The sequence below is a fragment of the Cynocephalus volans genome, chromosome 10 (genome assembly GCF_027409185.1).
Source record: "Cynocephalus volans isolate mCynVol1 chromosome 10, mCynVol1.pri, whole genome shotgun sequence".
NCBI classification, from domain to species: Eukaryota; Metazoa; Chordata; class Mammalia; order Dermoptera; family Cynocephalidae; genus Cynocephalus; species Cynocephalus volans.
The window spans coordinates 97,881,778-98,003,673 of NC_084469.1; the positions used below are offsets into that span (position 1 = coordinate 97,881,778).

The window sequence follows — 121,896 nt, forward strand, 5'->3', positions numbered from 1 at the left end:
GTTAAAAAAAACCCAAACCCATTCTTAGCTTGTGGGCTGTACGAAAACAGGTGGTGGGTTAGATTTAGCCCATGGGCTAATATGCCCACCCTGTATTAAACTCAAACGTTGGACTCATATCTCTAAAAGAGAGCCTAAAATAATTCTGGATAAACAAATGAACAGGTATCAAATAACCCATGTAATTACAAGTAACATTCTAGAAATCTCAGTGTCCAGCAAATCAAGGATACTCTGTGGGTGAGGATCAGCATTCCTGTCATGTCTCTCTTAGAGGAGGAAGATGCAGGATTTTGGGCAGTGTTTGGCAAGGGCATGTGCACAGCAGAGAGCTGGGGTGATGTCACAGGAAGAGAGAGGACAGCCCTCATGTCCTATCAGTCCTGACCTCTGCTATAGATTGAATGCATCTCCTCCAAATCATATGTTGAACCTAATCCCCAAAGTGATGGTATTAGGAGGTGGGGCCTTAGGGAGGTGATTAGGTCAGGAAGGTGGAGCCCTCATAAATGGGATTTAGCACCCTTATAAAAGAGAAAAAAGACCCAAATAGCTCCCTTACCCCTTCCACCATGTGAGGACACAGAGAGAAGCCACCATCTGTGAACCAGAAAACAGGTCCTCACCAGACACAAAATGTGCTGGTGCCTTGATCGTGGAGTTCCTAGCCTCCAGAACTATGAGAGATAAATGTCTGTTTTTTATGAATCACCTGGTCTATGGTAGTTTTGTTACAGCAGCTCAAATGGACTGACACTCTCCTTCCCTTCCATCACCCTGTGTAGCTCTTACGTGTGCCCAGCACCTTCATGATTCGGGATATTTGGGCATTTCACAGAGGAAGAGAAACCTGTGGATGCAAGAAAATTATTATACAAGATGACACCTTGGAATAAACATTTCTTCAAAGAAGATATACAAACAGCCAATAAGCATATGAAAAGATGTTCAACATCATTAGGCACTAGGAAAATGCAAATCAAAACCACAATGAAATACCACACCACTTCACACCTACTGGGTTATCATGAATAATAAAAACAAGGAAAATAATAAAAACAAGGGAAAATAACAAGTGTTGGTGAGGAAATTGGAGCCTTCATTCACTGCTACTGGGAATTTAAAATGGTGCAGCCAATTTGGAAAACAATTTGGCAATTCTTCAAAAAGTTAAGTTAAACATAGAGTTACCAGATGACCAAGCAATTCCACTCCTAGGTATATGGCCAAGAGAAATGAAAACATGTGTCCACACAAAAACTTGTTCATAAATATTCATAGCAGCATTATTCATAATAGTCAAAAAGTAGAAACAACCCAAATGTGCATCGACGGAGGAATGGATAAACAGTGCTATATATGTACAACGGAATATTATTTAGCCTTAAAGAGAATGAAGTTCTGACACAGGATACAACATGAATGAACTTCAAAACATCATGCTCAGTGAAAGAAGCCAGTCACAAAAGGCCACTTGTTATATGATTCCATTTATACGGAATATTCAGAATAGGCAGATCCATAGAGACAGAAGGTAGACTGGTATTTGCCAAGGGCTGAGAAAAGGGGAACTGTAATTGACTTCTAATAAGTCAATCAGGGTTTCTCTTTAGGAGGATGGAAATGTTCTGGAATGAGATACTGAGGATGGTTTCATAACATTGGGAATATCCTAAAAACCACTGAATTGTACTTTAAAATGGTTAAAATGATGAATTTTATGTTATGTGAATTTTATCTCAATTAAAAAAAAGATGACAAAGTAAGTGTTGGCAAATGCCAGACAAGAAGAAAAACAGATGGTTCAGAAAACCCAAATTGTTCCTATATTCTTTACCTTGGAAGAAGTAAAATGTGATATTGTAATTATGAGAAAACTAGGCATGAGAACTTACAAAGTCAAAATTCTTTTTAACATTTTCAGAAATAAACTTTGGTAACAAAAACACCCCTTACACACCATCCCTAGGAGAACTATTTTCTTTCTTTCTTTCTTTTTTTTTTTTTTTTTTTTTTTGTCAACTGGTCAGTATGAGGGTCCGAACCCTTCACCTTGGTGTTAACAACACCATGCTCTAACTAACTGAGCTAACCTGCCAACCCCATAAGAGACTTTCTTTGTAAAGTCTCCAGTGACAGGGAGGGGAAAGGTGTAAGGAAGTCTGTTTTAGAGATGCTGAGCTTAAGGTACCAAAACATTTGGTTAGGTAAGTCCTGTAAACAGAATAAATCAAGGAGAATGAATGAGGCATGAACAGGTAGAGGTATACATTTCACACTCAGGAATTTGAAATGAGAATATGTTCCAGTTTGGGAATTAAGAGAATTGTGCACTTTCTGGGCCAGCCCCTTAGTGAACATTACCACTAGTCAATAAAGGATCAGGTAGTTTCTAGAAAATTCTGCATTCATGAAAAACAAACAAAAACGGGGAACAAGTTTGGGTTAGTGTCTCAGAAATCTTAAAGGATATTAAAAAGAAAAATATGATTCACTGAATTTAAAATGGGAGAAAAGCTCAGATTAAGAATGTATAACTTTATCCAGGATTAGGTCATAGGAATTCTGGTTTTAAACCGTTTGCATAGAGTTACAAAGAAAGAATCTACACTATAATAAGAAGTCAAGTAGAAGAACAAGAAAGAGGTTTGAGAATAGGATCTGGTGACTGCAGGACTGAGCTCCCTACTGGGGCTGGAGAGAGCAGACACGCTGCAGGAGGTCAAGTCCCCTGGCGGCATGGTGGAGGCAAGGACACAACAGGGCAGCTCGTGGACAGAGGGTGGCCCAGAGAGTTGCACACTGAGCTGCTGGGAAAGAAGCAGAATGAATGCTTAGGTGGAGCATGAAGGTAGCAAAGTGTTTTAAACCCCATGTCAATGGGGAACTCAAAGGGGCGGGTAAACGCTCTTGCTAGGTAAGATTCAGCACCGAGTCAAGGGCAACAAGCACGAACTTGTGGCGGCACTAAACGGCCCGGCAGCTGGGGCTCCCCGAGAGGCTCACACTGGCACGGGCGCAGCTCGCAGGTACAGAACGAGGCTGAGTCAGCCGCACGTGGATTGAAAGATCGGCAGAGCAGAAGTGACACTGAACGTGCTCCAGAGGGAGGGGCTGGTCCCGGGAGAGAGGCTGCAAGAGGTTCTGAACCACCTGCACTGCCTGCAGAAAGAACACCAGGGATGAGTTCGCCGTGCATTTTCCTGGGGCGCTAGGGGTGCGAGATACAAGTTTTCCCCAGATTGTCAAAGGGTCTGTGTCCTGCTATTCTGAGATGTTTAGAAGGTAAAGAATCTTTGTTGAACTGGGAGAAAAGTGAATGGAATGGGGACTCCTGGCAAATGATACCTGTGTTGTAAAAAGCAAAGCCCCTGTCATGTTGGGGGGTGGGTGGAGAGGAGGTGGCATTAAAGGTCGTGCTGGAGGTGGTGCAGTTTCAGGCAAGGACAAAAGAGGAAAGTCACCTTCACGGTAGGAATGGAGTGAGGATAATGAGTAAAAGCCAGCTAATGCCAAGGGGAGAAGTCCCTTACGCCCAGTGATTTCCCTTCCTGGAGTGTGCAAATATCTCACACACGTGCACAGATATGTTTGCACAAGGCTGCTTGCTCACTGCAGCATTGCTGGTAAAAGTGAAAGAGTTCTGACCAAAATGCCTCTCAGTAAGGAGAGAATTAAATACCTTAGGACATGTCCATACTGTGTAATCTTATGCAGTTATGTAGAAAGAATGAAGCAGAAACACAAACCGTGATAAGGAAAGATAAATATTAGGTGAAAAGAGTGGGTTGCAGGAAAGTGGGCACAATATGATCCCTTTTTTGCAAAAAAAAAAAAAAAAAAAAAAAAGAAAGAAAGAAAGAAAAAAGAAAAAGTATTCATTCAGCCATAGGAAGGAATGAGGCTCTGACTCAGGCTACAACCCAGATGAACATTGAACACATCACAGTCAGTGAAAGATGCCAGACACAAAAGGCCGCACAGTGTGTGATTCCATTTATATGGAACGTCCAGAGCAGGCCAGTCCACAGAGACAGAAAGTGGATCTGTCGTTGTCAGGGAACTGGGGAGGGAATGGAAAGTGACTGCTGATCAAAATGGGTATCTTGATGGGTGATGAGAATGTTCTGGAACTAGACAGTGGTAATGCTTGTACAGCCTTGTGAATACACTAAAAACCAGTGAACTGTTCATTTTGAAAGGGTGAATTTTATGGTATATGAATTAGGGCTGGCTGGTTACCTAGCTCAGTTGGTTATAGCCTGGTGCTAATAACATCCAAGTCCAGGCGTTTGACCCCTGTACCAGCCAGATGCAAAAAAAAAAAAAAAAAAAAAAAAAAAAAAAAAAAAACTACATGGCATATGAATTACATCTGAATTTTTAAGATGGTAATAAAATGTTGGTGTGTATGTTTGACATGCCTGTGAAATGTATGAAAGAATACACATTAGACTTTTCTTTACTGGTAAGAGGAGCAAAGGTAGAGAGGAAAATAAAGCCAGAGGCTCTTTTTTTTTTTAAATCTTTTTCTTTTTTTGTACTATTTGGATTTTTTACAATGAACAGGTATGACTTTCATAATGTAGAGTCCATCAAGTTATGATGATAACTCTAACTATAATGTCAGTAATGATTTAGAAGACTCCTAGAGTTAATCACCAAACTGTGAATTCACAAATATCCCTATTTTATTAGAAAGTTGGCAAAATGATTTTTAGATTTAGGTATGATCTTGATCTAGTAAGGACTCAAGTAAATTCAACAAGTAATTACTCTATTTGGTGTACCACAAATATAGTTAGACATGGTCTCTGTCCTCAAGGATTCTACATTGGGTGGGAGAGAAGAGGAGACGTACACAAATACTTCCTTATGTGGCAAAAGGTTACAGGTGCCGCCTCGAGGGGGAACATTGTTCCATAAACCACAGGACAGGGGGAATCTAGGAAGCATCTTGTCCTGAACCCTGCAGGATACACAGGGCCTTACTAGTTCAAGGGTATGGTGTGTGGGTGGGGAAAGGGCAAAGAGATGAGCTGGCTGGAGGAAAAGGGGGCCATGTGGAGAAAGGCTATGAATGCTGCTCTGAGTCCCTGGACTCCATCCTATGTGGTAGGGCTCAGCACTATGGCCCATGAGCCAGATCTGGCCCAGCTGGCTGCCTATTTTTATAGGGCCCATGAGTGAAGAATGGTTTTTACATCTTTAAGTAGTCAGAAAAAAATTAAAATCAAAATATTTTGTAACACATGAAAATTACATAAAATTCACATTTCAGTGTCCATAAAGTTTTACTGGCACACAGCCATGCCCATGCATTCACTTGTTGTCTACGGCTGCTTTCCAGCTGCTACAACCAGACAGTTGAGTAGTCACTACAGCGACCATCTGGCTTGCAGAACCTAAAACATTTACTATCTGGCCCTCTATAGAGAATGTTTGCCAACTCCCACTTCCTTGGAACACTAAAACATTCTGTGGGCTTTCTTTGCTCAAATAAAATCAGGCTCATAGAAGTAGAGAGTAGAATAATGGTTACCAGAGGCTGGGAGGGAGAAGTGGTGGACTCACAGCTGCAAAACTATGCTATCTACCCTAAGTGAATCATTGTGCAGTACATGCATGTATTGAAACAACACACTGTACTCCACAAATATGGACAAGTAAATGTTGAAGTAAAAACATTAAAAAAAAAAAAAATCAGGGCACTTTGCTCAATAAAATAATGGCACTTCTGCCAGTTTGTAGAAATATTTATTGGATAGGTTCCTCAAATTTAAAACAATTTGCCCTGCAAATATTTCTTAAACCCTTGATACAGGTTTCCTCTTATCTGATAGTGAAAAGCAGAAAACAACAAAAGATATTCCCTGCAGGTATTACATTATTGGGAAACACTGGACCAGCCTGTCACGCCTGATCAGCAGCAGTTTTTAAGGACATATGCTCAGAGTTGATATCGTGCACCACTACCATATTTCGTAATTTAATCGAATTTCATTAATAAAAGAATACAAGTTCACATGACTTAGTTAAATGCATCCATGGTACTCAGTGGTGTTTCAAAGACATCATGTGTCCCCAACCCCAACTCCCGACAGCTTAAGGCCACTGTCAAGGGCAAATGGAAGCATCAGAGTTAGAAGGAGAACGCACAGCAATAGGATCCAGGCCATACCCTTTCACGTAAGGGAAGAAATCAGAAGGTTACTTTAGCAGCCTGAATGAGAGGGTCTCAGCTAGAACAGTATAATCAGAAATTGAAAGGGAAGGATCAATGCAAGAGCCATTTGGGTTACCGGGACCTACAGGAACTGGTGACTAGCGCATTAATGGATGAAGGAGGGGAGAAGACCAGGTGACCTCAGCCTTCAAGCCTGGGCAACGGAGGCGATGGCGCCATGGATAACTGTGGACAGACCTTAGGGAGGAAGAACAAGGAGTTGGGGTTACTCTGTTTCTAGAGAGAGCGGGGCACTCAGGTAAGGACCTGATGACTATACATCCCTCCTTCACTTCTTGTTGGACCCTGGACCCAACCCTCTTGGAAGCTACAAAGAAGAATCCAGACTGAGATAACACTGTGGGCGAAAAGCGAGTCACATTGGCTTTAGCAGCAGGAAGGATTCCTCAGCTACTGGCCCAAGGGACTGAGATGCACATTAAGCATTTTTACCTCTTTAAGGACATGATAAACATACTGACCCTGCTGGGGTATTGCAAGGATCAGAAGTAAAACACTAGGCACATGGTAGGAGCTTGGAGGTGTCATCATGCCAATCCTCTATTTTTAAAATATAACCTTGGTGATCTAATAGTCACTGTTTTTAAAGCCTGGCTGAGCCTACTGAAAGCTGCTTTTTTGCCCACCTGCTTTATTCTATGGCCAGTATACCACTCTCCACCTTTCTAAAAAAAATCTTCCTCCCTCGGTCTGAAGCACAAGAGGAAGAGTTTGCTCATTCAACAAGCATTTGGGGGCTGGCCGGTTAGCTCAGTTGGTTAGAGCACAGTGTTATAACACCAAGGTCAAATATTCGGATCCCTGTACTGGCCAGCCACAAAAAACAAACAAAAAACAACAAAAAACACAAGCATTTGGCAGTACTGATGCACTGCTGTGACCCCATCCCACAGGGTTGTAGAAGATGATCTCTATCTCGAAACTCTTAGAATCCACTCAAGGAGTTTTCACAAGATCACACAAATCAAGGCTGACTTAAATTATGTTTCTGAATCCAAATGTCTCCAATTCTCTTACACAAGAATTGGAAATGTTGTCGCACAACACTGGAAGATCTTATAAGAATCAGAGAAGGGCTTGATAAACGATGGCATACGTTATTTTATCTAAGAGGTCTGTAACCAGACAACCAAACATCCAATTATTTCAGATTCTAATGGGAAATAGTAGCGGGAACTTGGCTATCCATGAAGTTGATCTCAGCCTCTCTAATTGGTTTATAGTTTGACTGGCATTATCACCACTCTCCCTTATAAGAATCGTTACTGGTCTAACTAGAAATTCGAGGCTCCTTAGTGGAAACTTCAGAAATGGGGACTCTCCCCATGCACGGCAGTGTGGGGGAGGCTTGGCTGATAATAACCTCTAAAAGGCTGCAAGATGAGGAGAGACTTCAATGAGATGCGTTTCCTTCTGAGTCCACCAGAGCAAATGCCAGTCCGCTGGGCAATGACCATGAACCAGCACTTCCCTGTTGGTTTTGCCATATTCCAGCACCACTGATACTAACATTTACTCACTATTTTTCTGCAATGCTCAGCTTGCTCTTCATTAAACAGGGAGATCACAAGTGTTATAGAGGGGTTAAAGATATCTTAACACCCATGTGAGACTTTCTCTCCAAAGTACTGAAAAGACCCGAAAAAGAGTTGGAAAGGAAGAGAATTCTCTTCTGTGTCTGCAGCCCTCTGTCCAGTGGTCGCAGGTCCTCACTTTGGAAAACACTTCTGAACCTGGGGACGAAGCTGGGAAAGCAGATTTTTAAGGAAGGGAGCCAGGGGTAGAAGTATTTGCCTACAAACTAAGTACATTTTATGACACTCTTAATTCTCTGTAACTACTTACTCTGGCACAGCTCAGGGCCTAGGACTGACTTCTTGGGGTGGTTCAGCAGTCTCTGAAGCTTTCAAATCTTTCATAAATTGTCACAGCAAAAGCTTAGAGTTAAAATGCAGGCAACTAGCCCCGTAACCTTGCTTTTCCTCAGAGCAAACATGAGAATTCATTTGCCCAACACATTTTGAATGCCACATTTTGTTGATGAAACCTCTCTATTTGTTCCAGATCAACTTTTTAAAAGGGTGAAATCTTTAAAAAGTTACAAAGCAAAGCAAGACACAAATCAAACCATTGCAATTGGTTTAGACATAGAATTAGGCATTTAATATTCTCCACTGTGTACTCACCTCCTGGCAATGAGACCTGACAGCATTTCAGTATAATTCTCCACTCACTTTAAGACCCTTCTCTCCCCCTCTAACGTTTTGGAAAAGAACTTGACTAGCAATTTTGGCTGGACCAAATGGGAATTCAATTACCAGTAGGGGTCTATGATTAAAATTTGTTTTGGGATTTGGTAAAGTAAAATTATATATTGAAAGGGCTGGAATGTTAATTTAGACCGAATCAAAAGCAGAGTTTTGAAGGCCACTGGATCTCAGACTAGGGTTTCATGATTTTTGGTTTTTGTTAAAGCCGAAGGCTACCATCACTTGGTGGAGGCCTCGCTGTCCAGAAGAGCACTTGGGGGCATGTGTTTTACTCTCTCACATGTTAAATATGAAGTCCTATGTGCCACGGCCCATGGGAAGTGTGGTAGAGGAAGCTGTCTCCATCCTCCAGGAGCTTGTTAGACCCGAGAACAGGAAACAAGACCCTAACTAATAATCTAACAAATCACTACTACATGCTGAAGCAGCCTTGTGATGCTAAATCTAAGTGCTGTGGCAATTCACTTACCGTTCTTGTCACTTCTAGTTGATTAGTCCAGAGGTCCCCAGCTGTGGGGTGATTCTGCCTGCCCCCCCCCAGGGGACATCTGGCACTGTCTGGAGACGTAGTTGATTGTCTTGACTTGGGCTGGGGGAAGTATGCTATTGGCGGGTGAAGGCCCCTGATGCTGCTCAACATCCTACATGCACAGAAGAGCCCTGCCACCAAGAATGATCTGGCCCCAAACGTCAACCATGCTGTGGTGGACAAATCCAGCTCTAGTGTTACATTTCCATGGCGAGAGAGAACTGGAGAAGAGTCTTGAGAGATGAGTAGGATTTTCATCAGTAGAGATGACATTTCAGAGAGAGGGGATGGGAAAGGACAAGACCGGTTTAAGATATGACAAGTACATTTGCAGAAGCAGTGAAAGACGAGGCAATGAAAAGGGAGATGGGGCTGGACTGAGACAAGCCTTGAGTGGCGAGCTAAGTCCAAGGTGGTTAGGACAAAGTGGGGGGGTGCTTTGACAGCTTGGCTAACAAACATAGAGAAAGTACCCATCCGCTCCTCCTGACATAGCCCAAAAGAGCCATAGCAAGGTGGTGGGAGGAGATAAAGAGATAAACAAGAACTATGAGAGGAAGGAGCTCCAGGACTATGCAAGGAAGACATGGAAGTGATTATGGAGCATGCTCATTGGTGGTGAGCTGAAGGCTAGAGAATTATTGCTTCTAGAACAGGAGAGGAGGGCTACTTTCAGCAAGTGGCAGGACGAAGACTTCAGCAGCCACTGGAACTAGAACAAGGACAGAAGCCAGGCTTGTGCAGGGCCACACACATGGGAGGAAGGCAGAAGAGTCCCAACTGGAAGTCTAGGCAGGGAGAAGCCCACGTTGCCACCCTGCAGCTGCTTCTAACTCCACCATGCTGCAGTTCATTAAATTAATTAACAAATTAATTGATGAATCTTTTATTTTGCACGCTGAGTCTCCCCACTGAGACAGTGATCAGTTAAATAAATGTCCGGTTGTGAACTAAGGCTAGCTATTAATTGAGTCATACAGGGCTTCCAGAAATACTTTCTACTTACTCGTGTCTGTCATTTTAAGGGTCTGCTGTGTAACCACATCATGACTTACACAATTCACATGCTCCTAAAATATGTCCAGTTTATGCTTTTACTTCTGGTCTGAACATCAGCTGACGATGGCTGCTAACAATTTTAAATTTCTCTAGTGTCTTCTCCTCTCTTAACTTTCCACATAATATATTAATACACTTAAACACTCAACTAATAATAAGCTTCTCAGATGCTTGATATTTTTGGCTCACAAATATTTTCTGAATGAATGAAGACCCCAGAGAGCTCTTTACAGAAAGAAGTCCCTACTAAGATGAGTTCTAGAAAACGAAGAATTCTTTTTAAAATCAGAGGCACATCCTTTAATCTGTTTTCTGTGACTCTGGAATTCCAAATATATTTTTTCTCAAAGCAGTATGATTCTGAGAAGAAACAGAAAGGTGGGAAAAAGCCCTTCATGGTGTTTTCTTTGGGTTCCCACTGGCTGGGGTGGAGCAGGCACACATTTTTGTGGGCTGGTCATTTTTTTGGAAAATCCTTCCAAGGCCTTATCCCACAGATTACCTTTTAGACAGAAATGTATCCTTGGAAACATGGCACTGTTTCTAAAAGATAAACAGTTTGCATTTTTTTTAAAAAAGTATAATTAAGTGCTGTTGTGACTTTAGGAATGGACTTCTATATCACTGGTATGATTTCAACAGTTTTCTGAGGAGACAGGTGTTCCTGAGCCAAGCCTTCTGCCTTTTTGTAGGAACAGAATCCTTTTTCCTGTTGGGATTTGTCCAAGTCTAATCTTTCTGGTCTCTATTGGACCTTGCTCTTCATGGTGCTCAGTCCTGGAAGTTATTTCCTCCTTTGCTTCTGAGCCTCTTTCCAGGTTCCCCTTCTTCCTAAGAGTCCCTTCAAAACTTCCTCTGTTCAGCATGATTCACAAGAGCCAAAAGGTGGAAACAACCCCAAGTGTCCATCAATGAATGAATGGATAAACAATGTGATGCATCCATACAACGCAGTATGATTCAGCCATAAAAAGTAAGGAAATCCTGACACACACTATAGCGTGGACAAACCTTGAGGACATGGTGCTCAGTGAAATAAGCCAGTCACAAAAGGACCAATACTGTATGATCCCACTCATAGGAGGTCCCTAGAGTCGTCAGATCCACAGAGACAGAAAGTAGAACAGCGGGTGCCAGGGGCTGGGGAGTGAGTGTTTAATGGGGACAGGGTTTCAGTTTGAGAAGATGAAAAAGTTCTGGAGATGATGGTGGTGATGGCTGCACAGCCATGTGAATGTGCTTAATGCTGTGGAATTGTACTTAAACATGGTTAAGACGGTAAACTTTATGTTATGCATATTTTACCACAATTAAAAACAAAAACAAAAAGTCTTTCCTCTGTTGATTCCTCCTTAACTTCCCACTCCTTCAACTTCAATGGCTCTGTCCTTGGCCTTCTCTTCTCACTCATCGCCCATTTTCACAACTGAAATGACCACTTATATGCCAACAGCCCCGAAATCTTGACCTCTAGCCTGGACCAATCCTCAGCTCTAGGCCCCCAAATCCAGCTGCCTACTGGAAAACTTTCCCACTGAGATAGCACACGACTGGTACCATTGTTCCACTTTCCCCACAAACCAGCTTCTTCCATATTCCCCAACTCACTGAGGTGTCATGTTCTAAGCCCAATCCCTAAAGTCAGACACCTGGGAATCGTCCTTGGCTCCTCCTGCCCCTCTCCCCGCAGTGAATGCCAGGGTCCTGGGAAGCCCTGAGACCCTAGAAGCTCCTTTTTCCTCGCCACTCCTCGGTTGCTGCTTCAGGGCATGCTCTAGTCACCTTCCCCTGGACTATGGCAACAGTAATCCCTCTGAGTTTCCCACCCCCAGGCTCCAAAACCTCGTAATGCAGCTACTGAAAATGTGTCCGATCATAGCCCTGCATCAACACAAACCTCTCACCCAGCGCTAGAGAGACAAGTCCCACTTGTTTAGCCAGGGTACTCCACACTTCCCTGTAAAGGGCCAGAGAGTAAATATTTTAGGCTATGTGGACCACATCTGTTTGTTGCAAATACTAAACCCAGCCACTGCCTTGCAAAAGCAGCTAGAGACAGACAATATGTAAATGAATGCCACTAAAACTTTACTTACAAAAACAAGCCACTGGCTGGCTTTGGCCTGTGGGCTGCAGTTTGCTGACACCTGCTTAGACTAAGGCCCGCCACACTCTACCCCTAGCTTCCTTCTCTAGCCTAATCTTCCTTGGACCCTGCACTCAGCCATCAGGAATGATTGTGAAACACAGCCACACCCCCACTATCCCCACGGGCTGCCTGCCGAACACCACGCTGAAGATTCAGGGCAAGTTCATGTCCTCTTTTCACACCTTTCCTGGCCCCTCCAGGGAGGGCTGGCCTCCCTTGAGCACCCACTGTGCCCTGTAGAGATGCATCTAGCACTGCCCCTGTTTGATACTGTCTCCTCCTCCTTGTTGGTCTTTGATCTTTATAGCCTCATAGGATAGTGCTTGACTCAAAGAGGGCAATAAATGAATGAATGAACCAATGTCAGAGATCCAGAAAGCAGGTCTTCTAGTAAATGGCTGGACACCTGGATCTGAGAGCTACAGATGGAGGTGAAATCTACCCATGAACTAGTTTATACTTAGAATAGCATCTGAACACTTCCCCATGGCTCCTGAGGCCCTAAAGATTGGCCTGCCCTGACCAACAAATTCCATCCCCCCCCCCCCCCCACAGCAAGACCTTTGTACCAGCTGTCCCCGCTGGGATGGCTCTTCCCTCTGAACTCCACAGAGCCTGCTCCCTCTCCTCATTTCAGTCTTGGGTCAACTGTCATCTCTTTAAGAGTTACACTGAACACCAGTGGGTCAGTGAGTACCACACTGCCCTGTTTTGTCACCTCTCCTGTTCAATTTTGGACTCAAATTCACACATGAGGAGTCTCTTATTATGAATCACATACACACACACATCATTCCCAAACACACTCGCACTCAAAATAACTGCAGAGACCTTAGTAGAAATAGGCTTACTGCATATAGCACATCCGGGCTTCATTACATAATAGACAACAAATAATCACTATATCGGGCCATTACATGTAAGTTTTACATATTTTTAGGGGCTTGACAATTTTTTTTCCATTTTAAAACATGAACTATGGTAGGTGTAAACAGATTCACTTGCTCTCTACAATGTATCATCTACAGGTAGCAGCAAGTCAACTTTATTTTTTGGAAAGTCATAGAATTCGCAAACATTAAAAATAAGAATAAGGAATCTCCAGGGTTTTAAAACATGCAAGACCTATGTATCATAAAAGAGGAATGTGATTTCAGGAAAAAAGAACTGAGGTGCAGCAAGGCTGGCCTGTCTGCTCCTAAGGGCCTAACTCAAGTCCTGGCACGAAGACCAGGCCAGTCCCCAGCTTCAAATGGCTGCTTTCCAGGCTTCGACCGTGTCGGCATCTAACAGCCAGTGATAACAGAGAACAGAAACCGGTTCTAAAATATTCTCATCTGTACATTCTGCCTGCAAAGCTGGGCCATTCAACAAAACCCATCAGTACACGTATCATGTTTGGGGAGTAATTTCAGGTGGGCTGACACCACAACCAAGGAGTTACTTTTTTTGTTGTTTTGCTTCTGCTAAACGCTTATACTTGCAGAATGACATATTTGTACCACCGAGTTTCTAAGTTAATTCGAGGGCATTTTCTACCATGAAACAGACAGTGTAAGGCTCAACCACTCAGTCAGGGAGGACACACTTACTGAATGCCTCCTTAGTACTTGGTACTGGTCAGCAAACCAAAATAAAAAATCGATAATCCCAGGCCATTTACTACTTGTTTGCTTCATTCTAACAATAATAGGAACACTTACTCTTTGTTGAGCACCTAATAGAAGGCGCCAGGATCTGTGCTAAATTGTTGGTAGAAATTACTTCCAATATAGCAACCATACAAGCTATTATTATCAATCTCACAGATGCCAAACCTTACTCCAGAGCCGCTGAGCTAATAAACAGTTTAACCCCTTCTCTGCCCCTCCCGAAGCCCTCATCTATAGTACCCAGCACTACAATGTGCAATTTTCCTTTTGCCCTTCTCTCTGTCCCCGTTTAACCAGTTTGAGCTCTCCCAAGTCTCAGGGATGACAATAAGTGGTAGATAATGAGCAGTTCTTAACTTCTACGTATGCTCTTCCCTTAGGTTTCAAGGGAACCATTTACCCATTGATTCCACAAACATTTCTCCAGTGCCTACTCAGTGCCAGAATTATTCTCAGTACTGGGGATGCAGAAGTTAATAAAACAGATGGAACTTCACCGAGCTGGCATTCTAACAAGGGGACAGCAATAATCAAATAAATACATGTAATATGCTGTCTGTTAGATAGTGATAAATGCCAAGGAGACAGAGAAAGCAGAGGAGGCTAAGAGCACGTCATTTTCCAGTGGGTAGCCTGAAGAACGTGGGGAGCGAGCCCTCGACACACCTGGGCAAAGAGCTTTCCAGACAGAGAGTTTGAGGAACTTCTTCCAGGAGCCCAGCAGGGTGGAAGTGGAGTGAGCACAGGGTATCCCAGTTGCAGATGAGGTTAAAGAGGTGTTGGACTGGGGGAGAGGAGGTTAAGGGTGGAGTTGGGGGAGACTTTGGCTTTTGCTCTGAGTGACATGGGAGCCATCGGAGGGTTTTGAGCTGAGGAATAAGCAAGAGGATTTACTATGACACCTCCCCACACCCCCTCGCCGCGCCCTCCCCCCCATGTTAACGCCATCTGGCTGCTGAGCTGAGGACAGACTACCAAGGGCCAATGGTGGAATCATCTCGGTGACATGCTGGTGGCTTGCACCAGGGAGCTGGCAGTGGAGCTGGTGAGGCATGGTCAGATGCTAGATAACTATCAAAGGTGGAGTCGACAGGATTTGCTGATGGCTTGGTAGAGAGGAGTAAAGGGCAATACCAAGCTTCTGCCCTAAGCAATGGGGAGAAGTGAGCTGATATTTACTGGAGGGCAGGGGGCAGCCTGGGAAGAACAGATTTTGAGGGACTATGGCAAGCACAGGTTGGCCACCTTGCATTTAAGGTGCCTATCAGAATCTACCTGGACATGCCCAGCAGGCAGCTGGACAGACTTTTCTGCAGGGAAGATCTTAGAATCCTAAGCCATTTGGAGCTTTCCAGTACACATTCCCTCTAGACCTGTCGTGGGCTCCCCTGGCCCTTCTCCACCCCTTCACCACCACTTCATTCTTGTCTTCCTTGATTAAAATTCTCCCTCTATTTTTTTTTTTTCCTATAAGAATTCTTTTGGTGATCTTGGGGTTTCCAAGAAGCATGTAGGTGGGGTTCAGTTTTCTCTCTAAGTCCCAATGTATATTCCAACTACCCATCCAACAATTTAAGTATATATGCTATGCCAGGCAAGTGTCTAAGAGAACATGGCCATTTAAATTCTAGAGAGGGAGTCCAAACATCTTTTTAAAAAGTACATAAGTGCATGATCCCCTACAACGATACTGAAATCCAGAAAACTCTGAATAATGGAAGTATTTTGGTAAATTTGGTATAGACTTATTTGGCAACAAAACCTGACCTGAACTGACATGAGGTTACTTACCTACCCCCATTTTGTGTGACTATTCTTATAGTTCAGTGCAGAAATATGGATATCTTTATTGGGAGTACCTGACACAGGACCCTGGACTGGTACTTTCCTATCCTCTGGTGACAGTCCTGACAACCAAGATGGTTTCTCTAAAAATTTCCCTTTGCTTTTTAAAAAGTTTCATATTTCACAAATAAGTACGTGTGTATGGAGAGGGGGGCATATTATTTAAATAAGCAGCGAATCTTCAGTTAATTAAAGGAACAAATATACTATAAGATGTGTTTTCTTCTGGCCCTAGAATTTTACAAGCAAAACAATCACTGTAACTCTAATATGAAACTAAAAAATTAGATCTAAGAAATAAGACTCAGATAAACAGCCCCCCAGCATCTGTATTTCTGGTGAATAGATCCATTCTAGCACACTAGATTATTTTAATAATAAACATCATTAAAAGACAAATAACACCACTACAAACATACATTAAGGTAACACAAGAGTACTTCAAAAAGTTCGTGGAAAAAATAGAATGGAAAGATAATATGAATCCTTCCACGAAATACTTGAAACCTCTCATATGTGCCCTTCACCCAGAAAGCAAATATCAACTTAATTTCAAAGGACTTGTTGTTACCTGAAGTAGGTAATAACTCTGTCCCTGTCTTCTTGGATTCATTGGTTTATAAAGAATGGTCCTAAAGGGCTAAAATAATTCAATATTCAGGGCAAAGTATTTCTAAACTCACTCCTGACCCAAATCAGTTGAAATGTCACAGGATCACAGAACCGGTTATCTTTTCCATCATATAAGTCCCCTCCAATACGTAACCAAGCCCGTTGATGAAGGAGCTCTGATCACAGAAATTAAATTCCTTTCCTAGGGGGGCTTACCACACACACCTACTTCTCCTGTCAGAGCAGGTGAGGAGCCATTTCTAAGGCCATTTCAGAGCCAGTCCAAGTCTTTAAACTTGAGGAGAAAGAACAGGTACCTACGCAGGCCTCTACCCCAGAAGGACAGAGGGTAAGGATCTTTATATAAGCAAAAAAATGTTTCAGAGCGTGAATTAAAAAGATAAAAACATACTGACAATATGCACAGGCAAAAAACAGTTTTTGTTGTTGATGTTTTGTGTTATTATTATCTTGATTTTGGGGGAGGGCAGCTGGCTGGTGTGGGGATACGAATCCTTGCCCTTGGTATTATCAGCACCACACTCTAACCATGAGCTAACCGGCCAGCCTCGTGTTATTATTAATTAATTAATTAATGTATTTATTATTATTATTATTATTATTTTGTTGGCGCAGTCTTAGTTGAAACTGAGACTAAGCCTTGTATAAAGTTTAATACTTTGGATCTGCAGAAATAAAGGTGATTGGGAAGGGAAAAAAACGCATTAAAGCCTGAGCTGACAATTTAGGGCACAAAACAAGAAAATAATTGGGGGGACGGGCAAAACTAAAAGCGCCCCAAAGTAGGAATGAGGTCTCCGGGGAAAGACAACCAGCCTGGACTGCGGCGCTCATCCTGCCGGGCAACCAGGAGGTTAAAATAGGAAGATGAACCGCCCCCGCCGCCGGAATGGCCGGGGCAGTTGGGGCCCCCGGGGACCCTTGAAATAGCCACCAAGATCGGGAAACCCAACTTTCCTAGCGGAGCAGCGAGGAAAAGCAACAGAGACGGAGCTCGAGGACGGTGGCGAGGGCGCGCCAGGGCTTCCTCCAGAGAGGGAAAAGGGACGGAGGGATAAAGAGCATGTGGGGGGTGTGTGCGTGTGGGGGGAGGGGCAAGGGGTGGGGTTTAAATACACAAACACACACGCACTCGCACAACCTCAGGAGAAAATGCCACCGAGCAGTTCGGGCTCTTTAACAAAACAATACATTAATAAATGAAAACGCACACACCCTTTGGTGAAACTTTTCTCATTTCCAGATCAGTCCAAATAGGGGAGCCGCGGGTGTGCGAAGGGGCTTCCTGGGGGGCGTGGAACAGCAGGCGGACCCAGGATCCCCCAAACTCAGGAATGTGGGGTTAAAGGGGAGAAGGGAAGGAGGTGTCCGAGGAGCCTAAAACGCGAGGCTTTTTTGGTGAAAAGATGAGAAAACAGGTCCCCGGGAAGCCCGATTCTCAGGGAATTTGGGGAGAAAAAGTGAGAAGGGATAGGAGGGGTTCCCCCCAGGACAAACGCACCGACTTTTGTTTTAAGAATAAGAAGGGGATCCAGGGAGCGCGCCCAAATTCGGTATGTTTAGAAGTCAAATGAAAAGGGGTCCTCAGGACACCCCCAAACCAGAAAATTGGGGTAACATGACAAAGGAGTCTCAGAGCCCCTCCCACTCAGGGAGTTTGAAGCTAAAAGTAAGAGAGGCCCCAGGGATTCCGGGAGTAAAAGGGAGAAAAGGGTCCCCAGACGCCCCCAATTCAAGGATTTGGGGTGTTAAAGACGACGGCACTAGGGAGTCCCCAATTCAGGGAGTTTGAAGAGTTCGGGTCCCGGGACGCCCCCACCTCAGGAAGTTTTGCAAAAAGTGAGGCGACGGGTCCCCACCTCTCCCGAGTTAGGTTTCAAGGAGGGAGGGGGCGTCGCCAGGGCCCCCCGAAACTCAGCCGCGCGTGCGGGGCCGGGGTGCGAGGCGGGTCCCGCGGCCGCGCCATCCCGGACGTTTGGGGTGACCGGTGGGGGTGCGCTCCCCACCCCGCCGTCCCACGAGCGGGGTCCCCGCCGTCCCCCTCGCTCCCCGGCCGGGCCCGGCCCGGGGCGGTCGCATCGGTCACCTGGAGTTCGGGCCGGGAGTTCGTCCAGCGGCTCCCGCGGCGGCGGCGGCGGCGGCGGCGGCTGCTGCGTGTTGGTCCCCGTTGGTAAGTAACAGTCTCCACGGCTACAGTCTCTATGGCGGCGGCGGTGGCGGCGGCGGCCGCTCCTCCTACAGCTCCGGCCGTCAGCCCGCCCGCCCGCCTGCCTGCCTGCCTCCAGCAGCCCGCCCTCCGCGACCGGGCGGGGCGTTGTTACCGGCAACGGTTACCAGGCTCCACACCCCATCCCCTCAACGGCCCGCCCATGGCCGCCTCCAACGGGCGCGGGGAGGGCGGGGCACGAGGCCCTGCGGCGTTCCATTGGCTGCCAGCGGTGTCTGTCAGAGGGGGGCGGTCCACAGCGAGGAAGAGGGCGAGGCCCGGCCAATCGCCGCGGGGGAGGGCGGGGCCTGGCGGGAGGCGCGCGCGGGCCGGAGTGGGGGGCAAAGAGGAGGCGCGCGCGGGCCGGGGGACGGTGGCGCGTCTTGAGGGGAGGGAGTCCAATTTTCGGGGATACCGATCAGGAGAGTGAGGCCCAGAAAGAATGAGTACAGTTTCCCACTGTCAAACAGCTTGTGAGGGATTCGAATCCCGTCAGGCAAGCGCCAAAAACATTTTGGACCACAACACCGAGCAGGAAATACGCTTTACGCAGAAGTCCAGTTCACACAAACACATCTATGACTAAAACAGATTTTTCATGAAATGATTCTTCAAGTAATGCACCCTGATGTTTTCTATTCTGTTTTATTTTAATGAAAATGCTGATAGTGATTTGCTAAACAGATCTCCCTACCTTCGCATGGGTTGCTTTTTGCAGATTATCATGTGAGGAAGTTTTACCTTTAAGCAACCTGCAGTAGTCGGTCCCTTTCATTCAATTATTAATGTAGTCAAAAATATTTATTGAGTGCCTGCTATTTGCCAGGCATTGTTCTAGGGGCTAGCCACACAACTGTAAGTAAAATATATATGTATATATATTATTCCCATGCGTATGGGAGTGAGTTAGGAGTCGAGGAGGTGGGGCTTGTCTTAGAGCAGCCAGAGATGATTTCTCTACGGTTCTCAACCATCCAACCATCCCGGTTGGCCAGAGACAGAGGGGTTTCCCTGGATGTGGGACTTTCAGTACTAAAACAGGGAAATTCCCAGATGAAGTGGGAAGACTTGGTCACCCTGGGTCTCTCTGAGAAGGCGACATTTGAACCAAGGTTGGAATAAGGAGGAACAAGGGAAGATCATTTCAAATTCAACATCCCTGGTGTGGAAACTCAAGTCGAACAAACAGAAAGCAGGTCTTTGGGTGTGGCTGGAGCAGAGTGAAGTGGGGAGGGCAGTGAGTGGGTGGGAGGAGTGAGTCAGACAATGGTGGCGGTCATGTCATAGGTCATGGGAGGGAGTCTTGATAAGGTTGGGAAGCCATTGGAGGGTTTGAAACAGGAAGGAGATGTATGTAATCCGATTTGTGATTTTAAAAGTTCAGTTGAGCCACTGCGTTGGGAACAGATTGTGGGAGACAAGACAGAGAGAGAATTTAGGAGTCTATCCCAGTTCTCTTGGGATGGAAAGTGTGACGGCTTGGATTAGGGACCTGGTGGTGGACGTGAAGATGAATGGGTAGACTGGGGGTACATTTTGGAGAACATTCCAATGGACTAGATGTGGGACGTGAGGGATAAAGTTTTAGGGTGGGACAGGAGGTGCCTTATACCTGCTTTGTACAGTCCGTTTTGCTAGAACACTTGTTTTGGAAACACAAATTTGTCAGAGCATGGTGAATATAATAGGAATCAATTTGAGTATAATACGAATTTCGCCTTTGCTTATGTGCAGTTTTGTCTGCAGGAAACAGTAGGTGAATACAGAAAACTGTGTAGGAATACACAAAATATGCCCAAGCACATATCTCAAACATCCACCAGTGTATTAGTCAGTTTTCTGTCGCTTATAACAGAATACCTGAAACTGAGTGATTCATAAAGAAAAGAGGCTTATTTCTTACAGTTTTGGAGACTGAGAAGTCTGTGATCCAGGGGGCACATCTGGTGAGGGCCTTCTTCTTTGGTGGTGACTCTCCACAGCAATGCAGGTAGTCACATGGCAAGAAATGGCATGAGGAGAGAGCTAACTACTCCCCTGCTCTTCTTATAAAGCCATCAGAACCACACCCATGACCACCCATTGAACCATCAACCTATTACTCCATGAATGGATCAATCCATTCACAAGGGCATGGTCCTTGTGGTCCAATCACCATTTAAAGGACCCACTTTCCACTAACATATTGGGGGTTAAGTTCCAACATGAGCTTGGGGAGACATTCTAACCACAACAAGCTACCTAAGTTCCTTATGTGTTATGAGTCACATCCATCCACATCTAGCACTACAACTTTCCATATGATTTCAGATGGCCCTTATACCTCTTCATGATAACTTACAAGCTGCAACCCTCCAACACCCACTTCCCCAAGCAAACTTTAGTTTTTTTCAAGGCAAGTATCATTTTAAATGTAGTATTTATGTATTTCTTAACCATCTGAAATGTATAAAGCTCTGCTATCTCAAAGAAGAAATCATGAGGGAAATTAGAAAATACCTTGAGATGAATGAAACAAAAACACAACACATCAAGATTTATGAGATGCAGCTAATGCAAATGAAAATTCATAGCTGTAAATAACTATGTTAATAAAGAGGGATCATAAATCAATAATCTTCTACTTCTAGAAGCTGGAAAAAGAAGAATAAACTAAACCTAAAGCTAGCAGAAGGAAGGAAATAATAAAGTTAAGGGTAGGAATAAATGAAATACAGAAAAAAATAAATAGTGAAAATCAACAAAACCACAAGTTGGTTCTTTGAAATGATTAAGAAAATTGACAAACCTTTAGGTAGACTGAACAAGAAAAAATAGAGAAGACTCAAATTACTAAAATCAGGAATGAAAGAGGGGACATCAATACCAACATTACAGAAATAAAACGGATGATAAACAATACTATGAACAATTGGATGCCAATAAATTAGATAACCTAAAAGAAATCTAATAACCAATAAACAACCTAAATAAAATGGACAAATCCTAGAAACTAAAACTACCAAAACTGACTCAAGAAGAAATAGAAAATCTGAATAGACTTATAACAAATAAAGAAACTGAATAGTAGTAATAATTTTAGAAAAACTTTCCACGAAAAGTCCAGGACCAGATGACATCACTGAAGAATTCTAACAAACGTTTAAAGAATTAACACCAACCCCTCACAAACTAGTCTTAAACATAGGAGAGAAGGAATGCTTCCCAACTCATTCTATGAAGCTGGTATTATCTGGATAGCAAAACCACACAAAGACATCACAAGAAAAGAAAACTACAGAGAACAGTATCCCTTATAATTATAGATACAAAAATCCTCAACAAAATATTTCAAACCAAATTGAGAAACATATAAAAAAGTTATACACCATGAGCAAGTGATATTTATCCTAAGAATGCAAGACTGATTGATTCAATGTTGAAAGAAAAATCATCATATTAGTAGAATAAAGGACAGAAACCATATGATCATCTCGATAAATTCAGAAAAAACACTTGATAAAGCCCAACAGTCTTTCATGAGAAAAGCACTCAACAAATCGGAAATAGAAGAGAACTTTTTCAGCCTTACAAAGGGCACCTACAAAACTCCACAGTTAACATTATACTTAATGGCAGAAAACTGATTGCTTTCCCCCTAAGATCAGGAACAAGACCAAAATGTCCATTTTCACCACTTCTATTCAACATTTTGCCAGATGATCTAGTCAGGGTAATTAGACAAGAAAAAGAAATAAAAGGCAACCAAATTGGAAAGGAAGAAGTAAAACTATCTTTATTTGCAGATTATATGATCTTGTATGTAGAAAATCCTAAGGCACCCACTAAAAAGCTATTAGAATCAACAAACAAGTTCATCAGAGTTGCAGAGTACAAGATCAATACACAAAACACAATTGTATTTCTATACACTAGGAATGAAAAATCTAAACATGATAAGAAAACAATTCCACTTACAATAACACCAAAAAGAATAAAACACTTAGGAATAGACTTAATAAAAGAAGTACAAGACTTGTATACTAAACACTAAAAAAACACCATTGAAAGAAATTAAAGAAGGCCTAAATAAATGGGATGGTATCCCACGTTCATGGATCAGAAGACTTAATATTATATAAATTCACACACACACATACACACACACACACACAAACCGGGGCGGGGGGAAGAAGATATAACAACCACAATTATTTGAAGTTGATACAACAAGCAAACAGAAAGGACATTGTTGGGGGGGGGAGGGAGAAGGGAGGGAGGTTTTGGTGATGGGGAGCAATAATCAGCTACAATGTATATCGACAAAATAAAATTTAAAAAAAATAAATAAATAAAAATAAAATAAAATAAAATTATATCCAAAAAAAAAAAAAAAAAAGACTTAATATTATTAAGATAGCAGTACTCTTCAAATCAATCTATAGACTCGATGTGATCTCTATCAAAATCCAGCTGGCTTTTTTGCAGAAATTGACAAACTGTTTCTAAACTTTATATATAAATGCAAGGAACACAGAATAGCCCAAACAATCCTGAAAAAGAATAAAATAGGAGAACTCACCTTCCATATGTTAAACCTAGCAGAGCTGCAGTGTATCATTGACATAAAGCTAGACATATAGATAAATGGAACAGCACTGAGACTCCAGAAATAAACCCTCACATTTACAGTCAATTGATTTTTGACAAGAGTGTCAAGATCATTCAATGAGGTAAGAATCATATCTTCAACAAATGGTGCTGGGGCAACTGAATATTCACATTCAAAAGAAAGAAGTTGGACACCTACTTGACACCATATATAAGAATTAACTTAAAAACAGATCATAGACCTAAAGGTAAGAACTAAAACTCAGAAGAAAATATAGGTGTGGGATTTCTTAAATATGATATTAAAAGCACAAGTGAAGGCTGGCCAGTTAGCCCAGTTGGTTAGAGAGCGGTGTTGTAACACCAAGGTCAAGGGTTCAGATCCCTGTGCCAGCCAGCTGCAAAAAAAACCAGACAAACAAATTAAAGCACAAGTGAAAAAAACAAAAAATAGATAAATTAAACATCATCAGAATTAAAAACTTTTGTGCTTCAGAGGACATCATGAAGAAAGGGAAAGACAACCCACAAAATGGGAGAAAATATTTGCAAATCATATATCTGATAAGCGGCCTGCATCTACAATCTCTAAAGAACTCTTACGGCTCAACAATAAAAAGACAGCCCAATTAAAAATGGGAAAATATTTGAATTGACATTTGTTTCAAAGAATATGTACAAATCGACAAATAAACACATGAAAAGATGCCCCAAATCATTAGCTATCACAGAAATGCAAATCGAAGCTGTCCTGAGATACCATTTCACACCCACTAGGATGGCTATAATAAAAAAGACAGGTAACGAGTATTGGAGAAAATGTGGAGAAATTGAAATCCTCATACACTGCTAGTGGAAATACAAACTGGAGCAGCTGCTTTGGAAAACAGTCTAGCAGTTCCTCAAATGCTTAAACATAGAGTTGCCATATAACCCTGCAATTCCATTCCTAGGTATATACCCAAGAGAAATGAAAACGTATGTCCAAACAGAAACTTATACATGAATGTTCATAGTGGTATAATTCACAATGGCCAAAAAGTAAAAGCAATCCAAAAGTCCATCAGCTTATCAACAGACAAATAAAACATGGTATATCCATACAATGGAATATTATTTGGCAATAAAAAGGAATGAAATGCTGATACAACGTAGATAAATTTTCAAAATATTATGCTAAGTAAAAGATGCCTGTCTCAAAGGGTCACATATGCATGGTTCCACTTGTATGAAATATCCAGAGTAGTTAAATCCATAGACACAGAAAGTAGAGTAGTGGTTGCAAGGGGTTGGGGGAGGTGAAATGGGGAATGACTGCTAAAGTGTATGGGGTTTCATTTTGGAGGTGATGAAAATGTTCTAAAACTGATCATGGTGACAGTTGCACAATTTTATGAACATACTAAAAGCCATCAATTGATGCACTTTTAAAGGATGAATTTCATGGTATGTGAGTTATATCAATAAAATTGTTATTTTTTAAAAAAAATCTCTGACACCATATTTATTAGATTTCTTTTTTTTAAAAAAATGTGTCACTTGCTGATGAAGTTCTTGAGTAGTGTCATTCTAATTCCACTCTTCCATAAGCCTTGCGGTTTTCATTGCACAATTTCCCCCAAGGCAGTGACTTTTAGGAATACATATATTGCATTATAGCAGAACTGACCATACTCAGTAGTAGGTTTAGGCTGGTTCAATGACAGTTGTCTCTGACAGAGGCAGGACAGGGCACATCCTGCACTGTAACTTTGCAAGAAAATCCAATTACCCTTAAGGGGAAGCTTGTCAGACGTTTAGCAGCAACCTATCCATCAAAGATACTTTCATCAATGTCTAAAACTACCACACATCTCCTCTTCTTGCTAAGCCCCTGGAAGAAGGAAAAGACTGTCTAAGGTCTCAGAGGTGGAATACCAGCCTGTATTCTGCCTCTGCTGGCTTGTGGTGGATAAGGGGGATCTGCACCCAGCGTCTCTTCCAGCCTTTTTCCAGTGTGTCTTACAGTACTGCAAAGGTGAGAAATCAAAAAGCTACATTTCCCAGACTCCCTTGCAGCTAAGTTCTGGGTGCAAGTTCAGGTCTGACCCTTGCTTACCTTTTCCCACCGTTGTACTTGAGATAGAGCCTTCCTCACTACCTCGGCTTTTCCTGCTGGCAAGCACAGTCACAGAGACATGGGGACCATCGTTCCAATATCCAGTTCTTTAAAAAAAATTATTTATTTATTGCAATGGACACATTGTAATTGCACATATCTTGGGGGTACAATTTGATGTTTCAATATATATATGTCATATAATGATCAAATCAGGATATTTAGCATATTCATCACCTCATGCATTTATCATTTCTTTAAGGTGAGACTATTCGAAAGCCTCTTGTTTAGCTATTTTGTAATATACAATACCTTACTATTAAACATCATCACACTACTGCGTGGTACTAGCATTAAAATGGACCCATAGATCAATGAAATAGAATAGAGAGCCCAGAAATAAATCCTTACACCTATAGCCAACTCCCAAAAGCCCCACCTCTTAATAGTATTGCATTGGGGATTTAGGTTTCAGCATATGAATTTGCGGGGGGGAAACACACTTTCAGACCTTAGTGTTACCAAACCCAAGCCTGGCTGCCCACTGCCAAACAGAAACAAACAATTCAAAAGTCAAATGCTGGTGAAAGGGGAGGGCAGCTTTATTCAGGGAAGCCAGCAACCTGAAGGAGTTGCAAGACTAAACCATCTCCTATTCTCAAGTTAACTGAGGGTTTTTACGGATTGAGAAGCTGGAAGTGATTAATTCGGGTCTGAATGGGATAGCACCCTTATAAAAGAAGTTTGAGGGAGCCTGTTTCCCGCTTCTGCTATGTGAGGACACACATAAGGTGCCATGTATGAGAAATGGGTCCTCACAAGACATAGAATTTGCTGTGCCTTGATCTTGGACTTCTCAGCCTCTAGAACCGTGAGCAATAAGTTTCTGCTGTTTACAAATTACCCATCCTAAGATGTTTCATTATAGCAGCCCAAATGGACTAAGATACTGAGAAAAACATGCTTCCTTCTAAATAAACTCGGCGTTTGCAAGCCCCTCCCAATTTGGTAGCCCCTCGAACAGTCAACAAGCTCATCTCTTGTCCTACAGTCTCCAGCAGGAGGCAAGCACTGGTCCAGCATCATATGCCACCTGCTCTTAAGGGGTCTCCTTAGAGCCCAGGGTGTCCTTGAAGTCCCCCTCATCATGATCAGGGTGATTCCCAGCCCTTGGCACCCCAGAAGTTCTCTGCCAAGATGTTCTTTTTAAAAGTGCTCTTCCAGTTCCAGACCTTGGCTCACTTGGGAGAGTGTGGTGCTGATAATGCCAAGTCAAGGGTTAAGATCCCCTTACTGGTCATCTTATTAAAAAAAAAAAGTCCTCTTCCAATCTCCTTCACCCACTTATACATTCACAGCAGGCTTTATATTTGGGAACTTTTTTCTTGGTTATTTCATAACCTGCCCGTCAGGCAGACACCTTGTTGGGGAATTCCATAACGGGCATGTCTTGGCACCCCTGTTGAAATTCCAGTTTCACACCCTGTTCCGTTTACTTTCCTGTGAATTTCCTCTCTGCCAACCTCCAGACTGTAAATTCCATTAGGGCAGGGACCTTTTCTGTCTTACCTCTTTGTATTCCCCTCTCCTCGAGCAAAGGTTCTCAACTAAGTGCCATTCTGTTTCTGTTCCCTAGCAGAAGCTGGGCAATATCTGGGGACATTTGTGGTTGTCAAGACTGGGGGATGCTCCCGGCATGGAGTGGGTAGAGGCCAGGGACAATGCTCGGCACCTGCAGTGCCCACAACAGCCCCACCAGGGAGGTATCCTGCCTCATACATCAATTGTACTTAGATGGAGAGACCCAGGTCTAGAAGCTGGCTTGGCACACAGTTGTTCCTTGGTAAATCACTGTCGAAGAAATGGATAGTGAAATGCTGAGCCAGCAGGTGTGAACTTCTTACCCATATCTCTCTTTAAAAATTTTTTTCCCGCCCTATCACCCTCCGTTTTCCCCTCTTCCCCTCCCCCTGCAACTGCTCCACAACATCTTAGAATGTAATAATTAATAATAATAATAATAATAATAATAATAATAATAATAAAGAAATAAATTAAAAATTTTTTGTTTTAATTATGGTAAAACATATACAACCTAAAATTTACCATCTTAATCACTTTTAAGCATCCAGGTCAATGGCATTAAGCACATTCACACTGTGTGCAACCGTCACTACCATCATCTCCAGAACTTTCTCATCTTCCCAAATTGAAACTCTGTCCCCATTAAACACTCACTCCCCATCCCCCTCCCCAGACCCTGGCACCCACCATTCTGCTTCCTGTTCCTATGAATGTGACGACTCTAGGGACCTCATATACTCCTATTTGTACTTTTGTGACTGGCTTCTTTCAGTTGGCCTAATGTCTTCAAGTTCATCCATGTTCTAGCATTGTCAGAATTTCCTTATTTTTTAGGGCTGAATAATATTCCATTGATGGATGTACCACACCTTGTTTATCCAGCCCTCCCTCAAGACATTTGGGTCGTTTCTGCCTCTTGGACATTGTGAATAATGCTGTTATAAACATAGGTGTACAAGTATCTCTTCAAGATCCTACTTTCACTTCTTTTATTACCCAAATCTCTAAAGGCTAGGTGGGCAGAAACATCAAAGAAACTCTTCCCCCAGGGAAATGAAGAGGAAAAATAATGCAATTCTATGCTTATATGAAGGGTGTTAAACCTCTCACTATAATCCAGGACAGAGAGGTAAGAGTTGCTCTGAGGTTCATTCTTAGACTCTACAATTTCTAAATCCTTAATTCTACAATTTCCCACTCAAACAGTGACTATATATTATGTTAGGGCAGGGGGAAGCAAGTGTGAGTTTTGTGCAGGACATCGCAGCTTGGACTTGCCCTCTGTTTGGTCACTGTTAGCTCCCCAGTATGCATATTGTGGACAAGTCACCCCCTATCAAAGAAGTGCCATGTCCCTGCTAACAGGACACCCAGGGCAGATGGAGAAGAGAGATGAATCCCAGTTTCTGGGTGGATGGAGGAAAGGCTGATGTTCTCCCCTAGTGGACTCTGCTTGCGTCTATTCCAGAGAAAGCTTTGCCTGCTCAAAGAAGCCCCTTGAACCACTTCGAAGGACTTTGTTGGGCACAGCTTGAAGTGCAAATGGCAGTCATGCTCTGCAGCAGAGGAAGCTGCAGCAGTGGACAAGCCGAATGGTGGAGAGAAGGGAGTGTATGGGAGACCACATCTTACTTGCTTGGTCCTTTGACCTAAGGCTCAAGAGCAAGTGACGCCAAGGAGACCTCATTTGTAGGTGGACAGCTTGTCCTGGTTTCCTTGGGGCTTTCCCTCTTTTGAAACTGAAAGTTGCGGCTTATCAAAAAGTTAAGCATGGGATTATCATATGACCCAGCAATCCCGTTCCTATGTACATGCCCCTAAGAATTATGGTGATTACGGTACGTCTACACAAAGACTTATGCACGAATGCTTACAGCAGCATTACTCATAATAGCCAAAAAGTGGAAACAACCCCAATGTCTATCCATGGATGGATGGATAAACAAAATGTGATATATTAGCACAAAGAAATCTTTTCTGGTCATAAAAAGGGCGAAGTACTGGTACACGCTACAACATGGATGAACCTTAAAAACATCATGCTCAGTGAAAGAAGCCAGCCACGAAAGGCTCCATGCTGCGTGATTCCATTTATACAAAATGTCCAGAGTAGGTAAATCCATGGGCACAGAAAGTAGAATGGTGATTGCTAGGGGCGAGGGAGAGGGAGGATGAAAAGTGACTGCTAATGGGGATGGGGTCTCCTTTGATGGTGTTGAAAACGTTCTGCAATTAGATAATGGGGATGATTGTATAACACTGCCAATATACATAAAACTACTGAATTATGCACTTTAAAATGGAAAAGTTTATATTATGTAAGATATGTCTGAATAATAAAATGTTTTAATGTTTAAAAAACACTTAAAATTCCCATATCCCAGAAACCCCTCAGTCCTGAGCAAACAGGATGGTTGGCCACTCTGCAAACTGCAGGTTTGGTTGAAGCCGGGTTGGTATTGAGCTTCCCTTTGCTGACCTACAGTCTTCCTGACTACAGCCAGATGTTCCACGAAGAAAGTGTTCTATGATCAAATGACGATGATGTCCAGAAGCTTATTAAAGGCCCCGAGAAGTCCTGCAATCATGGTGAAGTCATGATCAAAACCTTTGGAACCATTCAAACTCGATGTGAATTCTGGATTTGCTGCATGCTAGTTTTGTGCTCTTAGGCAAGTTGTGTAACCCTGTAAACCATAGCTTCCTCTTCTGTAAAAAAGGTTTCCAGTGAAGACATACTTCATGGGGTGGTCATGAGGATTAATTGGGATGAACTCTGTCATGTGCCTCAGATATAGCAAGTGCCCAAGAGATGTCACTATTGTTGGTAAGTGAACCTGGTTAATTTTGTCTAAATCAGCATTTCACAAAACTATTTAACCACATGACCTATTTCTTCCCTTTTGTGGATTGAATGTCCCCCCAAAACTTAATCCCCACTGTGACAGCATTAAGAGGGTGGGAAATCTTATTATGGGAATTGAAAGGCAGGGCCTTGAAGAGGTGATTAGAGTATGAAGACCGGGCCCTAGTAAATGGGTTAATCCATTGATGTCTTAATGGTGGTCATGGGCATGGTTCCGAGGGCTTTAAAAGGAGAGCATGTGAGAGTCTCTCTCTCTCTCTCTCTCTGCTCTGCCATATTTGCCAAGTGACACCTTGAGTCGTGGTAGTCACCACCAGGACAAGGCCCTTGCCAGATGTCTTCCTTGGACTTTGGACTTCCCAGCCTCTGAAACTGTTAGGTATAAATATTGTTTCTTTACAAATTACCCAGTTTCAGGTATTTCTGTTATAAGCAACAGAAACAGACTAATACACCCCCATAATATTGACACTGCTCATATTGGTAAATGCTGTTTGCTATTAGAAATTATCTCAGTGTATTCCTGAATTGTTGGCTGTGAGATGAATTTCTCTGCTTCACATCATCCCATGGTAATGCTGAAGATCTGTTCTGTAGAAGGCTTGTGATATGGATTAGGTGTCTAGAGCCCTGTGTTTGGGGTCAGACAGGTACCAATGGAACTGTTTTGATTGAAGGCAGGGGGCACTGCAGAGTGCTTGCATGCTCTCCCCTCACCCAGAACCACATTTTGAAATCCCAGCACTGAATAATTCCAATGATGGGTCTCTTCCACCTCGAACAGTCTGTGACTAAAAACATTACAATTTAAAATGAGGCATTGAGATAAAATGAATGACAGGGCTGGCCAGTTAGCTTACTTGGTTAGAGAGTGGTGCTGATAACACTAAGGTCAAGGGTTTGGATCCCCTTACTGGCCAGCTGCCAAAAAAGAAAAAAAATCAAAATGAATGTCAATAACCTGGGAACACCCTGAACAGCCTGCAATAAAGCACTGATTAAATAAAGTAGTGTTCACCTAAACAACAGAATATTAGCAGCAATGAAAAGCAATGAGATGAACCCATCTGGGCAAATGTAGAATGGCTACAATCTACTCAATAGATAACAAAAAAGTGCAGAACAGTGTTTATGTGTGTTCCTAACTGTGCTTTTAAAGAAGGGTATCTGTTTCAAAATGGGATAAATTTATATATGCTACCTTTTAAAGCTAATTTATAAACATTCATTTAATGTTTCCTATGTGCCATTTATCATCTAGTCTTTATCATTTATCATTTAGACTCATTTAATCTTCATTGTAATTCTTGCATTATTCATCCCATTTTACATATGAGAATTGACTGTATTCATTAACTATTGCTGTGTAATGAGTCATACCAAAATTTAACAGCTCGAAACAACAAACATTCATTATCTCACAGAGTTTCTGTGGGTCAGGAATCCAGATGTAGTTTAGCTGGGTGGTTCTAGCTCAAGGTCACTCATCAGGTTGTGGCCAAGTTGCCAGCTTGGGCTGCAGTCTCATCTGAAGGCTCAACTGGGGAAAGATCCTTCCTTCCTTCCTTCCTTCCTCCCTTCCTCCCTCCCTTCCTTCCTTCCTTCCTTCCTTCCTTCCTTCCTTCCTTCCTTCCTTCCCTCCCTCCCTCCCTCCCTCCCTCCTTCTTTCCTTTCTCTCTCTTTCTTTCAATGGAAAGACATGTACCCTCTTAAATTTTTAAGTGCATAGTACAGTATTGTTAACTATAGGCACAGTGTTGTATAGCTGATCTCTAGAACTTATTCACCTTTTATAACTGAAACACTATACCTGTTGAATGGCAGCTTCCCACGGGGAAGATTCACTTCTAAGCTCACTTACCTGGCTGTTGGCAGGCCCGAGTTTCTTGAGAGCTATTGACCAGAGATTTCAGTTCCTTGCCATATGGGCTTTTCAACAAGCTGCTTGAGTTTCCTCGTGGCATGACAGGGGGACCTGGCAGTCAGCTTCCCCTATTCTGACAAGATAGAAGCCACAGTCTTTTAACAACATAATCTCAGTAGTGGTGTCCTAATACTTCTGAGTTACTTGTTAGAAGTAAGTCAGTAAGTCCACCCCATGCTCAAGGGGAGAGGGTTACAAAAGATGTGAATACGAGGAAGGAGAGATGAAGGGGACCTTCTTAGAGGCTGCCTACCACACTGGGGTACAGAAGGGTGCAATCACTTGTCCACACAGAGCTAGCTAATGAATTGCAAAGCTGAGATTTGAGCCTAGGCAGTCTGGGTCTAACACCGAAGGGCTTAACCTCTACCCTGTACTATGTCACCTCTACATGCTTTTGCAACATGCTTGTATAGTAGACCCCCTTTATCCTTGGGGGATACTTTCCAAGACCCCCAGTGGATGCCTGAAACCATGAATAGTACAGAACCGTATATACACTGTTTTTTCCTGGGCATATGTACCTGTAATAAAGTTTATAATTTAGGCACTGTAAGAGATTAACAACAACAATAATAAAATAGAACAATTACGACTGTATACTGTTCACAATTTCATGGATAGAAGTTTGTTTTTACTGCAGATCTCAGCAACCTCAGCATATGTTTTTTTTTTTCTTTCCTTATTAAGTCAAGAACTTACACCATTTCACTTAGAGGAAGCACTTCACAGCTTCTCTTTGGCATATCTGAGTTGCCAGCATCACTACTCTTGCACTTTGGAGCCATCCCTAAGTAAAATAAGGGTTACTTGAATGCAAGCACTGTGATCCCAGAATAGTTGATCTGATAACTGAGATGGCTGCTAGGTGTCTGATGGGCAGGTAGGGTCCACAACGTGGACAAAAGGATGATTCATGTCCCATCCTGGGTGGGACAGAGAAAGATGGCATGAGATTTCATCACGCTACTCAGAGTAGTATGCAATTTAAAACTTATGAATTGTTTATTTCTGGAATTTTCCATGTAACATTTTCACACCAAGATTAACTGCAGGTAACTGAAATTGTGGAAAGCAAAACCATGGATGGGGGGGACTACTGTATATGCAGAGAATATTTCCAGAAAAGTGACAAATATAAACGAGGAATATACATAACAGTAGGAGTGACACTTAACTTTTCATTGAAGATCCTTTCTGTTGACTCTGTTTGTACATGTGTGTTTACCAAGCACAAATATTACTTTTTCAGTCAATTTTTTTTGTTGTTGCCAAAAAGCTCCAAAGACATGACAAACATGAAAGGATACTTTTCTGCTAAAATATAAAATAAACGTTGAACAAAAAAATTTAAACACACGTTTGCAAGGAGAGAATTAGCCTGTAAAACCACAGGATCACTGCAAACGAGTTTGAGTAAGAGAATGATATGAAAAATACATCTCCTTGGGAGCTTTCCAGCTCTCCTCAGAGGATTTGCCCTAACTGGTTGTTAAAACTTTTTTTCCCCCTCCCAGACTGGCTTATTCCTAATTGACTGTTTTTATTTAACTAATGACTGTTAATTAACCAGCACTATTAGAACTTTATAGGCCATTTATGCATTGATGGGTGGTTTTAAGAGCCTCTTATTTGGCACAAACCTGAGTTTGAGCATCTGATCTTTTCAAGAGCAGCATAGAAGAGCAATTTCCATAATGACGGGGCTTCTGAATGGTGGATTTTGTGTGAAAAGCACCTGAGTGCCTTGGAGATCTACATTTTTTTCCCCTATGGCTTTCTTAACATCCGTTGCCACATTTCTCTGCGACACTGAATCATTTCCCCAGCAAACTGCTGTGACCCTGAACAGCCTTCGAAGGGGCAGTCTGAATACACGCCAAACACATTTTTAGAAGGTTTTTCCCAGCCAAATGTATTAACCACGTCTAAGCAACCAGGTACCGGGGGATGACACATCTATATCCCATGTTGACTACAAATAAGAGAAAGAAGAAAAGGAAGGAAGAAAAAGAGAAAAAAAGAAGAAGAGGAGGATGTGGAAAGAAAACGAAAGGGGGGAGGGATGAAAAAGAAAAAGGTGTTTTAAAAAAGGAGAAAGAGAAAGTTTCAATGACAAAAGCTGTCAAGTACAGTCGTTCCTCTCACCCCAGGGGACCCCCAGTGGGGGACTGACACCGAGGACAGTACCAAACTCGACATGTACTCTGCACAGATCTCTTTTTCCTGCTTCACAATTTCATGGATAAAAGATTTGTTCTTTCCATAGATCTTAGGAAACTTAGTGTACGATTTTTTTCTTTCCTTCATAAGGCAAGACATTTCAGCTTTTCACTCTTAAGTGAAAGCACTTCGTGCTTCTCTTTGGCACATCTGAATTGCCAGCATCATTCGCCTTGCGCTTTGGGGGCTATTATTAAGTAAAATAAGGGTTATTTGAACCCAAGCACCATGACCCCATGACAATCGAACTGATCACCTAATTGGCTACTGACTTATGGGTGGTGGGTTCTACAGAGTGGACGAACGGATGAGTCATGTGTTAAGGTCAGTAGGGGTTGGGGCGCATGGCCAACGCCATTTTAGGCGGCTCTGCCATTTTAGCCTGAAATGACTTTGGCCATGCTACTCTGTTTATTCCCTTATTTATTTTAGCAAGCGACTTGTACAGAAGCAGAATGCATATGTTAAGGTCAATAGGGGTTGGGGCGTCCCTTAACACATGTCCTGTCCTGGGTGGGACAGAGACGGATGGCACGAGATCTCATCATGCTACTCAGAGCGGTACACAATTTAAAACTTATCAATTGTTTATTTCTGGAATTTTCCATTTAACATTTTCAGATTGTGGTTGGCTGAGGGTAATGGAGACTGTGGAAAGCTAAACAGTGGATAAGGGGGGACTATTGTATACTGACTGCCCACTTTACAAAAATGGAGCTAGGAACACTCAATTCTCAGCTTACTTACAACCACATTAGTTGTAATGGTAACACAGTGTGTTGACTAGTCTGGGTTTCGGACGTGAACATTAGTATCTCTTCAGAAATGTCAGAAAGTTGGATTTTGGACACTGATTTAGTTCCACGGGCAGTCTTCTCAACTTGTCTCATTTCTTTCTTTCTTTTTGTCTTTTTTTTTTTTTTTTTTTCAGCTGGCTGGTATCTGAACCGGTGACCTTGGTGTTATAAGGCTGTGCTCTAACCAACTGAGCTAACCAGCCAGCTCTTTTCAGAAATGACATAAAAATCTAACTTACAATTTGGCACAGAAACCTAATGGGAGGGACAGCAGGGGCTTTGCAGCTCATTCACATTTTTACAAATGACACTGGTTTTATCCACATTTTTTTGCGGGATGGGACCATGTGAACTCTACCACTTTTGTCATTAATTGGAGGAATGCACAAAGGGGCCAAGAAATATGAGATATCATAACTACACGAATGGGTTTATTGAAGGACTTAAATGTGCAGATATGCCATTCCTCTGCATTTTCTTGTGAATTCCTCTGCATTTTCTTGTGAGCAACCTTGTATTTTTTCCAGACTGCTACTGCTTCAGAATATTCACTTTTTCCTTCTAAAGAAAGTACACTCTGCATAGTGAAGTTGAGAAACACGAGCTTCTTCTCTTGGCCATGATGGGCTTAAGAGATCCATTTTAGAGACTATGAACGAATGCATTGGTCTTTAAACACAGATGGAGTAAAATTCCCAAAGCTGTTAAAGCTAAGGTGGGTTCTGATTTTATCCTAAAACTTTAGTTTATGAGGTGGTCAAACAGGGGGGTAAGAGGTTGCTCTTTCATCTCATGCAGAATGTATTTATTTTATGAAGACAGGCAATGAAAATAAATGTAAATATATGGACAAACATGTGAAACTCTCTGAGCCTTGAAAATTTCTGAATTTGTAAAAGGATTCCCATTTGCTACCCCTTAGTCCAGTGATTCTCATTCATTTTTGCTGCCATGTGCATGTAGAAAGTGATAATGTTGATGGATTCATACAAAATTTTCTCATAAAATCTTTTTCAAATTTTTAATAAGAAACTTGAGCTTTCTTATATGCACATATCTTTTTAAATTGAGCTTTTATGCTTATAATCACTGTGTACAATTTCTGATTGTGATATCTTGGTCTCTTCAAACTCTTTTTTAATGTGATAAAATGTTTCAAAACATTTTAATGGCATTTTTTTCTTTTTTATTGAGGTGTAACCTACATACACATCAAAGGTGCACAATTGTTGTTTACATATGTGTGACATTTTACATGTGTGTGGACCCTTGTCACCAGCACCTAGATCAAGGTATAGAACATCTTTTTCCCCCTAACATCCTCCCTCTTGTCCTTTCCCAGTTAATAACCCCAGCCCATTACTCTGACTTCTATCAACCACCATATTTATTTTGCTTTTTCTTGAACTTCATATTAATGAAACTATACAGTATGTACTCTTTTGTGTTTAGTTTCTTTTGCATAATGTCTATGAAGTTCATCCATACTGTTGAGTGCGTCATATGTTGATTCTTTTTTAAAAAAATTGCTGAGTAGTATTCCATTGCATAAATACACCTCTATTTAAGTGCCTGTTCTTCTGTTGATGTACATTTGGTTTGTTGCCAGTTTCCTGAAATTCTTGACAGGCACGATTGGCAAGAAACTTTGTGCATCAATAGGTGATAAGAAATTTAAAGCCACTTTTTACAAACCATTTAAAAATTACCAGTGAAATTATATTTGAAGACCCTAACCGTTCTGCCTCTTTGTTCATTGACAAATACAAGCCTGAAAATTTCTCGTAATGATGTGAATGGATTTCAAATCCAGTTCAGTATTTTCCTATGGGGCATTTCAAATAATGACAATGCTCTAATTTGTATGTATTGTTAGAGCAATCATCCATCTGCTGGCTTGGTCCACGCTAAAAGGGCACTCCAGTTGCAAATTGACAGAAGGATCTGATACATGTGGAGATCGGGACTTGGAGCTTTTGCCTGGAGCTGAATTTTCCAAGAGCCCCCTTCCAGTCTCTGTGTCCAAGCACTGCACTTTGGCTTCACGCCTTCTCCTTGGCACTTGGAACATATACTTCTCCAGTATCTCCCAGCACCTGTGTCCACAATGACACGGGGAAAGAGAACTTCCTTGTCCGTGGTGGACAGTGAATGTCAGATGTTGCTAAGCATGCTCAAAACGTTTCTCCAGGTCCCACTTCATGCTAGCCACCCTGAGAGGAGGCTTGGATGAGGCCACTCATGGCTGTAAGTGACACACCCAGGAACTACAGGCTTCTCAGATGCCACCTGGCCACACCTGTGCTCTGCCGTAGAGGTGTTACTTAGTACTGTCAATGTCCAGTGCAATCTGTCAAATGTATGTCATTTAAAGAAATGATCACAAAACATAATAGGAATTAATTCATTAAAATGGCTTTCTACGGGCCAAACCCGTGGCTCACTCGGGAGAGTGCAGGGCTGGGAGCGCCGAGGCCGCAGGTTCGGATCCTATATAGGGATGGCTGGTGCACTCACTGGCTGAGCGTGGTGCGGGCGACACCAAGCCGAGGGTTCCGATCCCCTTACCGGTCACACACACACACACACACACACACACAAAAAAAATGGCTTTCTACCAAAAAAATTTTTTTGGCAAGAAAAGTGCAATTTCAGAAGCCAAGACTTATGACATCATTGGTTCTTGATTAACAGGAATGTGGTGAGTTCAAGGATTTATGGGCTGATCAAGGAAAAGACAGGACCACAAGATGGCAGTATTGCACGACAAGCTTTACTGGGAAGCACTTGGACAGGTTTGCCCTTGGGCGAAGTCCCTTCCAGCAGGACTCCATCAGGGCTACCCAGCAGAAGGGAGAAAGGCAAGGGAACTAATGGAGGAAGAGTGGGTCAGAGAGGGGACTTCATTTGTCTAGGTGATGTCATTTAGCAGCAAGTTGGGAAAGCTCTGGGTTAAAGAACTCTGAAGGGCAGCAACAGTATTCTATAGCTACAGGCCTATGGCTAGCAGATGTTAGGTGCAGTTTCATGCAAAGCAGGCAAGTGGCTTAAAAATATGCTTATTGGGACTATATTCATAGCAATTGGATGTGTGAGAATTTGAGTTTGATGCTGGTGAGCTTTGAGCTAATGGGTCCCAGCCTGCTGTGAAGAAATAAATAAGAAAGGGCCAATATAAAGAGACCATCTTTGGCTCACTTATATAACTAGTGACAACCAACTTAACACAAACCTTTCTTTCTTCTCGACCTGCACTGTCCAATATGGTAGTTGCAAGCCACATGTGGCAACTGAGCACTTGAAATGTGGCCAGGCTGACTCAAGATGTGTACCAACCATAAAATATGCACCAGATTTAGAAAAAGAATGCAAAATATCCTATCATTATTTTCTATATTGCTTATGTGTTGAAATTATAATATTTTGGATAAAAGAGATGAAATAAGACATGTTTTAAAAATCATGTTATGCCTCTATTTCTGTTTCATGTTTTTGATAAGTTTAGGTGTCTATGTAAAACAAAAGAAGTTTTCTAAGAATGAGGTTTCAATTTATAACATTTCTCAGAGCAGTGATATCCTATAGAAATATAATGTGAGCCACCTATTTTATATTTCTTAGTAGCACATTAATAAAAGTGAAAAGAAACAGGTGAAATTATTTTTAATAATATATTTTATTGAACCTCATTTAGCCTCAATATTACCATTTTGACATGAAATTATTAATATTTTACAGTTCTTTTTTTTCATGCTAAGTCTCCAAATATTTGTTATGTCTTTTATGCATACAGCATATCTCAATTCAGATGCTCAATTTTCATCAGAAATACTTGATCTGTATTTAGAGTTTACAGACTTTGCAGTTGAAAAGTAGGTTCACGTACCCCAGCTCCTCCCATGTCTTGGACTTCTCACCACACGGAGAGGAAGTGTTCCAAGAGGTGCCGGCAGAAGCTGCAGATCGTCTAATGCTCAGCCTTGGAAGTTACCCAGTGTCACTTCTGCCTCATTCTATTAGTAAAAGTAAGTCACAGGGCCAGCCTAGTTTCAATGAGGATGGGACTACACTGAGCTTGGTTATTGGGAACAATTCCTGCATTAATCAAGGAAGCCTCCATTAAAAAAAAAAATAGCTCTTGGAGGACAGGTAGGTGTATCAGTCCATTTTCATATTGCTATAACAGGATACCTGAAGCTGGGTAATTTATAAAGAAAAGAGGTTTATTCTGTTCATGATTCTGCGACAGCTGCATCTGGCACAGGCTCAGGTTGCTTCTATTCATGGTGGAAAATGGTAGGGCAGTCAGCGGGTACCAGCAGATCACATGTGAGAGGAAGCGAGAGAGAGAGGTGCTAGGCTCCTCCTAATAACCAGCTCTCCTGGGAACTAATAGAGAAAGAACTCACTTGCTACACCCTCTCCAGGGACAGCATTAATCTATTCATGAGGGATCTGCCCCCCATGACACACAACACTGCCACACTGGGGATCAGATTTCAACATGAGCTTTTGGGGGACAAACATATCCAAATGATATCAGTAGGGTTTTCACAAATGGACATGAGCTAGGGGAAGAAGATTTTGGCACAAGATGAGGCAAAGCAGAGGCTGGCATGAGGAAGGGCAGTAATTCATTTGGGTTTAGATGAAGGGGATAGGTGAGGGAGAACAGAAAGCAATAACCACTTCTGGTTTCTGCAGTGAAATCAGACTCTTCCTCCCTTAGGCCAAAGAGCTGAAAAGATTCCTGTTTTCTCACCCACAGGCAGGATTTCTCTCTGCTAGTCTGCTTCCTGGCCTAGAAGTGAGTCCCTCTTAACACACTGGAATCTATACGTATCTGACGCTGACTGCTGAATAATCGGTTACATCTCTTGCAAAGGTGTTAAAACACCTCATTCTTCCTGGAAACCACCAAGGGAGACGCAGAACCTGTATCTGCTCATGTCATTAGGAAAACCATTTTTGAAAAGCCACTGACAACTGGCAATGAGGTGCCAAACATACTATTCTCCATCCCTTGCCTGGAAAGAGAAAGTAAAGATTTTCTTCCCAATTTTTGCTAGGGAGATCCAGGCATGTAAGCACATTCAGTAAATCAATTATTTAAATTTCCTATTTTGTGTCTGTGTGTTATTAAAAAGCATTTGAAATTTTTAGCAAATGTAAGTACATTTGGAATGTGTTATTACAATTCCTGTATGTTGGATTTTGGTGGAACTTTCCCTAGGTAAATTCATCCTGAAGTGCCCTTTTATGTTGCTGACAATTTCAATTGAGGTTTTAAAGCAGTGTATTCTAGTAAATATTTAACAACTGACTTGTGAGAGGGATGGAACACTGATCTGCAGTGTCTGCCAATTCCCGTGGTGTAAATACTCCCACTGTGACTGATTTCAAGCTACCGCTGTGCCACCACTGCAAGTGCAGCTGTGAGTAGATGCACACGATTGAGTCTGACTCGGGCAAGATGATACAAGCCAGTTCCAGCACAACACTGCTTCAAACTTCTGTAACCTTTTGGTATCACCACTTAATGCTGCTCTGTAGACACCAACAAATGCCAGGTAGAATGGAATCGAACACTGAGGCTCACCTTTGCTTACAAAGTGATCTTGTAACCACAAGTGAATTAATTGACCAAGAATTAATATCTCAGATGGGTGTTGAAAAACTAGAAAAGGTCCAGGGAGGGGAGGGGAGGATGGTAAGAAATTGTTGAGTTGAAGACCTAACAGTTTAGAAAAGCATTTGGGGATAGGAAAAACCTTCTGGGATTAAGCATCAGTGGGGAATGTTGGAATATCCAAATTGTGAGTTGTAAAAATAATTCTAGCTTTTAAAGGGACTTCTTTGGAAGGAACTCAAAAGATGGTATTAGTATCTCAGCATTTATTTCAGTAAATCTAAAATAATGGTACTGTATTAATAGTGATGGATTACAAAAAAAGAAAAAGAAAAAGCTTATTTCACATTGTTTCTACACTTTGTCCATTTGTCCATAGGTGCTATTTCATTTGAGAGCAGCAGAGGGTTCAGAACAAAGGTTTCTTTGTCTTTGTCTCTTTAAGTATGTTTGGGGAGAAAGGTCCTAGTTAAATTCTCCCAGGGAAAGTCAGGTCTAAGAGAGGGTCTACCCTGGAGGAGAAAAGGAGAGAGAGAGGCAGAGGAAATTTATCCTGGGGAAAGTGATTGAACTCCAGGAGAAGGGCTGGAAATTAGGCGTGGGAACATCCCCTTTCCTCTTTCTTTGTCTTGTATTTCTTTATCCCACTATTGCCACCTGAAATGATGAAATGAATCCATCCAGGTCCTCACAGTAGATCTACTCCAAATCCGATTCTGGGGTAGGAGAAGAAAAGAAAAGAAAAGAGAAGAGAAGGTTACTAACCTCACTAACAACCCAAAAGGGAGGATTAACCAACACCTCCATGGCAGCTGGTTGCCAAGTAGTCTGAGTCCAGTGAAACAGAACACACACTCACAGCACGTTTCATGAAGCAGATGTAATACTTACAGGTAGGAAGCAAGGGACAGCAGAAGCCCAAGACTCATTGTGGAGGATAGAATCTTGACTGCATGTGACCCCCTTGCACCACAGCTGATGGACCCTGAAAAGCAGCCTCCCTGGGTTTTATACCCTGGGGAGCTAGGATTCGCTGGGCTAAAGTGCTGAAAAACATCCTATTCTGGGGTGGGGGTGGGGGGACTGGTACAGGGCCCTGGTTGGTCCAGTCAGCTCTGCCTTATCTCAAGATGTTGTAGTCCCAGCACATTGTTAAGAATACAAGCCAGAAAGGTGGCCACTAGAGAACTGTCCTGTACCCCTAACACTCTTGAGGGAGGGCTGTGGCACAGGCAGATGTTTCCTGATCTTGAGAGGTGGCAGCAACTTCCTGGTCTTCAGCCTCGGTTGCAGCAGCAAACCTAAGAGCTAGTGAGGGATCTCCCACCTGTGTTTCTTCCTTCAGTCTTTCCAGTGGTTTTATTTATTTATTTATTTTAATTTTTATTGAATCAAAATTGATTATACATATTTTGGGGGTTCAACATTGAGATATGTTGATCAAATCAATATTACTAGCATATATATTGTTATAAATCATAATTATTCTTTATGCTCCTTGTCCAATCCCTCCCATCCCCTTTTCCCTCCCCCCTCCCCCCTCTAATCACCTAGATTTCTTATCTCCCTCTGAAAGAATAAAGGTTACTTTGTTGATTTGCTGCCCAAATCATCTGTCCAATGCTGAGAGGTGTGATCAGGTCCCCCAATACGATCATAGAGCAGATGCCTCTTCTGTCACTCAGAAATGGGCTCTGTGGGCGGAGACCTCCTCCTCCTTTCTTTATCTCTGCTGGTGACTTTTCTTGTGTCAATGCACTCCTCCAGTGGCTGGCAGACCATCTGCATGGTGGTTGTGGCATCTAGCTACCTTCGCAGCAGCCATGGATATTGTGTTGGCTGTAGTGGGCCACCCACATGGAGGAGATGTTTTTGGCATGCTCCTTGGTGCTGGCAGTGTGCCTGGTTGTGGAGAGTGTCTGATCCCCATCTCCATACCCCGAGTGCCTGGGCAGGCCCCGAGGTGCTGGCGCGGTGAGCCTGGTTGCAGGAGAGGGTCCGGTCCCCTTATCCATGCCCCAGGACCCTGGGAAGGCCCCGAGGCGCTGGTGAGGTGTGCCTCATTGCAGGAGGGGGGTCCAGTCCCATTCTCCATGCCCCAGGTCCCTGGGTGGGCCCTGAGGCACTTGCAAGGTGAGCCTGGTTGTGGGATGGGGGGTCTGGTTCCCAGCTCCATACCCTGGGACACTGGGTGGATCCCAAGGTGCTGGCATGGTATGCCTGGTTGCGGGAGGGGGGTCCGGTCCCATTCTCCATGCCCCAGGTCCCCAGGTGGGCCCCATGGAACTGGCACAGTGTGCCTGGTTGCAGGAGGGGTGTCCAGTCCCCTTCTCCATGCCCCAGGTCCCTGGGTGGGCCCTGAGGCACTTGCAAGGTGTGCCTGGTTGCGGGAGGGGGGGTCTGGTCCCCTTCTCCATGTCTCGGGCCTCTGGGTGGGGTACTGAGGCACTGTCATGGTGTGCCTGGGTCTGGGAAGGGGGTCTAGTCCCCAGCTGCTAGCTCCGGGTCCCTGGGAGGGACCCAAGGCATTGGTGGTGTGCCTGGATGTGGGAGTGGGGTCTGGTCCTGGCTCTAATCCTCAGGTTCCTGGGCAGGGCCCTGAGGTGCTGGTCATGTGAGTGGTTGTGGGCAGGGTTCCTGCCCCTGGCTCCATGCCTCATGTCCCGTGGTGAGCCCCAAGGCACTGCCGGTGTGCCTGGGCCGAACCAACTTTTTGTCCTATGCTTACTTCTAAAATGGAGGAACTTCCTATGGGAACCAGTACTTGAGCTGTGTGGTTGAGTAAATTGCTGCTTTGCTACTGTTTCCCTAGGGAAAGCTTTTGTGCAGCTCAGGGTTTAATGGTTGACCTTATAGGTACTTCCAGCTCTCCAGGTACTCGGTGCACCTGGTTTGTGTAGAAACTCCAATCTGGACCTGAGTTTTTCATCAAATTGCACCCCATGCAATTCTGCATTCCCGAACAGTCTCCTCCGAGTGGTCCTGCGCTGATTGGGGGGGCAGATTGGCTGTCCTTGCTGTGTCCCAGTTTTCCCCTGGTGGGCCTGTCTCCCCCACTACCCATGCCCTGAAAACTTCCCATGGGACAGGCCCTGCGCTGGTCCCTTGTGATGACTCACCCACTTCTGAATGGCTCCCCTTTTTTCAGGTGTTCTGGCTCCTCGCTCCTGCATGGGTCCATGGGAACCCTATTAGTGGTCTTGCTGTCCTGGGGGCCACCCAAGTCCTCTTCTTCCCTTCCACCTCCAAGTAATTCCATCTAAAGGGCACAGCTGTGGCTTCTGATGGCTCCTACTCCATGCGCTCCAGCATTAAAGCGGTCATAGCCCGAAATGCGAACAGCAGTTTTTTCTTTCTCTCAGTGTGGTTTCTCCCACCTTCATGAGTTCCAAAGGTCTCTTCTTTTCTTCCCCTGAGCTCCAATGGCCCCAGCTTGACTGATGTTACATCTTTATAGTTGTAAATTAGTTGATTTGTGGGAGAGAGTGACACTGGGGACCGTCTATTCCACCATCTTGACCGGAAGCCCTTCTCACTGATTTTGTAGTCCCTTGAACTAAATTCCCTCCTGCTGTGGTTAATGCAGACAGATCTCCAAATCTAAATTTCATCAGTAACCTTCATGCTACAGGGCCACACAGAACATGAACATCCCACTGGGATTGTAGCACAGAATCGCCCTCTAGTACCATATTTACTGCAAATCAGATTTCCAAACATATTTATTCACCTGTAAAAATTAATTCTTATAATTTTGAAAGGTGGGGATTGTTATGAGAATCAAATAAAACATGGACATCCCATTTAAACTGCACCTGATTGATGTTGTCAATTTGCCAACAAAAAAATTGTGGCAGGCTGCTTCTAAATCGGTTCTCAATGTTTCCCACTTCTTGGTCTTAAAGCCTTTATGGAAGCCCCTCCCCTTGAGCATAAGTAGCCCAGTAGAAAGAGATGCTTTTCTTCATTTTAAATCAACATCTCATACTTGAGTCTCACTGGACTGTCTTGGGGCGGTGTTCATCCCAGAACCAAACGCAGTGGCCAGAGCAGGTAGAATGTGCCCCTCAGGGACAGAGATGGAGATGTGACCATGGAAGCAAAGGATGCAGTCATGCAATATGAGGAAGACTCAACCAGCTATTGCTGGCTTTGAAGACAGAGGAAGGGGCCCCAAGCCAAGGAATATGGGTGCCCTCTAGAAACTGGAGAAGGCACAGAAATGGATTCTCCCCCAGAGCTCCCAGAAGAAAAACAGCCCTGCCAACACCTTGATTTAGCCCAGAGAGAGCTGTGTTGGACTTCTTTTATTTATTTATTTGCCATAATACAAGTCTTAATACATTTAAAAAGACTAAGATCGTGGAAAATATGCTCTCTAATCACAATAACAGAAGGAAATTTAGAAAATTCACAAAACTGTGGAAATTAAACAACACTCTCCTAAATAAACAATGGATAAAAAGAAAAATCACAAGGAAATTAGAGAGTACTTTGAGATAAAAATCAAAGCACAACATATCAAAATTTATGGGATGCAAGGTTCATGCAGTGCTTAGAGGAATATTTATACTTGTAAACACCTATATTAAAAATAAGAACAATCTCAAATCAGTAAACTTTTACCTTAAGAAAGTAGAAAAAATAAAAAAGGAGAGAGCAAACTAAACCAAAAGCAAATATAAGTAGGATACAACAAAAATTACAACAGAATATATGACATAGGGAATTAGAAAGCAATAGAGAAAATCAACAAAACCAAAAGTGCAAAAAAAAAAAAATTGAGATCCATGCATAGTTTTTTCATAATACACATTTTCCATGAAGACACTTCATATAGCCCCTAAGTCCTGTTGGAGTGAGCAGGACTGAAGGCAAGCTGGGACCTAAAACCTCATGGGCTCTAAAAGATTTTAAAAGGACATTTTTTTCTTGGCAAGCATTTCTCTGACTTCCCTCCTTTCCCATGGTTATTTGATATTTTGAACCTTGGTTATGGGGCAAGATGACATCATTTACATGAATGTAAAGTTGTTTTCCAGCCAGTGTGAAACTGCAGACTTGCTAGGAGGCACGTACTATCCAGACCCCAAGATAACAGCAAAAATGGGAACAGAAACCAGACAGAGCCTTGGTGCGACCTTGCACCTGGCTCCTTGCATGCAGCCCCCACGGCTCACGTCCCCTCCCTCCTACTTTTCATTTCCCACGTTCCATTCCCTCAACCCCATCTTTAAAAACCCCTCAGTAAATATGAATCTTGGGATGTCTTTAGTCTGGTCATTCTCCTTCAGATTTACCAGAGTGATGGGTTAGCCTCACATCTCTCCTCGTCTCCCAGGAATTCCTCAATAAAAGCTGACTTCCATTTTCACCCCAATTTGACTTTTGGATGGTTTGTTTTTGAAAGGAGGCAGGCAGCTGGACCTGTGCCCTGTAACAGTCCTTCTCTTTAAAGACAAATCTCCTGATTGGAGATCCTCTTATTTCTCTTGTGTAAACCAACACCTGCATTTTCTGATTTCAGGTTTCCTTAGAGCACAGCGAGCCACTTCTACAGACCTTCCTAGTCACCAAACCTGAGCAGAGGTCCCAAAAGTTCTTTATGGTCGATCCTGAAGGTGGTGGTGATCAAGGAATACTGGCAGATCAGGCCACAAGGATGAAGGGAGCCAAGAAAGAATTCTTAGATTTCCAGCAATGGCTTGGAAGAAAGCCGTCATGAAGAAGCGAATATTGGTGGAGCTCTACAATTCTAGTGTCTGCAGATATAGATGCACCAAGAAGTATGGAGCTGGAGAAAAGTGAATTTGTTCTAAGAAATAAGATGATAGAAGAAGAGGAATGTTGAAACTCCTCATGTGACTCACCCACTGGATTTGGGAATAAGCTTTATCAACTTTTCAATAGTCAAGTTACTATTCTATCTTTAATGTTCCTGACTATAATGAATTGCTTTCAGTCACAAAAGAGTGTACTAAGAGCTTAATGATTCTTGTAGAACATCCTAGGTATAGAATTGGCCTACCAGTACTATCTAGAACTTTCTGTGATGCCCAATGTGGCAGCCACTAGCCACATTGCGCCTTTGAGACATGAGTGTTATTGAAGTAATGAAGTTCAAATTTTATGTAATTTATTTTTATTTTTAATTGTGGCAACATACACAAGACATTGAACTTACCATCTTAACCGTTTTTAAGTGTACATTTGTATGTTCTATTTAATTTAAATTAATTAAAATTTAAATCTAGACACCCTTATAGGCTAGTGGCCACCATATTGGGCAGGGTAGATTTCCAATTTTTCCCAGACATAATATGTCATTGCATCCATGCCTAATTCATCAATTTTTTTGATCAGCTGGACCTTGAGACTTAGAAATCATGATCTCTTTGCCCTTATATTTCATTGGTAGGTATATTTAATTAAACTGTGTTATTAGAGTAAAAAGTACAACTGGCAGAATCTGGTTTGAGAATACACACCTCACTCTCAGTAAGCACACAGCTCATCTGGGGTGGGAGTAAGTGCATGTGCATTTCAGAGTAACCCTACAAGGGCTTCCCATAAACCAGGGTCCATCTGCGTGTTTTATGGGGGCAGACCCTGAGTTAATAGGAGAGTTGGTTAATTGGGTGTATTGGAAGTGGGCTGAGAGCTCTCACTCGTCTTGCTCCGTTAGACAAGATGCTGCATGAGTCAGAAATGGGTGCCCCAGTGGGACATCCTGGAACCCACACAGAGTACTTGAGGTTCAACTTCCTCCTGCCCAGAGAGGCAAGGATGCAGGACATACAGGTGAACCCCACTGCCAAGTGGGTCACCCCTTCCCCATTTCTAGCATGGGCACCTGAATTCTTTTACAGAGTTGCCCTTGGCTTGAGTTCATTTTGCCCTTGGCTCTGGGGGAGAGGGAGTCTTCTGGGGTCTGCTGGGCTGGGGTAGATGGATTTTGCCAAATGAATGCTTCTCTTTCTGCAGCTGATACCTCTGTGTAATACCGCTTCTGGTGTCCTTGCTCAATTAAATGTAAGCAATGGTCTGGAATGAATTTCCTCCCAGTGTTAGGAAGAGGCGTCCTCAGCTATCCAGAGAGACTCTTTCTCAGAGTGTAGGAAGAACTTATGGAAGGAAGGGGCTGACTGCAGGACAGTCATGGTCAAAGGCTAATAGCTAAGGCTCTGGGAGAGTGACCTGCTCAGTGTCCTCAGGGGAGGGGGTGTGGGGATGAGAGTCCATGTTATATCTTACCCGGGGCAGATAAGAAAAAGGTAAGATAAGCTAAACTGAGGGATTTTAGTGGCATACAATGACTGCCTTTGTAGCGTGCACAGGGCTCATTGGGAAGCAGAGGAGAGAAACTGAGCTTGCAAAGGGTTTATTTAGGGGGTGCCCCTTGGGGTGGACACCAGTGGGAGGGAAGGAAACAGGAATGGACAGAGAGAGAGAATAAGAAGTTTGACTGCCTGTAGGGGAAGCTCTGTAGCTGGGATGGCCCTCCACTTTGTCCTGAGCTGGGGTGAGGGGACTGGGACTTTATACCTCCTTCCTGATGCAGCCCTGGGGAAAGAGTGAGACCCTGGACGAGGAGGTGCAATTCAGCAGAGGCTGATCTGAAGGGGTGGACAGTGGAGGTCTGCTTCCGGCAGCACTCCCAGGAGCTGGGAGCAAGTCTTTCATCACCGAAGAGGTCTGGGTAACATGCTAGCATCCCCCACACCCTTGTCAAGCCTCACATGGGGTGTCTATGAACAGGTTTTTCTTAAGTGGAATTACTCTTCTGTGGGGAGAGAGAGAGAGAGAGGGAGGGAGGGAGGGAAGCAGGGAGGGAGGGAGAAAGAGAGAGAGAGAGAAGGAGGGAAACGTGTGTGTGATTATGTGTCTCTGTGAGGGTATATGTGAGTGCATGTGTGTGGGTGTGTCAGTGTATGTGTGTATGTAACTGTGTGTCTGTATAAAGGTGTGTGTGAGTGAGTGTGGGAGTGCACATATATGTGTGCATGTGTGAGTATATGTAATTGTGCGTATGAGCATGTGTGAGAGTGTGGTGGGTGCATGTGGACTGTATGTCACTGTGTGCCTTCATGAAAGTGTGTGTGCATGTGTGTGTGAATGTGTGTATGTAATTGTGTGTCTGTATGAGGGTTTGAGCAATGAAAGTGTGTGATTGTCATGCATATGTGTGTGTGACAGTGTATGTAAGTTTGCGTGTCTCTATGAGGATGTGTGTAAGTGTGAGTGCATATGTGTGTGAATATGTGTATGCATGTATGTGTGTGTAATTGTGTGTCTGTATGAGGGTTTGAGCAATGTGTGATTGTCATGCACGAGTGTGTGTGATAATGTACGTGTGTATATAATTGCATGTTTCTATGAGGGTGTGTGTGTCAGTGCATATGAGTGTGAGCATGTGTATGTAATTGTGTGAGTTGTGTTTGTGAGTATAAGTGTGTGAGTGCATGTATGTATGCCAGTTTGTGTGTGTATGGTGTGTCTGAGTGCGTGAATGAGTGTGATTGTGGTAGCATGTTTGTGTGTGAGTGCCTGTGAGTATGTGGACGTGAGTGTGTATGTGATTGTGTGCTCATATGAAGGTGCATTTGAGTGTGAGTGAGTACATGTGCATGTGAGTGTGTTTCTGATGAGGGTGTGTATGAGCATGCGAGTGTGTGTGCGAGTGTTCCTGTTGTATGCACCTGTCCAGAACCAGTAAAGTGGTTCAACAGTTAAATTGGTTCAGCCAGTAAAGTGGTTCCCTAAGGACCGTGGCTGCTCCCCTCCTGCCTTCTTCACCTCCAGCTTCTGTCCTGTCCATGGTGGCTGCTAATGATCCCAGCGTTCCACTTAGGAAAAAGGATGCCACCTTTTTTTCCTTTATGGGCATGACCCAGAGGTGGCCCCTATCCCTTATGCCCGCATGGCTACACCTGGCAATCAGGGAGCTGGGAAACGTTATCTTCAGGTGAGAGGTCTGGGGAAGCGGGGCTGGATGGACACTGGGGGACACTGCCTCTCCCAGCCACAGCTGCCTCGGTGCTCTGTAGAGTGGACACTTGTCAGCTGTGGACATGAAACAACCAGAAGTCCCCAGAGGCAATGGAGCTCTCTCTGTCCTTTCCTCTTGGCAGAGCAGAATATTCAGTTAATGCATCTTTATTTATTGAGCACCTACTGTATACCAGGCAGGCACTGTTTAGCAACTGGGGATAGAGCAGTGAGCAAAGCAGACAGTGAAAAGGGAAGCCAACTGTAAACATGTAAAGCAAGACAGTGTGATGGAAAGTGGTGACAGCAGAGATAACATCCATCCACCCTTTACACCTCAGCTCAAGGAACCTCTCCTGAACTCCCTGCCTAGGTCAGATGCTTGATCAAACCCTCTCAACACACCCTGGGTCTCTCTTCACAATTGTGAGTTTTGCATGTGTTTGCATGATTCTAGGCTTCCTCACTGTCTTCTTGAACAGATCTTGTCTGATTTTGCTCATCTTTATATCCTCAGCATCTAGCACAACACCTGGATTAGGATTGTGGCTCCATAACAATCTCATGAACACATACAGAAAGTGTGTGCATGTGAGAATGAATGAATGAATGAATGAATGAATGATGAGTGAAAAGAGAACAACAATCCCCCTTCCCCAGAAGCAGTTTCCTCCAGGGGCAGGAGCAGGGTGGGGGGGCAGGAGCAGGGTGGAGAGGCAGGGACAGCCAGTGATGTCACAAGGGGGTGGCTGGAACAGAAGGTTCCGGAAGGTTGGATGGGGTAGAAGGCCTATTGGAGAGGAAAACTGTCCACCTTCCTGCCTCCCACCACCACCCTCATCTTGGCTGGATCTAGAGGGTGACAGCACATATTCACGTTTCCAGGAGGAGAAACCTGTTTATTGTCTTTGTAGAAGAAAACACCTGAGCATCCAGATGTCTCGTCTCCCAATGCCTTGTTGTGATGGCCAGAATCACACCTCGTGAAGAGGTGCCAGTGGTATGGGAGAGGGGCATGCATTTTCTAACTGCTTGCTGCTAGAGTACAAGAAAGCTATTGATTTTGGGATATTGATCTTTTATCTAGCCACCTTGCAGAACTGTTTATTTCTAGTAGTTTTTCAGCTGATTGGATAGTCTTAGTAGTCAATCATGTTGTTTGCAAAATGACAGTTTTGTTAGACCCCAAACTTTATTCCTCCTCATTTCTTTTTTGTATCTTACTGCATTGGCTAAAAACCTACAGATCAATGTGAATAGGAGCAGTGGAAGTAGATGACTTTGTCTTGTTCTTGACTTAATGGAAATATTTCTAGTGATCTTGTTGCTATTATTAAGTATAATGTGTATTGTGTATTTCTGGTAGAAATCCTTTATCAAGTTCAGGAAATGTCACAATTTCTTATTTTCTAAGTGATTTTCATCAAAAATGGCTATTTCATCAAATGTTATCTTGAGGAGATCAAATGGTTTTTTACTCTTCACCCCTTAAATGCAGTAACTCATGTTGACAGATTTTTAATGTTGAACAATTTTTGCATTGTTACAATAAACTCTACATTGTCATTTAAACTTGTGAAACATATATATATAAAATAACACAGAAAACATACCTATACAATTTAACCAAGAGCAACAAATGTCTGCGTGCCTACTTCACCTTATTTAATAGCATATGACTAATAACTCAGGAGTCCTCTGTGTATCCTACTCTTATCTCATGTTCTTCCCTCACCTGAAAGAGGAAATCACTTCCTTGAATTTCCTGCTGAACTTTCCCTTATACTGTTACCACCTAAACAAGTATTAGTTAAAATTGGCTATTTGTGAACTTTACATAAACCAAATCATACTGCTGCCTGCTACTTTATCAGTGTTATGGCAAGGTGCATTCAAGTTATTGCATATGTCCTTTCCTTTTCGTCACTGTGTAGTATTCCACAATCGATCTGTCCATCTTCCTGATGATGGACATTTGAGCTGTTTCCAATTTGGGGTTCTTATGAACGGTGCTGCTGTAAGCCTTCTTGTCCATGTCTCCTGGGACATACATACAAGAGTTTCTCTTGGTTATATACCTGGGAGTGACTCAGAGCTATGCACGTGTTTACTATTAACAGCTAACACCACACCATTTTCCAAACTGGATGTACCATCTCTAGCTCCCACTGGTAGTGGGTGACACCAACATCTAGATGAATTTTTGCATATCTACTGGGAGTAAAATATCTCGTTATGGTTTTAATGTGCATTTCCCTGAGTACCAAAGAGCTTGGGCATCTTGCCCTGGCATTATAGCCCATTCATGTTTCCTATTTTGTAAACTGCCTTTTTATGTTTTTGGTCCATTTTCTTATGGGTTCTTCACCTTTGTCTTTTTAATCCAGAGGAGCTCTTTCCATATTCTGGATACTAATCCTTTCTGGGGATATAAGTGTGGCGAATATCTTGATGACTCATCCTGACTTTCTACTTTCTGATGTCTTGATAAACAGACATTCTTCATTTGGTCAAGATTCTTTTAATAGATGGCTGGGGTTTGACTTTGGCTTCATCAAAGAATCACAATCATCTCCTCTTACCAGCTGCTCGTGAATGATGATCTGGTCTCATGATCGAGGGGGAAGAGGTATGCTATGACCACAGGCAAGCTAACCTCGGTGTGTTCCAGTTTCCTCATCTGTAAAATGGGAATAACAATAGTATCTACTTTGTAGCTTCTTGGGAAGGTTAAATGAGCTCGTGCATGTACAACTTTGAGAACAGCGCTTGGCATGTAAAGAAGACCCATGTGTTATTTTCTTTTATTGCTGTATAAACTAGAGTTTTATTGTATTATATGAACCAGAGTTTAATGCTTGCTGGTTTTATGGGGATCCTCCCAGCCCAAAGAATACAGTGAAATGTCTCTAATTGTAGAGCTACCTGTACTACTTCTGTATATAGAAAAGACTCTAATTGTGTGCTATGTGCGTATTGTAACTGCACTGTCTAGTCCAGTGTTGTTCCGTGTTGACAGTATTGACATTTGGGGATGGATCGTTCTTGATTGTGAGTGGGTGGGGGAACATCCCGTGTGTTGTAGGATGTTTAGCAGCATCTCTGGCTTCTACCCAGTGGATTCCAGTAGCACCCCCAATGTGTGAGAACCAAAACTGTCTCCAGACACTACCAAGTGTTACCTGGGGGGCGGAATCACACCTGGTTGAAAACCATGGGTCTATTGAACTAATAGATCTAGGTATATATTCACTTAGCTAATATTGATTGAGCCATTTTCATATGACAGGCACTGTGCTAGGCTTTAAAGATATGACGATCAAAAAGACAGTCGACACAAGCACACATCTAATGACAAAGTTTAAGTTGTGCCATGAAGGAAAATCAGAGGGTGAGATGAAGCAGGTATAGGTGTCTGGCCCAGCCTGGGATAACAGGGGATGCTCCCCTGAAGAATGGACTCATTAGCAGAAGTTGAAGTTTAAGAAGGAATTGATAGAAGAAGATTGGGAGAACCGTGTTTTAAGTAGCGGACACAGCACGTGCAAAGGCCCTGAGGCAGGAGGAACTTGGAATCTGTGGGGGATGGGGAAGGTCCAAGTAGCTGGAGCTGAGGACCTGAGGGGATGTGGCATCACGTGGGCCTGTCTTTGTATTTCTTCATTTCCATGTGCTTCTTGCTCCCTAGAGGCTGGCTGGGCACACAGCACACTTCTGTACCTCAACATGCCAAACTGGTTCCCACCTCACAGTCTTTGCACCTGAGGTTCCCTCTGCCTGGAACACCACTCCCCAGCAGAACTTCACATGCTTGAAGTCTCAACTCAGATGTCACCTCCTCAGAGAGGCCCCCCCCCCCCCGACCACTCCAGCATCCTCTATCACAACCCGTGTTCTATTGTCTCATTACTAATCTCAATCTTTTTAAATGGAGGTGAGACTCCCATAACACGAAATTAACCATTTTAAAGTGGATGATTCGGTGGCATTTAGTACACTCATAATGTTGTGCAATCATCACCTCTATTTGGTTCCAAAACATTTCCATCACCCCAAAAGAAAACCCTGTACTCATTAAGCAGTCCCTGCCCACTCCCCTCATCTAGCCTCTGGCAACCATTAACCAGCTTTCCATGGATTTGCCTATTCTGGACATTTCTTCTAAATGGAATCACATGCTATGTGTCCTTTTGTGTCTGGTTTCTTACATTGAACATTATGTCCTCAAAAGGTTCATTTGTGTTGTAGCATGTGTCAGAATTTTCTCCTTTTTAAGGCTGAATCATAGTCCATGGTATGGATGGACCACATTTTGTTTATCCATTCATCCTTCTATGGACACTTGGGTTGGCTGTTGTGAATAATGCTGCTATAAACATAAGTGTACATTCCTGGTGGTTTCACACAGCCTGAGAATACTCTACCACGTGGAGATTCCATTATTTATATCACCAGTCCTCTATTGCTGAATATTTGAATTATCTGCAGCTTCTTGCTGTTCAAAACATGCTGCAGTGGACATCCTTTGCATGTAGTTTTTTTCTTTTCTTTCTTTTTCTTTTCCTTTGGTGTCTGGCCCGTGCAGGGATCTGAACCCTTGACCTTGGTGTTACCAACACCAGCTCTAACTGAGTGAGCTAACAGGCCAGCCCCTGTAGTTTAAATGTCTGTTGGGTGAATAATTCTTTGGTATTTCTAATTTACCTGGGGCTGACTGTTTTGGTTAGTCCTGATGTGGGACTTCTATTCCCAATTTAACACTTTGTGGAAATAGACACTTCCCAAATGCCCTTTTCAGTACCCGCAAATAGCTTATTATGGTTCCTAGTGTGATGTAGATCTTTTATAACATTTTAATTATTTTTTATATTTTATTATAAATTACACTTTTGGTGGTGGTATACAAGTTGGGTGCATAGTGCCCCCTTTTCACATACAGTATAATTTGCTTTTCTGGTGTACAGTTAGTTCTATGAGTCTTGACAAATCATTAGAGTCACATAACCACAAAACATAGGATATAATGTGTTTCCATCACTGCCCCCCTGCCAATTCTCTGATGTTCCTTCTTCATAGTCAACCTCTCTTCTTTCCTCCCACCCCTGGCAACCACTGATCTGTCCTCTGTCACTATGCTTTTTCCAGAAAGTGACATAAATGGAATCATAAAGCATGTAGCCTTTTGAGTCTATCCTCTTTCACTCAACATAATCCCTTTGACACTTGTATTAGTCCGTTTCTGTTGCTTATAACAAAATACCTGGAACTGGGTGATTTATAAAGAAACAATATTTCTTGCACACAGTTTCAGGGGCTGGGAAGTCCAAAGTCCAAGGAACACACCTGGTGAGAGCCTTGATGGTGGTGAGTGACTCTTCACAGCAAAGCAGGTGTCACATGGTGAGAACAGAGCAGAGAGAGCTAATTCCTCACTCCACCTTTCAAAGCCCTCAGAACCATGCCGTGACCACCATCAGGTCATTTGTGAATTAATCCATTTACTTGGGCACAGTCCTCACAATCTAATCATGTCTTCAAGGCGCCACCTTTCAATGACCATAATAGGACTTCCCATCCTCTTAAAACTGTCACAGTGGGGCCAAGTTTCTAACACCTGGAACCTTGGGGGACATCATTCAAGCTTCAGTGAATCTGGAGGTACATTCAACCCACAGCAACACTATTCAACTTGTGTGTATCCACAGTTTATTCCTTTCTGTTGTCACGTTCCATTGTATGGATGTACCATGGTTTTTGTCCATTTACCCACCAAAGGTCATTTGGGTTTTTTCCAGTTTGGGACAATCATGAAGAAAGTGGGCCAGGGAGACCTTGGACTTTCCTCTAATTTATTCTTTGGACTCACGCTTTGTGCATGGCTTTCCATGCATTTTTGTAGCATCATCTGGATTGATTGTGTTGGTCGCTAGCTTTGTTCCGTGGATTGATCTACTCTGCGTGTATAAACTCCATGGAGAGGCATTCAAGTTCATTTCTTCACGTGCCTTTTTAGCTACCTGTTTTCACGGAAATACAAAGCCTGTTTTTGCTAGTATAGAACTGCGTGCACATTATGGGGCTTCATTCACCAGAGTACTAATTGTTAGGTCATTGACCACTGTGTTAGAAAAATTTAGAGTCTGTAAAACATTACTGCAAATCTACAATTCAGAACAACTGCTTGATTCTTGTGTCAAGTACACTGTTGATCAGGAACAAACAAACACAATCTTTCTCCCTGAAAACCAATGGAAAATCAGTTTCAATCAATGTTGACCAATGATTTGCCACCCCCACCCCATCCACTGCAGGGGACACTTGGCAATGTCTAAAGACGTTTTTGGTTGGAACAAATTGATAAATTGGATTTGTGATTTTAACGAAACATTTAGAGGAATTTGATTAAATAAATGCGTGTGGCCAATGTTCAACTATTTGGGAAATTTCGATTAGTTAAATTCATAAGCTCATTAAACAACATTCTTCTAAGTATTTACAGAACCATGTTAGTCTGCTAGGGTTGCCATAAAATGCCACAGTCTGGGTAGCTTAACAGAAATTTGTTTTCTCGCAGTTCCGGAGGCCAGGAATCCAAGATCGGGGTTGGTTCCTGGTGAGGCCTCTTCAGGCTTGCAGATGGCAGTCTTCCCCATGTGTCCTCTCATAGAAGGGAGGGAAGGAGAGAGAGACAGAGAGAAGAGAGAGAGAGAACTCTGGTGTCTCTTCCTCTTCTTATAAGGACACTGGTACTATCGGATTAGGGACCCACTCTGATGACCTCATTTAACCTTAACTACCTTATTAAAGGCTCTGTCTCCAAATACAGTTTACATCAGGGGATAGGACTTCAACATACATATAGGGGAACACAGTTTGGTTCATAACAATAACTATTAGTTTATGCTATGCAAATGTTAAGAAGAATGTTGTGTAATAGATATCAGGATTAGCACAGGGAGAATCAAACAAGCTTAAGGAAGGGTGGTTGTCCCTCATCATGCACAAAATTCCTCAAACGGTAAAGATTCCAGTCAACAAGTGTGCAAGGGCCCTGGATAGCCAAAGATCCTCTTCCCTACAGATGGGTTAAAGACCATGTGATCTTAAGTCTGCTTGCTGACAAATATCTTCCAAAGAGATTGCATCAATTTTTTACCACAATGTGTGAGAGTCCTGTTTCCCCACATCCTCACTAAGATAAGGTATTTTCAACTTTTTGATCTTACTTAATCTGATGAAAATTGCATAATAATATTTTTTAATGTATTTCTCACATGACTAAAATTGAGCAAGTTTTCCTGTTTTTAAAGGTCATTTAGTTTTCAGAAAATTATCTATTCATGTCCTTTGCCCACTTTCTCATTGGGTTTTGGTCTTTTTCCTATTGATTCAACAGAGCTCTTTACATATTAAGGAACTCAAGCCTTTCTCTATCAGATGTGTTGCTCATATTTTTTCCCTGTTTTTTGTTGGTCTTTTGATTATGTTTATGTTATTCTTTGCTATGTAGAAAATTCTAAATTTCTTTATGTAGCAAGATTTACCCTGATTTTTCTTTATGCCCTTTGGTTTTTCATGTTATACTGTCTTTAAGGCAAGCCGACTAGAACAGTTAAATATTTGGTCTTGTTGGAGTTCCTTTTCCATGGGAGACAGACTTTAACGTTTTCTCACCCACAGGGTTATATGTAGACCTAGCCCTTATATTCTAACCATTTAAGAGACTCTTCTGGAAACTCACAGATTAAGTACCCTCTAGATTTTGCAAATGCTCTATTATCTGGCATACAGAACTCTCTTTTCCCCTTCTAGCCCAGAACAGGCAAGACTCAGCGATCCCAGGATCCTAGGCAGACAAGACTAGTCGATGGGAGTTGGCCTTGGACCTGCAGCCCCTTTGCTAGTCTTCCTAAGTTCCCCACTTTTTGCCTTGCAGTACTGTAAAGAAGGATTCCTGCAGGCCTGGAAGGGCTGAAACCACAATGGCTCAAGAAGAGGACACTAAGGATCTTGAAGTAGACATGTGTAAAATGCAAGGTACGGTGCCTTAGAGAGCACATGGGAGAGAGAGAGGCTCGTTGATTCCACAAAGGCTCTTTGTAAAGGAATCCGGACCTAGAGTGTAAGGACCCAGCCATTCTTTGCTGGAGCCTCTGGTCTTGCCTGAGAGTGCCTGACCCTGTTGGAGCCTATTTTCTACTCCTGAACGGGGAGGAAGTAGCACAAGCCAGTGGTTGACAGTGTGGAGCTGGACCATAATTCAGACTAGCTCTACTTGTGGTGTGACACTGGGCAAATCCCTTGCTCTTTGAAAGCATCGTTTGTATGTCCTTACCATGGGAGCACTGATAATAGCATCTCCATGTCAGGGTGGTGAGCCCGTGTGGATAAAGCACCCAGGAACTATTCATATACATATTCACGGCACAGTTATGATCATAATAATTATCTTTATACCATAATCATGTTACAGCCACAACTAAACTCAAGGAGAATCATGAGATTGTAAAGCAGATTTATTCTCTTTCACGCCTGCACTTTTCAAAGTAGACAAAAGTGTTGGTGAGAACGATAACTTGTAAAGTCACTCTCAGGTGGTATTAATGTTCAAAAACTCATGTTTTCATTGTGTTTGTTTCCTGGGGCCGCCGTAACAAAGTGCCACAGACTGGGTGGTTGAAACAACAGAAATGTATTGTCTCAGTTCTGAAGTCTGAGATCAAGGCATCGGCAGGGTTGGTTCCTTCTGGAGTCTCTGAGGGAGAATCTGTCTCAGGCTTCTCTCCCAGCTTCTGGTGGCTGCTGGTAATCCCTGGCTTTCCTTGGCTTATAGGGTCATCACTCCAGTCCCTGCTTCTGTCACCACATGGTTGTCTTCTCTGCTTTTCTGTGTTCTCTCTTCTAAGGACACTGGTCATTGGATTTAGGGACCACCCTAAATCCAGGATGATTTCATCTCAAGATCCTTAACTAAATCCTCCTGCAAAGACCCTATTTCCAAATAAGGTCACATTCTGAAATTCTGGGTGAACATGAATTTTTTTGTGGTGGGGAGACACTATTCAACCCACTATAGTCATTAAAATATCCCACCAATATCCAGGTGAGACCCTCCACATTTTTGTCCAAGTTAAAGTTTCTCCCCTCCCCCATGCGTCAGGCTGGAAGCCCCGAGGGGGTGGGAAGGCAGGATGAGCAGCTCTTTGGCTTCCTAGAAGTTCTTCTGGCTTCACCCCATCCCCACCCGAGGTAGTTTCGTTATTAGCTGGTGGTGACTGCCAGTGCTGATTCTCCTTGGGGAAGAATGGGGGTGTCCCCTATGAACTAGCCCTCCCTTGATGTAGGTTGTCAAGGGTTGAATTGTGTCCCTGCCCCCAAATTCATATGTGGAAGTCCTCACCCTCAGGACCTCAGAATATGACCTTATTTGGAAATTGGGTCGTTGCAGATGTGATTAGTTAAAATGAGGTTATTAGGATGGGTCCTAAGCCAATATAACTGGTGTCCTCATAAAAAAGAAAAAAACTGGACACAGAGGCAGACGTGCACAGGGAGAATGCCATGTGATGATGGAGACAGAGATCCAGGCAATGCTTCTATAAACCAAGGATCGCCAAGGATTGCCAGAAACCACCAGAAGCTGGGGGAGAGGCCTGGAACAGATTCTCCCTCATGGCCTCAGAAGGAACCAACCCTGCCAACACCTTGATTCAGACATTTGGTCTCCAGAACTGAGAATGAATTTCCATTGTTTCAGCCACCCACTCTGTGGCACTGTTATAGCAGCTGCAGGAGTCTAATACATCAGCCATGCCTCTTTCTCCAGTGTGCATATGAATACACCATCTGAGTACACATCTTCAGTCTTTCTCCTGGCCTCCAGCCAACAGCCTTTAAGAGCTCACCCATGAGGTCCATGTCTAGTCAAGGGGAGAAAATTGTGTCCCATAGTAGGTAGACATGCAATTTCTCCCAACGCAGCTGTCTATGCTGCCATTTTCAGCCACCACTTCTCCAGTAGACCAGATTCAGTTGGACAAACTCAAGATCACACACCCAGTTCCCAAGAGGGTCTCTAGAATCTTCTGTCACTTGGCCCATAGCTGGGGAGCAGGAGGAGCAACACACAGCAAACCAACAACTCTCTCCAGAAGAAACTCTCTTCTCTTCTTTCTTGGCATCAACCCTTTCTCACCCTCAAAGGAAGTGATGGATATAGGGTCACAGGACTGGTTTTGAGTTGGTCCCTTGGCTAGTTCCATTCGGCTGGTCTGGGTGATGCTGGGCGACATACAACCCCCAAACCTCAATGGCTTGATACAACACAAGCTTGTTTCTTGCTCATGTTGTGTGTCGGGCATGAGGGGCCCCTTCTTGACATATGCTTTTGCCATGTTTGTAGCAGGAGAATGGAGCATGGCGAATCACCCACTGGCTCTTAAATCTCCTACTGGGGAGTGACATGCATTGGTCACTTCATATGTTTAATTGGCCAAAGCCAATCACATTTACATGCAGTAGTGCACTGAATGTAAATTTTACCTTAAAAAAATCCCCATCAATAATAGGGAACTCTAGTTAATGACTCATACATGAAGGTATTTAAGGGTGAAATGAATGGATAGCTGCAGCTTACTTGAAATGCATCATACACAAAAAAGTGGAGCAAGAGATGGAGAAGTAGAAGGAGGGCTGGATAGAAAATAGTCATGATGTTTCTGTCAGCAACGACCCCTTACACAAGGATGGTCCTGTAAAATTACAATGGAGCTGGAGGTAGGCTGTACTATCTAGGTCTGTGTAAGTACACTCCACAAAATGTTTACACATAGCAAAATCAACTAACAATGCATTTCTCAGAATGTATCCCTGTCATTAAGTGATGCATGACTGTATAGCAAAATGCTGGCAGTTGTAGAATATAGGTGGTAAGAGGGTGTTTGCGATACAATTTTTCCAACTTTCTCATATGCTTGAAAAGCTTTACAATAAATTGTTGAGAGGGATAATGAAAGATAAATAAATGATGAAAAAAATGCTTAGACCAGCGTTGATGTGTAACTTTACCTCAAGAGTGGGATTAATTAGACATTTAGCACCTTAGGTCTAAAAAGGCCACCATTCCCACTCCCAAAGTTACTGAATATATAAAAACATTTGCCACCCAACCCTGGTGACTGTTTGCAGTTGCTCCCAAGCTGTGGACCATCCATCGAAATGGAGAAGTCCTTCTGAGGCTGTCAAAACACGGACCAGGCTGTGATGCCCCAATGACCATCCCTGAATTTTTTCAAGAGTCAGTCAAGCGATTTGGGACTTATCCAGCCCTTGCATCAAAGAATGGCAAAACATGGGAAATTATGAATTTCAGTCAATACTATGAGGCTTGTCGGAAGGCTGCAAGAGCTTTGATCAAGGTAAATGCATCATTCATCCATTTATTTTTATGTATCCAACCATCCATTCAGAATAGGTAGTACACATACATACACATGGTACAAAATATACAAGGCACCAGAAGATACAAAGGTTAATTGGTGAAAAATTTCCTTTTAATCCTTAATCGTCAGCCACCTAGATCCCCTCTGTGGAGGCTGCCACCATTTCTAGTTTTTTGTATGTCTGTGTATCTCTTTTGTATCTCTGTGTATTAGTTAGTTACTGCTGCATAACAAATTATCCCCAAACATATTGCCTTAAAGTGATAAATATTTATTATCTCACAGTTTCGGTGGGTCAGGAATCCAGGAGCAGCTTAACTGTGTGGTTGTGGCTCAGGGTCTCTTTTCAGGTTGCAGTTAATCTGTGGGCCGAGGTAGCCTCATCTGAAGGCTTAACTGGGGCTGGAGGGTCCACTTCCAAGCTTACTTATAAGGTTGGCTGTTGGCAGGGGGCCTCATTTCCTTGCTCTGCAGCCTTCTCCATAGGATTTCTTGACTGTCCTCACAATATGGTAGCTAGTTTCCCCCAGAATAAATGATCCAAAAGAAAGAATGAACAAGATGGGAGCCACAGTATCAACTATAACCTAATCTCAGAAATGCCATAGGATCACTTCTTCCATTGGTTACACAGACCAACCCTGATACAACATGGTAGGGGATTATACAAGAACATAAATAGCAGGAGGTGAAAATCATTGGGTGCCATCTTGGAGGCTGGCTACCATCCTGTTGAGATAGTTTGTGCATTAAAAAAAAAAAAATCCATATTCTTTTCAATGACTTCAAATGTGAAGGTACTTCAAAAAGGTCATGGAAATATTTGTATGATCTTTTAATTCTATTTTTCCACAAACTTTTTGAAGTGCCCTTGTATGTACATCATGCACTGCAAAATGACATTTTGGTCAATGATGGACTGCACGTGGGCGGTCCCATAAGACTATGATGGCTATACTATATAGTCTACGTGTGTCGGAGGCCAGACCATCAAGGTCTGTGTAAATACACTCTGATGCTCACACAGTGACAAAATCACCTAATGATGCTTTCTGAACGTTTCCCCGATGGTAAGCGACACATGACTTATGTAACAGAACTGACTTCACCAGCCCCTACTGATGGGCATTTAAGTCGTTTCTAGCCTTTGCTACCACAAACCGTGCCACAGTGAATCTTCGTACAACAAATTCTTACAAAGACGTCTTTATATCCTACTCACAATGTATGAGTTTGTTTGCTTATCGTCTTGCCAATGTTGTAGTATTGAAAATGTTAATAGCCAATTTGATAGGCATTTTAGGCTGAATTCTAAGAAGACCCCAAAGATTCCCAACCCCTGGGAGTTTTACACTGTATAATCTCTCCCCCTTGAGTATGGGCAGGACTTGAACATGTTGGAATTTTCCTCCTGTGATGGCAAAGGTAAAAGGATTTTGCAAATGTAATTTTTTTCTTTCTTTTTTAAATTGAAACATTATTGATTATACATATTTGTGGGGTACAGGGCTGACTTACTGGTACTTTTTGTGTACAACATGTCATGATCAAATCAGGGTAAATAGTATATTCATCACTGAAAAACATAATCATTTTTAATGTCCATTAACCAATTTCTCCCCCTTTCCCACCTCTAGTAACCACAGTTCTGTTCTCTTCTTCTGAAAGTTCAATGTATTATTGTGATTGTTGTTTTTTCCTCTTTCTTTCTTCCTTTCTTAGCTCCCACTTATGACTGAGGACATGTGGTATGTCTCTTTCTGTGCCTGGCTTATTTCACTTAACATAATTTTCTTCAAGCTCATCCATGTTGCTGCAAATGGTAGAATTTAATTCTTTTTTTATGGCTGAGTAGTATTCTATTATGTATATATACCACATTTTCCTTATCCAGTCGCCTGTCAATGGACATTTAGGTTGGTTCCATATCTTGGCTATTGTAAACAGAGCTTGCAGATGTAATTAAGGTCCTTAATCAGTTGACTTTGAATTAGTCAAAAGGACAAATGTTCTGGGTGGGTCTGACTTAATCAGGCAGACCATTAAAAGAGATTCTCCTCCTGGTCTTGAAGAAAACTGCCAAGAGGAGAATATCTTGTGGCAGAGAACTGCAGGCAGATGCTGGGAGTTGAAAGCAGTCCCCAGATGAGAGTTAGCAAGAAAAAGGGGACTTTAGTCATTCAACCACAAAGAAATTAATTCTGCAAACAATCCATGAGTGTAGAAGAGGATCCCAAGCTTAGAAGAGACTGCAGTCCCCACCAATATCTTGACTGCAACTTTGAGAGATCCTGAGCAGAGAACCAGCCAAGCCATGCCCTAAAGAAACTGAGATCTTAAATGTGTGTTGTTTTAAGCTGCTAAGTTTGCAGTCATGTGTACTGCAGCAATAGATCATTAATACAGTAGGTATCTCTCCTTGCAAAAGGGTAACTCTTGGTGGTCTTGATTTATAGGAAATCTGATTACATTTTGACCTAGACCTGAGTTCCTTTCTCTCCTCTTCCAACACCCCTGTAACTTCATCTAGAGACTGTGCAAGGTCATGGTTAAGAACCACTTCTTTGGGCTGGGTTCTTGGCTGTCCCACTCCAATGTCATGCTGCTGTGATTGGTTCATTTCCCCTGAAAGATGGTCCTCTTTAGCCATGTCCTTAGTTCCTGGAGTTCAAGATCCTCTCCTCCCCTACACCTCAGCAGTCTAATCAGCAGTTAATCACTCTATCTACACATTAATAGAGACACAATCTATTTATAACTAGACAGCCTTTTTGTCACTGATAGAAATACGTGTCACGTCAGTCTGAAGCATCAGCAAGCAGATGCCTTCTAAATGCTTACTTTCCCTCCAAGAACAGCAGGTCATTGCCAGCCTTGATCCTGCATGACTAAAAGAACCCACAAAGTTGGAGGTACCCAGAATGAAGGAGGGTCTCCCCCAAGGGATCCAAATTTCTTGGTTTATTATCAACTACATTCAGAACGAGGCCGCACCTTTAAATGTGCAATTTCTCACCGCTATATGATATCGCTCCTTGAGTACTTTTGTTACTAAAAATAAAAATAAATTCAAACCCATTAGGATGGCTATTATTTGAAAAAAACAGGGAATAATAAGTGTCGAGGAGAATGTGGAGAAATTGAAACCCTTGTACACTGTTGGTGGGATGTAAAATGGTTGGGACCCTGTGAAAGACACTACAGCCATTCCTCAAAAAATTAGACACAGAGCGATCATATGACTTAGCAATTCTGCTTCTAGGTATATACCCAAAATATTTTAAAGCAGGAACAAGAAGAGATATTTGTACACTCATGTTCATGGCAGCATTATTTATAAGAACCAAAATGTAGAAGCAACCCGAGTGTCCATTGACAGATGAATGGATAAACGAAATATGGTCCATCCATACAGTGAAATATTGTCATCCTTAAAGAGGAATGAAGTTCTGACACATGCTACAACATGAGTGGACCCTGGGGACATGATGCTGAGTGAAATAAGCCAGACGCATAAGACAAACACTGTGTGATCCCACTCATAAGAGATCCCTAGAGTCGTCAGATCCACAGAGACAAAAAGCAGAAGGGGGGGTGCCAGGGGCTGAGGAGGGGGACAGGGAGTGAGTGTTTCATGGGGACAGAGCTTCAGCTTGGGAAGATGAGAAAGTTCTGGAGATGACGGTGGAGATGGCTGCACACAGTGTGAATGTGCTTAATGCCACAGAACTGTATACTTAAAAATGGTTAAGAGGGTAAATTTTATGTTATATATATTTTAACCACACTAAAAAATAAAATGAATAAAAATAAATTAATGGAATGTTATGTTGAAGGAGGCAAACAAGCCTACCATGGTTACAAAAATATCACGTCCCAGGTTTTTGGTTCAACACTGTCTTCTCCCCTTTCCCGCCCCTTCTTGCTCCCCTGTGACAACTTTTAAGTCTATTCTCATACATCCCAATGATCAGATCGCAACCAGAAGTGAAAACATCTCCATGTTTCTATTTTATGTTTGTCTGTTTGTCTTTTCCTTCCCAGCTGGGCTTGGAGCGTTTCCATGGAGTTGGTATCCTGGGGTTTAACTCTGTCGAGTGGTTTGTTGCTGCTCTCGGCACCATCTTAGCAGGGTAAGGCCACTGGCTTGGTTCATGGTGAGCATCCCTGGGCCGGTTCAGGCTGAGATGCAAACAGTAATTCCAGATGGGGCTCCAGGTTAGCAGGCAAGAGAGACACACAAATAAATCGTTCTGATCATGGGTCCTATGTAATTACATTCATTAGACCAGAGGCTTTAGACTTTTTTTTTTTTCCCCTTCAGCTGCAGAACTTTAACAGGGCCTGCACTCAAACTCAGGCTCTAAAAAACCACACATATAAAAGAGGGAACTCGTCGGATTATAGCTGGGAATTAGGGAAGAGCTGGGGTTCCCTGACATTGAGCTTCCCATGGGCAAGGACTGTGTTTTGTTCACCTTTGGGATCTGGTTTACCAGATTTCTCAGTAAACATTTGAATAAATGTTGATTGTCTGATTGAGATGCTACAGTACTGGTGGCACTTTCCTGTCGTAAGTGTTTTGAAGTCAAGTGAAAGTCCACGTGAAGTCGCATGTGTAGTGTTTAAGCTTGAAAATGACCCCTAAAACAAAAAGATCAGTCATCTTTGGGGTGTCTCACCCTTGGTACTGTGGGCATTTGGGGCCAAATCATGCTCTGCACTGGGGCTGTCTTGGGAACTGCAGGTGTCGGCCAGCATCCCTGGCCCACTCCATGCCAGGCACAACTTCCAGCTGTGACAACCACAGATGTCCCCAGACATTGCCAAGTGTCCCCTGGGGGGCAAAACCACCCCTTGTGTTAGGAGGATTCCACTGACCTCCCAGAGACTCTTCGTCCCATGATCACCTGCCCTGCTGATGTCCCAGGAGCCCGAGAGAGGAGGTAAATCCCAGAAGCTAGGGGCAGCACTGGTTCACACCATCTGACCCTTCAGGAGTTTATTTTATTGTGTAGTTTGAGCCAGGGATCAATTCAATTTTTTTCCAAAAAATTAGCACAAGATTTCTCAACGTTGGCACTGTAAACATTTGGGGATGAATCATTCTCTGTGATGGGGCTGCCCTGTTCATTGTAGGGTATTGAGCAGCGTCCCTGGCCTCCACCCACTCCATGCTAGGAGTTCCACTCCCACAGTCACAGATGTCATCAGATGTTGCTGAATGTCTCCTGGGTGACAAAATCACCCCAGATGAGAAGCTCTGGTTTACATGTTTGTGGTAGAAAAACAAACACAAAAGCTTATTTACTCCTCTGATTCCCAATCCGTCTTCCAAGAAATAACCACAACGAACAGTTTGTTTTTCTTCCCAGACATTTTCTATGCATATGTAAACGCACATATGTATACGTAGAAATATATGTATACAGCACATGTACGACCTTTTAAAATTAGGCTCATATTAGACCTGGTTCTCTTACCTGTTTTTATTTTCCTTCACTTGAAATATTTATCATATCAACACTTTTTTTTTCCAGTAGTGACATATCGTATCATTTGACATACTATAATTTATTTAGCCAGCACTTTATTGAGGTACATTCAGGAACATACATACTACTGATATGTGACCAGCTGTGGCAACTTAGGTTTTTGCTACTTCAAAGAACTATTACAACATGAATGTTGTTTATCTCTATGTAAAGTCCATATATCTTTTTTCACATGTGTGAGTGTCTCCACAAGATACTTTCAAAATATCTCACCTGTTGGGTATGAGCAGTTAAAACCTTGGGTTCACAAAGGACCTTTATTAAATTGCCATGTGGCCCAGCTTGGGCTGACATTTGGAGATAGCCAAAACACATCTTAAAAAAGGTGATTCTTAGGCTGGCCAGGTGGGTCCGTTGGGGTCCCCAGAGTTGCTTGGAGACTAGTGTTTGTCCATTTGTAGGCCAAAAATAAAATGTAAATCTTATTTTTATTCACACTCCTTTCACTAGAAGAGTTGAGCATTTTGTATTTGCATTTCCTAATTTGCCCATTTTTTCTATTGGTGTTTTTTGTTGTTGTTGTTATTAGTTGCTTTATAAGAGCTCTTTTAATAAGGTGTATTACCTCAAGAACATTGGCAGATTTTCTCTGATGTACAGCTGGCGGCAGCGTAAACTGGTACAACCTTCTGGGGTTGCAGCCAGGCAAGAGATGTCAATGGACTTTAAAATGCTCATTTTTGTGTTAATTGAAAAAAGCAAATTTCAAACTAGTAGGTACACTAAGATCTTATTTTTGTTTCTATATTTATATATAGATAGAAAAAATAATTAGGAATATTTATCAAAATGTTAACAGTTGCTAATTTGGGCAGGTGAATTACAGGAAACAATCACTTTCTTACAGTGATTATGTAAGACTTAATCATGAAAAAATAACAGTAAAAATAAAACGCTGATTTCCTTTTTCTTTTTTTTCGGAAGTGGGGTGGGGTTGGTGGCTGGCTGGAACAGGGATCCGAACCCTTGACCGTGGTGTTCCGACACCATGTTCTAACCAACTGAGCTAATTGGTCAACTCCCTGACTTCCTTTTGAACTGGTAATTCTACGTTTTGGGAATTTTACTTAAAAAAACAAAACCAAAACATGAACATAAGGCTTATGTGCAAAGATGTTTCTTGCAAGTGTTATTAGTGATGGTAAAAATCTGGAACAACCTAAGTGTCCAGCAACTGGGGATAGAACCATGGGATGCCTCCTGGATGAAAAATGGGGCAATATTTTGAAATAATGGCCCTGAAGAGCACATTTTAAGCATTTTCCGTGTTGTAAGAATCGATAAAGAAGGTATCAAAATATTTATACACTTTATATATGCAAATATACTTAAAATTAAAAATGGTGACTATAAGAAACCAATAATTACCTGCCAGTCCTTTACCCACGTTATTTCACTGACTGCTCACAGAAGCCGTATGCAGTAGGCACTATTATTATCCCCAGTAATAGTAATGGTGATGCTAATGTGAGGCCTAGAGAGGTTAAATGGCTTCCCCAGAATCACTCAGTGATTGAGAAAAGACCTTGAGACCTAAACTAAAGTTAATATTGAATATATGTGAGCCTCAAGACTAAGGGCACTCTAACATGTTATTTTCTATTTTCCAAATTTTGTATGAGCATATATTAGCCCTGCCTTACAGTGAGTTGTAATAAACTTTAATAAAGATATTTATCCCCCTTTCAGTACTGAATGGTGAGGCAGTGTGGTGCTGTGGCTGGGCTATAATGTCAGATCAGACCTGAGTTCAAATTTTGGGTCTTCTAGGGCTGGCCCATGGCTCACTCGGGAGAGTGTGGTGCTGATAACACCAAGGCCATGGGTTCAGATCCTATATAGGGACGGCTGGTTCACTTACTGGCTGAGCGTGGTGCTGACAACACCAAGCCAAGGGTTAAGATCCCCTTACTGGTCATCTTTAAAAAAAAATTTTTTTGTGGGGGTCTTCTGCTATTTCATCATCTGTATAAATGAACCTGATAGCAACATACCTCCTTGCCTCACAGGCTATTATGAAGACTCAGTGAGATGGTGCTTATTAAGCCCTTAGCACAGTGCCTAGCAAACAGTATGTGATCATAAATGGTGATGAATATAACAATTTCATGTAATCATAACCTGCACAATTCCCCACCATATTAAAAGTATAACCATTAGATCAACAGAGAAGAGAACCCAGAAACAGAGCCACACATACATGTGCCTTCAATGAAGGCACCAAACTAATTCAATGGTGTTGGAACAAATTAGATATCCATATGGGAAAAAAAAATTAGTCTTGATCCCTACCTCACACCATACAAAAAAATTAAATTGAGATATAGACCTAATCATAAAAGTCAAATTCTAAAGCTTCTAGAAAAAGAAGAGACAGGAGAATATCTTTACAACCTGGAAGTACCCAAAGATTTCTTAGATAAGACACAGAAATCAAAAAACATGAAAGAAAAAGTTGACAGATGGGACTTCGTTAACATTAAAAACTTCTGCTTATCAAAAGACACCAACAAGAAAATGAACAGACAAATTGCTTGCTTGGTGAAAATATTCACAAAACTTGAATCTGACAGAGAATTGATATTCTGAATATACAAAAAAATTCTATAACTCAGTAATAAAAAGGTGAAAAAATTTTAAGGGGCAAAAGACTTGAACAGAAATGTCACAAAGGGAAGTAGCCAATTGTAAAGATGCTCAATGTCATTAGCCATTGGAAAATAAAAATTAAAGCCATAACAGGATGCCTCCAGCATAGTTAAGAGCAAGAACAAAAGGGTGTGAATGAAGGAAACAGGTGGCTGAGTCAGGGACAAGGAATTGATTCAAATCCCAGGTCTGTCAGTTACTTGGTGTGTAACCTTGAACAAGCAACTTCACTGTCCTCACCCTGGTTTTCCTCATCGATAAAAATAGGATGCTGTAAGTGTTCCATGACCTGCTGTCATAATGACATCAGAGGAGCTGGCCACTTTCATCATTGTCATTTTTGTCATTTTCGTCATTGTTAAGTTGGGGAGGAAGAGAAGTTGAGGACAAGGCTGCAAACTCAAAACTTGCCTGCAAACCTTCCCTCTCTCCCAATCTTCTAGGCTATTCGCACCTTAAGTGGTGTATGGACACACAAATAAATGTGTTTCTTTTCCCAGGGGCCTTTGTGTTGGTATTTATGCCACCAACTCTGCCAAGGCTTGTCAATACGTCATCACTAATGCCAAGGTGAACATCTTGCTGGTTGAAAATGACCAACAGTTGCAGAAAATCCTTTCGGTAAACCCCTACCCAGCATTGTCTTTTTGCTCCCAAGTAGATCCTAAGAGCAAGGTGGGGTGGTAGAAACCCTAAGTCTTCCATGACCATGTTGTTATGCCTAGTGAGTCTGCTGTTTCGGAGGGTAGAGTGGAGTGGGGGAGTCTAATTTCTAATTCACAATTACTTCATTTACTACTCATGCTTCATTTAAGAGTGTTTCTGTATTATTTTATATACACCCTCCTATTTATTATTTTTCTTTTCTTTATTTATTTTTTCTTTTTATTTTTTAAAAGGATGACCGGTAAGGGGATCTTAACCCTTGACTTGGTGTTGTCAGCACCAGGCTCTCTGAAGTGAGCCAACCGGCCATCCCTATATAGGGATCCGAACCCGTGGCCTTGGTGTTATCAGCACCACACTCTCCTAAGTGAGCCATGAGCCGGCCTTTTATTTTTCTTTTAGAAATGTGAATATTTCCAGGCTGTGCTCCTTGTAATTCTCTTCCTTTCTTGTCATTGTCTTCATTTCTGAAATCCTTTTGTCTTTTTCTTCTGCTTCTTTCTTAAGTTCTACCACTTCCTGTTTCACTTTTTTTTCTGGTGCTTGTATGTTTGCTTTGTGCTCTTTCTTCCTACCTGCACTTGCTTCGTGACGTTTTTAATTTTATGTTGAAATGTTGGATTACAATGGTCTTTTGCTTTGTGGTGAAAATTTCAGGTGAGTTTTCTTCATGTACCATGAAATTTGGCTCCTCTCTTAATTTCTTTCCTTTTCTTGTAGTATCTTTGTATGGATATTGTAGAGACTTTTTCAATTTCTCACATTGTTTGAATGAGTTGCAGTTTCCTGAATGAACTTTTGGCAGGGGGATCCTGAGGGGAAAGGGTTCCTTAGGAAGGGTGAACACAGATGGCCAGATCTGTTGTTCAGCTCAAGGGCCACGGTGACCATTTCTCTGATACACTATTTCATCACCATGAGTCACTCATTTCTTCATTTTTTAACATCTCTGGAGTTAAGATGTGTCTTGCCATTGACGGCATTCTCTGATCACTGTCAACCATATATCTTCCTACATTTTAGCATCTCTGAAATTAGAGAACATTTCCTAGACTCAATGAAATCTTAGCTAGACCCAATGAAATACAACACTTTGTGCTGCCAGACCTTGTTCAACTCCTAATTCCTGACCTGTTTCAGGAAGGACAGACTTCTACCTCCAGCCTTGAGCTTTTTGAAATTACTTTCTGAAGTGATGCTTCCGTGGTCCCCAGTACTCAGGTCGTGCCTTTTTGTTCTGTTAACAGAACACACTGTGGGGTGGGTGGTGGTAGGTGGGTGGGGTCCTTCCTCCTGCCATGAATACTGGCTTGACTTGAGTTTTCTGTCATTGGAAAATGCTGCATAACCAATCCTTCCCCTCTACACCTGCCTCACTGCTGTAGATTCCTGTCCTGCTTCTGGTATGTTTAGCCTCGCATACATAAAGCAGTACCTGAATTATTTCTGTCTCCTAGTTTCACTGAAGGTGCAGTATGTAGGGAATATGTCGTTCCAGTTGCTCTGCATGGAAGATTTAAAACCAGGCTCCTGACACGTTCCTCCCAAACTGGATGTCCAGCTCCACTTGGAGATTTTTGATTTGGGGCAATAATTATGGCTCCTCCCGTTTATAACCCTCCAATCCTCCAGTGGTTTCCTGTTTTCCTTAGAATAAACTCCAAATGCCTCGTCTTTGTCTCCAAGCCTCTACCCACCTGGCCCTCACATCCTTTCCTGTCTCCTCCCTCATCACTCTCTGATGGGTCCCCACTCTAGCCATCCTGGCCTTTTTATATTCCTCCAATATCCCAAGCTACTGCCTGTTCTAGGCTCCTTGGATGTCTCTTCACTCTGGAAAACCCTTGTCTCGCTGTTATTCACTTCTGTCATCTTTTTTCATCAGTACAGGCCAGAGGCATGGCTATCATTAGCATAATGGATGATGGAAGTGACTTTTTCATTGGATCGTCTAGAAATGTCAGGGAGGCAGCCTCCTTCCTTTGCATGAACAGGGCTTAAGAATCCTGCAGGGAATTCCCTTAAAGCCCTAGGTATGGGTAGAGGGGTTCTGAACCTGTCCAGATTCCAGCAACCTTCATGGAGTATTTTTGTTGCGTGACTCCAACTAGAAGGTTAGCTGAGTCCTGGCTGCATGGTCAAGGTGCTGAGGAAGGGACTCCCTTTATTTCCCCAACCAAGATCTGCAATTTTGTGCAGCAGAATTCAGTCTGAGATTTATTATCTCAGGGTGGCTGTTGTCTGCATCTACCTCTGACAGTTGGAGGCTACTGACAGAGACCACAAGGAATCCAGCAGTCCTAAAACCATGTCGTTTCAGGTCAGTCTAGACAGAGCGCAACGTTTTACAGTGTGAGCAGGGGAAAGAGGCTGGAGTTGCTGTAGAGAGATTAGGACTCCCATCCAGCTTCAGTCTTTGCTAAGGCCAGGTTGCCATGAGACCCACAGGGAACTTTCTTTCAGATTCCACAGAAAAACCTGGAGACACTTAAAGCAATCATCCAGTACAAGTGGCCGATGAAGGAGAGCAAGAACAACCTGTACTCTGTAAGTGTGACACGTGGGCACTGTGGAAGGGGATGTGGCCTTTCAATAGAAGTGAGTGGTGAGCAAAGGGGGCGAGTCTGGCAAAGGAAGTGTGTGGAGTCTTGCAAGGGAAGTGGGGGTGGCTTTTTGAAGTAAGGAGGTGATGAAAGGGAGAGAATGGGTTCTGGCCAAGGAAGTGGCTGGAATCTTGCAACGGAAGTGGGTGTGGCTTTTTAAAGTAAGGAGGTGAGGAAAGGGAGAGAATGGGGTCTGGCAAAGGAAGTGGGTGGGGCCTTTCAAAGGAAGTGATAGGTGAGTGCAGGGAAGAGGTGGGACCTGACAAAGGGAAGTGGCTGGGGCCTTTGGGACATTTTTCTTTTCTGGCATGAAGGGACTGATTAATGGGAAGGTGTCTTTTCTGGTTATTTATTGCTGTGTAACAAGTCACCCCCAAATTGGTGGCTTAAAACAACAATCCTTCTATTACTAATTTTTTTCAGAGCATTAACATAGTTGAAAAATATACTGAAAACCAAAAATTAGATAGGTTAAAACTTACATTATTTTAAGTTTTTTATTTATACCCAAGCCAGAAGTTATTATAATTTTACTTTCCTGGCTCTATTTGCAAAGTCATCAATAATATTTTTATTAAACCACTGGCTATTTATAAATATATGTAAATATATGTACAAATATGTATATAGGTGTGCAAATTTTTTCTTTGGCTGCAGGCTCTGCTATGGCTTGGGCCCAACAGCCCTAGCTTTGTTTAAAATTTTGATATTTTATTCATTGTGGATTTTTTTTTAGTAGTGACTTTTAAAAGACTGCATTAGATATTATCTATCTATCTTACCAAGTTTTTGTGTTTTTGGTTTTGGCATCCCCTTAAGTTTTGCACTGTAAGCAAGGTTTCTAGTCTTCACCCGAGTTCCAGCCCTGCAGCTGGGGCTCCTCCAGCATCTTCATCTCTTTGTGGTCTCTCCATATGACCTCTCCAGCATGGTGACTTCAGGATCTCTGGACTTATTTTTGGCCCAGATCTCCATAGAGAATGTCTTGAGAGAGCAAGCCAGGTGGAGGCCATCTTGCTTTTTATGACCTACTCTTGGAAGTCACATAACATTACTTCTGCCATACTCTGGCCATCATGGCCAACCCATAGCTTTCCAAGGGATCAAAGGGTGGGGACATAGATGACTCCTGTTAGACCTCAGGCAAGGCCCCTAAATGGTGTGGGACACCATAAATATTGTCATTGTTGGAAAGTATACTCTGCTGCATTTTTTAGAGTCAGAAAATGTTTGCTTGCAAGAAATGGAGACCTACTTAAGCCAAAGGAGAGTTTTTTTTTTTTTTAAAGACACATTGATTTACAAAAGCCAGGGCTTTAACAGAAGTGAGAGACTATGACAAGTTCCTTTTAATTCCACGAGATTAGACTCTCAATCCCATTGTTCCAATCAGAAATCCCAAAAAGCCATGGAGTTTATTTGGTTTGCCTTCTATGCAAGTGGGAGAAAAGGTGTCAATGATCCTTTCTGGCTGACCAAAACACTCATCAGCTTTCATACCTTTCAGTAAACAGAAATGCTCATTTAAATATTAATACCAGGACAATGACTAATTCAGTTAAGACAAGTGATCAGAATTACAAACTTTTTAGAAGTTCAAAGTGACCACCGCAGCAACAGTACTTTAAAGTCTTGGATAACCTAAAAACTCCTTTGTTAGAAACAGCACTTACAGCTGAGTTGCTCAACCTTGTTGTTGTTGACATGAGGGGCAGATGATACTTTGTTGTAAGGGGCTGTCCTGTCTACTGTAAGGTACTGAGCAGCATCCCATGCTCCCACCCACTAAATACCAGTAGCACACTCCCCACCCCCCAAGTTGAAGCAACCAAAAACATCTCCAGACATTGCCTGATGTTCCCTGGGGTGCAGAATTACCCTGGTTGAGGACACTGATTTATAGGGGACAGTTTGTGACACAAAATAGTATCTACTTCTCTGCAAGAGAAATTAAAACCTGCAATTTTAAGATTCAGTTTAGGAGAAAAAGAAAGAGGCTGAGAAAGTCAAACATGAAATTGGGGAAGAAAAATGGCACAATAAGACAATTAACTGTGCAGGTTGCGATGCTTGGCATCAATGTGCCCAATGGACTCGAGACTAATCCCAGATTTCCAAGAGAAGAGATTGGACCAGCTTGGGTCTGGTGCCTACCCCCACCCAGTCATTTGTGGCCAGGGAAGGTGGGGTCTTCTGCAAATCTTTAGGGAGGGGAACTTTATTGGGGAGAGCATGGGGCATCTCTCAGAGAAAGGATGGGGCCCCCGAAGGGTTTGTGTGTCTTCTTCTCACCATCACCCTACCCTGTTAAAGATGATCTGAAAAAAGGCCTTCCCTGCTCAGATGGGACCAGCATTACCCTTGGCAGGTTGCAGACAATGCTGGCCATTAATGGAGGACTTTGATGGCCCTCCTTCTGCAGCCAGTGTGTCACCCTCATCCAGAGCCTTGCTGGGGGTTCACCGGTAGAATTTCTGCAGGTCTCATGTGATGATCAGTCCATAAAACCCAACAGTTCACCTTGAGGCACCAAATTCTATGACAGTTAAGAGCACAGGCTCTGGAGTCAGACTATCTGGAGTTTGAATGTAGTTCCTCAGTTTACTTGCTGTGTGACCTTGGGCAAGTAACATGCCACCCCTGAGCTTCAGCTCCCTCATCTGTCACAGGGAGATCATGCATCTATTATCAGTAAGGATGCCATTGGTTACAAGTGACAAAAGCCTGACCCCAAATGACATCAGCAAAAAAGAAGATAATTTGTTGGCTCATGTAACTACAGCTCAGGATGTGAATTTCAGGCATGGCTGGAACCAAGGGCTCAAGGAATGTGCCCCAGGCTCTATTTTCCTTTTTTGGTTTCTTGGCTCCACTCTGACCGTGTTTCTCTTCATAGTCCTGAGATGGTTCAGCAGCGCGTGGGCTACGTATTGACTTATTCACTCCAGACAGAGTCTGTGTCCCAGCATTCCCAGCTAAGTCTTCATCTTCACTGTAATTGGTCCACTTGAGGTCACACACTCACATCTGATCCAATTACTGTGACCCAAGCTGGTGGAATACTCTGGGCTTAAACCAATCAGAGTTGATCTCTGGATCTATGGGTAGAGTCAGCCTCATTCAACTGGTGACTAAGAAGATGGGGATAGGAAGTGGAATTTGGAAGGCAGAGAACAAATAATATCTAACTCCATAGAGAACTTACCACGTGCTAATGACTGCTCTGAGCATTTTACGTGTATTAACACTATTACCGCTTAGAACAACCCAAGGAGCTGGGGCCTGATATTATTCCCATTTTACAAATGAAGAAACTGAGGCACAGGGAGCTTAAGTTGCCTGTCCAAGGTGATACTGCTAGGAAGTGGCAGAGGTGGAAGCAAACATCTTAGGGCTTTTGTGGGAGGTACCAGGGTGGACACATCCTAAATGCTCCCTCTAGCTGGGAATCGTGCTTTAGGAAAAGCTGAGAAAACAAGGTTTGACTGGGGAAGGGGAATGCCTGCCTGTCTCCCCATCCTCTGCTTGCCTTTTCTGTCCACAGTGGGAAGATTTCATGGAACTTGGCAATAGCATTCCCAACACCGAGCTGGAGCAGATCATTGAGAGCCAGAAAGCTAATCAGTGTGCTGTACTTATCTACACTTCAGGGACCAAAGGCACCCCCAAGGCGGTGATGCTCAGTCACGACAACGTAAGCCAAAACCCCTTCACTCTGCAGCGATGGCCGTCAGGCTGTTTTTGTCCTTGGTCCCCAGTGGCAGGGTGATAATTAGGGGTTAGAGAGTCGTGCAGTCACTTCAAAGGGGGTAGCATAGTGCAGAGGTTGAGATCAAGGGCTTTGGAGCAGACCTGGATCCAAAGCCTGGCTCTGTGATCTTGGGCAAGACATCTAAGATCTCCAAGCCTCAGTTTCCACATTTGTAAAATGGGAGGGATAAAACAGCCCCTGCCTTTTGGGTTCTTTTGAAGATAAAACAAGTTAATATTTGTAGAGAGCACAGAACTGTATTGGATAAAATAAGTACATGGAAGAGCAGTGTGTGCTACGTTATGGGGGTAAGGCAGAAGTTGATTTATTCACAGCTCAAGGAAGGGTGCTTTGGGAGAAGCTTATGTATGTATAGGCAGAGTCCAAAACTAATGGTGATTTAGATCACTGTTATGAAAGAATGAGGGGTGCTGCATGATTTCATTTATATAAAACCCTGGAAAATGCAAACTTATCTATAGTGACAGAAAGCAGGTAGGTAGTTGTCTGGAGAGGGGCAAGCAGGAGCAGGAGCACATTTTTGAGATATATTCACTATCATTATGGTGGTAGTGGTTTCACGGGTGTAGACATATGTCAACATGTGTAAAATTGTACATTTTAAATGTGTGAAGTTTATTGCATGTCAATTATACTTCAATAAAGCTGTTTTCTAAAAAAAGAAAGAAAGAGACAGTGACAGTTAACATCTGTTGCGTGATCACTACATGCCACGCACTGTTGTGAGGGATCCACACTAGTAAATCCTCCCAGGGATTCTATCGATTGCTCTGGCAGATCCTATTTTACAGAGGAGGAAACCAAAGCCCAGAGAAGTTAAATTACTTGTCCAAGGTTACACAGTGAGCAACTGGGTGGGGTCAGGATTTGAACCCAAGCAGGCCAACTCTGCAGTCCACGCTTTTAACTGCACTACAGATCAGTGTGGCTAACGTGCAAAGATGTCCAAAGATACACTGTAAAAATTCAACAGCCAGTTGCAGAACAGCTCACAGAGCACAATGCAGTTTTTGTAAAAAAAAAAAAAACTAAAAAAATGACAGCAAGTGATTTGCACCTGTGTAAGTTTCAAATGCAGAAAAATGGCTGGCAGGGTCTGCATCCAACTGACAATGGTGGTTCCCCTCTGTGAGTCAGAAAGATGGCTAGGTTATTTTGTTTTTGGTTTTGTTTCTGTTTGTTTTCAGATTCAGATAAAGTGTTTCTACCTTATAAGAGCTTTTCCCGAGCCTAGCTTAATAGTCACCAGCAAACACTGGTGTCTGACACTGCAGTGTTTGAATTCTGGTTTTGCCACTTATAAGCTGGTGTGACGTTGGTCATATAACATCACCAATCTATGTCTCAGAACTACTGTTTTCACTCACACTATCTGCTTGAGCAAGATCATGGTCCAGGGATTAAGGTCTATAAATAAATTGAAGTTCAACTTCCTGTAATATCGGATGCATAAATATATTGTGCTATAACGACAAGGAAAGCAGGTGCCAAGATCAGCAATAAATTACTGGAGAAAAAAAAAGTTCAGATGTCACAGGAGCCCATGTAAAGAGATGAGCTTAGACTCAACTGTATGATGAAAGACACAGAAAACTTACTTTGGGTCCAGCACCATCATCACTCCTAGACTTGTGTAATTGCCCCCACCTTGGTCCCCTCCTCCTCCACTGCTCTGGTCCTTGCCTCCCACAGTCTGTCTTTTCTGCAGCCACCAGAGGGCAGCCGTGAGCATAGTCAGGTTCCTTCCCTCCTCTGCCCACAGCTCTCCATGGCTCCCACCTGCCTTGGGGTAAAAGCCCAAGTCCTCCCCATGGCCCACCAGACCCTGCATGACCTGTCCCATCACCGCCCACCCTCCTCTCCTCCCTCTCTGCCCCTCGCTCACTCTGCTCCAGCCACACGGGCCTCCTCGCTGTTCCTCCACCATGCCAAGCTCGGTCCTACCCCAGGACCTTTGCACTGTCTGTTCCCTCTGTATGGAGTTGTTTTCCCCAGATAGCTGCACGACTTCCTCACTCACCTCCTTCAGGCTCCTGCTCAAATGTCACCTCCTCAGTGAAGCCCTCCCTGACTTCTATGTTTGAAATAGCAAACAACAATAAGCCACTCCATTAGCCCCTGGTCCCACTTTGACAGCTTATTTTTCTTCCCTGGCATTTCTTTTGCTGACCTATTATATATTCACTTGTTTATCATGAACATCAGCTCTCTGAGGGCAGGAGTTGTCGGTCTTATTCTCTACTGTATCTGCAGTGCCTGGTGCACAGGAGGACTCGATCCACTTTTGGGGAATGAATAAATGAATGAATAAATGAAATCTGATTAGAAAGGATCCCCCTCTCACCCTGGCTAGCATTTCTGCTTCTAGTGGCTTCATGTCTGGTAAGATATTCTTCTAGCACAGGGGTTATAAGCATAGACCCTGGAGCGAGGCTACCTGGGTTTGAATCCTAGCTTTTCCACTTGATAGCTGTGTACCTTGGGCAAGTTTCTTAACTTCTCTGGACCTCATTTTCCCTACCTGTAAAATGGACACAAGAATGGTTCCTGCTTCTTAGAGTTGCTGTGAAGATTCAATTATTTATTATACTATCAGTTATGCTTTTGCTGGGTAACAAACCACCGTAGGACTTAGCGGCTTAAAACACAAACATTGTGTTATTTCTGGGTCTGGAATTTGGACAGGGATCAGCAGGGTGCTTCTTCTGCTGTATGCAGTGTTAGCTAGGATCACTCAGCTGCATTCAGCTGGTGCCTGGCCTGGGCTGGAGTCTTCAAGAAGGCTTCACACACATGTCTAGCCCCTCGGTACTCCTCTGTACAGCTGCTCTTTCTATGTGGTTTGGGCTTCCTGAAAGCACGATTGTTGAACTTTTTCACAGGGTGGCTGGCTCCCCCCAGAGCAGGCACCCCCTGTGGCAAAGGCAGGAGCTACAGATCAATCAAGATTCAATCTCAGAATGAACACAGCGTCACTCTGTTCCATTCTGTTGGTCAATACAAATTGCTGAGCCATCCCTGTTTCAAAGGAAGGAGAAATAGACTACATCTCTGAATGGGAGGGGTGGCAGAGAATCTGCAGCTGTCTTTAATCTACCACATATACATAAAATGCTCAGAACAATGCCTGACCATTAATATTGTTCTTTATCATCATCACCATCATCATCTTTATAGCAAGAAATTAAAGCTAACCTTATACTCTCAACACCTGTCAACATGTCAAGTTTCTCCCATGTATGGGGCACTATGTGCCATGTGGAGATAAACACTTTTTTTTTTTGAAAAGATGACCAGTAAGGGGATCTTAACCCTTGACTTGGTGTTGTCAGCACCACGCTCTCCCAAGTGAGCGAACCAGCCATCCCTATATGGGATACGAACCCATGGCCTTGGTGTTATCAGCACCACACTCTCCTGAGTGAGCCACGGGCCGGCCCGAGATAAACACATTTTAACCTCTTACAAAAACCTTACAAGGTATGTTGAGTCATTAACCCCTTTTACAGATGAGGAAACTGAGGCTCAGAGAGGGGAAATGGCTTGCTCAAAGGAAGGTCTGAGCCAAGATCTAAATCCTGGTGTATTCGTTTGTTTTTCAGTGGCTTATAACAGAATACCTGAGACTGAGGAATTTATAAAGAAGTGAAATTTATTTCTTACAGTTTTAGAGGCTGGGAAGTTCCACGTAGCATGTCCAGTGAGGGCCTTCTTCTCGGTGGGGGCTCTGTACAGAGCAACGCAGGGCATCACAAGGCGAGAATGTCGTGAGCAAGAGAGTTAACATGCTCACTTGCTGTCCTTATAAAGCCATCAGAGCTATGCCCTTGATAAACCATTAATCCATGACTCCATGAATGGATGAATGCACTCACTTTTTAAAAGCCCTGCCTTTCAAATACCACACTCAGATTTCTCCATCTTAACACCATGACAATGGGGGTCGAGTTTCAATGAGTTTCGAGGAGACATTCAATCCACAGCACCAGGAGAGTCTAAACCATCATTCAGCGTGGTCTACACATGCGACACCACTTCCCTCAGCAAATGGGTACTGTGTTCCTTGAACTCCAGGCTGTGAGTGACAGCGCTTGCAGAGGCAGAAGGAAAATTCCTCTACCTCAAGGCTGGAAGGAGAACGTGGAATTCACCCTGATCGCTTATTTTGGGCCAAAAGCTTTGTGAACTTCATTGCACTTGACCATCCCTTCTGTTTCCTCATTCATTCATCCATTCAGCAAAAATATATTGAGCACCTACCATGTGCTGGAGAATGTTCCAGAAGCTGGAAATATAGCAGTGAACAAGACAGACCCAAACCTGGATCTCAGGAAGACAGATAGGAAATGAGCACATAAAACCACTGGGGTTGTGGTGAGTGGCACATACAGACGTAGACGACAGCACCTCCGGCTTGGGTGGTGTGAGATGGCCCCTCTAAGGAGGTAACATTTGAGCTGAGACTTAACATTCAGGGAGTAGCCAGTCATGGTAGGGTGGGGGTGGGAGGAGGAAGATGGAGGAAGAGAATTAGAGGGAAAAGCCAGTGCAAAGGCCCTGAGGCTGAACCTTGCCTGATGTGTTGGAGAAACAGCAAGGAGGTCAGTGTGGCTGGATTAAGAAGGCGACTGTTCCACAGAGATTTATGACACCAGTGAGAAACCTAGACGGGCAAAATGATACACTAAAACGCTACATCAAGCTATGCATTGGAGAAAGAAAAACATAATATGTTATTGTTGGAAGTGCTTATGTGATGGGATTATGGGTAACCTTTTTATTTGCTTGACAGTGTTGGTTCCGTAGTTTTATAATGGACCGTGAGAAGCTTCTGTCCTCATTTTCCAGATGAGGAAACAGAGGCTGCAAAGGATTTTAAGCAAACAGCCCAAGATCAAGCCGTGGAGACAGGATTTGACTCTGGGACACTTACTGAATCTTTCTATTTTCTGAGCTCCCCGGGAAGACGTTCTGAATCTGTCTGGAAACTCCCCCGAAGCCGCCTGCTGAATTTTGCAGCTCCCCGAGCCTCAAGCAAGTTAGTTCACCACTCCCAGCTTCTGTTTCCCCTTCTGAAAAGTAGGGAGAATCGCACTTACCGACCCCAGGGTGTTATGATGAGGACTAGATGACTCAGTGTTTATGAAGCACTAGGGCAGTGCCTGGCACGTAGTAGGTGTGTTGTAAGTGTTTGCTAAATAAATACCTCTAGAATCACCCATGAGCAAGAAGAAGGCTCCCTGGATTGTCCCTTGTGTTCTAGATCACGTGGACGGCTGGGGCATTGATGAAGGACTTTGGACTGAGTCACACCGTGAAAAAGCAGGAGGTGTTTGTCAGCTACCTGCCCCTCAGCCACATTGTAGCACAGATGATGGACATCTGGATACCCCTAAAGATCGGGGCTGTCACGTACTTTGCTCAACCAGATGCTCTCAGGGTAAGGCCGAGTGAAAACCTGGGACCCCACTGTACCCTCCAGGGCAGGCCAGGTGAGCAGATGTTTGTTCATTCATTCCACAGATGTTTCATTAAGCCCCAGGTCTCAGGATTTTTTCTCTGTCCTCATCTCAGGTTCCATTTAGCAGCATTGGAAACAGCTGACTGTGTTCTTTTAAGTTTTCATTTTTATCCAAATCACCCTACTTTATAATACAATTTAAAAATCAGGTAGTAAGTCCTCTGATTTCATTCTTCTTTCCCAGACTTAATTGGCTATTCTAGGTCCTCTGCATTTCTGTGCAAATTTTAAGATCAGCTCATCAATTTGTATGAAAAACGCTGCCTGGATTTTGATAGGGATGGCATTGAACGTATATATTAATTTGGGAGGATCTAACATCCTTTTTAACAGTTGCATATGCCTGGACAGTCAATTCCCTATTGTTGAACATAGAAACTGTTTCCATTCTCTTACAGAAGGATGCTGCAAAGAACATCTCGTGTTTCTCTGCATACCTGAGTCTTTCATTCAGCTAAAAATTCCTTCACCCACAGAAATGAAGTTGCCAGGTTGCAACTAAAATGTTGCTAGTACTGTCACATTACTTTCCAAAGATATTATACCAGTTTTTGTTCCCCATCAAATACCTAGAGAGAGTGCAAAAATCTGATTAGCCATGACAGCCACTGGGTTGGCTCCCTTGGGTTGGGAGCCCATCCTGGTCCACTCAACAAAGGAAAGGTCCTCTCGGGCAGAGTTGGGTGGATCGGGAGAGATGGACATCTCTGATCCACAGAAGGCCTGCCATGACTAACTCAGCTCTGTCCCACACAGGGCACCTTGATAACCACTTTGCAGGAGATAAAGCCTACCGCCTTCCTAGGGTTGCCCCGAATTTGGGAGAAGATGCATGAGATGATACAGGAAAATAATGCCAAGTTCTCAAGCTTGAAGAAGAAGGCGTTTTCATGGGCAAGAGATGTTGGCTTAAAGGTCAACACAAGAAGAATGTTGGGGTAGGTAGAGTCCAGAGGGCTGGCAGGGGAAGGGAGGAGGCTCGGCCTTCTCCAGCTGGGTCCATCCGCCCCTGTGGCCTTGGTGATTATCGAGCTGTCCTTGGCTTCTGATTCACAGGAAAGATGATACTACCATGAGCTACTGCATGGCGAAGTCCCTCGTGTTCAGCAAAGTCAAGAGCTCCCTCGGCTTGGATCACTGCCACTATTTCTTCAGCGGGGCCGCGTCCCTCCCCCAGGAGACCGCTGAGTTCTTTTTGAGCTTGAACATACCTATAGGCGAGCTATATGGGATGACCGAGAGCACGGGACCTCACACAATATCCAACCCGAATAACTACAAGATTCTAAGGTACCAGCCTCCGGTGCAGACCGCTGGTCCTCCAGCGACACGTGGTGAAGGGGATGAAGATGGGTGGGTGGGAGGGCCTCTGGGTGACTTGGTGCCTCCAGAATGATGCTTGTTCTCCAGCTTTCAAGCCCCACATCTTCATGACTGTGGGAAGCCCAGGCTTGTCAGAGAGCCCACAGACAAGGGGAACGGCTCCCAGGATGTTCCAGGGTCTCCCTGTCGGTACCTTGAGAGTTCCGCCTTCACGTTCCCCTCCTGTGACCTCGGGAGGACCTTTCATCTCCATGATTCTCCATCTCAAACACCTCCATGGGCCCTTTCTGGCTTTCTCCTGAGCTCAGCTCAGCCCAGGCTGCAGGGTTGAACCCAGTGATACCCAAACTGTAAGAATACCAAAGGCAAGTTTGACTCCAAGTCTGAGAACCACGCTCCCTCACAGAATCTTCTGGTTGTGTGGACACTCCTTCACCCCCTCCCTGCCACCGTGTTGCAGGTCTGGCTTCCCTCTCTTGCTTGGGGTTCTCTGGTTGTCCAGGTCCCAACTGAGGAAGCAAAAAATAAGCTAAACTTTCCTAATCTGGCAAAACCATCTTCTGCCTTTGACTTTATCTTGTGGAGGATGTTAGTGCCTCCAAATCTCCCTGCTTTACTCCATAATTTTATCTATCTGTTTTCTGCAGAACCCAAAGGCCCACTAAAGTTTTATTTAAAACCAAAGAGCAGCCCTTTCCTAAAGATAAGTGACACTGTCCTGCCCCTGGAAGTATGGTACAGATTCCAGCCACTATCTTTATATGTTTTTTTTTTCAATGAGTAATACATGCACATATCAAAAATTTAAAAATCAGAAGGTATAAAAATGATAAAATCTCCCTTCCTCACACCCCAAACCTCCCCTTGTACGAGTCTCCTTGGCATGCCATAACAAAGTACCACAAAATTAAACACAGGAATTTATTGTCTCAGTTCTGAAGGTGTCAGAAGAGTTGATTTCTTCCAAAGGCACTGGGGAAAAAGAATTGGCTCTGGGAAAGAATCTGTCTCAGATCTCCCTTCCAACATCTGGCAGTAACTGTCAATCTTTGGTGTTCTTTGACTTGTAGAAACATCACCCCAATCTCTATATCTTCCTATAACATTTCACCTCTGTGTGTGTGTGTGTTTTCAAATTTCCTGTATGATAAGACACCAGTCATATTGGATTAGAGACCAACCCTACTCCTCTATGACCTCATTTTAGTTAATTACATCTGCAACATCCTATTTCCAAATAAAGTCACACTCTGAGGTACTGGGTGTTAAGATTCCAACATATGAATCTTAGGGGGAGGACAGAACAATTCAACCCATAACAACATCCCAGAGGCAAAACAACACGTTGTGTTCTTTCAAGTGAACTTGGCATAAGCAGTTCACTGACATATATGCTTTCATCCCAAACAGAAACATTTTCCATGTAAAAACAGACACAAAACTCTCCTTCTCTGAACTCCAATTATTTGCTATCTGGAGCTCAGGAACTCAGATAATGTAGTATCCATCATGATCTGAACTCATAATGCAAAATTCTACTCACTCTTGACTCATGCCATCTAAGCTCAGGAATCAAAAGAATTTGGTTAGTAAGGGATTCTTATCTTGTGGAGAAGTTTCCGTATCAGTGCCAATAGCTGACTTCTTTTTAATAGGTGTGTAGTATTCCACTGAGTGGATGTACCATAATTTATTTAACAGTTCTCCTTATTGGTGGATATTTAGGGCTTAATTTTCCCTACTTGTACTTACTTTTCTCTGAACTATTTGTCTATATTGTCTGCCGATTTTAAAAATTGGATTATTAGTCCCTTTGTTATTGGTTTGTTGACACTCTTTACATATTAGAACAATCAGCCCTTTGTCCTTCATATGAGTTACAAATATTTTACCCCAGTTTGTCACTGGCATTTTGATTTTAGTTAAGGTGTTTTCTGCTGTGCAGAAATTGGTGACCTTTACATGGTTGAATTTATCAGTCTTTTCTATTATGGCTTCTGAATTTTCCTACATTTCTGGAAACACTTCAATGGGGAAATCATAAGTCAGCTGTTTGTAAGTTTTGAATTTCTCAGCCCTGACTTCTTTTTTCTCTTGCTCACCGAGAGAATTTCCACAGTGAACCCTGAAACCATTGGCCCTTCTAACTGCCAGTGAAAGAGATCCCAGCAATGCAATAAGAAAGTATTTCCTTTTCTGCATCCTAAAACTTCCCTCACAAATGTTATCTCTAAAAAAAAAGGAGTCTTATGAAAACCCAGATTTCTGATAGTAACTTTAACCTCTAAAGAGTTGGTTGTCTTACTTAAAATCAGCTGTCCTGGTCATCACATGTAGGTCTACATATTTGTTTTCTAAAAGGTGAAGGGCTGTTGTTGCTGTTGTTAAGCACATTTTCCTTCTCCCATATACGTGGAGGGAAAAAACAGTCTGCAATGCTGCTGGGTTTCCCAATTCACAAAGTGTTTGGGAATCCGACTCACCAGATTGAACATTTTGGCAAATACCTCCTTCCATCCACTGGGTCTGGAGAGGGTGCAGATCTGGCCTGGGGCCAGCTAATCAGAGTGTTAGGAGCCTGGGCTGCAGATCTGGACACACGTGGGTGGGTGGCTTTTTCTCTCTGGGCCTCAATTTCCCCTCTCCTATCCTCTGGCAGCTGCGGCAGGGTCTTGAGCGGGTGTAAGAACATGCTGTTCCAGAAGAACACGGATGAGATTGGGGAGGTCTGCATCTGGGGCAGGCATGTCTTCATGGGCTACTTGGAGAGAGAGGAAGAAACAATGGAGATCATCGATGAGGAAGGCTGGCTACACTCTGGGGACCTGGGTCGCATGGATGACCAGGGTTTCCTCTACATCACTGGCCGCATCAAAGGTACTGCGGGCTGGACTCTGAAGGGGTCTCCTGTAAGCAGGCCCACCTTGAACAATTGAAGGCACAGATGAAGGCTCTCCGAGCCCCCCACCTTCATGCTCATGCCAGCAAATAGTCTCCCCTTGAGCATTCCACACACCATGGTCCACCCTCAGGAAGACGGACCTGGGAAGGACAAGCCCTGAAACCTCCATGTTTTTTTCCCTGTAAGTTAGATCATCATAATAATCTCCAGAGTTATAAGGATAAAAGGAGGATTGAATGAAATGATAGAGAACAGGGGTCAGCTGACTTTTCCCATAAAAGGTCTTATGGTAAATATTTTTGGGTTTGCAGGATGCGTGGTTCCCATCGCAGAGACTCATGTCTGCCATTTGCAGCACAAAACCAGCTGCAGGCAGCATGTAGATGCATGGGCACGGCCATGCGCCTATATGAATTTCATATACTTTTTACATGTCACACATATTCTTTTGATTTCTTTCCAACCCCTTAAAAATGTAAAAACCATTTTTAGCTTGTGGCTGTATAAAATTGGGTGCTGGGCTGGATCTGTCCCATAGGCCATCAGTAGTTTGCCAACCTTTGTGGATAGCATTTGGTATTGAGCCTGCCATAGGCAGTAACTATTCAATAAATGGGCTGTGTTAGCACTATTTCCATGACAAGTGACAGAAAACCCATTTTAAATGGGTTTGAGTGAAAAAAAAAATTACGCTGTTGGTTCAATATTACAGAAACCTTTGCAAGTCTAGCTTAGGCATGGCTGGTCCAGGTACCAAAATGACATCACGAGGAAGATCTTTATACTTCTCTCACTGACTTTTCCTTTGTGTTGGTGTGTTTGTTTTTTGTTTGTTTGTTTGTTTTTTGTGGCTGGCCCAGTGTGGGGACCAAACCCTGGACCTTGGTTTTATCAAAACTATGCTTTACCCAACGGAAACAATCAGCCAGCCCCGGTGCTATTCTTAAAGAGACTACCCATTTGCTGGCAAGAAAACTGCCAATGGTCTAGGCTCTCTTCTGACCCCCAAGGGGCTAGAGTGTATTTTTGCCAATAGTTTCAGCAAAAGTTTTAGTCCTGAATTGCACTGGATCCTCTTGAGTCAAGATCACCCTTGGAACGAATTGCTGTAAGGGGTGAAATATGCTGATTGGTTGGAGCTGGTCATATGCTCCCCCCTGTGGTCCACCCCACCCAAATCACATACATTGAACAGCAGAGAATAGTTCCCTAAAGAAGCATCAGAGTGCTCTGGGCCCAAGAAAGAGTCACAAGCCAGGCAGCCCCGTAGATGCCCATTGCAGAGTCATATTGATTATTACTTCTGCTATAACAACTGTGGTGAAAGTGATTTTGCAAGATCTTGGGATAAGGTGGAGAAAGTTTGGGTGTAGGGAACAGAAAGAGGCAAACATTCCAGCATAAACGAATACGTGACAGATGGGTATCAGGCTGGAGAAGGCGCTGTTGAAGACTTTTAGAGACTGGAGGAGATTATTTTAGATCTTGCCAAAATCAGGGATGCAAAACATGCCCTGGGGTAAGACTGGAATTAGACTCTGTTGCGGTTAACTGAGGGAAGAAGAAAGACCCAGAGAAACAGGGAGTGGCCAGAAAGCGTTCACCATCTTTCTAGCATACACATGGCAGAGGTACGTGACAGAGTAGCAGGTCCTGTCTGCATGCTCTCAAAGAAAAGGAAGTGAGAGTTTGGTGCGTCCTCTGTGGTGTAAGTAAGCTCATACTTAAAAGTTTATTCTGTATAAGGTTTACTACTGACATTCAAATGTTTTGTTCCCAGAAGTTGATTAGACAGATTTATGTAATTTTTGGTTTTAAACTATTGACAACATGGAAATTTAAAGAAATTGAACGAGATGAAACTTTTCAAAAAACCAGATTTGTAAGAGCCACACACACACACACACACACACACACACAGAGAGAGAGAGAGAGAGAGAGACACTTGCAGCAGTCCAGAACAGGGTGCAGAGGACTGAGAAATAGGCAATGAATTAAGAGGCTGTCCATGCAGAATGCTCAGGACTTTGACACTTAATGGCAATTTGCAGCAGATGGTGGGGCTGGTGCTTCTGGGCTTTTCTTGGGGAGTACTGCTCATGACAGCATCTTCCCGTCCGGTCCCAAGGGGTGGGGGTGTCATACTGTAGTGGTTGAACCCACACTGAGCCAAGCTTTGTTCCAGAAATCCTCATCACTGCTGGTGGTGAAAACGTGTCCCCCATTCCCATCGAGACCCTGGTGAAGAAGAAGATTCCCATCATCAGCAACGCCGTGCTGGTGGGAGATCAAGTCAAGTTTCTGAGCATGTTGCTGACGCTGAAGGTGACGCGGGCTTTCTGTGCTAGGGGGCGGGGGGTGTCTCTGCAGCCAGCTGTGTGCTCCCTGACGCCACGCCTGTGGGTCCAAGGGACCTGGGATCTGCTTCTTGGTCTTTAGGGCTTGGGAGGGCCAGCCGGGGAGTGCGTGTGTGATGACAGGGGTGTCCTGGCGCAGTGCGAGATGGATGTGATAAGCAGAGAACCTCTGGACAAGCTGAGCTTCGAGGCCATCAACTTCTGCCGGGGCCTGGGCAGCCAGGCGTCCACCGTGTCTGAGATCGTGAAGACGCGAGACCCCCTGGTCTACACGGCCATCCAGCAAGGTATAGATGCTGTGAACGAGGTAGCCACCTCCAAAACGCAGAAGATTTACAAGTGGGCCATCTTGGAGAAGGACTTTTCCATCCTAGGTGGAGAGCTAGGTGAGCTGGGTGACCATCTGGTGGCCTTGATCTTGGGAGGCTGGTCCCTTGCTGATGTGTGGGGCCATGTGGGCACTGAGGAGAATGTGCTGTTTTCTGGGGGTCAGAGGGCCTGTAGGACCAGCCAGGGACTGGGGGAGAGATGCTGCCAACTCCACCTAACTGGTTCCCAGCTCCCCCTACACACACGCGCACACACACACATGCACACACACACGCACACACACACGCACACACACACACGCACACACACAGGCCCTGCTCTCCAAGGTGGCTCCATCCCCCACCCTGGATATAAAATCAAAACTCCTTACTTTTGCTCTGCACGATCTCTCGTCCGTGGGCCTCTCCTTTCTTTCACTCTGCCCCAGCCTACCTACTTTTTCATTGTTCCTGCAGCTCTCTGGGCACGGTCCAACCACAGGGCCTAAGCACCTGCTGTTCTCTGTGCCTGGAATGCCCTTCCCCCTCAATTCTTCACCTGGATGGCTCCTGGTCATTGTCCAGATCTCACCCTAAGGGCCACTTTCTCTGAGCAGCCTGACCACCCTGGCTGAAGTGGCAGGCCACTGGCTTAGTATATCACCTGGTAGCTCAGCATCATTCCTATTATATCAACCTGGCTTCTCACCTCCATAACACATCGGAACCCAAAACCGTCCTGTGCACGAGTTTGTTTTTGTCTGTTCCCCCGCCCCCACGAGAGAAGGGCTCACTCCAGAGTGGGGATCCTGGATTCTATTGACATCCTTTCTTTGGGGTTTGCTCTTAGCACTTGGCTGTAATTTGACAGCATGGATGGACAACCTGGGTTCGAATCCTGGTCCCTTGACACGGGGAAGGGACTTGTCCGTCAGAGCCTCAGTCTTTTCATCTAAAAGTTGAAAACAGTCCTTGTGGGGGTTGTTGGAGACACCTTGAGGGGAGTACAAAGCCCCTGGTGATTCAGTGGTTATGAATGTCCTGGGTTGTGGAGCAGACAACTCCCAAGTTCAAGTCTTGATTCTGCCATGCACTTGCTAGGTCACCTCAGAATGACTGGCCCTCTCTAAGCCCCTCACTAGTGAAATGGGGAGGAGGGCGGTTTGAAACGGTGATGATTTCCTTCTTCCACTGGGTGCACAAAGGATAGTACCCTCTGTGTGCCAGTTTCCAGGGTCCTCACCACTTCCCAAGGACAGCACGGAGGTTCCATCATCCCCATACACAGATGGCGAAAGCATCACGCCCAGGAAGTCAATGGCACAATGGCAGAGTTGGCTGCCCAACCTAGCTCCAGCTCCAGCCATGGGACCCTGTTGCCCAGTTGTGCATGGGACGTGTGGAATTTCCTTTCATCTCCACACCTCAACAGATTTCTTCTTCCTCCATAGGTCCAACAGCAAAAATTAAGAGAAATTTCATAATCCAGAAATACAAAGAACAAATCGATAGCTTCTACAACTGACCACTTTGATGCAGCTGCTTGTGGCTGTCCTGATGGTGAGATTCAGTGGCCCCACTTTGCTGGGCTGTGTACTGAACGAGTCCAGTGGAGGGCCCCTCGGTGTGGGGGGAAGGTCTGTGGGTAGAACTGCAGAGCACACACACGTGCACATGCGTGCTTGGTTGCAGTGGATTCTGGGTAGCATCTGATTCAACGCACGCTCTTTCTTCTAGGGTCGTGGTAAGGTAAACAAACTCCTTCACTGCTGGCCATCAGTGTTGCTAGCTGTGCTTTCTGCCTTTTCTAGCTGTCACAAGGAGGTGGGAGGCAATCTTCCCAACCAGGGCCAGAGTTTTTCGTTAGATGCCCAAATTAGCTGGTGAAGGCCTTTTGTCAGGAACCTTGGTGGGGGAGGTTCTACTTGCCAGGAACCCAAGAAGCGAGGTGTATCGGCCCATCACAGAGATGGTAAGGGATGGAGACTTGAGCTCCTCCTACCCACCACTGACCCTCTACTTTCTCCCAAGATATGTCTGCAGAGAGCCCCCGTGACACCATGAGTCACTGACAGGTCTTTTGGGAACCCAGGTGGATGCACGGTGCAGGCAGAGAGTTGAATGCATCTTTGGTTGTCCCAAGGGCTGTAGCCCTTCTGTGGGCAAACCGTTCTTTTCTGATGCCCCCAGCCAACTTGTGTGCATTCGTTTGCCTGGGCTACCACGACAAAGTGCTATAGACTGTGGCTTAAACAACAGAAAATTATTGTCTCACTGTTCTGGTGGCTAAAAGTCTGAGATCAAGGTGCTGGCTGGTTGGTTCCTTCTGATGGCAGTGAGGACAGGCTCTGTCCCCGACCTCTCTCCTTGGCTTGCAGATGGTCTTCTTCTGTGTCTCTCCATGTTGTCTTCCCTCTACACATGTCTCTGTGTCCACTTCTCCCATTTTTATAAGGACACCATTCATACTGGATGAGGGGCCTACCCGAAGGACCTAAAATGAGGGTCTATAATGATCCTGTCTCCAAATAAGTTCACACTCTCAGGTACTGGGGTTAGGACTTCAACATCTGAATTTTCGGGGAATGCAATTCACTTCATAACACAACCATATCCATTTTTCTTTGTTCACTGTTAACTAGCTTAAATCTTCTACAGCTTCATGTGTTGCTGTCTTGTGGGCTGGGCCCAGCAGTTCAACACATGACATTCATCGTTGCCGGTATTTTGAAAGATTTCCAATTTCACTCTGCAGTTGAGAGACAGACCATTGGACATTGATATGGGGGTGGGAAGTGGACCCTTTACAGCGGTGCTGTTCAAAGCACAGCCACTGTCCAAATCAGGATGTGCCTCAAGTGTAAGACACACCCTGGACTGGAAAGGCTTGGTACAGAACAGAGAGTACAAACTACCTCATTCATATTTTAAAATCTTGATTGCATGTTGAGATGACAATAGTTTGGACGTGCTGGGTTTCATAAGATATGTTATTAAGATTAATTTTACCAGTTTCTTTTTTTGTAGGTGGCTACTAGAACATTTCTAATTGGATAGGGAGCTCACATGATTTTTCTCTCGGACAGTGCAGCTCGGAAGTTTGTCATGGAGGGATTTTGGGGTGAGGGCCAATTTGTAAATGGGTCAGTTCACTCAGGAATATTTTCACTGTGGGATGTTGGAGAATGACTGCCCAAATTACAAGGGTCCCCATGTGATAACTTATGTTTCTCCTCTCTCCAGCCTCCAACAGGAAGACCCTGTTGCGACAGGTGATTTACTGCTCTGGGTAGGGTCTCTTCTTCCAGTTTTTAAGAAGCCAGATTCCCTGTTGGTCAGTTTCTTGACTGCTCACCTGTTGAAGAGGTGCCCCTAGTGGAATCTGCCATACTTTAGAAGCAATGGGATCATCACAGATCTTTCTATGACCCCTTAACTCACAATCCTAGGAAAGCCTGTTGCGAGGTCTACAAAGAACTGCCTGTTTTAGAAGAAAGATCTGACCTTTCCAGATCAGGTTCCAATTGGATTTTTTTTTTCTCCCCAGAGTACTTAATGAGACATTAAAAGAAAAAGAAAAAAAGGAAGCCTTCACAAGTTTGAAGAACTGAGCCCCCAAATCCATTCACCCTCACCTGCCTGGAAGCAACTTGGAAAACCTTCCAATAAGTCATGATAATAAAGCATTTCAGCATCCCGTGTCTTGACTTTTGACCAGATGCGAACACCTTGTCCTTTCTTTAATGTGATGGGGAGAAGCTCAGGCCCTAAAATCAGTTCTGGGTTCAAATTCTCACCAGCTAGGTATGAGTTCAACCTTCTGAGTCTGGGAGATTTTTAATCTGTAGAAACAGATCCCCATTTCACAGCGTGGCCGTGAAAGTTCATTGAGATCGTATACAGGGAGTCTGACTGCCTGATATGGTTTGAATGTCTGTCCCCTCCAAAGCTCGGGTTGTAGCTTAATCCCCAATATGGTATTTGAAAGGTAAGGCCTTTAAGAGGTGACAGGATCATAAGGACTATGCCCTCATGAATGGATTAATCCATTTATCAATTAACGGGTTAATGGGTTATCATGGGAATAGGCTGGCTTTATAAGGTGAGAAAGCAAGCACGTTAGTGCACACTCAGCCTTCTCGCCATGTCATACCTTGCACTACCTCGGGATGCTGCAGAGTCCCTGTGAGGAAGAAGACCCTCACCAGATCCGCTCCCTTGACCTTGGACTTCCCAGCCTCCAAAACTGTAATAAATAAATTTATTTTCTTTATAAATTACTCAGTTTCAGGTGTTCTGTTATAAGCACCAGAAAATGGACTAAGACACTCTCAAAAGCCCTCGGTATGAGTTAATGGTTATCACTGAAGTCAGTCTTGGTTAACAGGTATGACTAGGTAGGGGTGAATTTTGCTGTTGTAGTAAAGTCTAAAAATAACAAGTTAAGAAAATAGAAGTATAAGCAGACTGAACCATTATAAGCAGACCGAACCTGATGTGCCATATCTACAGTGTTGGTCCCAGAAAGAATATTAGTGGGGGGACTGGGGAAGGGGACATCTCCCAGCCCAGAGAAAATCATCCCATTAGAACAGAAGAAACAAAATTCCCGGTATCAAGTTTCTAGATACCCAGAGACAGCCCAGAGCCCCTTTTGAGTTTTCTTTTTAAAACATAAAATTATAAGTATAACAGAAATGTATAAAGATATTCTCTTCATAAAAAAAAAGAATGCAATGTGGATAAGACTAATTTCTTACTTAATGGCCTTCCTCAACCATTTGGAAGGCATTTGTTTTTTAATATGGAAGTACATCGATCCTCATTATTTGCAGATTCTGTATTTGCAAATTTGCCTGCTTGCTAATGTTTTTTTTGTTTTTTTTATTTAAAATTTTTTTTTCTTTTTCGTTGTGCTTGCTAAAATTTTATTTGTAACCCCCAAATCCATATTCATGGCACATAGTCATCTCCAGACATGCACAGAGCAGCAAAAAGTCTGAGTGGCCAACGTGCACGTTCCTAGCTGCCCTTGAGCAGGCGATGTTCTGTATTCTCGTTTCAGCTCACACACCATAAACGTGTCCTTTTCTAGATATATTTACTGCCCTGCTTTTCACATTTTTTGGTTTTGTTGGTGATTTCACTGTTTAAAATAGCCCTCAAATGCAGTGCTGAAATGCTGTCCGGTGTTCCTAAGGCAAGAAGGCTGTGACGTGCTTTATGGAGAAAACACGTGCATTAGATGAGCTTTCTTCAGGCATGAGTGATGGTGCTGTTGGCTGTTCGATGTGACCGAGTCCAGGCAGAGAGGAGTCAGCGTAGTGGTTCAGGATGTGGGGGAAGGGGAGAGTGGGCAGCTTCAGGGAGCAGGTGGCAGGCTTGAAGCCGCGGAGTAGTGACGGTGCATTGGGGACATGGCCAGTGTGCTTGGAAGCCAGGATATATTGACCAAATAGGTAAATATGTTGAAGAAAGAGAAAGCCAAGTTTCTCATTGCCAGAGAATAAATTTAGGGAAAGTCTAGAAAGAACCGTGAGGTATTGGATTTGAGTTGAAGATACTGGTGCAAATTCAGTTTTATAACGTGTATACACAGATATAGAACTACAGATGTGTGTGATGTATGTGTACATGGATATGGGCATGTATACACTCACCTACACGTATGTATGTGTATACATATACATTCATCCTTTTCCTAGCTCTGTCTACTCAGAGAGCCTAGAAGCAGTGACACCCTCGTAGCAGTGGGCACACTGAATGCCCAGGTCTTGGTTTCTAAATCCCACATTATGCTAAAAGGACCCAGAACTTTTTTTGGAGAAATGTCTGATTCCAGGACTAGGGCAGGGAAAGTGTAAGATGAGCCTGGAACATCTTGGGCCAGAAAGTCAAAAAGTGCTCTCAAAATTTGGGGGACCTGTCAAAAGGCCACAGGAGCCAGTTTGAAGGGCTTCCCACTGGCAAAACCCATTGAATAAAATAGGAAAATGAGTCCAAGCAGATATAAATAAACAGAAAAATGGGGGAAGGAAAAAAGCTCTGCCTTACAGTAGAAAGCCAACTAGCAATGTAGAAGGAATGATGAAGTCAGAAACTCACCACTTGACCAGCCCAAATGTCCACCATCGGATGAGTGGATACGGAAAATGTGGTACATCTACACAATGGAATACTACACAGCTATAAAAAAGAATGAAATACTGCCTTTTGCAACAACATGGATGGACCTTGAGAGAATTATATTAAGTGAAACAAGTCAGGCACAGAAAGAGAAATACCACATGTTCTCACTTATTGGTGGGAGCTAAAAATAAATAAATAAATTCACACACACACACACACACACACACACACACACACACACAAAAACCGGGGGGGGGGGGGAAGAAGACATAACAACTACAACTCCTTGAAGTTGATACGACAAGCAAACAGAAAGGGCATTGTCGGGAGGGAGTGGGGAGCGGCAGGAGGGAGGGAGGTATCGGTGATGGGCCACAATAATCAACCACATTGTATATCGACAAAATAAAATTAAAACAAACAAACAAACAAAAAAAGACACGACCACAAGGTGGCAGTAGCACACGTGAGCTTTCTGGGCACCAATTTGACAGGTTTTCAGGTGGGAAGTCCCTCACAGGATGACACCTTCCAGAGACAATGGCACAGAGGCCACCACCCAGAAGGAGAGGTGGAGAAGGGAACTCCCAGGGGAGAAGGGAATCAGTGAGGGGGCGTGGGGGGTTTATATGTCCCACTCAGCAGCAACAATGGGAGTCTCTGGCTCAGAGAGCTCTAAAGGGCAGCAGGAGTTTAGGGTCTTTCTAGCCCTGGGGTTTATCTTACCTACGGCTGGCAGATGTTGAGTGCAGTTTCACCAGGTGTGCAAAGTAGGCAGCCTCTAAATAGCTAAAAGTCTGCTTATGTGGGCTATATTTAAAACAACTGGATATGTAAGAATTTGAGTTTGCTACCATCTTTCTCTTCCAATGGTGAGTTTTCCATTTGGGGATAATGTTGCAATATAAATTAATATGCCCCTGTGGCCTATAAAATCATTTTTTTCCAAGTTAAATAAATAACTGAGTTTGGCCTCAGTGGGGTTTTGAGCTAACAGTTCCCTGACTATGGTAAAGATTGCTGGGAACAACACAGGGCCAATATACAGGGTCTCTCTTTGGTTCATTTGTATAACAAAAGCATGGCCTGAGTCTGGTCACGAAGAAACCCCAGACAGACCCAAGCTGAGGCTCATCCTACGGAATGTAACACCTGTGCTCTTATTGAAGACTGTCTGGGAATGCAAGACCGGGAAAGACCTGGGAACTGTTCCAGACTGAAGGAGTCTGAATAGACATGACAACTAAGTGCCACATGAGATCCTGGACCAGAAAGGAAGGAGACATCATTGGTCCACTGGGAAAATATGAATGGGATGCATGGACTGGATGGTTATGTACCAAGGTTGATTGCCTGATTTGGAGGGTTATATGCTGGTTATGTAGCAAAATATCTTTGTTTGGGGGACGTACACACTGGAGTGCTTAGGGGAGATGGGACGTGTCTGCAGCTTGCTCTCAGAAAAAGACTAATGATAATCTCAGCGAGACAGAAAAAGAGAGAACACAGAGGAGGAAATGCAGTTAAATGTTAACAACTGGTGATTCCTGACAAAGAGGATATGGGAGTTCTTTTATACTGCTTTGGCAACATAGTGGATTAAATTATGTCCCCCTAAAACTCCTTGAAGCTTGAATTGTGTCCACCAAGTTTTATGTATTAGAAACTTAGCCCCCACTGTGACTGTAATGAGGGTGGGATAGTTGAAAGGTGGGGCCTTGAAGAGGTGATTGGATTGTAGGGCCGTGCAGTAGTGAATGGATTAAAAATGGTGGACAGGGGCGTGGTTCTGAGGGCTTTAAAAGAAGAGGAGAGTCTGTCTCTCCCTCTGCTTCCACCATCTTGCAATGTGAGACCCCTGGGTCATTGTCGCCACCGCCAGATGGACTTTGGACTTCCCAGCCTCAGGAACTGTAAGCAATGTATTTCGTTTTCTTTATAAATCACCCAGTTCCATGTATTCTGTTATAAGCAGCACAAATGGACTAATACAGGCAACTTTTCTGTAACTTCAAAATTACTTCCTAACAAATTATTTAAAGACATATTAAAAGGTGTATACTTGATTTTTATCCCACTTGAAAAATATGCCACAGACATATTTCTCTGTAAGGACAACTAACAATTAGCCCATTCTAACTACTAGTTTTCCACAGCATGGTTTTGCATGGTTTACTTACCCGTTCCCCTATCACTGGACACTTAGGTTGCTTCCACTTTTCCACTAATACCACGCTGCAATAGGTAACTTTGTATATGTTGCCCTGTGCACAGAGACTACTCAGATTACTTCTTTATTACACCAGATATTCTCCTGGCATCTCAGCTCTTTCCACAAAGGCCAGCATGGAGTTCAGCGATCAGTTAATCAACTGAGCTCAAGCTATCTAATGGATCTACAATCTCTGCTCAGCTCACCTATCTTGACTAATTCAGTCCAACTTAACATTTGTTTCTCCTTCCTTGGTGTGGCACCTTCAGAATCCAATCCCATATATGGTCCCTGGGGTTTTTGCCCAACATAAATTAGACATGTCTTATGAGTCACTTGCAAGTCTTCATCTCCAAGGTTTGACTTTGAAACTTGCCTCTCGTAGCTTCCTGAGAGCTGACTCCATTTCACGTGTGGAGTAAAGGAGGGGGTCTAGTGGAAAGGGAGGAAAACTGGCTCCTGTTTGTAAGGTAACTGCCACAAGCGAGGTGATTTGAGCAAAGTGAGACCAGCCTCAGATGGGAGGAAGGGGCAGTTTTGCTGGCAAGGGCAGCTGAGTGGAATTTGGGAGTTCAGGACACTCGAAGTCATCTAAATCCTCCCGAATTACGCCATTCCAGTTCTCAAGGTACCACTTTTTCTCAAATAATGCCTTTTCACACAAAGATCTTGCAAAGGGGCGGATAATTGTCTTATCAACTAATGGCACTGGAATAATATGCCCAGTAGAAGAAAAAATAATTTAGACCTTTACCTCACACCACACACAAAAATTAACTCAAAATATATCATAAACCTAAGTGTAAAAGCTAAGACTATAAAATTTCTGGGGAAAAAAGAAAACACAGGAGAAAATCTTTCTGTCCCTGCATCAGGTAAAGATTTCTTGAGACATAATACCAACGCCCAAACCATAAAGTTTTAAAAATGACAAAATTGGATTTCATCAAAATGAAAACTTCTTGCCATCAGAAAATACTGTCAAGAAAACATCAACTTTGAAAATATAAAGAGAAAAAAGTATTTAAGGATCGTGTAACTGCTAAAGGACTTGCAGCCAGAATATAAAGAACTATAATAACTCAACATTAAAAAACCAAATATATATATATCTATATATATTGAATTTGGCACCGGTGGGCTTTTGAGCTAACACATCCCTCTCTATGGTGAAGAGAGAGAGAGAATGATTGGAAAACAAAATTTTCTGATGGCAAGAATGTAATAAAATAGGATGTAATTGTGTGCTCTCTGCAACCAGCTGATATTTTTAGTTGGGTCTATTAACTGTATCCAAATATATCCATAAGTTAAACTTGTTTTGGTTTCTAGAGTCAAGAGTTTGCCATATACGTACTTTAAGAAATTAGCATGTACCTGACATATCTGATACTTTAAGAGAGGAAAAAAATAAAGTGAAGAAGGTAATTTGCAAACTATTCTTGAAAGTCATTTGAACATAACTTCATCATTACAACTATCTATTAAAAAAACAAACAAACCACCCCCCAAAACCAAATGATCTAATTTAAAAATGGAAAAAGGATTTGAATGAATCTTCTACAAAGATATACAAATGGCCAATAAGCACATGAAAAGATGCTCAATATTATTAGCCATCAGGGAAATGCAGATTAAAACCATAATGAAGGAGCCAGCCCGTGGCTCACTTGGGAGAGTGCGGTGCTGATAACACCAAGGCCATGGGTTCGGATCCCTATATAGGGATGGCCAGTTGGCTCACTTGGGAGAGCGTGGTGCTGACAACACCAAGTCAAGGGTTAAGATCCCCTTACCGGTCATCTTTTAAAAAACAAACAAACAAACAAACAAAAAACCATAATGAGATACTTCACACCCACTAGGTGAGCTAAAATTTAAAAATCTGACAATAGCAAGTGTTTGTGAAGATGTGGAGAAAACAGAACCCTCATGCTTTGCTGATGGGAATGTAAAACAGCACAGTTGCTTTGGAAAACAGTTTGGAAGCATCTCAACATGTTAAACATGGAGTTACTATATGACCCAGCAATTCAGCTCCTAAGTATACCCCTAAGGGAAATTAAAACAAATATCTATGCAAAAGCTTGTACACAAATGTTCATTCAGAGCAGTATTATTGGGGAATAATCCAAATGTCCATCAACTGATGAATAGATAACAAAATGTGGACATCCAATTAAAAGCTACTCAGCAGTAAAAAGGAATAAGCTATTGATATATACAGATGAACTTATGCTCAGTGGATGACACCAGACACAAAAGACTACATATGCTATGATTCCATGTATATGAAATTTCTAGTAAAGGCAAAACTATAGACACAGAAAGCAGATTGGTGATTGCCTGGGGCTGAAGATGGACACAGAATTGACCTCAAATAGGTACAAGGGAACTTTCCAGGGAAACAGGAATGTTCTAAAACTAGATCGTGGTGATGGTTGCACGACTGTGAATTTGTTAAAAATTCTTGTACTCTTACAATGGGTGAATTTTATGGTTTGTAAAATACAGCTCAAAAAAAAAAAATGTAGGCGAAAAAAAATCATTGGTACAACTGGAAAAGCAGGCTCTAGGCTCCCCAGTCGAGAAGGCTGTGTCATCTCTACAGCAGCTGCTGTGATCAGTAAAAATGTTTATGCCCAAGAACTGCTAAGTCAGGAAACTGCTGGCCAAAGCACATGCTACTGCTGCTGACCCCAGAACCACATTGCTTCTGCCAGGATCCACCCTGGCTCTCCCCCTCACAGGACTCACATCCAGATAAGTCATAATTGGTGGAACCCAAGCCACATCCAGAATCTTCTCTGCGTGGGATTCCAGGGAATACGGTTTTTAGCTTTCTAGCCTCTACTTGTTAGAATGGCGTTGGGGTTCCATCTTCCACTAAGCCAACTTTTTACATGCCTCAAGTCTGGACTTTGTATTCTGTTTCACAGAACTACATAGAATATGTAGTCTTTTGTGTCTGGTGCCTTCCACTGGATGTAAAGTGCATCTGCATATATCAATAGTTCATTCTTTTTCATGGCTGAGTAGTATTCCATTGTTTGGATGTACCACATATGGCTATATCCTCTTTGGGGAAACATTTACTCAAATTCTTCACCCATCTTAAAACTGGGCCACTTGTTTTTGTATTGTTGAGTTATGAGAATTCTTTATATTTTCTGGTTACAAGTCCTTTATGCTGTTTTAATTATGATAGCTTTACAATATGCTTTGATTTTGGTAGGACAAGGCCTTCTTTTTTATCATTCTTTTTCCCTGACACTTTACTATCTACATAAATTTTAAAACCAAATTGTCAAATTTTATAAAAATTCCTGTTGGGATTCTTTATCGAGATTGCATTTTTATTGATTAATCTAGGGAATAACATTTTTACAATGAAATTTCCCACTCATTAATATGGTATCTTTTTCCATTTTTTTAATGTCTTATATTTAGCAAACCCTTATAATTTTATCCATAACTATCATCTACAATTTTTGGTCAATTTAAATTTAGTTTATCGTTTGTTTCTACTGTGGATGTGATTTTCCCTTCCTTTTAAATTTTCTAGGTGATTAACACTGGCCTATGGGAACACTGTTGATTTTTTTATGTTAATATCTAGACACTTCACTGCCAACCTATTTCTCAAAATGTATAGGCTTTTTATATAGATGAACATATATTTTGCAAATATTTTTCCCTTCTTTTTCAGTATTGATTCCTCACTGAGAAAATACAAATGGCTAATTATATTATCAAGGAAAAAAAGAAAAAAGTTCAACCTTGGTAGAGGAATCTATGTATTTTCTACAATGATTCTCATCACGGCCTAACTGTTCTCTTAATGGCTGTTCTTTGAGAAATGACAAGAAGACACTAATTTCAGGAAGGCTTTTTATATAAATTTTTAAATTGTGGTAAAACATACATACAACTTGACATTTTAACCATTTTTCAGTATACCATTCAGTGGCAGTAAGCACATGCACATGGCTGTGCAGCCATCACCACCATCATCTCCAGAACTTTCTCCTCTTCCCAAACTGAAACTCTGTCTCCACTTAGCAACTCCCCATCAGGAAAACCAGCATTCTAGTTTCTGTGTCTTGAATTTGACTACTTTAAGTCATGAGTGGAATCATATTTATCTTTTTCTAACTGGGTTTATTTCACTTAGGATAATGTCTTCAAGGTTCACCCAGGTTGTAGCATGTGTCAGAAACTCCTTTCTTTTTCAGGCTCAATATTCCTCCATATATATTTATCCATTCACCCATCAACGGACACTTGGGTCGCTTCCACCTTTTGGTTATTGCAAATAATGCTTCTATGAACGTGGGTGTATAAATATCTCTTCAAGTCCCTCTTTCAATTCTTTTGGGCACACACATCAAAGTGGAATTGCTGGATAATGTGGTCCTTCTTAAGTGATTTCTTAGTTTATTCATCTCAACAACATCCACTGATGTTTGAAAATGTAGCTATAGACACATTTGAGAGACGTGTGTGTGTGTGTGTGTGTGTGTGTGTGTGTGTGTGTGTGTGTTTTCAAACTCTGGACCTTGGTGTTATCAACACCACCACATTCTAACCAACTGAAGTAATTGGCTGACACCCCCCCCCCATTTTTTTTTGTTTTTGTTTTTTTGCAGTTGGCCAGGTAGGGGGATCTGAGAGACTGTTGATTCTATGTACAGACCATGCCTCATGGACAAATGAATTTATAAACCCCCAGGCACAGCAACTCAAAGTCCTTCTTGAACTCAGCCTTTTTTGGGATCTCAGGCCTGACTCCTTGGCCTCTATGACGCCACACTTTCCTCATTTGCCTCCTCTGTCTCATGACTCTTCTTCACTGTGAGCTCTTGCACTCAAAGCCAATAATGCAGAGCAGTGACTCTGGAGTCCCTCAAGCTGCCAGACTTGAACCTGAGACTCTACCCCTGGCTCCTCCCTGGGAACTGTCACCTTGTACACCACTGGCTTCTGAAGGGCCTTCTTGGGTGGTCTCTATTCTACCCTCCAATAACCAGCCTTCACAAAATGGCAGTGGGCCCTGTCACCATCATGGCTCTGGGCTGTGGAATCCACAGTGATGTCACAAGTGCTGACCATAGGCAGGAATGTTCTGGACATCCTGTCTGGAGACTGCTGTCCCCCTGTGGCTACAGCAGAGGGTGTGACAAAGCTGATAAAAAGAACTGGAGACAGGAGTGGGTACCGCCCTCCCAATAACAGAGAGGGGTGAAAATGTGTTGAGGGTGGATGGGAGGGCCTGGGGTCCCAGATATTTCAGCTACCACCAGGGATGAACCAGGCTGCAGACTGGGTGGGAGATGGGCATAGAAGGTACCAGAAAACAATTCCTTACTAACAACTGTCTTTCTTCATTTCCTTCTATACTCCCCCTTTTTCTTCCACTCCAGCCCCAGTGGCCTTCATCACAATGTCCTCTCTTCTGAGATGCTTTCTCCTCCTCCTTTGCCTGGTCAACTCCTGCCCCTTGTTCAGAGAAGCTTCCCTGCCCACCCTCAAGACGAGGTGGGAACCCTGTGCCTCCCAGCCCTCTGCCCACTGTAATTTTGCCTGTTTTAATGTCTGTCTGCCCAGCCGCAGCAGACCAGATGCCCAGCCCCAGCAGAATGGATGTCCTGCCAGACAGTGAGAAGAGAAGAAAAGGTACCCGGGACACCGCATCCTCCAACACAGTTCGGCGTCCATTGCAGAAGGGCACTCACCAATCAGAAAAGAAAGCCGAAGGTTGGGGCTCCTTGGGCCCTGTGTGATGGTGGTGGGTTTTCCAGAGGCCAGTTTGAGGGTGGTGGTCCAGTCCCTCAGGGCTGCCACAAGTGGCTCAGCCAGCGTTGGGATCCTTGGGATCTGATTTGTCCCTTCAGAGAAGGCTGCCTGGGGGTGGACGGAGGGCAGGGGTCACTATCCCCCTGCCTGGATACCCGGCTAGTGGCATGGGGGTAGGGGGTGCAGGTGGTCAGCAGTTGTCAGAGGTGCCTGATCCCTGTGGGTGGGGGGTCTATGGGACGGGCAGTGGGCCTGCAGCTGAGCTGTCTGCTTGCTGGTGGGTTTCCTCCTGAACTCCCTTCTCTTGGTCAGTGCACCTGTCTGTCCACCTGCTCCCGCGTCCTTTCCCAGGTCTCCTTGTCCTTCCCTGTCTTTCCCCTTGGTAAGGCATTTTATCCCTCAAGCCTCCTCTCTCTCTCTGCCCACACGTTCTCCACTAGCATCTGTCCCCATCAGTGCCACACCCCCGCCTCTGTACTCCCATCTGTACCCCCTGGTTTTGCCTCCTGGCACCCCTATCTACCTCCCTCTCCCTTCATTTCGGCCGCCACTGACCCCGCCTGCCTGCCTCCCGTCTCTCCCCGTCCACCTAGGGGTCTCGCCCACAGGCTGCAACTACTGGACGACGGAGCGCCAGGGCGAGGTGCGGCTGCGGCTGCACAAGGACTCGTCTGACAACGCGGAACCTCTCACCGTGCACGACATGGTCATGGACACGGCCATCAAGTACGCCAACCACATCGCGCTTGGCTCCAAGCACAGGAACCGGTGGCACCTGCTCACCTACATCGAATACTATGAGGAGTGTCGGCGCGCCGCCAAGGCCTTCCTAAAGGTACCGCGGGAGGACTGCGCCTGCGCGCCGCTCCTGCCCCACCTCCTGCGCCTGCGCCTAAGTGAGGCTCCTGCCCTGCGCCAGCTCCTGCGCCTGCTCCTGCGCCTGCGCGTGGCCTGGGTCGGGGCCTCTCTGCGCAGGCGTTACTTTCCTGCTGTGTCTGCCACGTGTCTTATCGACGCCATTATTTGAGTGGTTTTCCTGAGGCTGCCAAGGAGCCAGGGATTAAGAGCTTGGAGCTGAAGGCCTTGGTTCGAATCCCGTCCCCGCCTTTAGCAGCGTGTTATTGCACAAATTAGTTTGCCTCTCTGTGCCCCGATCTCCACATATGTAAAGTGGAAGATTAATATATCAAATATGTATTATATATCTTAAACTTATATATTTATATATGTATAATGTAGAATATGAGTATTTTGTATGTATAGATAAATATACGGTATAAAATATATCTAATACGTTTATATATAAATTTATACTAGCATATAAATGTTATACTTCTGTGTTAAATTAAATATATACTACATTTTTAAAAAATTTATTTATTGAATCAAAATCAAATATACATATTTTGGGGGTTGAACATTGAGATATGTTGATTAAAACAATATTACTAGCATATATATTGTTACAAATCGTAATTATTATTTATGCCCCTTGTCCAATCTCTCCCCTTCCCCTATTCCCTCCCCCTCCCCCCTTTAATTGCCCTAGATTCCTTCTCTCCTTCTGAAAGAATAATGGTTACTCTGTTAATTTGTTGCCTAGATGATCTGTCCGATGCTGAGAGATGTGATCGGGTCCCCCAATATTATCATAGAGCAGATGCTTCTTATACTACATTATTTTATATTAACATTTTTACATATAAATATAGAAGATATAGCACCTAGCTCACAGGTTCGCTACAACAATTCCATCTGGGCTGTGTTAGGTTTGAGATGCCTGTTAGACGAGAAAATGAGGGGTGGACAGTTGTACCCAGGAGCAGAGCGGAGGGCAGAGGCCCCGCCTGGATCAGATGGAATCACCTGCTCTGCCACAATACATGAGTGGAGCCAAGGTGTGCGCCATCTTGAATAGTCAAGTTGACCCAGATGTTGGCACAAATAACCATGTGCATAGGCAGAGCTTGGGTTACCAGGGTGTTCACCCCAACATTTTATCTAACAAAAGTGCAAAAAGCAAAAAACCAGAACCCACCTAAGTATCCACCAAGAAGGGCGAATTGTTAAATTATGACATCTCTATACTAGGCAATATCATAGAGGTGTTATATTTGATATCATAGATAAATATTTAAAGACTGGGAAAAATAGTCAAGATGTATGGTTTTGTGAAGAAAGACAGGCTGATAACGTGCATTACTAATGCCCTGATTGTGTAAAATATTTATGCATACGAATGTCAGGAGGGCATTCTGTTCATATTTTCTTGGGATTTCTCCATCTCAGTACTATTTCCTTTGAGGCTGGACCATCTTTTGTGGTGGGGCCATCCTGTGCATTGTGGGGTGTTTCTCAGCATCTATGGATTCCACCCATTCAATGCCAGTGGCATTCCCTCCCCCGGTTTCTGACAACCAAAAATGTCTCCAGGTACTTCCTATGTCCTCTCTGGGATAGAATCACCCCCTGGCTGAGAACCCCTGCTCTAGATGAGTATGTGGTAGGCTAATGGGATGGGGTGGGGATGGGTTATTCTATCAGAGAGGAAAAAGCGAACAGTCAGCAAAGGAAAAGGAGCCCAAGCTTCCAAGCCTGAGGCTCCTGGGCAGGTTGGGGTGGTGTGGACTGAGTCTCTCTGTGCCTAACAAGCGCCTCCCTCCCCCAGCTGGGCCTGGAACGCTTCCACGGTGTGGGGATCATGGGGCTCAACTCGGAAGAATGGGTCATCGCCAGCATTGGGGCCATTATGGCAGGGTAAGGGGTACCTGGTGTCTCCCTAGAATGCATCAAGGCAGAAGCCACCCGCCTGTCCCCTCATGAGACAATTAGGGTTTCAGGGCAGTGTCCCCAGGACAGGGCAGTGACCACGGCTCTGGTTTAGTCTGTGCTCAGTGGGATTTTTCTTTTTTTTTTTTTTTTTTTTTTTTTTTTTTTTAAATTTTATTTTGTCGATATACATTGTAGCTGATTAATGCTCCCCATCACCAAAACCTCCCTCCCTTCTCCCTCCCCCCCCTCTCAGTGGGATTTTTCAATGGCCCGGTCCTGAAAATGCCCAGCTCGCCCTTTCAGAAACTCTCTCCCTGGCAAACTCGTATACATCCTGTGAAGCCCAGCTCCCATGTCCCTTCTCTAGGAAGCCATCCTCACTTCTCAGGGCTCCTCAGCACTGAGCCCTTCCTCCGCCCATCCAGAACATTGGGGAACCCCTTGAGGGCAGGACCCAGGCCTGGGCTGTCCCTGAGTCCCACCTCCAAACAGGGTATGTTGTGGGTGTCGGGGACTCCCAGGAGCCCTGAGATTCCCCAAAGAGCTTACCCAGCAGGCCCTTACCTCCTGTATTCTGCTTCCAGAGGCTTCTCTGTTGGCATCTTGTCCACCAACACTCCAAAAGCCTGCCAGTTAATCGCTGAAAACTCGGAGATGAACATCTTTGTGGTAGACAATGACAGGCAGCTGCAGAAAGTCATCCAGGTCAGTGATGCTTGGGACTTCAGGAGCCAGAAGGGTGTGAAGTCCAGGGAGTGATGCGTCCACCATCCCATTGACGAGCAGGAGCTGGGAAGTGTGGATTTGTCATCTCCATGGATGGGACAGTCCCCGGAGCCCCTAAGAGATGCTGGAGTGTGCTGTTCCTGCAATGTGGCCCCTCGCACACCTGAGAGACTCAGAGCCTGCCCGGTGTTGACACTGAAACCACCCCAAGGTGGGGGAAGGGTTGCCACTCAGCAGCAAATCCAAGTTTAAGGTCAACTCTGCTCGCTAGATGAGGGAAGACCTGTGTGTTTTGAATGATCTATCTAATAATAGTGGAATGATAACAGTAGAAACCCACAAGCATGAAGCAACTATAGTTTACCAAGGCCCCACACTGAGGGCTTTGTCTCTTGGAAACCACCTTTAGGAGGCAGAAATCATTCTGAGCCCATTTTACAGATCAGCTAAGCGAGGCTCTGAGGCTCTGTGCGTCCTGCATGAGGTCACACACCAAGGCAGAGCCGGGGCTCCCATCTGCCCACCACAAGCAGATCCTGCTTTTTCAAAAATTTGCCTGCCACCTGCTTTTTAAAAAATTCACTTAACATACAATTTACCATCTTAACCAGTTTTAAGTGCACAATTCAGTGGCATTCAGTACATTCACAATGTGTACAACTGTTACTTCTATCTGGTTCCAGAACATTTTCATCACCCCAAAAGGAAACCCATTAGCAGTTACTCCCCACCGTGCCCTCCCCCAGTCCCTGGCAATGAGTAATCCACTTTCTGTGGATTTGCCTGTTCTGGACATTTCACCTAAATGGAATCTTCCAGGAGATTCCATTTTGGGGGACCCTGAATCTCCTTGGGTCCGAGGATGACCTAAATGGGTCAGTTCCTAGTGTGAGCTCTGAGGCCTGCTGGCCCAGGCTCGAAGGCCACCTTTACTAACTGTGTGACCTTGAGTGAGTTGCTCAGCCTCCCAGTGCCTCAGTTTCCCCACTTGTAAGATGAAGTGGTAATAGAACCTAGCTAACAGATTTAGTTCTGAGAATTAAAACCAAGGTGTGGTAAGATGAAGCCTGGCATGGTCAGTGTGCCATGTTAATTATGATCGTCAACAGGATTGTCATTTCTATTAGATCTTTGCCCTCAGTCACAAAGCTGGAGGTGCGGGAGTGTGGAGACACCTGTGGGCCTGTGGAGCACCCTGAGGAGATGGATGGTGACAATCATGCCCACCCGTGTTTGGCCTCCCTAGGCTGTGGGTCTACTCCGTCCCTCCCTCCTGACAACTCTGTAAATCTAAGGAGCCAGGGATGGCTCAACTAAAATCTCTGGCTGGTCCCTGCCTGTCCCACAGCCTCAGCAACCCCCTGTAAAATGGGGACCAGACCTGGACCCCTTTGCAAGTCGACAGGCACACGCATGCAAAGACAGGGCCACCAGGACACACTCGCTAGGATGACTAAAGTGAAAACATGGACTGTACGAAGCACTGGTGAGAAGGCAGAGCCACTGGAATGCTCATTTGGTGGGAATGCGGAATGGTGCAGCCACTTTGGAGAAGGTTTGCCGGGGGGAGATCAGGAGCTCAGTTTTGCACAGGCTGTTTGAGAGGCCTGTGCTCCAGCAATCCCACTTCTGGGTATATACTCAAGAGGACTGGAAGTAGGATCTTGATGAGATATTTGCACAGCTGTGTTCACAGCAGCATGATTCCCGGTAGCCAAAGGTGGAAACAATCCAAGTGTTCGTTGACAGATGAATGAATAAACACAACGTGGTCCATCCATACAATGGAACATTATTCAGCCTTAAAAATGAAGGAAATTCTGACACGTGCCACAACGTGGATGAACCTTGAGCACATTATGCTCAGTGAAATAAGCCAGACACAAAAGGACAAATATTCTGTGATTCCACTTACATGAGGTCCCTAGAATAGTCAAAATCATAGAAACTGAAGTAATGGTTTACAGGAGCTGGGGAGTTAGTTTTTAATGGGGACAGAGTTTCCGTTTTCCAAGATGGAAAAGTCATGGAGATCTGTCACACGATAATGTAAATATACTCAGCCCTACCGAACCGTACACTTAAAAATGATTAAGATGGTAAATTTCATGTTGTGTTTTGTTTTGGGTTTTTTTTTTTGCCACAAGTTAAAAATGTTTTCCAAAAACTATGAAATAAATAAACCCGAGACAGGTTCTGTGCAGGGAACAAGGATCATTCTCCACCTGTAAGGCGAGTCCCTGACAAGGTGGGGTCGAATCTGAGACTGCAGGTCGCTGCTCTTCACACTCCGTATGCATCCCAGGTGACATCTAGATGCTGACATTGCCCACGTTTCTATCTCCAGCCTTCCCGATCATTCCCCTTGGATGCCTAACAGGCATCTCAAACTCAGCCTGTGCAAAACTGAGCTCTTGAGCTCCCTGCAGCAAACCTGCTCCTCCCTTCATCTTCCTCCTCTTGGGCAGTAGCAGCTTAATCCTTCCAGCTATTTGGACCCAAACTCAGACATCATCCCTGAGTCCTGTTTCTGCTTCCTCATCTCCATCAGGAAGTCCTGCTGGTCCTCTGTGGTTGGCAGAATAGTGGCCAAAGATGTCTGTGCCCTGATCCCTGGAGCCTGTGATTATGGTATTTTACATGGCCAGAGAAACTTTTGCAGATGGGGCTACGTTTAAGGATCTTGAGATGGGGTATTTATCCTGGCTTATCTGGGTGAGCCTGAGGTTATCGTGTGAATCCTTAAAAGCAGAGAATTCTCTCCTACTGGAGGTAGAAGAGAGATTAGAGATGTTCAAAGCATGAGAAGAGCTCAACCCCTTGTTGCTGACTTTGAAAGTGGGGAAAGGGGCCACGAGCCAAGGAATGCAGACCATCTCTAGAAACTGGGAAGGAGGGCTGGTCGGTTAGCTAGTGTGGATGACACCAAGGTCAAGGTCAGATCCCCTTACTAGTTAGCTGTCAAACAAAACAAAAACAAACAAACAAAAAAACCAAGAAACTGAAAATGGCCCTCAGCTGACATCCAGGAAGGAGAACAGGGGACCTTGCTTCCACAACTACAAGGAACTAAATGCTGCTAACACTTAATCAGCAAGAAAACAGATCCTTCGCTGGAGTCTCTGGATGGAACGCAGCTCTGCTGAAACCTTGATTGGGGGCTTGTGAGACTCTAGCCAGAGACCCAGCCAAACCCACAGGACTTCTGCCCTGTGAAACTGTGAGATAAATTTGTGTTGTTTTTAAGCCACCAGGATTTGTGGTACCTCCTTACAGCAACTGTAGGAAACTAATACAGCCTGCCTTCGAAGCGTGCCCAGGACCTAACCAATTCTCCCCACTCCACTGCCCCTGCCCTTGTCCAAACCTTCAATATCTTTTTTTGGGGGGGGGGGGGCTGGCACGGAGATTTGAACCCTGGACCTTGGTGTTATAACACCACTCCCTAACCAGCTGAGCTAACCAGCCAGCCCTCTCTCCCCTATGTTCTTGCAATAGTTTCCTCACTGGTCCCCTTGTTTTTGTTCTTGCCCTTTTCAAGTTGCCATAGGGATCCTTGTAAACCTAAGTCCCTCTCTGCTCAAAAACTTCCCAGGGCTCCCATCTCTTGACCCACAAGGCCCTGCATGACCTGCCCATCCCCTCCCTGCCCTCTTCTTCTCCCTTTCTCCCCCTTCTCACTCTGCTCCAGACACACAGGCCTCCTCACTATTCCTGCCACATGCCAGGCACAGTCCTGCCTCAGGACCTTTGCACATGCTGTGCTCTCTGCCTGGAACATCTTCCCCCAGATACCTCTATAGCTCACTCCCTCACCTCCCTCAGGTCTGTGCTTAAATATCACCTTGGTAGTGGGAATGTCCTGGACTACCCTATATCAAAGTGCAAGCTTCAGGGCTGACTGGTTAGCTTAGTCGGTTAGAGTGTGCTATCATACTAAGGTGAAGGGTTCAGGACCCTGCAGAAACTTGAAATTAAAAGAGCATCAGGAAGCAGAGAAAATATTCATGGGCAACCAGGGTGCACAGCTTGCAAAGGAGAAGCAAAACTTTTAATGCAGGGGCTGGTTTGCCAATTGACAGAAAGCTGGGCCTTCAGGAGATGTGGAAGAAACCAAAAATGCTATAGCATTAATATTCTTTTTTCTTTTTCTTTTTTTTTGGTGTCTGGCCGTCATGGGGAACCGAACACTTGACTTATGGTGTTACAAGGCTGCACACTAACCGACTAAGCTAACCGGCCAGCCTGCTAAGGATGTATCAACTCTGGCTGATGTGGAGAGGCTGGGGGTTCCTACGGTTGTGATCAGAGACCTGGCAGAGAATGCAGATCAGGCCCACTGATGGTGGTGAAGAAGACGCCGTCATAAACAGGTCCTAAGAAGTGTGGTGGATGTCTAATAACAGGCCCACTTGGGAAAAGTCTTGCTTTTTGCTTTCTTGAGCTTTTTATAGGTGCTGGCAGGTACTGGAATCTGAACTGGTGAACTTGGTCTTATAAGGCTGTGCTCTAACCAAATGAGCTAAGTGTCCGGCTTCAAGTCTTGCTTTTTGAATGTGGAATAAGTTGAATGTGGAAAAACGTAGCCTTGTTTGTGTCAGCAGAGTGGAATCTATCAGCGTTGTTGAAATGCTTGAAATTGCTGCCGATAGTTTTGTCATATGAATTTTGACATCTAAATGTCAGTTTTCGGGCTGAGCCCGTGGCGCACTCGGGAGAGAGCGGCACTGGGAGCGCCGCAACGCTTTTGCCACGGGTTCGGGTCCTATATAGGAATGGCCGGTGCACTCACTGGCTGAGCGCCAGTCACGAAAAAGACAAATAAATAAATAAATAAATAAATAAATGTCAGTTTTCTAACAAACTTAAAAAAAAAAAAGGTTGCTCGCTGTGCTGCAAAAAAAAAAAAATAATAATAATAACTAAATAAAACTGAAAAATAAAAACTGGGGGAAAAAACAAACAAACAAAATATCCAAACAACCCAATTAAAAAATGGGCTGTACTGGCTGCCCACCAAAAATAAATAATAAACAAACAAGTAAAATAGATACCTAAAAACCAAAAGGTATGTACATTTAAAACTGGGGGCTGGACAGTTAGCTCCATTGTTTAAAGCATGGTGCTGATAACACCAAGGTTTGATCCCTGTACCGGCCAGGTGCCAAAAGAAAAAAAAAAAAAATGGGCAAAGGGCTTGAATAGACATTTCTCCAAAAACGATAAACAAATGGCCACGCATGAACAGATTCTCAATGTCATTAGTCACCAGGGAAATGCAAATCCAAACCTCAGTGACATACCCCTTCACATATGCAAGGATGGCTAGAATCAAAAAAGCAGATAATAAGTGTTGACAAGGATGTGGAGAAACTGGAGCCCTTGTACACTGCTGGTGGGAATGTAAAATGGTGCAGCTTCTGTGGGAAACAGTCTGGCAGTTCCTCAAAAAGTTAAACATATAGTTATTGGATGACCCATCAATTCCACTCCTAGGTATATGCCCAAGAGAACCAAAAACAGGTGTTCAAACAAAAAACTTGTATATAAATGTCCCTAGCAGCATGATTCACAACAGCCAACCAGTGAAAACAACTCAGATGTCCACCGATGGAAGAACAGATAAACACAACGTGGTCCATCCACAGAATGGAATATTATTCAGCCACAAAAAGGAATAAAGCTCTGACACGTGCTACAACCGTGGATGAAAGATGAAACTTGAACACATTAGGTTCGGTGAAATAAACCAGACACAAAAGGCCACATATTGTGATTTTACTTAAATGAAATATCCAGAATATGTAAATCCATAAAAAAGGAAAGTGGAATAGTGGTTGCCAGGAACTGGGAAGAGAGAAATAACAGCTAATGGGTACAGAGATTCCTTTTGGCGTGAATGAATGTTCTGGAACACACCAGGCATGGTCCTGCCTCAGGGCATTTGCGCGGGCTGTGCCCTCTGCCTAGAATACTCTTCTGCCAGTTAACAGTGATGGATGTCCAACATTGTGAGTGTACTAACTGCCACTGAATTGTACATTTAAAAGTGTTTAAAAATGGTACAAGCATGTGCATTTTGCCACAATAGAGAGAGCATCGGGGGCCCCCCATGACACCTCCAGAGGCGGCACCCAGTAAACAAGGGCTTGGGTATTCCCCGCCTTTGTGGGCCCCAAGCTGAGCCTGGTAATGTCTTGCAGATCCAGGGCAGCTTGAAGCATCTCAAGGCCATCATCCAGTACAAGGAGGTGATCCGGACTGAGCAGAAGAACCTGTATTCCGTATGTCCGAGTGCGGAGGGCAGGGTGGGCAGCCAGGGACCACGGGGGATGGCAGATCAAGCTCTGGTTGATACCAAGAGCCCTGAGAGCCCTTAGCCTGTAGCTGAGGCTGCTGCAGTGAGGGGGCCCTGGGGGCATCTCTAGGGGCTGCCCCTGCCAGCCCACCCACCGGCCTTTCTACAGTGGAGAGAGTTTCTGGACCTGGCAAAAGGCATCTCTGATGACAAACTGGACCAGGTCATTGATTCCCAAAAGCCCAACCAGTGCTGCACCTTGGTCTACAGCCTGGAGGCCACGGGCCCCCCCAAGGCCATGATGCTGAGCCATGACAATGTGAGTGTCTTGCTTGAGGGGGCTGGGCCCAGACTCTTTCCCCACCCAGCTACGCCACTCCTGGGGGCTGAGAAGGAAACAGCCTGCAGGTGACCAGGGAGTCACCTTTCAGATCACCTGGACCACGGCAGCTGCTGTCCAGAGCCTTTGCTATAAGTACCCCGCAGAGAAGCAGGAGGTCCTCCTGAGCTACCTCCCACTCAGCTACGTCGGGGCCCAGATCTTCGACATGTGGGTCGCCATCTCAGTGGCCGGAGCGCTCTACTTTGCCCAGCCAGAAGCTCTGAGAGTGAGTGCAGGCCAGGCTGGGGATGGCAGCTGAGGAGGGGCTGCCCCGAGTGGGTGGGGGGCTCAGTCTGCCATGGGAATCTTCGGCTGCCCACCAACTAGTTGTGTAACCCTGGTCCTTTACCATTTATGGGCCTCAGTTTCCCCATCTGCGAAGCAAAGGGGGTGGAATAGAGTTGATGGGAAATGGGAGGCACATGCCTCACCTCTACTAGGGGGCGAAGATTGCAAGTTTAGGAAGCTAAACTGAGCCATTAAAAGCATATGAGTGGAAATTACCCAAGTGTCCATTGACGGATGGATGGATTAAAAAACGTGGTCCATCCATGCAATGGAACATAATTCAGCCTCAAAAAGGAAGAAAATCCTGACACATGCTGCAGCATGAATGACTCTTTGAAGACATTATGCTCAGTGACATAAGCCAGTCACACGAGGACAAACACTGTGTGATTCCACTCACAGGAGGTCCCTCGAGTCGTCAGGTCCACAGAGACAGAAAGTAGAATGGGGGGTGCCAGGGGCTGGGGCGGGGGACGGGGACTGAGTGTTTCATGGGGACAGAGTGTAAGTTTGGGAAGATGAGAAAGTTCTGGAGATGGTGGTGGTGAGTGAATGTGCTTAATGTTATTACTGAACTGTGCACGTAAACACGGTTAAGATGGTAAATTTTATGTTACGTATGTATTTTACTACAATAAAAAAATAACACACGAGGTCACCGACATACATCACAAAACACCAAGTCGTACTGCGTTTACTCTGTGAACGCAGAAAAATCACACATTCCCTATCAAGACAGGAAGTAAAGCAATGAATGCTTTGGGATAACTCAGCTGACGTCTTTCCCGGGATCCCTATGACTGCCCTAGCCCAGGGGCCTGAACACTTTGCTTATAAACACGCCAAGTAGTAAACAAATAATCTAGGATTTCTGGGCCAAGAGGCAAAATCAAGACTACTTAGAGAGAGAACAAATTTGCACAAATTTCTCCTGGAAAAACAAAAAAGGCAAAACTTGGTGGACATGCACGCTGGAATGTCATATTGTTTTCATAGTATTTTTCTGGCAATGTTTTACAAACTGTTTCAGAAAGTGGGATGATAGAGAACGGTGCCAGCTGGTGGCCTCGGCGGCCCGTGGGCGCCGGTGCGTTTCTGCATTGCTTGGTCCAGGTCTTATTCTCCGTCAGTCATGATCCAAAGTTCGGTTGTGCTCGTTGGAAAATCTTTCTTGGTCACCAAGGTCAAGGGTTCAGATTCCTGTACCACCTGCCGCCAAAAAAAAGCACATCTTTCTTGGTAACTGAGAAAATTTGAAAAGTAGCGAGAAAACCAGAGTTTCTCCCATCTCCATTTCCTCCTATGTCTTTCTCTCCCCAGCCCCGTATCTCTGTTTTTGTTTCTCTGTCTCTGTGTGTCTCTCCCTCCCTTCCTCTCTCTGTGTCTCTGTGTCTCTGTGTCTCTCTCTCTCTCTCTCTCTCCCCTTCTCCATGCACCCCCCAGCCCTCCCCTTCTCTTCTCACCCTGCCCTGACTCAGAGGGTGGACATGAGCTACTGAGACGGCCAGCAACGTGGCTGAATCTGCCATGGTTTGTGCCATGGGGGAAAGGACCAGGACTGCACTGCGCCTGCCTGTGTGGGGATGCTCCTTGAGGTGCCTGTTGGTGCTCTGGTGGTCGCCATAACCACCCCCCTGCATCACTCACGCCCTGGACCCTGGTACTCATCCTCAGGCCAAGGATTTCAAGCACCCGGGCTTGGAGTGGACTGGCAGGGAGGGGATGGTTAGGGGCAGCTGTGTCTAGTGGTGGGGGCTGAGGACCATTCTGTCCTGCAGGGCTCCCTGTGGGACACACTGCGAGAGGTGAGGCCCACCACATTTTGCGGTGTCCCCTGGGTCTGGGACAGGATGCTGGACATCCTGAAGACCAGACAGCTGGACTCGACTGCGTTCCGGAGGAAGATTGACAACTGGGCCATGGAGCTGGGGCTCAGGACCAACAGGAAGCGGATGTTTGAGTGAGGCTGGAGCTGCCCACGTGGGGGCCCACAGGGGGCCGCTGGAGGCCAGGGTGGGTGGGGGAGGCCACACTCTGCTCCCATGTTTCTTTTTCTTAGGCCGATCCATCCTCCACTGTGCTACCGCCTAGCCAAGAAGGTGATCTTCAACCCAGCCAGGAAGTTCCTGGGCCTGCACCATTGCCACCAGTTCTTCAACATGGGTGGTGGGCTCCCCAGGGCCACCCTGGACTTCTTCCTCAGCCTCAACATACCCATCTTTGAGCTCTATGGCTTGACCGAGTGCACGGGCATCCACACGCTCTCCAGGCACCAGGACTTCCGCCTGCTAAGGTGGGTCCTGGTGGTGGGATGGACAGATGGAGGGATGGCCAGGGCTGGGGCCGGGACTGACCTTGGACCCCTTCTCATCACCTAGGGTGCAGCGAGAGCTCGTGTGGGTCCCAAGTGCACGCTGCTACCCACCAGGCTCTCCTCCATTGAAGGACCATGTGTCCAAAAGCAAACCAGTGTGTGGACCTATGTGGGGGGTGACCCAAAGCCCCTTATGGTTTGCATTTTGATTTATAAATTGTTATTTTTACTAGTGGTGAATTATTTTGGCCACCCTGCCATTTCAGATGGCTGCTGTGGGAGGCCTCAGTTCCTTGCTGGCTGTCAGCAGGAAGCTTTGGTTCTTTGCTACATGGACCTCAGCATAGGGCTGCTTGAGCATCCTCTCAACATGGCAGCTGGCTTCCCTTGGAATAAGTGCTCCCAGAGAGCAAGGTGGAAACCCCAGTGTTTTTTATGACTAGGGTTGCTAGATTTAGCACATAAAAATATAGGACTGCCAGTTCAGTTTGAATTTCAGGAAAACAATAAATTTTTTTAAGTTCAGGGCCCCCATGTGCATTTCTCATCAGTGCCTGGGACTCACCTTCCAACATGTAACCATTGTCAAAGATAAACAAAGCCAGACACTGGTTAAAGTGGCAAGGGCAGATGCCATCCAGTAACACTGCTGCCATAGGGAACAGTCCAGCGTGAACTCAACTCCAATTTGTGCCAAGGTGACTGGGAGTTTTAAAAGAAGAAGGGAAATGCGGGGGGCTTGAGCAGAGTCAGGGAGGTAGAAATTTATAAAATATGGGCAGAGGGGGTTCGTTAAGATGATCAGGCCTTCTGGGTTTGTGAGTTGGCACTTAACGGAGGAGAAAGCTACTTCATGTCTCTTTCTGATAGGAGGCAGTGGTGTGAGTTAGAGCCCACGGTCTTGGGCCCTTATCTTGGCACAGGGACTTGGAATGAGAGATTGAGAGTTACGTCCCCAATGCTTGCATTTCAAAGAGACAGCTTTCAGGTCTTTGAGGAAGCAGTGTGGTGTGGGAGTTTTACATCTGAAAGGGCAGAGAAAGGATTTTTAATTTTGAGCTTTCTAAAGTAACTGCTCTAAGAGGGGGTTCAGAGGCTGCTATGGACTAAATGTGTCTCCCCAAATTCGTGTGTTGAAACCTACCCCCGAAGGTGAGGCCTTTGGGAAGTCATTAGGTCATGAGGGTGGAGCCCTCATGCTTGGGTTTAGTGCCCTTATAAAAGAGACCCAGAGAGCTCCCTCGACATTCCACCATGTGAGGACCACAGCAGGAAGGTGCTGTCTATGAACCAGGATGTCCTCAACAGACGCCAAAACTGCCAGCACCTTGATCTTGGACTTCCAGCCTCTAGGACTGTGAATAACTTATTTCTGTTGTTTTTAAGCCACCCGGTGAATGGTATTTTGTTATAGCAGCCCAGACAAACTGAGACAGGGGCCTGTTGCCCATCACCAGGTTTTTGGCCAGAACAGTTGATTCTGCAGGCAGAGTTGAGCTTTCTCAGGCAGGAACTTAAGGGGACTGGGTCATCCTAGGGATGCGCTCTTGAGCTGCTAGAAACCATGCTGTTTGCTCAAGTCTCTTAGTGTGTGCTTGTGTCTGTGGGGGAAGATCATCTGAGCTGAGTCTGAAGTTATTTCTAGGTCACAGTGGAGGCCCATTCAAGAAGAAGGCTCAGAGGAGCCTGACTAGAGTTTGGTCAAGGAGAAAGTCTTTGTATCACCCACAGAGCACCTTGACTTTGGGCAGGTGGGGGTGACTTTCAGCAGAGACAGGGGATGAGGAGCAGCTGGTTACAAAGCACTTTCCCACCGACATGGTCTCCTTAACCCCAAGCCCAGAAAGGCAGGGCAGAAAGGGGACAGGCTTGGAGGTTGGAGGAAAGAGGGGTAACTGGCAGAAGTCATCACCTGGCTGGGAAGTTGCATGCAGACTTCCCATCCCACGGCACCGATGAGCTTTGAGTGATCGTCACCTGGCAGCAGAGTCTGTGGCTCTGAGATTACAGTAGAGAACCAAATACCAGCAATCCCAGCCTGCAATCTGAGCAGCCAGAGGAAACCCGTGATGCTCCTGGAAGCTACCACCCTACACGGGACGTCAATAGCTTCAGGGTAAGTGGGGTTAGCAGATGTGAAATCAGTCAGTGGACACAGGAACTTCCATGTAGCCTCTTAAATGGCTTTCCACTCATTTGTTGGGTGGTTCATGCATTTGAGAAACATTTGAGGGAGAACGCAGAGTTTGCATTGCGCTAGGGGAAGGGGATCAAGACGGGTGTGGTGTATTAACCGGCTCAGGCTACCTAACAAAACACTGTAGACGGGTGGGCTTAAACAACAGAGATTTATTTTCTTACAGTTGTGGAGGCTGAAAGTCCAAGATCAAGGTGTTGGCTGGTGGGGGATCTCTTCCTGGCTCGCAGACGGCTGCCTTGTTGCTATGTCCTCACGTGGCCAAGGGTTGGGGGTGGAGAGGAGAGGAAGCTCTCTGGAGTCTCTTCTTACAAGGGTGCTAATCCCATCATGGGGACCCCACCCTCATGACCTCATCTAACCTTTACGACCCAAAGGCCCCACCTCCAAATACTATCTCTTTGGGGGTTAGGGCTTCAACATAGGCATTTGGAAGGTTACACCATTCAGTCCATAGCAGCGTGCATCAATGCATCCGTGCATCCTGGGTGTTGGCCGGGACCAGTTTTGGGGCTCTGCCCTGAGTCTCCAGACAGCCTGGGGACTAAAAGGGCAGAGACTGGTGTCCTGATGTCCTGGCAGTGACCTCGAGCTTTGAGAGGCTGAAGTGCCAGCTGTCTTGCTCCTAATGAGATAAATGAGGTGGTGGGACGCCCTGTTCCTGCCTAGATCGTATTAATTGTTCTCTCTCCTCTGCCTGGAAACCTTCAACAGAAAACAGTTCCAACCCAAAGATGCCTTGAGTTTATTCAAGTCTTGCTTGTCCCCTGGGTGGATCTGGGGGCTCCTGGAGGCCAGGGGCTGGGTGTGATGTGTTCATGTCCCCCTTGGACTTGGCTCTGGGCTGGGACTCAGCCAGGAGGTTTTCTTTCTTCATTTGCCCCGTACTTTGGAACAATGGTACTCTAGGTGCCAAAAGGAAGACAGAGAAGACCTAGGATTGAATGGTTTTGTGGACAGGAAGAGGGGCTGTGAGCAGAGGGTGGGGAGTCCCTACTGTGGAGGGGGCTGTGTCTGGCCAAGTCTAACACCCCCCCACTCCCTGCCCACTGCCTGCAGCTGTGGGAAGGAGCTCCCCAACACCCAAACCAAGGTGGAGGGTGAAGATGAGGAGGGCATCGGGAACATCCACATTTGGGGCCGGAACGTCTTCATGGGGTATCTCAATGACAAGGAGAACACCCAGCGGAAGATGGACTGTCATGGCTGGATGCACACAGGGGACCTGGGCTTTTTGGACATTGACAGATTCCTCTACATCATGGGTAACATCAAGGGTGAGCAAGGTAGGACTGGGCCGTGCAGGGCTGCCATGGACAGTGGTGCAGGTTGCACACAGCACAAGGCTGACTGAGGGCTGAAGTCCAGGTTGGAGGAAGGGGCATCCTTGATATGCCTGGGCTCACAGAGAGGAGCAGCCACGGGCCCTGGGAGACCCCTTGCGAGGCAGGGCTGCTTTGGGACAGTCTCCCCCTTCCCAAACTCTCACCCGGGCCTCCATGAGAACCAGCTTGATGTAGCTTTCCAGAGACAAAGCCCTTCTTCATTTCCGCACGCAGATATCATCACCCTCAGTTCGGGCGAGAAGATCAACCCGAACCCCATCGAGGAGCGCGTGAGGATGTACCTCCCCATTGTCCGCTACGTCCTGGTCGTGGGCCAAGATGCTCCATACCTGTGCGCTCTCCTCACGGTGAAGGTGCCTCGGGGCTGTCTTTGAGCCTCCCAACAATCTGGGATGTCGGTGGGTTGGTTGGATAAGGGCTTCTGACCTGGTTGCAAGATAAGAAAAACAGGCTCAGAACGGAGGGGTGACTTGGTCACTCAGCACCAGCTCCCGGAGTACCCCATCTAGGACATCAGCCACACCCTGGCTGTGGGGAGGGGGGATGGGGGCTTCTGATGACCCCAGAGGTGTGGCCTGCAGGGCTGGCCTCTGCAGGGAAGGGACTTCCACCCAAGAAACGACATCTCAGCGATGGTTCTCAGTGAGGCCTGTGCACTCTGGGCAGCAGCCCCACTGTGCACCCAGGACTGTCCCCTCCCTCCTACTGGAGCAGTGTGGGCTCCCATCTTGGAACAAGCAAATGAAACAGTGGACAGGCTTAAGTCTGGCCTGCCCCTGCCCCTAACGAGTGGGACAACGTTGGGCAAATCCCCCCCAGGAAGGGCCCCCATTTGCTCATCTGTACAGTGGGAACAGGGGGGACCCTGGCAGTCCCAGGGTTGATGTGGTGACCCCCCCTGCAAGGAGTGCTGGGCTGGGGGGCTGGTGGTGGGTGTGGAGGTGGTTCGGGAGTGGCCTGACCCTGGTCCCCATCTGGCAGTGCCAGATCAACCCAGAGACGGGAGAGTCTCGGAACGCGCTGACCAGCGAGGCCGTGGCTTTCTGCCAGCATCTGAAGAGCCACTCCACCAGGCTGACCGACATCATCTACGACCGCGACCCAGTCATCACAGACTTCATCAGTCAGAGGATTGACGCTGTGAACGCAGAAGCCACTTCGGAGAGTGCTAAGATTATCAAGTGGGCCATCCTTGACACAGACTTCTCCGTGGGTGGCGGCGAGCTTGGTGAGCTGCAGGCAGGTGGGTGGGGGGGTGTGGGGAGGGGTCCTGGCCAGTTGTCTACATCCTACTGGCTCAGGGCAGATGCCAGACTTGGGTGATGCGCCATGGCCCCGTGCTCTTGCCCCATTAAGCAAAACACGCTTAAGTCCAGACTGGGGGTAGGAGGCAGCGCTGACTCCTCTCAGCTTCTTTCCTACGGGCTTCCCTCAAACTAGGAGATGCGCTGCACCCTAGGATCACACACCCAGCTGTGGTCCCTGGCTTTTGTGGGGGACATAGTCCCTCCTGCCCCCCAATGGTGTTGAAGAAGTCTGGGCTTTACCCTACAGACCAGTGTTTCTCTCGGGTCATCCACACCCGAGGACCCTGGGGTGCTCATCAGAATGCCCCAGACCTCTGGCCCCACTTCGGACTTGCTTCTGTTACAGGGGCTACCACCAGACTGAAGAGGGCGACAGTGGCCAAGATATACCAAGCTGAGATTGAAGGTTTCTACAAGGAGGATAAGGATTAAGTGGCCGGGAAAGGCCCCATAGGCTCCATTCTTCGTAGAAGTGGAGGTGATTCCCCCTCCCTCCGTCCTTCCCGTCTGTCAGGGAGAAGATTCCTAGTGGGAGGGAAACTGCTCCCAGTGGGGGGTTTTCACCGACATGCTCCTCTCTAGGGACATGTTTTAAATTTAAAAGAATAATAAAACTGGTTCACCAACACAGTGGTTCTCATCCAGGAACAATTATGCACCTCCTTCCCCTCCATGGACACTTGGTGACATCTGGGGACACTTATGGTTGTCACCACTGGGAGGTGCTCCTGGCTCGGAGTGGGTGCAGGCTGGGGATGCTGCTCAGCACCTACAGTGCCCAGGACGACCTTCCAGGCCAGGAAGAATTGTCCAGCCCTGAGATGTCCACAGTGCTGAAGGGGGAGAGACTCTGAACTAAAAGAAGCACTCCTTGCCCCGGCTTCATATTGAGAGCTCTTTTAAGAGAAAAGAAACTGAGGGGTTGCTGGGTGGGCTCGTAATCCTCTTTAGAGACGGTGCAGGGACATTGCCCAGCAGTCTATGATCACCCTGAGGTGTGTATGAGGCGGGGAAGGGCCTGAGATCAGCTCCTGTGTTGTCGGGGGAGGGACTGGGTTTAAGGGGTTCACACGCTGGATTCATCAGAACCACTTGGGGGACTTGCAGTTGTTCAAATGGTGCATATGAAACTCCACCCTGGGGGGCCGGCCGGTCAGTTCCAGTTAGAGAGTGGTGCTGCTAATTCCAAAGTCCAGGGTTCAATCCCTGCACCGGCTAGCTGCCAAAAATAAAAATAAAAACAAATAAATAAAATTTAAAATGAATAAATAAATAAATAAATGCTACCAGGTACCCAACTTGTGGAAGAGATATAGAAATAAACTCAAAGACGCACTGACACTGTGGCTTAGATGGTGTGCATAGCCACACGCAAGGCTCTGATGGGGATCGGGAGAGGCCAGTGTAGCCCAGGACATGCTCAGGGGGATCCTTCTGCAAGAGTTGTGTATGCAAGCAAGAAACACCAAGTGTATGGGGGAGACCAGCATCAGGAGAGAGAGGCTGTACATACACCCAAAGAAACAGAGCTATTTCTCTTGAGAAATACTAGAATATAGCATTTGCTGTGGGTTAAATATGTCTCCCAAAGGTTCATGGATTGGAAACTTAATCCCTACTGTAACAGTGTTAAGAGGGTGGGAAATCCTATTATGATAATTGAAAGGTGGGGCTTCAAGAGGTGATTAGGTTGTAAGGACTGCACCCTTGTGAATGGATTAATCCATTCATGGTTTAATGGTG

At 44.3% G+C, this 121,896-nt stretch overlaps 2 protein-coding genes across 3 annotated transcripts; both read left to right on the forward strand.

Annotated features, from left to right (window-relative positions):
* The first annotated feature begins 57,298 nt into the window (after window positions 1-57,298).
* On the forward strand, window positions 57,299-89,911 carry LOC134389059 (long-chain-fatty-acid--CoA ligase ACSBG2-like). Of its 2 annotated transcripts, none has more exons than XM_063112491.1 (13): window positions 57,299-57,326; window positions 60,477-60,706; window positions 64,775-64,863; window positions 69,435-69,555; window positions 72,064-72,147; window positions 75,748-75,897; window positions 81,239-81,415; window positions 82,253-82,434; window positions 82,553-82,786; window positions 85,479-85,696; window positions 87,907-88,046; window positions 88,218-88,464; window positions 89,838-89,911. In XM_063112491.1, the coding sequence occupies exons 1-13, from the start codon at window positions 57,311-57,313 to the stop codon at window positions 89,909-89,911; spliced, it is 1,962 nt and encodes a 653-aa protein (XP_062968561.1). In that variant the 5' UTR covers window positions 57,299-57,310. The 2 variants fall into 2 exon arrangements, with proteins under 2 accessions (XP_062968561.1, XP_062968562.1); XM_063112492.1 differs by having other exon boundaries at window positions 88,302-88,464.
* Window positions 89,912-102,366: 12,455 nt separating this feature from the next.
* Window positions 102,367-120,585, forward strand: LOC134387520 (long-chain-fatty-acid--CoA ligase ACSBG2-like). The gene is made up of 13 exons (XM_063109973.1): window positions 102,367-102,484; window positions 103,117-103,358; window positions 105,192-105,280; window positions 105,880-106,000; window positions 112,225-112,305; window positions 112,489-112,638; window positions 112,751-112,927; window positions 114,768-114,949; window positions 115,049-115,282; window positions 118,560-118,777; window positions 119,060-119,199; window positions 119,828-120,074; window positions 120,500-120,585. The coding sequence occupies exons 1-13, from the start codon at window positions 102,367-102,369 to the stop codon at window positions 120,583-120,585; spliced, it is 2,085 nt and encodes a 694-aa protein (XP_062966043.1).
* Window positions 120,586-121,896: the final 1,311 nt, after the last annotated feature.

What these genes read in the sequence shown, in the direction of transcription:
- LOC134387520 (XM_063109973.1), top strand. Translation starts at nt 102,367, where the DNA reads ATGGATGTCCTGCCAGACAGTGAGAAGAGAAGAAAAGGTACCCGGGAC. An exon ending in TGATGCTGAGCCATGACAAT is followed by an intron (nt 112,639 to 112,750) that starts GTGAGTGTCTTG and finishes GTCACCTTTCAG; the next exon opens with ATCACCTGGACCACGGCAGC. An exon ending in CAGGACTTCCGCCTGCTAAG is followed by an intron (nt 115,283 to 118,559) that starts GTGGGTCCTGGT and finishes CACTGCCTGCAG; the next exon opens with CTGTGGGAAGGAGCTCCCCA.
- LOC134389059 (XM_063112491.1), top strand. An exon ending in CTCAACCAGATGCTCTCAGG is followed by an intron (nt 81,416 to 82,252) that starts GTAAGGCCGAGT and finishes TGTCCCACACAG; the next exon opens with GGCACCTTGATAACCACTTT. An exon ending in GCATGTTGCTGACGCTGAAG is followed by an intron (nt 88,047 to 88,217) that starts GTGACGCGGGCT and finishes GTCCTGGCGCAG; the next exon opens with TGCGAGATGGATGTGATAAG.